The sequence below is a fragment of the Colius striatus genome, chromosome 4, assembly GCF_028858725.1.
Source record: "Colius striatus isolate bColStr4 chromosome 4, bColStr4.1.hap1, whole genome shotgun sequence".
NCBI lineage: Eukaryota > Metazoa > Chordata > Aves > Coliiformes > Coliidae > Colius > Colius striatus.
Window position 1 is genome coordinate 89,604,998 of NC_084762.1, and position 144,179 is coordinate 89,749,176.

Consider the following 144,179-nt stretch of genomic DNA (forward strand, 5'->3'; position numbering starts at 1 on the left):
TAGTGACATCTGTCCAAGGGAAAAAAAAGCCAATCAAACCCAAATGTTTGAAGCTCATAATGGAAAAAAGTATCTCAAAATTCAAGCAACAGTGTGAAGATAATAATTGGGTATCCCATGGAGTCTTCTTCCTCTTAAATATGCTTTGCATGTATTACTGTGATATCTCACCAGCAGCATCTTGATTAACAACAGTTTAAAAGGTGGGAATGCTTCAAACAAACAAACAAACATGGTTCAGCTTGAAATGTTTCATTTTTTCACAAAGGCAATGTAGAAGACGGAAAGCCCATTGAATTTGCTGTGCCTGCAATGTGCAGGTGAGTTCTGCAGGCTACAGCGTTGGGAAAGGGCTTCTTGACACAAGGATCATTAACACATCTCAGCATGACGATCTGAAAATCCTGCCCTTTCTATACTGCTAAACCAAAGAGTCGTGTGTGTGGAGCTCAGTTCGCCACACAGATGTTTGGCAGCCTCGTCTCTATACATGGAGTCCATTAGTACTCACATGGGTGAAGAAGTTCATCATGTTAGCGAGTGGTGCTGTGGCCCAAAATAGGGATATCCCATCTGACCATGTCACAGTGCCTTGAATTGCTGCCTTGGAGGGGAGCTCACTGTTCACAACTGGCATGGAAAGACAAGGGGATAAATCTTGGACTGAAGCACATCACTTCAGGGCTAGGCTTTCACTGAGCTCAAATGCTTATCTGCTTGGACACACTGCCACAACTGGTGCATGAAAAGTCATTTAGATGATAATTTCTAAATTGCCACAAACCCCAAGAACTGTAATACATTAAAAACTAAATACATCATTTTTCCCAAGCCTGATCTAAAGTCCCTTGAAGTCTGTGGCAGGAACTCCAATGGCTTCATCAGAAATTAAAAAGGGTCAATAAATCCATGAATCCCATTTTCATGACATTGGGAAGAAAAAATCCCACTGCTCTCCATTGTTCATTACCTTAACTTTATCCTTGGATTCATATTTTATTTGTTCTTGGGGATTAGATGCAATGATTCCAGCAAAAAACTGTTGATATAAAATCTCCACTGTCACTACCCTCCTCTCACTGCCTAGAGGTATTGATATTAATAGACATTATACCTCCAGAGATGCACATAACTTTGGAGTCTCATTTACTCTGTAGGATCAGTTTGTGTAGATTGTGTCCTTGTAGATACTGCTACAGGGCAAAAAAAATATCTTATTGTATCACTACCTGATATCCCAACCCATGATATTTCTTGTATTTCAAATAGAGACTTTGTAATGAGATACAACTTTCTAAATTTGTAAAAAAATCAGAAGAAAAGTTTGCTTGGAACTTTTGGATATTTTCCTATCAAAAAAAGAAAAAGGTAAAAGCTACCTTTAAAAACTAGTTTTATCTGTGTTTGCTCAAATAGAGTATAGGAGTTGTTCTTATTGACTTTGACTACAAAAGTATACCACATGGAGGCTAAACTTTGGTTAATTTCCCCCCCTTTTATAAAAAAGTTTAATTTAGGGTTTATCATCTTAAAAAAAAACACAAACAAAAAACCATCTGTTGCACAATTCTAAAAGGCACATATAAATCACTGAAAGAAAAGAGTCCACTTGCCAACCTTAAACTGATTAAATAAAAATGAGCATTCCAGAGTATTTTCCACCAAAAAAAACCCAAATAAGACAAACAAACAAGTGGCTAAAAAGGCCATTTTTTTTGCTGGAGTTTTCAGTATTGTTTTGTCTCATTATGGCTGTATAGGAAGCAATATTAAATATGACCAGGGATGATCTGATCCATGTTTTCTAGATGCTATCAATGCAGAATGAGGCAAAATGGTTGAAATATTTACTACTCCAGGTAACTTCATCATATTTGTCCTTAATACAGCATGAAACCAGAAGTAATAGAGGAAACAGAAGAGAGAGTTCAAAAAGAAAATCAACAGCAGAAGTGAATTCATTTCTTTGAGGTAATCCTTACTATGATGTTCACAGCTGCCCTTGTGGGTCTCAAGTCCCAGAAGTCGTTTTCACTCTTCTTCAAGGATCTCTTGCCCTACTTGAGGAAAGAACGGGGCCCACAAACAACAGCTCCTGTGCCCAGGTTTCCCCTAATTGCAACAGGCAGATCTTTCATCAGTAATTCCAGAATCAAACCGTAGAGCCTAAGCAGAGATTCATTTATTTCCACAACTGATTGGTAGTTCCCAGCTATCTGTAGATGTGAAATCACGTGCAGGGTGGTTGGCAGCCAGCCCTCGGCCACGCTCTCTGCGGTACGCACTGCAGCGATCAGATGCCCCCAGTCCACCACAGCATTCAAACCTGACTGGCACACAGACCATCTTCACCGAGCCGCCTTCTGCTGCACGTTGGAAACTGCAGCCCCTACTTCTCCCTGTGGCCAGGGTCATCTGCCCTTGAAAAAATTTATCTTTTCGATGGAGGCAAGAGTCAAAGTTATATTGAACTCAAAATCCCCGTCATGGACGCCTGTCTTCCGGAAAGCTCCGGCTGAAGCGTTGTTTTCCCAGTAATGATGCCAGTGTCCCTTGCTGTCTGCTCCAAAACCATACACATTCACCTAGGAAGTAAGACAGAGCTAGTATTATGGCCTGCAAAGAATTGGTCTTCACCTGAAAGGTCAAAGAAACTCCCTTGGCTGTCAGGCAGCAGCAGCTGAGGACTAAAGGCCAAACTAATTGAGGCCAATTGTACAAGGTTTAACCAGGCAAAGTGCCAGGTCCTGGCAACTTGGGCAACAACAACCCCAGGCAATGCTACAGGCTTGGGGCAGAGTGGCTGCAAAGCTGTCCAGCAGAAGAGATCCTGGGCATGTTAATCAACAGTGGCTGAACGTGAGCCAGCAGCGTGCCCAGGTGGCCAAGAAGGCCGAGGGCATCCTGGCCTGTATCAGAAATAGTATGGCTAGTAGTATGTCCCTGTACTCATTGCTGGTGAGGCCATACCTCAAATACTCTGTTCAGTTTTGGGGTCCTCACTACAAGAAGGACATGGAGGTGCTGGAGTGTGTCCAGAGACAGCAAGAAAGCTGGTGAAGGGTCTGGAACACAAATCTGATGAGGAGTGGCTGAGGGAGCTGGGGATGTTTAGCCTAGAGAAGAGGAGGCTTAGAGGAGATATGATCACTCTCTACAACTGCCTAAAGGTGATTGTAGTGAGGTGGGGGTCAATCTCTTCTCTATAGCAATGAATAACAGGACACAAGGAAGTGGGCTCAAGTTGCACCAGGGGAAGTTTACATTGGACATTAGCAAGAGCTTTTTCACTGGGAGTTCTTAGACATGTATAGGCTGCCCAGGGAAGTGATGTAGTCACCATCCCTGGAAATATTTAAAAGACACACAGATGAAGTGCTGAAGGACATTGTTTAGTGCTGGGCTTGGCAGTGTGAGGTTAGTGGTTGGACTCTATGATCTTAAAGTTCTTTTCCAATTGTAATGATTTTATGATTCTACAACTATGGTACCATTTCTGCCAACATCATTAGGAGTATTTCCATGACCTTTCCAAGCAACATAGTCCTAGGTGACAGAACCTCTTATCCACAGATTCGTGTCTAGGCTAGGGATTTTGACAGCATAATATTTTGTTATCCTTCCTGGTGATAAGCCCATGCTTGCAGGATTTTGTAGAGCAGACCTGGCTTTACACAACTATCTAAGTCTCCAGTCCTCTAGGAGCACTTCACATCATGCATTTACCATAACTTACTGTATAAACTCACAAGCTGTGGGTTCAAAAATAGACCATCTGCACTCCCTAAACTGATCATCCTGCTCCACTAATGTCTTACCATGAGGCTGGTTTGCTGAATCAGCTTCTTGGCTCCACTGAATTGACAGATAAGCCCTCAATGCCATGCCCAAACGTTAGTGCCATTGAGATATCCTTGACTGCTCAATACATCTACTCAAGGCAGGCAGATGTCACACAACACCAAGAGCTTTTTATTTTTCTGGCCTGGCAGCTGGAGGCAGAGGACATGCCCAGGGCAACACCAGTGGCTCTTATTGTCTTAACAATGAGACAAAATTGAGACTTCCACCAACAAGATGAGTACAGACACCATCTATATTTAGATATTTTTTGATTCCAAGTGGAATCCCAGTATTCATGTTTAATTACATTCTCCTGGAATGCATCTTAAACTCATTCTTAAATCCAGTTGAGCATATCTGCATGTTACTGAGGACCCTGCATCTGTTTGAGGAAGCAAATGGCAGAGAGGACAGAAAGGGGGAAATTAAGGCTGAGTGGCCAGATCATGTTTCTAGCACTTCAGTGTGAAACATCATGACTTTTTTATCCATACATCCAAACATGGACAGGCTTTACCTCATCACATACGTGGAGTGCAAATATCAAAGACAGGAGGCCAGTGGAGGGATATCTTCCATGATGTTGGAGCCAGTTTTCATAAATGTATTTCATAAAAGCTGGATTATAAACCAGGATCTAGGCAAAATGGGAGAGAAGAACTCATTAGTAAAACATCCTGGGAGAAAAATAATGGTAGCATGTCATCCCTAGAGGACACTAGGGTAGGGGAGTGGGAGAGAAAGGGATAATAGTTATTCTCTGAGGGCATGTGAAAGAGAGAAATGAAATCTCATAGTTAAGTGTATTCAGTAATACTTCCTATGTGCAACTACACATGGATATTCCTTCCTTGGTCTTGATACCCAACCTGCTTACACCGATGTAAATCCTGGGTGATTCCTACTGATACCAATGAGTATGAAATCACGTGAGAATTAAGCATTCAGCTCTCCCTGCAGCATCTCCCTGAAGGTTAACTCTGGGGAGCTGGAGGCTGAGTAAGGAAAGTGTGAAATGCCATGCCAGATTCCATAGAATCACAGAACCTTAAGATTTGGAAGAGACCTCAAAAAGATCATCTAGTCCAACCTCCTTGCCAGAGCAAGACGACCTAGAGTGGATCACACAGGAACTTGTCCAGGTAAGTTTCCCAAACATGCCATTTTTCTATGCTTTTATGTCTCAAGACATAAATTGCACTTGGTTTATCTCCAGGGGAAATTAAGAGGCAGAGCATTTAAGATCAGACCTGAGGATACTGCAAATCCAAGGACTGATGAAAGCTATTGGTTTCAACCCCCTTCCCTGAATCAGGCAAAGAGAGGCTTTTCCCTCCATGCTGTGTTTGTAATTAGAGTGACAGTATTTCAGTGCTATCTGGTTAGCTGCAGGGCTTTTCCTTTTACAAAGTCAGAGGTTAATTGCTGATATTGTATGTATGTGTAATCGCTTCTCACAAGGTGTTTTGCATTGCACAGTGTGGGAAGAAATATAACCTTCTCATCTCCCTTCTCCTGGGGAAGCTGCTGCATATCACTAGATATACCCTGGGCTAGTGCTATTCAACTGTGACTTGAGTTGAACAACCTGCCATTAGAGCATGTCTCAAGGGTTTTGCAGAGGTTATTCTGTTCCTCACAACAAGCAGAGATGAGCTAAGTGATTATTTAATACTCCCTAGAGGACCACGGTTTGAAGCACAGGCTTATAAACTGATACTAGTTAAAGGTCCCATCTGAAGCCTTTGGCAAAATCTGGCCATGTTTCCTTCCTGAATGAAGGACATGTGCTTTAATGTGTAATTTTAATGCTCTGGGGCTAATGCCGTACTTTACCAATCCTTGAGACACGTGAGCTCCTTTGAAAATCAGCCTCTCCAAAGGCTGAGAGAATGAAACTTTTATCTTGTTGGAACGTGTATAGAAGAGGAAATGTTTTCCCTTTACCTACACAGCCTGCCTTGGTTATGTTCTCAAACCGTGCAGCTACAACAACAAAACTCTTTGTACAGTGGTTAAACTTCCAAAATGGGAATGACCATCCTGCACCATGGGAAAGCCTGTCCCCAGCAGTAGGGTATGTCTATTGAACCACAGCACACTTGGGCCATGAGTCAGTATGCATGGGATGGGCTCTCCTCTGACTGCTGTAGGGTGGGCACCAAGTTGGTCCACCTTTCTTTGACCTTCTCAGAGAAGTGAGGTCCTCTAACTGCCTTCTACATATCCACTATGAAATAAAATGAATCAGAAGTGTTTTGTTAGCCTAGAAGGAAGTGGAATGGCCCAGATCATGTCCCCATTGCTCAATTCTATCCCTGTGCAAAACAGGGAATCTTTCCTGCTTTATGCTATCCTCCAAACCCTGCTTGAACATTGCCTAGGAGAAAATTAATACACCTGGGACAAAGCCAGCGTAGACTTGGCCTGAGCTCAGTCTCAAAGCTTGTTTAACTGGGTACAGGTAGTTATTACAGATGTAGGCTAAGAGCCTCCCCCAAGAGCCATTGATACCACCATGAATTCTTCACTGACTTAAAAACACAGAGCTTTATTTGTTCATTTATTACAAGGAATTGACCTGGGAGTGACAAACATCCTTGGTGTTCAAATAGTCCAATTAGTTAAAAACACTCCAAAGGCTCTCCACAGTTCCCAGTGTTATGATGTCCAAACCACTGCAACGGGTAGGAAGGGAGCAATGGCTGTGGAGAGTGAGCCCTGTTGGCCAGTGATGCACTTTAAATATCACTGAGCAGTGTCAGAGGAAGCAATGCAACCTTCAGAGCAGCAGTAATGCAATGGTATAGTCACAAGTGCAGTTTCTTTCCAATCTTGGTTATTTAGATCTATGGGCTGGATGGCACACAGGAGCTAAACCTGAGCCTTGTATAATCTGAGTATTCTGGTTACAGTTTTATGAATGTCAAGGGGTTCCCTGGATTCTCAAAGTCTCTCAAAGAGGTAGAAGACCCACAGATGTGTTAGCAGAACAAATTCACAAACCAGCACTACTCACCTTTTCTTTTTTGACTTTGATTTTCCGTGGAACTGGAACATATGTGCTGTTAAAGGAAAAAAACCCAGAGATCAATAAAAGTCCAACACAGTAACATTTTCATGCATTTCCAAAGAAAAAGAGAAAGAATATTCTTCATGTACAGTAATAAATTCGAATTATTTGGAATTTAAATTATTGTTTGGAAGTCATAAATTCAACAAGTTGTTGGGAAATGAGGCTGCAGTTAAGTAATAGAACATGAAAAGAGCTCAGGTGTCACTGAGGCAAGTTTATAGGAAGCTTTTACAGTGTTACATTTTCAAGTTAATTACTGATAGTAGGACACCAAAGATTTAGTTGACAATATGCTGTAAAGTCAATACTGTGTGGAATCCATGACTAATAATTCTTGGCCCATCACTATTGCAGTTATTGCACTTCGATATGAGGAAAGGCTTTTCATTTAATTTCTTGGCAGAAAAACCTTTTCCCACCAGAGGGAGACTTTTCCCCTCCTAATACTTGCAGCTACTTTCAGAGTAGGCGGTAGTAGAGTTTGTAATTTCAGTGGTTATGTGTAACATGCATTCCCAGTACACCATCCCTCACCATCAAGCTATTCCCCTCCTCTCCAGTGAGATGCTGAAGGCTTCCTGCAGTTCCCAGCAGAAAACTTTCATGTCATATCTTATGACTAGGTCGAAATCACGAGTCATGTCTTGAAAACAAAAAAGTCTTTTCTTCCCCATATCTCATGCACAGTGCCTGCTGGTATTGCACAGCTCATCATGAGTGCTGTAAAAAAACCCCAACCTCCTCGAGCTTCTTTCAAGTGAGAAAATTTTGAATTGGCTTTGAAACTGGAGTATACCCCAAAATATACCTTGAGTACTTCTGAGTTGTGATAAATCACTAAAACCTTCTGTTACTTCAATCTAAATACTTTTGCTTGATTTTTGTCAACAAGAAAGTTCTTGTGCTTAGTGTTTTATTTATCTTTGAGCCATGGATCATCAGTACACTGAAACATTACTCTTAAGACTTCCCAAGCAGGTGGTGACCTGCCAATGTCTTCATCTCCTTTGGTACTTCTGGGCATCCCTGACCTTAGATCTCCAACCTAGGAACAGATGAAGCGAAAGATGTGATGGGGGGCTCCAGCCCCTAGAGATGTGACACAAGATGCTAACAGGGAAAGGGACATTCATGTAGACTTCTTAATCTGCCCTGAGAACATTTGTCCTTGCATCTGCTTCCCATGCCTGGTCTTGACTGGAAAAGCTGACAGAAAAAGCTTGGTGATCCCATGTCTTTTATGTGGTTATGAAGAGCTTTTTTTGCTGGTAAAATCTCATTATGATATAAATAAACAGCCAGTCTTTTCTGAAAATTGATGTGGAGTGCCTATATTTCATGGACATGCAGCCAGGTACAGCAGAAGACCAAAGTTAATAGTATGCTATGTTCAAGACAGTATTTGCAGACAGCTCTAATCCAACCAGGACATTATGGTATCTCTTGTCAGATGATAGGCTAGTCATTTTGATCATGGGATATTTCATTGTTTCAGAAGCAGTTCCCAAGTCTTGCAGTCATCTGGCTTCAGAATTTCATACAACTGCAGGGAAAGTATTGGCACACTGATTAAGACCAAATAGAGATCTAAGCCATGTGAGAACTGGGCTGCATTGCAGCCAGGCAGTTAGTAACTCAGTAAGTGCCACACAGGAACAGGACAAAGAGTGAAGCTTGTGGTGAAAGTGGCTACAGGTGGAACTTATACAACATGGAAAACATCTTTTCCAAACCACCTAGTGAAGTCTGGTTCCCTTGTACAGGATATTTCCTGCACCCTTGACCCAAGTGAAAATTGTGGAACATTTTAAGGAATACAAAAATCATTGTTGGTCAAACCAAGAGAAGACACATAGTGCTTTTTTTACTGTGGAGATTCCTAGAAGACTTGCAGAAGGTGAGCTAAAGCATCTAGGCTAAATATATGACTGATGAGGGCCTGAATGTTTTCTGTCCCAGAAGACTTTTCTTGGCCTTTTTGGGTGTCACGCTCAGTCTCAGAGAGCCACTTGGAAACCAGACATCCACCAGTCAAATGGGACATGCCTGAGAGAATCCTTCTGCTATCAATTCAATCTAATATTAAGGCTTTTCTTTTGAACCATTAAAAAAACCCTCCTTTTAAAATATAAAGTCAACAGTTCCTTTATACACTGTATCTGGCATTGTGGTTAGTGCTTGTTCATAGGTTTATTCTGGTAGCCTAAAATTAAATTCAATGTATTGTTAAGACTTGTGTGCTTATGATTTTCTGGTTTTATTACTCCAGCATGTGCCACCTTATCAATTATGCAATTTCCCTTCTTTGAGTATAGTGATTAAAACTCACACAGTAATTTACACCAGATGCTTACCATGCCCACATATATAATCTAATTATAAACATATAATATACCCAGTAATTTATTAAGCAAAGATGTTTTTCCCTTCATGTGCTGTGACTGTCTTGTAGTCAACCAGTTATATCTTCCTGACAGGCTAAGGACTCACTCAACATTACCACTGCAACTCACTTGCTGCCACTTCTGAAGGTAAATACTCAACAAAAAGGAGTAAATGGCTTTGCAATCTGGGCACAGAGAAGTGAAAGTGATGGAAATGTGATGATGGTAGTAACAGTCCTTCTGTGGGGCCTCTTCCTAGCACAGGCATGAATTTCACAAAGATCACAGAATCACAGCATCTTGAAGGTTGGAAAGGACATTGAAAGATCATCTAGTCTAACCCTCCTGGCCAGAGCAGGACCACCTAGAGTAGGTCACACAGGAAAGTGCCTTCATTTGAAGGCCATTGAAGGCAGATGGGAGCCTTCCATCACTTCTGATAGGATCCAAGCTTAGGGGCAGAGGTTCTCAACCTTATCAATGCAGCTTCCAAAAAAATCCCACAAATGTAAGCCTTGAAAAAAAAAAAACCCTGATTTTCTTTAAATACTTTCTGGAAGAAAGTAATTGGATTTACTGTTTCAGCCTATGTGTGGCAGGGTGCTAAAGAACAAATCCCACCAGGCTGTGGCTTTACATCCAGAAGATAACCTCACATGCAGTACAAATGTCATGTATTTCATTCCTTTGGATTAGGAAAAGCCAGCTTACAGGAAAGGAGAGAATTTGATAGCAGGCATCCAGAAGGAACATTCATTTTCTTAACATTTTCTTCTAATTGTAGTGCTATAACTGTATCAAACAGGACAACATGTCCTTCTGAAAGTACTCATAAAAGAGAAATGGAGAATAAATATCAGCATGGCACATTATTGCCATATAGCACAAGTTAATTTAAAACTAAGGCACAGAAGTGACACACAAAACAACTGTGTCTCCTCTGCATGATTCACAATCATCTTCCACCAGGAAATATGTTTGAGATCCTGATCAACCTTTCCAGGGAAGGATGTTGTGGCTAGGGGATTAACTACCCTGGTCTGCCTCTGCTCTCTCTGTCTTGCATGAGCAACCTGCAAACCTTTCTCTGTTCTCCTTGTCCTCTTCTGTAAGTGAGAGAATCAATGTTGGAGGGCCATTTGTCCACCCAAGTGTCACAAGTGGTATAATCCAGTTGTCAAGGACCATCAATGAATGAAAAACCCACTAAATCCCACTAAATCAGAAAGCAGATGGCTTTCTGATAGGTACATCTGGGTATGGGTATGCTGGCTGCTATTGGAGGAGGAAAGATGAGCAGAAGACCAAAATGAAGCACTGAATAACAAAGCCCAAGCAGCAGCTGCTCAAATTGGCCACTTCCAGCAGCAAAAAAATCTCCCTTTCATTTCTCTGAGACCACTGTGAGAGGCTGTGAAGAGCTAGAGCTGGATCTTTGCTTCAAAGACTGAACCATAACGTGAAGCTTTTCCTAGAAAGCAAACTTTCAGGACTGACCTCTGACCTAAGAGAGTCTGTAAAGCTCCCCTAGGCCTTTTTAGAAGTGAGAATTTGCCCAGTGTGGGCTCTTCTGCCCTATAGCAACACGAGGTGTGAGTGCTCCCGCTCCTTCAGCCTGCCCACCCAGAGCTGCCCTTACTCACAAGTTGATGGTGCCTGTGGTGAGAGCAGTGACAACCCAGCGCAGGTCCAGGGTTTTGAAGGGGATCAGGATCATGCTCACATTTTCTGCCAGCTCTTTGTAGCTCTCAGGGTAAACGAAGTGATGAGTGGTCTTGCTCCCAACATCTGATTCATAGCCAGCAGTGGGGGCACGGTTCATTCTGTAGCCCAAATGTAAGAAGTGAGAGACTGAATAAGCAAGAGAGAAATTAGGTAGATATAAACACATGTGAATTTTCCCCACATCATTTGCCTGAGGTGGCAGGAAAATGCTCTCATGGTTAAGGAGAGCGCTGCATGCAGGATCTTCAGACAGCCTTGGCAGGGTATTGGGAGTCCTCAAGCAGGTTGAAATAACTAGTACCCACGAGAAAAAATCAACAGCAAATGAATACTCAGATTTAGTGTAGGATCTTTTGGACTAAATGGGATTGTCTACCAAGCAAGTGTGTGTCTGAGCACATCTTTGTGTTCTCTTTACAGTCAGTGGAGAGCTGGTCAAAAGAGCGGCAAGTCCATGAGGATGCACCTCTCTTCATCCTAAAGCTGCAGCCTCCAGTAGGTGAGAAAAACATTGCCTTGAAGTCCATCAGCTTGCCTTCTTGCAGTTTCACCCCCCTCATCTGTACTGATGTATTTTGATGTATGCCTAGGGTCAAGGTAACAAACCATGTGAAGTGTAATGAGAAGCAGTAAATATTTCTTTTGGTCTTTCCATGAAAAGACACCAAAGCCACAGTGACCAATCCAAGACCTGCTGCTGACACCTCATTTACTCAAACCTTACTTCATCATACATCCTCCAACTTTGACATATCTACTTAGGGTCACTGTGCACATACCTGGTGTGCTTGAGGTAACCCTGAGCTCAGTGCACAGAGATCTACCCACCAGAGCTCTTTCAAACTGAGTTGATCAAACAGGGCTACCGTGTGTTGGGTGTATGGGGGAGCAGAGTGAGGGTTTGTGAACTCAAGACTGCAGAAATGCCTCTACTCTTCTGTTCACTTCTGAAGACAAATCTGGGGACACATCAACAATTCCTTCCCTGATGCATTAGCTCCCATTAGTAGAGATCTGCATGTTTCTGGTACAGAGTAATGCAGTTTAGAGATCCTCAAAGTGGCTCTGATTGACTTTGCATGAATCCATAGTGCTGTGCAACACCACAATGAAACCCTTAAACTGTATCTGAGTTTGAATAAGCTCTCTCTGCAGTCCAGTATAGTTCTCTGCAGTCCAGTATAATCTTCTGCAGAGACATTAGCTCAGCTCCTGACAGAAGGGCAGGGAGAATAAGGAAGGATGTAGCTGATCAGGTGATAAGGAGCATTATACATTGCCAGACGACATGCTACCCTGGTCACTGATCACGGGGAAGCTAAGCACAAATACACCTCAACTGCCTCACACTTTTCATCTGGAGGACTAATGTCAAGGGCTCTCCTCTTCACAGATCTGAAGACCAGGTTGGATCTCTTTGTCTTTAGGGAAGTTCTTTTGGTAGAGGGCAAGGCACACAGCTGAAGGAAGCAACTCCTGAACTGACTTATCATGAACGTGATCAGAAGCCAAGTGGCCTAAGGTGGCTTAACAATTCAAATAGTGCTGATCTTCTGCTAACCCATCTTGACTTCATGCACAGCTTCCTGCTAAAGGTTATATACATATGGTATTTTCAATAGCAACCCCTCCCTCGTAGGCCTCTGACCTGCCCTGAACTGCTCCTCAAATTGTGCTGTACTGGCAACTATTTGGAAAGCTGGACAACATGCTGGAGGTGAAGTTAGCCAGTCCAGATGTCCTGGTTCCTCTCTAGGTGAGTGGCTTGCTTACCCAGACAAAATAGCCACCTTTCATTGCCTCAGAAGGAAGAGGCAATGCAATCTTTTGTGAAGCAGCTGCAGCCTACCAATTGTCTCCTGTTCACTGCAAAGTGACTTTGGCTTTCCCATCCCACTGTTGCTTAAGAATGAACCAGGGCAGGAAAGTAAAATTTGACAAGTGAATTAAGTGTGTAAAAGATCACTTGTGAGTAGCAGCTGCAGAAATCACTTTTACCCAAAACTCTTGTGTTTTTTTTCAGCTGTATTCTTCAACACAGACAATTATGGATGGTGCAAAGCAAGCTACAGTATCAACACCTATCCTTTGGGCTTTTTTTTTAAAGTAAAACATGAAGTCATCTCCAACACACACAGTTTACATCCTTGGAACTTAGATTTGACCTAAGTACTAGATTTCACTACATAGCCTCTGAAATCTTGTTTGCTCGCTTGTCCCCCAAAATACCAGTGAATTCAAAACAACAAAGGCATCCCCAAAGCTGAGGTGGTGCCTACTCACCTGAGCACAAAGTCATGAGAGTCAATATCTTGGCCATATTGAGACTGCAGCAGGTTGCCTGAGTTGCCCACAACGGCACATCGCCTGCACGTGTAAGTGCCTCGCTCCTGCAGCGGATCCCTGTCCCCAGGAATGAGCTCAAACAGCTCCTTGAGAGTGCTGTTAATATCCTTCGGAGCTTTCTCTCCTTGCAGTTTCTGTTAGGGAGAAAAACCACTCCAGGTTACTGATACAGCTAGCTTCTTTGTGAGTAAGGCATAGCTTGAAATGACTTCTCAAAGGCCTTCTCCTGTTGTATGCAAGAGAAGGCTTTGGGTTGGGAGTAGAAATGTGAAAAACCAAATGTGGCAAATCCCTTCCCATGAACTTCTAGATTCCCACATCTCCTCAGTCTCTGTCTAGCCATGGTGGCACAGATCATGTGTTCTCCCCAAGGCTGACCTTAGCAGAATGAATGTTTCTCTGGTGTCTATAGGCCAAATCTCACTGTGGGCCAGATATCTTCTCTTAGGACATGCATAAGGTTTCTTTTAACCCTCTTAGGAAGGAGCGAAGAGTCTCCAGAAATGTGATGAAGCACAGAAATGGTTGACATGCCTTCCACAAATTTTGGCATCTGCCAGAAGTGAGAGTGGGAGACCTTATTGCTGCTGCTCTGGACTGTGGAGGAACCAGCTGCTAGTGCAATAGGAAACTATGGTAGCTCACCCTGAGGACTGGAGATGTATAATCATGCAAAGAATTCTCCAGGATGAAGAAAACCACCCGGACCTTGGTCATTGTGTCTGTTGCCATGGAGGGAAATGCTTCTATAGCAGCTCTGTGGTGCATGGTGGAAACAATGGCTGGATTTGCAAGGTACAGGCAAGGTGCAAGGCAGGTGATGATCAGACACTCCTTTTCTGGGGCTTTGCTCTCTGAGGGCTACTAAAGAGATCAGGAGAGGTGGAAGGCTCACAAACAGCATTGCCCACCCTCATGGTTCCACCTGCTTGCAAGTTCATAAAGAGAGTACAGGTCCTAATACAAAATCTGCCCTTGCTCTGCCAGCCCAAGGCAAGGAAAGACAGGGAGAGAGAGCAGAAACACCTTTTCCCATGATTCCCTGTGATGGCCTGGGGTAATTTGGCTTTAGTTTCTGATACGTTTCCCTCGACTGCACCAGGAACTGTTAATTTTCCTGCTATCTCTCTCTAACACAAACAGATGTGTCACTGTAATTTTTGTTTGAATTTCATGCTGTCTCTTTGCCGAACTGTGTAAAGCAACCTTATTTGCACTGAACTGAACAAAAGGTCTGTGGAGCTCAGAACTACAAGATGACATTGAGGCCAAGAACTTGAAACAAAGAAGACAAAAATGTTGCATAATGTTCCTGCTTCCTTGCTAGCATATATACTCATATATGGACTGCACAAGGTGATTAGGATGCAAAATAATTAGGATGTCCAGAAAAGCACTGTCAGTGTTACCATGTACATCACTATTCAGTAGATGGGTTGATGATTTAATTGAAGGTTATCTTCTTCTAAATTTGTGTGTGACGCTACAAATACACGTTCACATGTGAAAACTCCAGTGTATTCTTTATGAATCCAATCTAACCTGGGTTTAAAACTACTCTGAAGATATGAAAACCACAATGTTGGTAAGCCTGAAGCCTTCAAAATAAATGGAGCCTTCATAGAGGCCATAGCCTAGTATCAGGTGTCTAATGTAGAAAAATCCAACCTTTTTTCTAAGAAGGAACTTATTTTGAGTTATTTGAACATGTGTGCACATACATCCCTACATACTCTCTCTCAGGTGAACTGACTTCAACTGTCTTTAAGAAATGAAAGGGAAAATCATCAAAATGCACCAAAACATTTGTAAGGACACAGTTATTCTGGAGAAAAAAATCAAACCAAAACAAAAACCTAATCTTGAACTAGTTTTGCTTGAGAAAATTCAGATGAAGAAGGTAATTTTCAGAATATCCTAAGTACCTGAGCCTTCTTTCTAAGTTAAAATACAGAATGATAGCATACTTAAAGGAACTGGAATATTGGCTTCTGTTTGATGCATTAATATAATAAGAAACATTATCATGGATAGGTATCTCCATTTACACAGAGTATGGATCTGCCTTTTCTTTCTGTTATGTTGCTGTCAGTCTATAGAGTAACTTGCATAAAACATGGGCACCACCAGCAGCCTGAAAGCTGAACACCACCACACTATAGTCCCTTGGTTGTACAGAACTTCCACAGCAGAGATTATTACTTAGGTTAGAGATTCCCTCAGTGATCTCAAACGGGATGATGACCTTATTGCACTGTGTGCTGAACATACATACAATAAGACATCCATTCCTAACTCATTAAAAGTGCTCTGTTTTAATTTCCTCAGTGATTATCTGATTAGACCACACTTTCCAGCCTAATCTTCAATCAGTACTGGTTAGACTTTGATATTTTATCAAGACAGAGCAGAGCAGGCGATGAAGTTGGTTAACTCCAAGGCACATACAGCTTTTAAAAGTTCAGACTTAATGTGCAGACAGTTCCTTATTGCACAATGTTTACTTGACTTCTTTAAAAAGACCATTTTAATAGCATTTCAACTACAAGCCAATTATAGTTCACTTTCCCACACCAAATTTTTGTCCTTTTTTTTTGAAGTAATGTTGTCTTTTTTGTTTAACAAACTCCCACCAGTCTGGCCTTTCCCATAGATCAACAAAAGCACTGGGTGAAAGTCTGTTTGTGCTGTGCAAGGCAGAGCAATGTCAGTGCAACGTGACTCTGCTGCAACAGCATCTTCTCTCCAGGTGCTGTACATGTGTGTCATGGCTATATGTATGGACATGGCTGCTACAAGTGGGCTTTAATACATTGAAATACCCGGCTCTTGTGTCCTCAGAGAAGTGGCTGCTTGTCTCAGAACTCTGTGCAAACAACTGCTGTGTCTAACGATGCAGCTTAACCTGTTGCCCAAGTACAAAAAGCATCTTAACTCACCTTGTGTCCACATATAACATAACACTAGATCACTTAAAACTACATCTCCCTTCCATAAAATACTTGTCTGGCACTTGAGAGTCAACTCTTCACCTTTGGTTGTTAAAAACAACTGACATTGAGAGTCCAGATTGAGAAGTTTCCTAATCATCTTCACAGCAGGAAAAGTACCCTGTTCTTCCAGCTTTAGAAACTCCCTACTTCACATGCAGAAGTTTTCTAGCTGGTGTTGCATCTTCTTATTTAAAAAGAGCAAAGAGGAAAAAAAAGAAAAAGAACCTCAACGTTTATACACTTCCTTTTTTTAACCATGAAGCTCTTTCCAAGGAAGTGCCTGTTGCTCCTTCTCTCACCACTGTGTGCATACCTCCATGACAAGGGACTTTACTGCTTTTATAAACTTCTTTGAAAGCTTCCCTGGGGCTCTCTGGGGCCATGACAATGCCAGTGACTGCCAAGAAACAATACCCAGACTTGCCTAGAGGATGCCAAGGGAGAGTGTGAATTCAGGCAAGGCTGCTCAGAACTAATAGCTTGGAGTGCAATAATGCAGTGTATTAAATACAACTTCAAAATTCCAACTTATTAACAAGTAAAAAACATTTATTGGTGTGATGTAGATGCAGATGGAGCCTGGATCAAGATACCTGTGGTGGATAGACAGATATAGCTGTGGTGGATCTGTCCACCTTGTGGTGGACAGACAGATATAGCTGTGAGTCTGGCAGCAGGCATCACTGCTGGGGCAGCCCTACAAGCACGCAGCCAGGCAGCTGAGGAAGCTGCTGTGGCAATACTGAGCTTTGTGGCTTTTCTCTCTTTTTTTAAACTGCTTTTAAATGATAAAAAGGGACTAAAGCCCCATGAGAATCTCTTTTGCACAGATACTAATTGCCTCTCTGCAGCAGTTTGGAGGCATTAATTCTCACACAGCACTTCCCAGCTATAAGACATTGTACAAAGATTAATCCTAGCAACAGCCTGGTGGGGCAAATCCAGGTAATCTCTATTTTGCAGGTGGAAGGAGAGGTTAGAATGAAACCATCAATTTTGAAAATGCCTCCTTGGTCTGGAAAATATGGCATTATTATTGTTATTTTAATGTCCTGCAATGACTATGCATCAAAGAGATTAAAGGAAGGAATATAGGGGCTTTCAAGAGTTCAGGCTCTGTTTAATGACTTGAGTCTGTCAAAAAAAAAGCATGTTCAAATACGAATGTAATGTGCATATGTTATGTAAATAGCATCCAATAATATGCATATGTCAAACTGTGTGATTTCTGACTTTCACAGCAGGCACAGGCCACCTCCATGCTACCCCAACGAGCAAAGACCCTGCCTCTGCCAGCTCTGAGTGCCCTCAGCTCTGGCTGCAGGGTGTTTGCAGCTCGCCAGTGCACAGTATAGAGGGACCTATGAGCACAGGCGGTCAGCAAATCCATCTTTCCTTGCCAAAGGAGACTCTGGGGCATCAGCCCAGTTGGATGTATGTGGGGGCTGCTTCCATCCAAGCAGTACCTCCTTCACATCAGGTACCTCCTTCTACAGCCCCCCAGTAGCTACATGCCACCTTCAGTGTGCTGAGCTCTTCGTATTGCTTCCAAAGTATCACAGACAGCGTCCCAGTTTTAAAGAAGACTCCTGGTGATCAAAGTATTTGGGTAAATTTTCTACAAAGAGCATTCAAAATGCATGACTCAGGTGCCAAATAGCTCTGCTGTTATCTTAAAAATAACTGCAGCTGCCAAGACTTCCCCAGTTTGTGTGTTGGGGATGCCCTTTGCTGCTTAGCAAATCTTTAAGCCTTACATTACTTTTTCTCCTCCAAGCATAGTGACTAAAAGCTAACATTTTCTTTTAGATACCCTAATCACGTGCTTGGAGAGCTGAGCTTTCTCTCAAAATATAACAAAAAGCAAACCCCTCCAATATCATAAGACTTGAGATAAAAAATGTTATAACGTGGTAGTTTATGAACAATGTGCTACAGATAAGATTGTGAGGGAACTCTGAGCCTGATTTGACTTATCACAGCTTTAATCCATCAGCCTGGACAGGGTTATTTTGGATGTAGAACAACAGGTTCTGATCTTGTATTTTTAATACTTTATGGCCACTAAAAACAATACCAAAAGCCCCTGAGAATAAAACAAGAAAACTATAAATAAATGTGATGTTGTGTTACCGCATATAATTCTTGCCCTGTTTCCTTGTACATGGGTTACTTAATCTAGTGGAAATGTCCACAGCATTTGTGTCATGGAAAAACAATGAAAAACTTGCAGGTGAACCAGCCCAGCGAGGTAGGAGAGAAAATATAAACACAGAGAAATGCATCACATAACATAAAGTGCCCAGTTTCAAAGCACTGAGACTCTCACAGTCCCTGAGCGTGAGGGATGGCAGATGGATGGGCAAAGAGGGAGAGGAGAGAGTGGAGAGAGAGGAAGGAATTAGTATGAGAGTAAAGCTGATAACACACTGATGTTTTTAGTTGTTGTTAAGCAGTGTTTATATGAAGTCAAGGATTTTTTAGAGTCTCACACCAGCAAGAAGGCTGAAGGGGCACAAGGAGCTGGGAGGGGACACAGCCAGGACAGCTGAGCCAAACTGGCCAAAGGAATATTCCATACCATAGGACTTCATGTCCAGTATATAAACTGGAGGAGCTGGCTGGGAGGAGTGGATTGCATTGGTCAGTGAATGATAATGTCACTTGTCTTTCTTGGGGTTTATTTCACTCTCTTATTATCTTCCTTTTCATTACTATTATTAGAAGTATTATTTATTATTATTATTTCACATATTAAACTGTTCATCTCAACCCAGTTTTACTTGGCTTCAGTTTTCCTTCCCACCCCACCACAGCTGGGGGAAGAGAGGGAATGTCTGTCTGGTACTTAACTGCTGTCTGGGGTTAAACCAGACATTAACAAAGGGCAAGTTTATCATCTGGGTAGATTTAAGCAAATGAAAAGCAAGTAACAGCCCTGACAATAGTCCCTTTGTTCCATGAATACAGAAACAGCCAGGTACTTTTTCAGATGCCTTCTCCAAAAATGACTCTGTCCCATTGTGCTGGTTTTGACTAAGGTAGAGTTAATTTTTTTTTATAGTAGCTGCTCTGGTGCTGTGTTTTGTATTTCTGACCAAAATGATGTTGTTAACACAGAGATGTTTTCACTGCTGCTGAGTGGTGCTGTTATAGAGTCAAGGCCTCCTCACCCCACCCCATCCCACCAGTGAGTGGGTTGGGGGTGCACAAGGAGTTGGGAGGGGACACAGCCAGGAAAGCTGATCCCAGCTAACACCAGGGATATCCCAGACCATAGAATGACATGTCAGCATATAAACTGGGGGAAGAAGGAGGAGACATTAAGAGTGATGGTGCCTTCCCAGGTAACTGGAGATGGCTGAACCATGGGAAGTGAGGAATTAATTCCTGTTTTGCTTTGCTTGTGTGTGCACAGCTCTTGCTTTACCTATTAAACTGTCTTTACCTCAACTCATGAGTTTTCTCACTTTTACCCTTCTGATTCTCTGCCTCATTCCACCAGGTGGTTAGTGAGCGAGTGGCTGCTTGGGGCTCAGTTGCTCTCTGGAGTTAAGCCATGACACCTCTGCAGCAAATGAGCCACTGCAGGGACAGTGACACTGACCTTCTCTTTCCTGCTCCTCACCTGCAGGAGTGGCATTGCTGACTCTGGCATCAACAATTTTATCCACAGCTGCCAGGACTATTTCCTTCCAAAAGGCCACATCCTACCAAGATGGAAGAGCTTAAACCATGTATTCTCCACATAAATCATAAAGCAGTCTGGTAGGCATGTGAAGGGCTGTGAGCAACCACTCCATCCTCTGGCCCCAAGTATTGCTTCAACTAAAATACTAGTCATTAGGCTCTGAAATCAGTCCTTGTTTTTGTGGAAATGGAGGGACATTAATGCTACAGAACTATTTAGATGAATAATCCTTATCTGAAGTCAGTTCCTGAGAGTAAACCATAGAATCATAGAATGGTGAGTTGGAAGGGACCTTTAGAGATCATCTAGTTCAACTCCCCTGCAGAAGCAGGTTCACCTAGATCAGACATAGACACTTCTCCCTTGAAAAAAAGTTTAAGTAATCTCAGCTCTCCTTGTGCCTCATCTTTTAAGTACAAATATAGTAAAAAGTCACAAATTGTTGAGTAGACAAAGCAAAGAGATTAAAACCTGGCCATGAGCAATGTTTTCTTTAAGCCTGGCTGAAATCTCAGTGTCACTTTGAAGATGAGACTAAAAATGAAGAGCAAAAAGGAAGTGCAGTCAGAATGCACCTGGGAATTACTTACTGTAAAAATGACACTGTCTCAGATAGTCTAACCCAAAGCAACATGTATATAGGAAATAGGCTGCAATGAGGAGCTGAGGCCATATCATGCTTGGGTTTAGCCAGAAGCATCTTTCAGAGGAGTTAGGGCACCTTCTCCATCTACCATAGATTAGGGAAAGTATTTTCAGTAAGTAACTGATTTCCAATATGCAATTTGTTGTTGGGAGACAACAAAATATTTCACATGTTATGGTTGAAGGTAACTTCTGTCTGAAAATAAAAAAAAGTATAGAAATCTTAGATTTATTTTTACCATCTAAGAAAAAAATGCTTTGATTTTGTGTTCTGAAGTGGTGTATTCCTTTGAACTTGACCTGAATTCCCCCCAAAAAAGAATTAAAACACTAAAAATAGGGTTAGACAGCTTGAAACTTAATGGACAGCTTTTATTTGGGTGGAGGGGCGGAGAGAGCAGAAAATAAAGACTTTGGGCTGTCCTGAAAGTCACTGAAAAAGAAAATATCTGTTTCAAGTTTCGCTGAAGTGAGACATTCGTGTCTTTTCTTTGTTTTTCAGTTTCACTACAAGAAGGAGAACCAGAAATTCAGAGTTCTGTATGGAAAGTCCTAAGCTTTTTCTTCCTTTTTATTTGTTTTTTTCTTTCAAAGACAGAATGTATTTAAACTTCATGTTTAAATACATTGTGAGATCTGAGTGCAGAATGCAGTGTGGCTTTGTGTGGGGGAGATGTCCAAGTCCCCAGGGCAGAGTCCCTTAACAGAGGCACCCTGCCCACTCGTCCTGGCTTGCAGGACTCCTTCTCAGCCCCACAGATCCTGTACTGATGATTCCACCCTCTCCTTAGCATCTCCTCAAGGTGCTGAGTGTTCCCAGTTTCTGTATTGAGAGGTAATTTCACAATCAGTTTCAATGCTTATGGTGTCCATGAACGACCTCATCTTCTCATTTACTGAGCTCAGTTTGGGGCTTTCCCCCTCTACCAAAAACTGCCAGCTGTCAGCTCACTCAGCTCCCTGGTCAAACCTCACATTGGGGCAAGGGGATCTACTACCTTCATCTTCCCTTCTCATGGCTCCAGCAAAGCCCAGCTAGGAAAAGCGTCTGGTGTTTGCAAGAAAAACCCACAAGTGATGGAGAATCTGAGTCATAGTCAAGGGGCAGGTGAAAGGATGCAACACCTGGAGTATATGAAACTCACAGCAAAAAGGAGGCTTTCATCATAAAATGAGGATGATATCTATGCAACAGTTAAAGATTTGGAGTTCCATAGCATCTCTTTTTCACCAGTAAATGAAACAGTCCTCAGAGTGATAAGAGATAAATCAGGTAAATCTTCATTCCCACAGCACTTGACACCTCATCCAAAACCTGAATGCCTCCACTGTAAAAGTGGAAGGACTGCTGGAGGGGCCTCCCCAGGGCTGAAGGCTCCAAATTCAACATCAAGGGTTGTGCTCACAGTTGCAGGCTGTTTTGTGTTCAAAGAAGGGCACAGGAAGACATTTTTTTTTTCTGAAGTGGGGTAAAGCAACTCATAACGAAACTGCAGTTTGACTGGGGCACTGCAGCCAGAACCTGTGCTTTGACATCTCAGCAGCACAGCCCACGAGAAACTCATTTAATCAAGGTCCTGTTTCAAGTAACAGGAAAGAAGTTTTAATTAGGAAAAATGTCAGGACATGCCTTCTTCCCTTCTATGCTTTTTGAACAAGGCATCCACAAGCTTTCATGGTGCTTAGACCAGGCCATTGGACCACTCTGCTCAAGGATCCACAGGGCTGCTCCTTCCCAGTGAGCTGCAGCTGCCCGTGTGCTTTACAGATGTGTTTTATATCATCAGCCACAACGGATACTGTTCTCATAAAAACAGAACTAATCATTTTCTGTTAAATCCTCCTAATTAATTACATGTCTTGTGGTAGGGAGAGCCCCAGGGGAATTACATATTTCATGACGAGTTTGCTGCCTCCACGGACAGCAAATGCCTTTGTTACCATCTGAAGCGAAACACACTGGCTTAGGGAGTCTAGACTTTGGAAAAGAAGGGGGAAAAAGGCAATACTGACATTTGCAAATTCTGGATTTAACACCTAACTCTGCCAGGGACTCTTGTAGCTTGGAGCAGGGGAATATGTGCTCTGAGTGACTGCGAGCTAAACAGCACACAGATACCCACTTTCCTCCACCTCTGCCTGCCTTGTCAGCTGAGGTGGCAAATGCTTTTGGCAGGAACCATCTCTCGCTGTCACAGCCTGACACCACAACCCTCGCACCAATACCAGGCCAGATCCACAGCTCCCACTTACCAGCCACCACCTGTAGCTGTCCTCTGGGATGAAGGCATTCTGTGAGGTCAGGAAAGGTTGCATAGTTGAGTTAAATCTCTGATCAAACCAGAGGGAATGTCCCAGCTCGGAAATGCATGTGTGACAGCTGCACGGTCTCCTGGGGTACTTGAAGAGTTTCTGGACTTGCTCTGAAAACTGCACAATAAGATGTCTCAGATCCCAGGTGGTGGTGGTCACCTGCTGCGTGTAGTTCAGCAGAAATGACGTTACTGTGATGAGCAAAAAGGCGAAGGTAAACACTTTCACGTTCCTCCTCCTTACGACGACCATCTTTCCTGCTCTGGTTCTGCCGTCACCACTGACCACTTACAATATAGAGTCCAATGTAAGGCAAAGGGTGCTGCAGGCACCTGCCAGTTACCACCTGGGGCTTAGGCTGAACATACCACCTTCGTTAGCTCCACCCATAAGAGAAGCAGCTTTGGTCTCTTCAAATGGAACTCAAAAACAGCATAGCTGGGTATTTCCTTTCACTTTCTCACAATGTTTCCATGTCTTTTCCACCTCCTCGTGACCTGCTCCCAATCTGTCCAGATGAGGGTTCAATGAAGACAGACCCTGATCCTTCCACGCACCAGAAGATTTAGAGGGGAGCAATATGAGCATTAAAATGTAGGTTTTCTGTAGGGCACAAAGCCATTAATTAAAGAAAACAAATTGTAGAACCAAAGGGGTAATTATTTCTTTTCTCTTTGAAGTTAGTTCAAGAAGGATCAGATCATCAAGCAGAGAGATGTCCATTTAAGCCATGAAGTGCAGTTTGTAGCCTGAAGACACACACATACACACACAAAAAAGAGAAAAATTATTGTCAGAAAGTGTTTTGCATTCCTCCCAATCTAATTTCTCTGCATTTCTCTGCCCATCTCTGATCAGCTCAGAGCCCTCGACACAGCAACACCAGCTGGGATTTCTGCTGTGGCATTTGCATGCTGAGAAGTTTCAGGGTGAAACTTCGGAAAGGGCAGAGCATCGACCTGTCCCTTTGTATTGAATCAGCCCCAGCGCACTGGCCTTATTTGAATTACAGTTTTCAGCCATTTGAACGGCAATGACTCACCTCCTTCCCTCAGGCCGACCTTGATAGCCACAAGACAGGCAGCAAAGTATTCATAACTCAAAACAGCTGAACAAAGAGTAAAGGAGGGAGGAGCAGGAGAGGGAGGAAGAGGAATTGGGGTTTTTTTTCTCTTCCTCCCCCTAACCAGCTTAATTTCTTAAGGACGGGGGCTGGACTCATCATGATTCAGAGAAAGCCAAGCAAGAACAGCTCATATGTCCTGGGACACACAGGGGAAACTGAAGTATAAATGGCCTTTGTTTTGTGTGGATTACTGCTATATTTCCTGCCAAGGAAGGGTAGGTGAGGGCAGCCCATGATCTCAGAGAGCTCCTGTGAGACCCTGAGCCGCGCAGAGGGGCAAGGAGCTGCTTTGTCTCAGGTTGCTGGGGGGATACAGAGGGAGCCCAAGCTGCTCCCTGTTCCCCTCCCGGTATCCCTTGCCTGGCAGTAGTGATTTAAATGACTTTTTAAAAGTTGAAAAATAGATCACTTCCTTCCACAATGCCATTGTTTTGTAGAAAGAAAGAAAAACATGTTGTGGATTAAAAACTTCAGATGTTTGCAAAGAGCCCCACAAGTGCCATTGCCCAAAGAAAAAAAAGGAAAAAGAAAAAAACATAGAGAAGCAACTGCCCAGATATGTGCAGTATATGAACAACCAAAAGCAAGCAAAGAGCAAACCTGCAATTGTTGCCACTAAACCCCATCATTTTAACCCATTCTGCGACCCACATTGAAGCGAGATTCCCCTCAGCTCATCACCCAAATCCAGTACTTCTCCAGACATGTGGGAATGCATCTGGTGGCCAGGGCTCTGGGCTGGGTGCAGCATCCTCAGCACTGCTCTTGGCTTTTCTCCTGGGGACCTATGAGGATCTCCCCAAGGCCAAAGTGCTTTTCAAAGAGGGTTGACACAGTGTCTTGGAGACAGCACAGGCCTGGTGTTTGTAGGTAGTGTGTAAATATTTACTGAGCCCCATAAGGCCAAATCTGAAGGCAGGAGCCTCAGCCTGTGGTCTTCAGCCTTCGCTCTGCTTTAGGTTTCTCATCTGCAGCATGTGCTGGGAAGTGTGTGCCGTTCAATTAGCTGCTGTTTGCCTAACGTCCTGAGATTTATTTTAAGTCTGGCTCCTACAAATGCATTTACGGGAGCTCAAAGGCTGACAAGTGGGTCAGGCTGGCTAACAAAAGGCTTTATTAACCCCAGCTGCTTGAGCTCGCCTGTGCCAGTCAGTTAAGCAGTAGCAGGGAACAATCCTGTGCTTGCTTTAACTTTTCAGAGGGAAGTTTGAGGACTAACTAGAAATCTTCCCAACTATTCCCAGTATAATTTGCCCAAAAGGCAGTGAGGATGCTGCTGCTGTGCCATGGACAGTTAGAAAGGAAGCTTGAGAGCACGGCCCCCGGTGCACAGCCTCGTCCCTGCCAGCTGGCTTCTGTGCCAGAGAGTGGACCCAAACACATTTGCTTTACTGGCCTGGTGAAGTTGTTAGTCTAAACAAAAACACAGACTTTAACTCCCCCCAAAATATGCCAAATCCCAGAAGCAGATTGATTCTCCATTTATGGAGCGGATAACTCAAGGGCTGCAATGCTGGCGGGTCAAACCCCTGCTGCTCTTAACCCTGGGCCAACTCAGTGCTTGTAAACACAGCTCCTGCTCTTCTATTCTTTGTTTTTTTTAAAGTAGAGGATGGAAGGGGATTATCCAGCTTTTCTTGGAAAAGACTATAAAATGGAGCATTGTTCATAAAAGAAATGATTCAGGCCTCCAAAATAAACACCCAATTTCACCAATTCTTTTTGGGGTTTTGTAACTAAGCTAAAGTTAAACTTAGCTTAAAGGTTAAGGTTAAACTTATATTTAGAACTTGAAAACATAAAAATACCAAAAACAATCCACCACTCAAAATAGTGTTTATGCAGTGAACTGTAGTGTCCCCAAACTCCATCCTGTCTTTTATAGCACGCGATGGGAAGGTGAGAAACCAGAACTCCCAAGGTCTTTTTCCAGTATGGAAATAAACACTGGTTACTCTATTTTAGCTCTCGCTACTTCCAGTTTCCTCAGAGTGTTCACGTTTCCTATGGATACCCAGGACAGGGAAAAAAAAATGATGACATTAAAAATACAACCTGACAGAAAGGCTCTGGGGACTATAAATATGATTGAGGGCCTGTGGAAAAGGAAGGCTGAAATGAATGAAAAATGCTTTCAGCGAGTTCACTGTGACTTGGACAGGGATAATTTTTTTTCCTTTCTTAAAACACACATTAGATCCACCCAGACATTGGTACTTTCCCTCTTCCCAGCATCTTGCACCACATCAGACTGTCCCTGCGTCTCCCCCTGCTCACATATATACATAAGTCTTTACAAAAAGCTTCTATAGAATTCTCCAAGGTGTTGGGAAGTGGGAAGGGTTGGGATGGTGCCAAAGCAGTGGCTGCTGTGGGAAACTGTGTAGGGCTGCCAACCACAGCTGTTGGGAATGTTTTACCTCCTGATACTATTTGCCATAGGTAATTTAAGCCATGACAAGTAAGCAGCGTGATACCAGCCGCAATTCTTATCAACATACCTTGGTGTGACCTTAGCTTCAGTACAGCTCTGAGCAGGCTATTTTGGCCTCAGACACAGAAACAACTTCTGAGGGGTCCAGGTATGGAGACTGAAATGATGGAGCCAGCCCTCGTCCCAGTCACAGTCCCCTGAGAGTTAAAGAGAGCTGAAGTACAGCCTGTGCGGCTGTGCCTGTGGGCAGCTGTCCCAGCTCAGATCACACAAGCAGCAGGTTAAGCTACCTTAAGTGATTGAGTGCTTAAGGTCTTATTTGTGATCTGGATTTCTCCTGCTACCTTTCCCCTCCTCCCCCTTCCTATATATATCCTTGTCCCAACGTAAGGCACCCCTGTACACCCCAGGATAACACCCAGTGACACGTAATGCAGGGAAAATGTGAATCACGGAATCTTCAGGGTTGCATGTGACCTGGAAATATCATCTAGTCCAACCCAAATTTGATGTGTCCCAGGCAAGGGCAGAGAGGGGCAGGTTCAGAACAAGGAGCATGTTCCTCTGAGCTCTCTCCTGAGCATAGGAGTGGGTCCAATATGATTAAATGGTCAGGAAGGAGTGTGTAGCTTAATCTTTTGTCTGCATTTTGTATGAGAACATATTCTGGGCTCAATTCATTGCAACTGTTTGTCCTTACTGTATTCTGGGTTTCAGAAAGAAGGAGCAGAAAGAGCTTTTCTTTTCTTATATATTTATTTTCCCATGGTAGATCTTTCTTTTTGTAATGTAAACTCACAATCTGAAGAATGTCCCTGGTCTCTTGCCAATTTGGCAATTAACAGACAAGGATAAAACCACATCAGTTCAGTGGACCAATATAAAGCATTTCTTCACACCTTTATGAAATATGGGTTTTTTACCAATCCACCTACAAATGCAATGTATTCTCATTGCACTTGTTAGATGATGTGCTAAAAAGCTCATCTGCACACCCACAAAGGAAAAAAGAGAGACAACAGAAGGAAAGGGAGCCCAAATAATACCCTGTCCTAACTGCTCCCAGGCTCCTTTGGCCCATCAAAGACCTCTCTCCACGAGCCCACAGGGGCACAAAAGCATGTGGGAACCAGAAACCATCACTCATAAGAATGGACAGTCTGTCTGGGTCCCTCCCAGGGCTGGCCCAGGACAGTATCAGGCTCAGGACATAAAATTCACCCAGATGAGTCAACATTATAGCACCTTTGGGACTGAGATGGGTTGTTGTCTGAAGCATGGTTATGGGGTGAGGCAGAAGAGCATTTGGGGATTACACAAGATCTGTGTGGTTAGACATGTAATATTAGTAGAATACTTCATTTCTTGAATACTTTTAAAAGATTAGTCTAAAACAATAAACACACAGAAAATAATGAAAAAAATCAAGACAAAAAAAATCACTGCATTTCTCCTCATCTCCCCAAGTTCTACACTGAGATAGAACTTGACTCCTTTTGGATGTCTAGTTTCCTAGCAAAGAAATATCAGCATCACTTTGAGGGGATCTTTGTTAGCTTGTGTTAGATGTTGATGGTTCAGGATCCAGCTTTTGCCTTCTAGTCCATAACTCACATTAAAAACCCTCTGTGAAATGCACACCTCTAGTTTAAAGTTGCCAGCATTTCCCAGATGCAGCATATCAGGCAGAAAAGCACAATGGCAATAGGTAACAGCATCTCTTTACAGAGATATTTCCAGCTTTCCATTCATTGCTTAAATAGTTCAAAGGTCCCCAAATCCTTTAAACTCAAAATCTACATGCCCACCTGCCCTGACAGAAGCTGAGGACAATGTGACCTGCTGCAGCTCTCTCTTCACTGATAGTGGTCACTGTATGACCCACAGTATTTTAGAGCTGAAAACTCTGTACTTCAAGGAAAAGAGATATGCTACAATTCCACTTCAAGAGACTGTGCTGTGCTAGAATAGCCCCAGTAGCAGAACTGCAAGTGCCTGTTTTCATAAGCACAGCCCAGATCCCCATCCTGAAAAAACTCGATGAATTAGTTTCCCAGCTAAGCCACTGACAGCTATATTATCATAAAGCCTTTTGGCAAAGTAAAGTATGTCCTCAAGCATCTTTCCTGCTGTTTTGGGACTTTTTTCCCATTCACACTTCTTATGAGTAACTACTTGAACAACCCTTGGTCTCAAAGCACTGGCCTGGGAAGGGATGGAAGGCTAAATCTTGCTTTACTGTACCCACAAAGGCCCAGAATAGTCTCAGAAGATGTCATCCTAAGGCAGGAAAGAGCTTGTCCCTGGAAAAAATACACATCAATTTCTATCCCAGGTCTGTGCTGAGGCCTGAAGAAGAACAACAGAGAGAATTGTTTCACTCCAAACCACAGGCTCGTCTGCCCTGCCCTGGCTCATCACTGGCTGCCTCCCATTGCCCAGAGCTGGCTAACATTTAGAAAGAAACACTTCGTCGGTCTGACACCTTGCCAGAAACCTCAGAGGGTGAGGCTTTTGCTACGTGAGATAGATTGTGCAATTATGAGACAGCCTGACAGCCCACCAGAGTTAAACATAGGTCAGAAGCATGAATCTCCCTTAGCTAGATGATGCTGGGAGCTAGTGCAAGACCTCTGGTCCACCTCCTCCAGCTCCAGGAGACCAGACATCAAAGGGCACACGAGGGCTGGAGACACAAAGCAGTGCTTGCTTGTGCCCCAGCACAGCCTCTGCAACTTCAGCCTGTTTGTGGTGTAACGTCTCACATATCACTGGCCTCACAGCACTGGCAGGCAAAGGTGAGCCCTGTCCTTCTTAGGCACCAAAAACCACAATAGGATACAATTTTGGAAAAGCACCAGCTGCCACATGCCAATTTCCCCTTTTCCATCCATAACTTCATCAAAATCAAGTTGCATTTTGTTTCTCAGAGCTAACCAGCTCCTCTCTCCTGTCCATTATTACATCCTCACAGGGATGGTATAGCTGCTGCTGTCCTGTGAGGTCACAGCAATAGAAAAGCAGCCCCAAGCTTCAATTGCCAATTAATCGGGGATAAAATGATCTGTAACTCTTCTGCCCCATCCCTGACCATGCTGTGAGGCATAAATCTGTTTACCTGCCACTGTCAAGCAGTGTCACGGCATTGAAGTTGGGCAAGCTGGTTAGTATAAAGCTCCTAGATTCATTAAAACACTTAACCCCTAGCAATTCCAACTAATCATATCAACACTGTCTAGAAAACAAAACCATTCAGGAACATTCATGAGAAAAAGTAGCTTTAGACAGATTTGAAGACAGCAACTCCTTGATGCTTCTTGAATTTGGAGGCAGCTATTGGGCGATGTTTCATCCATCATAGTGAACAGAAGGAAAACTTGAGGTGGTTTATGGTGTATAACTGCATGGTATTTTAGGTGCCAGTGAGCTGTAAAAATATCATTACCTACTTGTGTCTGATCAGGGAGTAGCTTTGCTGGCAGGCTCAGGCTGGCTAGGTAGGTAGGACATCTTCCTGGTACCCTAAAACAACCTGCCCCTACGTGCATAACAGCTCTGTGCAGTCAGGGTAAGCAAACAGCTTCTTGTGCAAGATGTATAGAGGAGTAACAGAAACTTGGGTGAGGAATTTGCATTCTGTTGTCTCAAAATATATCTTTATCTTGGCAAAGTATCAGGCATGTTGCTGAGCTGTCTGGAATTGAAAACTCCCCCGCAATGCTTGAGGAAAGGGCTGGAGGCTCTGGTTCAGAAAGGGTCATGAGCCTGCTCATATTCTCGGGTGCTGAGAGCTCCCATCTCTACCTCCTCCCACCAAAGTGAAGACCTTTTGTCCTCCATCACCTCGTCCTCCCTTGCATACTAAGAGTTGATTCCCCCAAGGGATGTTTAGCCTAGAGAAATCTCAGTGTGAATATCCAGATTAATTGTGCTGCCCTCCATAGGCTGTGGTTCCTTCTCACATCTTCAGGACAAGTGGAAATTTTTCCTTTGAATGGAGCTGGAAGTGCCATGAAAGATGGTCTGGCTCTAAACATCTCTGCCCTCACCTGTCTACCATGTCTGTGGCAGAGGTTTTCTAAGGAGCTGAGCATGTACAAAGGTGAATGCTCCAACCACCTCCCCTGTGAGGCTACAGGACAACTTCACTCTGCTGCTGGGGAGCCAGTGCAGCCACAAAGGAGTCTGAAATAAAGTTTGTTCTGACCAATGAAATCTAGTGACAGCACAAGGGACAGTGGTTATAAATTAAAAGAGGGTGGATTTAAACTAGATTTAATGTAGAATTTTTTTACTGTGAGTCTAGTGAAACACTGGAGCAGTTTGCCCAGAGAGGTGGTCGATGCCTCATTCCTGGAAACATTCAATGTCAGGTTAGGTGGGGCTCTGAGCAACCTGATCTAGTGGAAGGTGTCCCTGCTTATTGCAAGGGGTTTGGACTACATGACTCTTAAAGATCTCTTCCAACCTAAACTATCCAATGATTCTTTGACCAAAAAAAATGCTGATGGTGCAAATTTTGTCTAGGATTCCAAACAAACTGTCACCTTTTTGATAAACTCAGTGTCTCCTACTGCTATCTTTTCACACAGCACCTAATCTTCAGTCTCAAAAGTGAAGCAAAGCTTGTTTTGGGGTGAAAGGCAAGACTGTGTGGATCCCCGTTTCATCCTTCAGTGGCACCAGTTATCCAAGGACAACATTCACCGGGGTAACACTTATCACTGGGAAACACATGGATGACTGTGACTGTGGAGATAAACTCATGGTCAATTCATTTCCAGTGGGAACTATGATATAAATAAGTCCTTGTTTATACAATAGCCCTTTGTTAGGGCAGCCAGGATTGGCATCATACCAAGGTCAGTAAAAAAGCCCACTGATACTCTTGATAATGTTAGTCTAGTCATCACTTTTCCAGGTTACTGCAGCACCAAGGCAGCACACAGCCACATCTACACACCACGAAGCAACCACCCCATACAAACTGTCCCCTTGGTGTCTTGTTTGTGGGATAAACTGAGACAGGCCAATGAAAACAGTGGTTGATTCAAATTTAATGGTCAGCTCCACTGCTGATCTGTTTATGGCCCATTTCTTTGCCTCAACTCTCAGATCAAGTATTTTCAGGACCAAATAGGAACATCAGAATGAAAGCACTGTCCAGCCAAGCTCTGAACAGTAGTGACTGCATTCGAGAGCCAGGAGGCTGGCAGGTCTCACAAGGATTGTGTGGGAAATCAATAGTGGAAAAACAAGCTGCTGGTAGTAACATCTTCCACAGCCTCTGTCTTGATAGAAAGTGATTTTGGAGGAGTACACTAGGCCTTTGCACACATTTTATTATGAAGGAATGGCACCTCTAATTCCCTGATGGTACTTCATATTCTTTCATACATTCCAAACTCCCTTCCCCACAGACACATTAATGTTTTAAATACCAAATATATCACTATAAGCTCTCAAAAATATTCTTTTCCTTCCCTATCCTGTGGTTTGCAATGCTGGACATACACATAGATTTGACTTGATGGACTGTGAGAACTTTTCTGTTGGGCCAATATCCACCAATGGGTTGGGATGTGCTTTTTTTGTTTTGTCTTTACATACAGCAGCGTGCCAAAAGCCCAAAGCTGAAGCAATGAAAATGATAACTCTATGGTGAAAATCCTAAACTGAAACATCTAGAAGTTCAATTTCTTAAAAAAATATATCTCTTTTTTCACTTCCTCGGAGAAGAGTCAAAAATAAAAATCACTTTTACTTGGTTTTACCTTCACATTGGGCTACTTTGGTTTACTTGGTTTTACCTTCATATTGAGCTATGTTGCTAATCCTCTACAGACAGTAAGAATGATACTTTCAAGTAATCCAAATACAGAAAGACAAATTAACAGTGGCAAGAGTGTAGTAGAAAGGAAAGCAAGCTAAAAGTATTGTAGAAGTGAATTCCCATCCATGTATTAGTTTCAGGTTTTTTAGGATTACAGGTGAGGATATAGGATTATTTCACATCATAGGACTTTAACTAAAGGTGTGTGGTGGGTTGACCTTGTCTGGATGACAGATACCCACCAAAGCCATTCTATCATTCCACTCCTTAGTTGAACAGAGAAGGAGAAAATACAACAAAAGGCTCTTGGATGATGAGGACAGGGAGATTACTCACCAATTACCATCATGGGCTAAACAGGTTTAACTTGGGGAGATTAGTTTAATTTATTACCAGTCAAATTAGAGTGGGATAATGAGAAATAAAACCAAATATTAGAAACACCTTTCCCCCACATCTCTGTTCTTCCTAAGCACAACTCTATTCCCAATTTTCTCTGCATCTTCCCCCACAGCAGCACAAGGTGACAGGGAATGGCAGTTGTGGTCAGTCCATCACACATTGTCTCTGCTTCTCCTTCCTCCTCAGGGAGGACTCCTCACTCTCTTCCCCTGCTTCAACGTGCGGTCTCTCCTATGGTAGACAGTCCTCCACGAACATCTCCAACATGAATCCTTCTAATGAACTACAGTTCTTGATGAACTGCTTCAGGGTGGGTCCCTGTCATGGAGTGCAGAAACATGTCCTTCAGAAACACTGCTAAAGCATGGGCTCCTCACAGGGCTACAGGCGGGTCTCTGCTCCCTCATGGCCTCCATGGTTGCAGGGGCAGGGCCTCACCATGGCCTGTACTGTAGGCTGCAGAGGAATCTCTGCTCTGGCATCTGGAACACCTCTTCCCCTCCTTCTTCACTGACCTTGGTGTCTGCAGAGTTGTTTCTCTCACATATTCTCACTTTTTGGCTGCTGTTGCAGTTTTATTTCCCCTCCTTAAATATCCCAGAGGAGCTATCACCATGACTGATGGGCTCAGACTTGGCCAGTCTGGTGTCCACCTTGTAGATGGCTGACATTGGCTCTACTGGACATGGGAGAAGGTTCTAGCAGATTCTCACAGAAGCCACCTCTGTAGCTCCTCTGCTACCAAAACCTTGCCATGCAAACCGAGTACAAAATGGAAATAGTTTACAGCAAGTGTTCTGGTAGACCATGTATGAGTATCCAACTCAATGATATTTACCAATCTGTTTCTTGGTTAAAACTGGAAATATATGTGATTAAAAATCCAATTGTTCACGTGGAACAGACTTCAGAGAAGATGTTGTGAACAGTCCTGATTTCTGACATTAAGAGGGTGATTAACACACCACAGGGATCCTCATGGCATTATAATTCTAAATGCAGAGAAAGATTAAATGATAATGATAATATTGATGGTATTGTCAATAATGTCTAAAATCTAGGAAATATGGTTCTCATTCGAGCATCTCTGACTCTCTTCGCCAGGATTCCTGCCCTGAAGCAATACCAAGCAGTTGTTGGCAGTGTGAGGTTTGTTAACTTCTGTTCACGCTGATGGGGCTCCTCATTAAACCAACAGCCTTTCTCTTACAATCGATGACACCAACTGATACGGCTCTGCATTAAACATTTATTCATCAGGCAGGCTGAATTCACTCTCCAGAAGGTTTAATGACACCACAGGGATTTTCTCCTTCATTAACCTGGGATTTACGTTTAGTCTTTCTTGTGCTACAAAGGTGTCAAACTGCCCACAATTAAATTCAGAGGTTTTTTTAGCATCTGTGCATAGCCTGGACCTGGCAGTCAGTGCAAGCTATGGCAAGTAGAAGTATAAAATAATACTTCACGTTCTCCATTTACTCTGCACACTTCTGAGAGTTTGGCAGCCACAGTAAGTTTATAAGGAGTCAATAAATAACACATTAAAAATATATCACAGATATAAGTAACACATTTGATAACTAATACACTGTGTTACAAGCCAGAATTACAAAGCCATTAGGCAGCTACTTTAATTGATCGATCACTTATACAACCCTAATGGGAGTGCTTGACCTATTTGGATCTAAATGCACTGTGTGCTCTTACTCCCAGCTCGGGCATCATGCAGCCTCTGTGCATATGGTGATGGTCTCATTCCAGGTTTTGCCCCTCATCTACAATGGTGCTGACAGGAGAGAAAGAAAGGAATGATTCAGTCTGCTTTTTATCGAGAGGACTACCAAACCCTAAGATGTCTCTAATACATGATGGATAGAAGCTGCTGCTCAGTGAGGGCAATATGAGTATGACCCTTTGGTGCTCCATCAGTGGAAGCTTTGCTTTGGACTATATAGTAGCCAGGGTACAGAGAAACCACTGGATTTCAAAGAAGAAGAAATTTTGTCTTCTTTGTCAGGACTTTTAAAGCTTTTCTAGAGAAACAAAGATTAGCATATATCAGAATGGCACAGAAAAGGCTTCCCATAATCCTGAATATGAAAATATGTCAAGAGCTGCATGCAAAATGGATTTGCATATATCAGAGTTGCACATACAGCCCCACTCGACTGGGCATCCTGAGTGCATTTAAAATGGTAATACTGAATTATATGGCTGCTGATAATTGAATGCTGGAGAAATATACACAGACATGCACAAAACTATGGCATCTTTTCCACTGGTCTGTCTTAGATGGTTAAAGCATAAAAAGGCAGACTACTAAGGTAGACAGCAATACTGGAATATTCAAAGACTTTCTGGTTCAAAGGAAATTCAAAGTATCACTAATACAGAAATAATTAGCAGAGGAAGATTTAATTTATTTAGTATTAACATTTTCAATGTTAAAGTGGCATCATACTATCATCCACTGATTTTGTAAAAGCAGAGATTTCAACACAAGAAAGTGGTAATCAATTCAATATTGCTTCAGTCTTGCCCTCTGCAGTGCTGCCAACCACATTCTACCTAGGAATCAAGCCATAGCAGGCCAAATGCTGGAAACATCAACACGGATTTACTTGTTCACTTATGACAAAGAGTGGAAGAGGGAAGTTCTCTGCTGTTGGGCTCTGATTATTCAACCAGGATGGGAAAGCCCTTGCTGCTTACTTTTCTCAACATCTGTCCACTTGATGGTGCATTAGAAAACCAAGAACTTTTTTCTCCTGCATCAGCAGAACATTAACACTAGTCCTGCACTGTCTGGTTTGGTGCTGGTCAGAAACCTCAGTTTCAGTCCTTAGGTCACTGTCCTAAAGTGACCATAACCATATCAGCACAAACCTCACAGAGAAGCAACATATAACGCTAAATCCTGTCTTTGGGTTCAAGAGCACATTTCCCATTCAAACAAGGATTCCAAATTCACAGCAATGCCCTTTCCCCATCTAAAATATCCTTCTGTTTTCAGTGGCACAGGGAAGCTTTTTCTTCTAAAACAGGGCTTATAAAAATGTCCCCATTTGCTCTAGCAATAAAGCTCCTGGCAAGTTTTAATGGGCACAGTGTTAAAAACTAACAGTCTCCGATGACCAAAGGCAGCAGAGCCCTGGGGCTTTGAGTTTCCTCAAAGTTTTTGTGTCTAGAAGTTTGCTTTATAAGTGGGAGCTACAGGATTTTTATTTGTGTTTTGCCATTATTAAGCAAAGGGAAAAGAAAAATCATTTCACCTTTCATTAAAACCTCTCAAGGATTTGCTGGGAACTGTGTACCAAGAAAATCTTGAAAATAGGCTGTTCTGCTTGCCTTAGTTATAAACAGGGTAAGATGAGTTTTTCGTCTCTTTTATTACTTCTCTCTTGCTCAAAAAAAAAAAAAAGTGAATGCTGAAAAATAATGACTGCATCCAAAGGACAGTCATTGCAAACAGAGCTTAAATGTTCCCAGAGAAGAACTGACCTATGACTTCCTATGGAGGAGATGCAGCATCAGCTGAAGGGCATTGTTGTTTTTAAGTTGCTTTAAAAAAGGATAAGAGTCTCCAGCCCCAGAAACGTTGTCACACTCAGCTGCAATGGCTTGATTCAGTAGTTGTTGCTGGGTGTGTTCTCATGTTTAGGAGAAGATAGTGGATAGCAGGGGATCCTGCTCTCAGCAGATTGCTGGATTACTCTTAGATCTTTGTGCAAAAGGTGAAGTTTCCAGTGACCAGCACCACTGCTGCAGGGACATTTCCAAACTTCCAGCTGATGGAAATCGTTCTCATTTTACAGCCTCCTGTACTTCTTACTTGTGAATTTCATTGACCCTCCTCTGATTTACATGCACAGCAGATCTGGTGCATAGCTGCTTTGTAGGAGAATCTGTGAGGAAAGTGTGGGAGACAGACGGCAACAGGGCTCACAGTGACAGCACATGGCATACGGAGGCAAAAAGATCTTGCCTGAGTTTTACAAATATATGCAGCCATTTCTGTTCACAGAGCTATCAGTCAGAAAGGCAGATGAGGAGAGGACTGCCTAGCCCTCACAGCCACTCAGCAAGGTGCAGCTCCTGGCTGACACCTGAAACTGAGTCGGTTTGGCTTTAATTCTGGACATTTGTTCATAGACTCGTAGGAGGCTCAGCTGGGTGAGGTGCTGAGAGCTTTCCTTCCATGCAAAGGCAGCACCAACCGTAACTATTTAATAGAAGCTTGTCTAACTCCTTCTGAAAACAGCCAGTAGAAGAAATTCTCCTGGGTCTCCAAGCAATTTGTTATTAGTAGAAGAACATTCCTCACTCAGACAACAGCAAAAAACCCCTTTCCCAAACTCCCATTTGAGTTCTCAGTCTTAAAGAAAGAAATTGAAACAAGTCCTGCCTTCGGATTAAAAGCTATGCAGCAAACCTTTCAGTCCTGAATCAAAACCAAATTCTTTGGGAACATCTCAAAGCAATGCCCTGTAACATCTATGAGCATCCACCTGCTGCTGAAGCTGCACCCTGGCTTGCAGAGGGCAAGAATCACAGAATGACAGAATTGTTTAGGTTGTAAAAGACTTTTGAGATCACTGAGTACAATTATTGACCCAGCACTGCCCCATCCACCACTAAACCATGTTCCTAAATGCCACATCTACAAGTCTTTTCAACACCTCCAGGGATGGTGACTCCATCACCTCCCTAGGAAGCCTGTGTCAATGCTTGATAGCACTTTCTGTGAAGAAGTTTTTCCTAATATCCATTCTAAATCTTCCCTAGCACAACCTGAGGCTGTTCCTTCTTATCTTATTTCTTGTTACCTGGAAGAAGACACTGACTTCCACCTCATCCCAATCTCCTTTCAGGTAGTTGTAGAGAGTGATAAAGTCTCCCCTCAGCCTCCTTTTCTCCAAGCTAAATAACCCCATGAGGAATGTCCCCCTGCTTCCAGATACAGGTGTCCTGGAAAACAGCTGCAGCCTGTGAACTCATTCCTCACTCACAGGACACAGCACTATGCTGAGAATGACAGGAAAAATCCTGGGACACTGTGGGGCAGAGAGACATGTGGGAAGGACTGTGTAGGCTGAGCAGACTGCACAGCTGTATGCATGTAGCCCAAAGGGACAGCAGGGGTTGCATTGTACTTGGAGGGATACTGGTTTTACTCCCATGAACATACCAAAATGGCTAAAGTGTGCTTCCACAAGCTTCCATCATCCCTACCATTTTACCCAAGGTAGTAGGAAAAAAAGGAGAAGGTAGAGGGAAAGAGGATTTGCCTGGATTAGCTGGCAGCAGGAAAGGTCTGGGAGTAGGTTTACTGTCAGGCTCACAGGGCTTACAGCTGGAATTAGTCCTTACATGGGTCACACTGAGGGTGGGGGACATGCAAGAATCAAGTCATAGAATCATAGAATGGTAGGGGTTGGAAGACATCACAAAAAAGAACTTACCATCTGATTTCCCAACCCACTGAAGCTGTTTTGTTATAGGAGGATTAACCTGGAGCCAGACCCTTGAAAGGAGTGGTGGCACAGAATGAGCTGGCCATTAACTCCCATGACAACTCTATACCACAGGCCTTTTTTCACATGATCTGTCCAACCACCATGCACAAGACAAGTCTCCTGTCAGCTCTATTTTACAAAAGGGGAAAGGGTTGGGTGAGCCTGTGGACATCCAGCTTATTCTCACCCTTACAGAGGTTGAGGTAGAAAGGCAACATCTATCCCTGGCTCTGGACTCTCCTTCTGACTCCACTCCTTCTTTTTCCCAGTACTGCTCAGCATTTCAAAGGTAAACCATTAAGAGTGGGAAGCTGGAGCAGCAACAGAAAGTCTGCTTTGCCCTTTGCAACTCCCATGATACCACCAACTCACACCTTTTTCAGGGCTGTGTTTCAGCCAGGGTCCTCCAAGAACTTGTTAGGCAGCTGTCCCTGGCAAGGGTAAAAATTAGTTTAAGACAGACTTGGCTGCTGTTCCCATCACTCTTTGCCAAGTTTTATGGCGCCTTCAGCAAATTTTTTGGCATAATGGGCCACAGTCAGACTGAAAAAGAAGCACAAGCCATGCAATGGCTACTGATAAGGGCAATGTAGTTTGCAAATGCATGGCTAGCCATCTTAACATCAAGAAGGTAAAAGCAGATTCAAAGTATAAAAAATGTATTTTAAGGATTCTTTGGTCCAATTCACATCCCTTTGCATATGTTTGTGATGACTCAAGCAGTCACAGCTGTCACGCCTCTGTCATTGCTTATGGGAGTCTGGGGATCCACCAGAGAGCTGGTGGCCACCCTGTCCCCAGCTATGCTGGGATGTTAAGCCCTATTACCACTTCCAAGGGCATTCTTTCTTACAGTGGCTACAACAGCTCCTGCTGTGGAGCTTTCTGTGAGGGTGATATAACACTGGAACAGGCTGCCCAGAGAGAGTGTGGAGTCTCCTTCCCTGGAGGTCTCCACCTGGACACATTCCTATGTGACCTGATCTAGGTGAACCTGCTTCTGCAGTGGGGTTGGACTAGAAGATCTCTAAAGGTCCCTTCCAACCCCTACCATTCTCTGATTCTATGATTTCCCATTCCCACCTTACTCTGCTGACACCAACAGAGCTGCCAATTCAAGTTACTATCCCCTGCTCTCCCTACACCAATCTCCCTTTACATGAGGAGAAGGAGTCACGGGCTGCTTTTTATAACTTTACCACCAAGTTTTTAAGAGCTTTTTCTCCCACTGTTCTGGATAAGATTAGCCACTGAAACTCAATTGTGTTGCTACAGCAGTAATAAGAAAAAGAAATGGTTTCCCTTCTGTAAAAAAAAAATAATAATAAACATATCAATAATACATATTACTATGTAAAGTCCCTGACATTCATTATAAATAAATGCTGGGCCTACTAAAATAAGAGAGTGAATTTACAGCAGCAGGCTGCACACTGCTGCTGAGGCCTGTGTGGCTGCCACGACACAGCCACCAAAGAGAAGAAAATATTGGGGACTGTAGTTTGTGTTTTATTACTAAGGAAAATGAATGTGCAAATGGCAATAAAATGCACAATTATTTAGCGCAGACGCAAAATACTCCGCAGCGTTTATAGGCTGATGGATGGCTTGCCTGCCTGCCCTAATTTACCGTAAAACAAGGAAGACAAGGACGGAGGAAAATAAACAATGGCTCCTGTCAATATGATTAGCTGCGAGACGCCAGGTGAGAGCAGCTGGTCACCAAAGAGGGTAACACTGCACTGCTTCAGCTGGCTTTTGCTTCAGTAATTCATCCTGGATTGCTGTGCTGCTTGGCAAAGGCAGAGTCACAGGAGCTGAGTGAGAAGGCAGGGATTGCTACTCCCAGGGCCTTTCTGTGCCCCATTCCTGGTGCAGAGGATGGAGCAGCTGCCTGGGTGGGGTGAGGGCTCTGTGCCTGTAGTGGGAGGAGGGGGTTATTGAGCAGCCTTGGAACACAGTAGTTTTGGGACAAGAGAAATGATTTCTGATGTTGAACTCATTGGTCAGCTCTCAGGGGCATCATCTGTGACATGGTAAGAGGCAGGAAGGGACTAAAAAAGATTGAGAGGGAAAAAAAAGAGGCAAAAGGCCTTCAATGCCATCTGTTAAAAAGCAAGGAGAGGGCAGGGGAAGAAACATTTGAACTTGTTCACCAGAGCTGTAAGACAGAGGACTGCCTGAAGCTGCCTTAGTGTAAGGGGAAATGGTGTGTGACCTGCTGTGTGACCTCGATACACATAAATCCATGGGGCCAGATGGAACCCACCTGAAGGTGCGGAGAGAGCTGGTGAAAGTGCTCACTGAGCTACTTTCCACCACCAGCAGACCTGGCTCACTGGGGAGGTCCCAGAGGGCTGGAGGATGGCAAATGTGACCCCCATCTACAAGCAGGGCCAGAAGGATGATCCTGGGAACTACAGGTCTGTCAGCCTGACCTCAGTGCCAGGGACACTCATCCTGAGTGCCATCCCGAGGCATTTCAACAAAGCCAACTGCTGGGTCCTGCATTTGGGCCACAACAACCTCACGCAGCACTACAGGCTTGGGACAGAGCAGCTTGAGAGTTGTCTTGCAGAAAAGGACCTGGGGATGTTAATTGACAGGTGCTGAACATGAGCCAGCAGTGTGCCCAGGTGACCAAGAAGGCCAGTGGCATCCTGGCTTCTACGATAAATAGTGTGACCAGCAGGACCAAAGAGGTGATTGTTCCCTTGTACTCAGCACTTGTGAGGCTGCACCTTGAATACTGTATTCAGTTCTGGGCCTCTCACTACAAGAAGGACATGGAGATGCTGGAGTATGTCCAGAGATGAGCAATGAAGCTGATGAAAGGTCTAGAGAACAGATCTTACGAGGAGTGGCCATGGGAGCTGGGGATATTTAGCCTAGAGAAGGCTGAGAGGAAATAGGATCACTCTCTACAACTACCTGAAAAAGAGTTGTAGTAGAGGTGGGGGTCAATCTCTTCTCTATAGTAAAAAGTGATAGAACACAAGGAAATGCCCTGAAATTGCATCATGGGAGGTTTACATTGGACATTAAGAACATTTTCACTGAGAGTGTTATTGGAACAAGCATTAAAACAAGCTGCCCAGGGAACTGGTAGAGTCATCATCCCTGGAGATATTCAAAAGTCATATACAAGAGGTGCTGAGGGACATGGTTTAGTGCCTGGCAGTGTTAGATTAGTGGTTGGACTTGATGATCTTAAAGGTCTTTTCCAACTAAAATTATTCTATGAAACAAGTTACGTGATGATCTACAGACGGAGTGCTAGCAGCTGTCTGCAGTTCAGCAGCCTGTGGTGATGCCTGCAAAGTAGCCACAGGGTCCAGGACCTGGCAGTACAGTTATCTGCTGCCTCCACCTACACCTAGGAGACACCATGCCATCATCACCCACACTGCTCAAGGGCATGTATTATCAACCCAAGGTCCTTATTTGTTTGTTTTCTAGCTATGTATCTCCATGTGGCCATACAAGCCCATATCTTACATACTGCCTTTCTCCAGAGCAAAGAAGCCATGTGCAGCTACACACATTTGCACAACCCCTTGTAGGCCACTGAGGTTGCAGAGACACGAACCTGGTGCTCTGTGTGGTATTACTGCAGGTTCCTCATGCAGACAGTGCTGCTTTTGCAGATCGTGACAAGTTACCCAGAGGTGATGGAACAGGTGAGTGGAGGTGGATAAGCCCTCAGGTTGCTCTCCACGAATAGCGGGGATGAGAGTCTGGCACTGCCTCACACTCTCAACTCACACTTTTAATTTCTAAGTTAAATTTCAAAGTTAAATTCCTCCACTGAGTGACCAAGGCACAGGGGCTCACTCCCTCCACTGACAACATGAGGAGCCTCATCCTCCCATTTACTGCACTCCTAATTTAGATGTGAAAATTTAGTGCCTAAGGAGAGGCAGTGTGAATAACCCAGAGTGCAGGGGAAGGATATGTTAGCTGATGACAGAGATTCTTTACCCTGCTGGACTTGTCAGTGTATTTTGAGCCTGCTCTGAGTTCATATAAAGCCAGGTGAGTCTTCCAAATGATTTCCACTATTCTTTTTATCTGAAGTCTCTTTTTAAAAAATTCAGGATGAATTTTAAGGTTGCCCCTGTTTAAAGCATTGCAAACATTATGTATAGGATAGCTCATATATTCAACAGAATCAGGACAAAAAAAGTAACAGAATGGGGACAAGTGTCTTCTATCCAGATCTTTAATAAGGACTCAATAAGCAGGTCCTACAAGCAGGATCTTATTCTAGCTAGAACAAGGGTCCTGGGAAGGACTCCCGATGTGACTTGTCAGACCTGATTCAAAGCACAAAGCCAACAGAAAGGCTTTAACTACACGTGCCAGGATCTTTCATCAATTACCAAGCTGCAACGTAGAATCAAAAGCAGAACACTAAATGCCAGGTTCTGGCCTTCTCCACACATTTCCCTTTATAAGAGAGAAAAAACCCACCATTAGTAATTATCAGTGTGACTGCCTACTTGGATTTGAGAGCAGATAATAAATAGTACATCCGTCTTTTAGCTATTAACATAACTAAGCTTATTGCATAATATCTGCTTATTTTTGGAAAGCAGCCTTTTCTACCTGTCCCAACAGCACATTACTGTGTTGGCAGGACAGTAACAAGCAGCAGCTTTGTAGTGAATAAGAGAACTTCTTCAGATCAAACTCACTTGCCAACAATTTTGTCTTGGAAGTCTGGGTCACCAATTACACAACAGTTTGAAAGAGAGTCTCCTTGGCTTAAGAGTCCCCTTGAGCAGCTTTGCCTAACTTCCACTTCATTTGGCTGTGTGTGACATTTGCAGTTCATTTATCTTACAATTACAAAGATAACTTTGGTAGAGACAACTCCTCTGCCAGATTACGCACTCAGAGTGCTGAGATGACACATCTCCTCCCACCTTTCTTTACTCAGGACAAAGATTGTTGCTCCAAAACTGTCAGAAAATGGGCCACAATGCCTATTGCACCCTATGCTGGGTCTGATCCCTGGAGCTGGAGGTTTGATCCTCGGCCATGCAGGGGATGAACCCCCTAGAACACTTCAATTTGGTTTGGGCCCCAGGATATCTCATCCCTGCACCACCAACCGATCTGCAACAGCTGAGGTCCTCCTGCAATGTTTTGATAGCTTCTTTCTGCTATTCTGTGCTGGCTCTCAAAAACCGGTGGCACAGTCTGAATAAGATGAGAAGCACAGTGGGACCAACTGTGCTCATACTCCTCAGTTCAAGCCTCATAAAAATCCCAATTGCTCGTCTTGGAATGATAAATCAGCATTTCAGAATTTACTCCTGCTTCCATGCACTGCTATCAATCACCTCCAACATATATTTTATAGTGCTTCCTGTGGTGGGTTGACCCTGGCTGGATGCCAGGTACCCACCAAAGCTGCTCTCCACTCCCCTCCTGAGCTGGACAGGGAAGGAGAAAATACAACGAAAGGCTCGAGGGTGAAGAGAAGGACAGTGAGATCACTCACTAATCCCTGTTACAGGCAAAATAGACTCAACTTGGAGAAATTAGTTTAATTTATTACCAATCAAATCAGAGTATGATAACAAGAGAAATAAAACCAAATCATTAAAAACCCCTCCCCTCCACCTCTTCTGTCTTCCCAGGCTCATCTCTACTCACAATTTTTGCTACCTCTTCCCCTGCAGCTGCCCTTGAGGGTAAGGAATGGGAGTCATGGTCAGTTTATCACATATCTCTGTAGCTTCTTCCTCCTCAGGAAGAGAACACCTCACACTCTTCCCCTGCTCCAGCATGGGATCCCTCACATGGGAGACAGTCCTCCATGAGCTTTGCTCAGGTGAGTCTTTCCCATGGACTACAGTTTTTCATGAACTGCTCCAGTGTGGGTCTCATCCACGGGAGAAATAGTCCTTAAGGAACACACACTGCTTCAGAGTGGATCCTCCACAAGGTCACAAGTCCTGAGAGCAAACTTGGTCCAGCAAGAGCTCCTCTCTCCATTAGTTCACAGGTCCTGCCAGAAGCCTGCTCCAGTGCAGATTCTCCATGAGGTCCCAGCCTCCTTTGGTCCTACCTGGCTACAGGTGGATTTCTGCTCCACCACGGCCTCCATGGCTGAAGGGGAATCTCTGACTTGACACCTGAAGCACATCCTCTGCTCCTTTATTCACCTTGGTGTCTGTAGGCTTGTTGGTTTCACGTGTTCTACTCCCTCTTAAATAACTTACTCCACAGGTACTACTACCATGACTGATGGGCTCAGTCTTGGCCAATGATGGGTCCATCTTGCAGCTAACTGGCACTGCCTCCATCAGACAGGGGGGAAGGTTTTAACAGCTTCTCAAAAAAGTCACACCTGTAGCTGCCAACCACCAAACCTTGCCATGCAAACCTAATACACTTCCCTTTGTCTTAACGTTATCATTATACATAGTGTAGCTTGTGGGGTGGGGGGAGAACACCACCAGCACATTTTGAAATATGAACATTTACAAGATTTCAGAGTTCAGGGTGTTGTGCTGGATCTGTATCTCTGAACGGAGTAGTCCACAAGTTTTCACAGAGGCAATAAAGCCTCTGCTCCGTGCCTTGGGATGCCTTAGTCCTCTTGTGTTCATAAAGCTGACAGAAAGCAAAAGATCAAACACATTAACCTTTCTGACTCTGCTGTCTAGTTTTGTCCTAGGCAAGGGAGACTCAGCAGTACAGGAATACATTAGCACAGCAAATAAGATACCAGTCGGCACTTTAAGGGGCTCTTAATGTCCCTCCACAACAGTGCAATGTGCTGTCATCATGACAAGCCAGGCACCAGATGCCTTTCTTCTAATTGTACTGAAGAGACATCAGGCCTACCATCACAAGCTCTGCTCAAAGGCAAGACTGGTCACAGACCCTCCCCAGGCAAGTGCTGCTCTAAGATATCGTTTTCTAGTTCATAAATTCGTGGCATGGGTTCAAATGTCTCCCAGAAGCTCTTTCAGCCACAGCCACAAATATGGTTTTGCTCTTCAAGTGCTGCATTGGCAGCAAAATTAAAGCTTTGCCACTGCTCAGCCGTTCGAGTTTGGAAACAAATTTTTTTGCTAAAATTTCTCCAGTCAACCATCAACCATCAATCGCAACAGTCTGCTCAGATGAAGACAATAGTCTGAATGCTTTGTCTACAGAGAAGTAACCTCTGGATTTTGGTGCTCTTGTGGGCTCCTCCTCAAAGGTGATTTTCTCTACGTGAATCATTTCGACAGGCAGAACCATTGTCTCTTCTGGCTTGCTATTGAACTGTCTAGGAGACAACATTTAAATGCAGGGAGGCAAGACAATAGTATTGACTGTCCTTTGTCCGGGTTTATTTAATTCTGTAAAGCAAACACTTTGTGTGAAATGCATTCCTGGTAATAAAACTGTATTGCACATTTGCTTATAGAGGGTCACCAGGGAGAGCAAATGCGCCTGTACTCAGCAATAAATGTTTGATTCTGTGTTGCACAGCAATTATTCAAAATGAGAGAGACTATTGGATCCAAGACTGCTGCCCTTTAGGACTCAGCCTGTCAAGTTGCATTGCTCTGTATTTTTCATCTGAGAGGATTTCATCTCCACACTCTTATCGCTGGGTGATGTTCCAGTCTTTAAATCCAATCTTGAAAAACAACATGTGACTACCAGTCTGCCTGTTCTTTGTTAAAAGGAACACTGTTTTTTTAATTATTATTCTTATTAATCAACATGCCACAGCATATTAAAGGAGTAACATTTAAAATGCATGGTTGGTTTATTCTGAGAGGACCAGGAAAGGCAAAGATTTCCATTTAATCACCTCTAAAACTGCTTCTTTCCTTGCTTTAAAAATGCTGTGGCTTTAGTCATCGAGGGGAAGTTATGATGCTAGCATATTTTTTTTTCCCTCTGTGTTGTTGTACACACTTTGGAAATTTATCATGAATCTGGCATTTTTCTGTCTTCTGAAATTAAACAAGGGATCATTACTATATTTTTCACATACATCCCTTTATAGACACTTTCTCGACATTTATTACCTATGTAGCCTTGCACTTGACAGACTTTAACGTATTGCTCAGTGAAGAGAAATAGAACAAGGTTCCACAGAGCTTAAGTGCATGCAGGGGTGTGTGCCATTTCCCCTTAAATAAGGTTTAATCAATGCAGTGCCACCTCAACCCTGACCAGATGATCAGTCGACACAGCTCTGAGTAATATCTTGGAAAGTCTTGAGCCCTCAGACAATTACAGACCACTTAATCATAAAATTTAATCAAGATAATAATTAGGCACTGCATCCTGTTTAATGCATAAGGATGTGAGCCTTCCAGCTCCCGCTGCCAGATCGGAACTGAACGCAGGAATGGTGGGGAGAGAAAAATTCAGTGAAGTCAACAGATTATCCTTGGTGACAGAAGAAAAACTAAACTCCAGATTGCCTAAGAACTCCAGTGTTTTCTGCCAGTTGAAAATCCAGTCCTATGAGTTTCTTTCAAAGATCTGTTTCTTCAGAAGGTCAGCTTACTATTTGCTACTTGACCAAGCTTGAGAGATAAAGTTCAGTGTCCTGACACAGTAGGTGCTCTACTAATGTTTAGTAAGCACTTTTTCCCTCCTCAGATATACCTTGCCCTGAGGAAAAGACAAGGATGGAAACAAAAAGCTCTGCTAAGTGTCTTTTCCAAAACGAAGACTATAAATCAGGCAGTCACCTTATCCACTGTACTACACTGTCTCTCTTGGTCAGCTCTGCAGGTCTAAGCAGAGTTCCAAGACGCTGTAGTTAAATTTTTTTAAGTACCTCATATTTACTGTAAACTAAGAAAAGTCACTTTCTGCTATTAAAAGGATTTTTCCATATTCTCTTCCAACTTCAAAGTACTACATGAGTTTCGTTTTTAGAGCTAAATGACATCCACACATCAATGAGCTGGAGAAACAGTGGCAGCAGCAAAACATCTGTAAACATTAAAAAAACCCAGAAACATGCAGGCTTGGGAAAAGAAAAAAAAAAGAGTGAAGGGATATAGATAATGGACCAGAAAACCATTAGTCCCTTCCATTTCTAAGTTCTAGAAACTTTCTTGGTTCAAAACAGGATGAAAAGTTGACTTTTTTCCTTAAATCAGTGTTGTGTTACAGGTTGAGAGGGTCACAGATCTCTCTGTCTCTGCAGAGAGAATGCTTCTGGGACAGGGTGCCTAACACAGGTTTTAATGACCTGTTGGACAGCTTTATGTATATTTAAGATCATGTTAGTCACAGTGGTTGGAAACCAGGTGACAAGTAATTTGAAACAACATCCCTATGTTACCTACAGGCTGTCTGTTCTTCTATCTACCCATGACTGGCTGTGCAAGGAAGAGGGGTGGAAAAACCTACAAAATGTACTGAAACATCCATTGCACTGAGACTCACTTTCTCCCATTGGGGTGCTGGGACCAGTTTGTACCATGTGGGGATAATGGCAAATATTTTAACTTCCAAAAGTGAGTGAGTAGCTTTGTATAAGGGCCAGCAGAAAATCAACTCTACAGACTGATAGGGAAGTGAAATCCTTTCTTTACAAATATGAAACTTGGGAAAAAAAGAAAAGAGAAAGTAGAGCTGAATGATGATAACATTACAATCTTCAGAGCCACTGTTAGCAGCAATGAATCTTTTTTGTAAATGCAGTGTCTTGAGTTGCAAATACTTATCAAGAATGTTATTATCAGCCATTGGGAGCCTGCAAACAAGAATTCTCCCTGTATTTTAATGGCTGCTGGCCATCTCTATCAAAAAGGAGAGCCTAAGACATACAGTTAGCATTGTTCAAAGTTTAATGAATATATGGCATTCCCATTCATTATTTAAGTGACATTCAGATGCAGTTTCAGTCAAAGCTGCCTCTTCATAAATGTTATTAGCTACAAATGAGCCTTTAATAAAATATTACACTGTGCCAAAACAAAGTGTTGTACTGATAATCAAAGGAAAATGAATGAGAGGAATTAAATCCACAGCAATACAGTGTGAATTCTTCATTCACTCAAAAAACTCTTTGATTTTAGCAGGCAATTTCTCAAAGCATAGCATAGAAATGCAGGGTGAGGCCCACTGGGCACATACAAAGACACAAGAAATACCTCCAAATGCTTGCAGCTCACACGCAGAGTGCTACCTGATTATCTGAGTTGGAACAGGTCTATCTGTGGTCAGCTTGACCACAACTCAATAATACTGTCTGCAAATCCAATATACATGGCCCTCTGGACAGTTTTACATTTATTATCCTACTGTTTGGACCGTGCACTTTGGAAAGCATTCTGTAAATTAGTGTTCAGGCTGTTGAATGTGGTTCAATGCAGTTAAGGCTCTGCTTTCCTCATGGGTGCTTAAGTTTTTTGATAGTGTGCTGAGGTATCTCAGGTTAAGCACTCAGAACTGAAACATCTTAAATTTAATCAGGTTGCAAACACTGGCCTCAGACTGCTTGCTATCCAAGCCAGAAAGCAGCTATTTATTTTCTCTAAATTAATCCCAGCTCAGCAAGACACTTAAGCACACATCTAACTTTATAAAGACAGAGTGGGTTTCCCACTCACTTAAATAATGCAGATGCAAATGCTTTGCTGAATCAGGTTTATAAAAATCCAATAGCAGTCAGTAATAAATACTGTGAGATAGAACAACCACCTCTGTTCCACAGCCAGGAGTTCGGAGCACGCTGCTGTGATTTGTAATGCAGTACCCTCAATGGAGCCGTAGGGTTGACTTCACTGCCCAGAATCCCACCCTATTCCCCAGCCTGAAAGCCACTCACACTCCTCCTCCTCCTCACATCCTTCACTCCACTCTCTCCTCTGTCTCTATACAGAAGGAACCTATTATGCATGATTTATCTTGGGTTTCCCTGCACTGCTCTTCTACCTCTGCTTTTGAGATGAAAATACTGTTCATGCCTAGGCTGGGTGTCTGAAACAGAAGGGGCAGAAGAAGAGGTGGTTTATTTGCCAAAGCAGAAGGCTTTTGTTCCTCACAAACTTTGTATTAAATGGGTTTTATTTCTGGCAGGATAAAGAGCAAAACAGCACTTCACTGGAGTTGGGAATCTGCCCCCACTATATTATTAACATTATATCTGATGCATGTCAAAGACAAAGGTGAAACTAATTCCTGCTAAACCTGGTCAGCTCTGATAGACTCTGCTCCAGGAAAGGTTCAGAGAGATGACAAGAGACTAGAAATGATGTCTGAACGCAAACCTGCACATCTGACACCCTCTCCCCACAGTGACACCTAAACTCTGCAGGTACTTTATCTTAAAGGAAAAACATTTAATAGCTATAATAATAACAACAATAATGTTCCCAGAAGTACCTAGAGTGATGCTCCTGCACATTGTATCTTGGCAGATAGATTTGCCATCTATTTCATGGCTGCACCTAACAGGCACCCAAACAATGGGTACTCATCTGTCTCTTCCTCCTTGGGGTCTCTACATTGTGTGTGTTGTGCCAACACATGTGGACCAGACAGGCTTACAGGAAAGCCAGCCACAAGCATCAATTTAAGAAGGAAACTGAGACACATCTGCCCTTCCCACTGCTGAATACAGAACGCTCAGGATCTCACTTGCAGGATTAATAGTGTCTTTATTGTTCATGCACACCCAGGTTCTGTGGAAGATCTAGACCTGACTGATGTACAATATATAAATAATACTTAGTGGACGAAGGAAAAAAAATCTAAACCAAGCCCCTAACGTTAGCCAATTTAATTGCTTTAGATGGAATATCAGCATCAAGAAAGATGAAGCCATGGAGAGATGCTCCACGACACAGTGGGTTTTTATCAGTCAGTCTGGATTAACTGAGCCATTTTTGGTGCATACTCTTCCCAGAGAAAAGCATCAGTTTCTCTATGCATTGATAATTATGTTTTTCTTGCATTTTGGGGAAGACCTTCACAGATACCTACAAGGTCTGACTTTGTAAAGAAGTTGCAGAGGGAGGGAGTTTTCCTCCAGCTGGAGCAGAATGTGTCACTATTGCCATTTTCAAAGGCAACTGTGAGAAAGTACCTCACCCAGGCTGCAAGAAACAGCATCTTAATCTTGAAACTCTTTCCATTCTGCAGGATTATTTCCACGGAATCAGAGGCAAGAAGTATCCTCTCCACTGCTGCTCCTTAGAGTTAAAATGCTCTCCAAATCATACAGTTATAAGCAAGGCAATTTCTCAGTGCCTTTGCTAGATTTAAAAATGAAATTTAAAGCATGATTAGGGGCTAAGGGTTGGGCATATACCCAGCAAGCTAGCTGGCAATAACTCCACCTGGAACAAAGATTCCAAAATAAACTTTTTTAATAAGAAGGATGGCAAAAAGCCAAGCAGAAGTTGCAGAGGATACCTCATTAAAGAAATTGATAAGTCTAAGTCAGGTCAATCAGTTTAAGTAACTCAATGGCTTCAGTCAGATAGGAATAGATCTGTTTAATTTGCCTTCAGAAAGGCAGCAGCACAGTGGGAGCGGGGGAGGAGACCTCATAGGGAGCCATAAGCTCCGTAAAAGTTGGTAATCATGCGGGAAGTGGCATCTGTGGTTTACTCACTTGGAAGAGAGACATCTCACACAAAGTGAGCTGAAACAGTTGTAGGTAGTGAGAACAGCCACACACAAGGAGCAGATCTGCATTTGGCAGCATGTGCTAATACTGTGGGATCTTCCTTGCACAGCTCCAGTCTGTGAGGGGAACACAGGGCCAACCAAAAGAGACGATCTGGTGAATGCAAAAAATTCAACTTGAGGCGTGAGCCAGAACCTGATTTCCTTTTACACCTTTGCAGCACTAGGAGAGCTTCAGAAGGAAAAAAAAACTAGTTGATTTTCTGCCAGAACAAAAAGCTCAGAATACAGCTCTCGCTTAGACAGTCAAATCCAGGGGCCCCAAATGGGAAAATACAGTTCTTGCAGTTAGAAAAGCCTGCACTGTGAACTGCAGAGCATGGCCTGGCCTCTGTCAGGATGTCCGCTCTGCTCACACCCGCTTGTGCTGACGGTAGGGTTATCACTCACTCCAGGGCTTCCGTGATGCTGAGAACAAACAGCACAGCCACCCATGTGCTGCACATCCAGGCTGCACGCTGCCAGCAGACAAACAGCACCTTGCTAATGGCTGTTGCTTACAGGGCATTGCATCAGCACCCGTTAGCAGATGGCTGCTTGGCTAATAGACCTCATTTTCAGGTATCTGGATAACCTCACCGATATGACTTTGAGGCTTATTTCATCATTGAGCAGAAAAATAATGCCTTTAAGTAATTGCATGGTTTGGTAACAGGTAAATAAGAGCTTTGCTTCAACAAAATTAAACCCAAGGTGGATTTTATTGGGCAGATCTCAGCAGCAACACGGTAGGAGGTTTTGTCATGCTTGGATTTAATCTACCTTTTAGAGATGATGTATAATAAATTATCATAATGATTAACAGGCAAATACAAAGTAAATGGAGTCCCTACCATTCAGGCTTCAAGCAAACATTAAGCTTTATCATGTATGAGTGTACATGGTAACGAATAAGTACATCTCTCACAGGCTCTTGTTCCTTGAAGGCATACTCTGAGAGGGCTGGTGCATGTCAGCAACACCAACCATTAAATACATTTCAGTCAGGCCTCAGAAATGATGAGATTTTTTAACTCTTCGAACAGACCTTTTAGGCTCAGCACTAAGGAATCACACCACAAAGCTTCTCCTGCTAATAGGAAACTTAGAAACCAACTTAAAACATGAAAGGAGAGATCCCCACATTTCTAATCAACTTGAAAAGGGGATGTTTTGGTGAAATATTGTTAAAACAACCATGACAACACAGCTTTAAACCACAATAAAGCCTGCAGCTCCAACGTCAAAGTGAAGCCCACTTGTCTGGAGCCAGTAGATTGTTCTTTTTTACCCTGGGAAAAGGTACTACATCCCAATTGAAGGTTCTCCTGGTATTCCTAAAGGGGCTGTTAGACACATACTTCACCAGGGACATGAGGATAGAATCATAGAAGAGTTTGGGTTGGAAGGGACATGTGAAGATTATCTAGTCCAACCACTAAATACAAGAGGTCACAGACTTCTTGTTGCACCAACATCACCTGCCCTACTCATGGCACAGAAACACACAGTAGTTTGGATTGGAAGGGACCTTAAAGATCATCAAGTTCCAACTCTCCTGCCATGGGCAGGGATATCTTCCACTAGCTTAGGTTTGTCGAAGCCCCATCCAACCCAGCCTTGGACTTGACTCTCCAGTGCTCCATCACATGCACAAACTATGTCCTCTTTGGATACAAGGAGGAAATCCCTAGAGCTACACAGGTTGGAAGGAGGAGGATATTTTAGCCAGGATTTTGGCTAGATGATTACTATAGACCATTAAGCTCTTCTCCTTTGGCTGAATTTATTGTTGACTCAACAAAAAAAGCACAGAGGGCTGAGTACCTGCCAAGCCTGTGCAGAGTAGTTGTGCCAAATGGAAAAAAAAAAGAAAGAAAAAGCCAGTGTAAAATTGGAAAAAAGTCACAGGCATTTGTTTTCTTATACCTGAAAACCAAAGCTGACTTCCCTTCTCTCTTAATGGAAAACCTGCAAATGCAGAGCCTTGGGAGGAAACCACCCGCCCTCACCAAACAAGTACTTAAAGTGGATGTTCAAAAATCCCACTCCTACTCCAAACTTCACTTGCTGAAGTTGAGCATATATTGATTCACCCTCTCCTAGCAATTTGCAGTTCCTATTCTAGAGGACATGAATGATAATGCAATGAGAAGGGGTAAAAGCAGACCTGAGAAATGCCTGTGTCCCCAGGACAGCCAGCTCTGAGCAGGCAGACACAGCAGGAATCACTCGCGTCTCAAGAGCAGCGAGAGATGGGTGATCTGGATCTGCAGAGAGCTTGGGTTAGACGAATGACTTTTCCAGGGCTTTGTGCCAGAACAAAGCAGAATGAAATTGAGATAATCTGCTGAAAGAATGCCCTATACAGCAGGGGAACAGCCAGATGCTTCCTGAGCATGAGATTTCAGGGTAGCATAAGATACTTATTGCGACACAGGTTCAGCGTGGTCATCAGCAACAGGTCAGAGGAGAAAAATAAGGTAAACAAAATTTGAAATGTGACAATGCAAAAGCAGAACTACAGGGCAAGTGCTTTCTGCTGGGAAGTTGTCACTCCTTGAGATTTGATATTGAGAAACAGCAGCAGCCAGAGCACTGGAGAGTCATCCAGCATCTGTATTTTGAAAGTCTAAGGATCATCCATCATAGTCATTTTAGACCTCGAAAGAATTACTGGCAACTTAGTTGTGAGGTTTTTTAAACACAGTTCCTTAAATGTCCAAAATTAGATAAATAAGCAAATAGTGCCTTCAGCAGACATTTGGGCATTCTGTAGTCAGACTTTCCAGTTACATCATGTGCTCTTTAGCAATATCTTTCTATGTCTCCAAGTATTTCAGTGTCTCAGAAGATCTTCACATCATATCTAAGGCTATAGCTGTCCAGCTAGTGACAAACACTCAAAATATTAAATTGAACACACGAAAAGATACAGAGTGGAGAGTCAAGAAGCAGAGGTGTGATGCAGAATTACAATTCAAACATCTTCTGAATGAGAATCATGTTTTCACATCCCCTACCTGCATTTGCAAGCAAGTGGGGTGCTTTTACTTATCTACAGAATGATCAATATTTTTAGGTTTATTCTTTTACATATTTAGTTATTAGCAGAGAACAGAAATGAAGCTTCTCTACCAAAGAAATTTCACTTCTGCATCCCTGCATCCCTTCTTGGGAAAGATCAGCAAAAGCATTTCTTTTGCAATGACAGCGAACACGTGTAAGAGCAATGGGTTATCACATTAAAGGCAAATGTGGTATAGTATCAGTGGTGATTTGCATACACAGCAGAGCTATCCTACTGAAAACGAGCTCATGAATCCTCTGCTACAAAACATCAGAACAGTGTGAACAAAGGGAAATTGCCACAGAAATTACAACTGATCAGATAATTTTGCAGGAGAAATTTTGTCCCCACGTTATCACCAGCAATTACTGATGCTTCAGAAAACCACCAGAAAGTTCTGAAAAGCATTTTATGATAGGGAAAATCAATTCCTCCTCAACCTTTTGGAGACAGTAATACAGCCCAAAGCACAAAATACAATATTCAGCATATCAGAAACCTTGTTTTTCTGCATTACTCAGACTTGTAGTGTTACAACAAGTTTCAGGAACAGTTAGATTTTGACAAAGCAGCCCCATCCCATTGGAACATCAATGTTGCTATTCTTCCATTTCAGAAAAAAAAATGCTCATGTTTGCCCCATGGCAGAGAGCTCTCAGCATTGTTTCAAGCAGGGGACAAGGTCAAGTATTAAATACTTGAGGAAGTTGCTTTCTCATGTGGAAAATACTTTGCAAAAGGCTTCATTCACTGCCTGTGTGATCAGGTCAGTCTGGACCTCTCAACTATGAGAGGGTATGGAGGTGTGAGCAGGAGGAAGATATCAGCTGGGTTAGCTTGCAGCTAAGCCACGCATCTTAACAGGATTGGTTATTTGGGTTTTGTTTCTTTATTTATATGTATTAAGCTTTTATGAAAATAGAGTTTGGGTCTTGGGGTCTGCAAGGCAGCTCCAAGTCAGTCAGGCCAGGAATAATACTTTCCTTTCTACATAAAAAGCAGCAGATTCTGTTAATTTTGGACCACAAAGAAACTTCTCCATCCTTTTCACACTCATCTACAAATGACACCACCTATGTGCTGGATGTTTTCTTGATAGGTAACATCAAAAATTAAGGGTTTTTTAAAAAAATATCACAAGCAGCAGGCAGGCACAGCTCTCACTGACTTGCAGTAAAGTGTAGACAACACAGTGCTGTTTGGGCTCTGACAGTCTCTCACCAGCTTACCCAACAGACTTCAATTCTGCATGGAAGCAGCAAACCGAGAAACTAGTATTAGCTCCTTCAGTTTAGATGCCCCAGGCTCTACCCTCTGGCATTTCCATCCCTAGTAGAGAGGTTATTGAGATCTCACTCCTTAGCCACTCTGGGGCAGGATCCATCTGGTCTAATGTTACACCTCAGCGTCTAAGCAAGTCATCAAGGACTCTGTAACCAAAAAAAAAGGATGAAGTCCCACCTCAAGAACCTATATTTTCAGTGTTGCCTCTAAAAGGAGATGAGTCACATGCTAAAGTACCTGTTTCTCTTTGCAATCCATAAAAGGAAGACACATAGCCAGCTCTGACTGCAGCACATGTGTTACAGATGTTTGGACTTAGTTGGATGTACCCCACATTGATCTCCTGCACTCTAAGCAAATCCCCAGCACAGGAAAATGTTCCCTGCTCCAGAAGGAGCATGAATTGCTTCTCCCCTCTCCATGCCTGTCCCCCATGCATTCCCTTTCATTTCATAAGGCGAGCAGTTTTCTCCCAATTAAAAGAAACCAGAGTATTCTCAAAAGAAAATGAAGCTCTAATTCCCTTGGCAACACCAGAGAACATACTTCCTTCTGCAAGGTCATTTTTAAATGATGGGGTCACAGCACTGTATTATTCCCAGTCTTGATTCTGATGATGGTTCTGTCAGCTGGCAGCACTGAGAGAGGGCAGACACAGTCTTGGCCAGGAAAGCCACATGTGTGCAAGACTCAGAGAGGGACAGAGAAACCAAGCCCTGCCCTCAGCACTGCAAGGCAGGGCTTCTAGATAAGATTGTTTTCCTGTCTTAATTCCACATGCTTTGCTTCCCACCGCATGTCCTAAGGAAATGAGTCCCAGAAGCCAGGTTTTTTCCTAGCTGATTGTTTTCTAGGCTTCTCTAAGAGCTGATTTCATTTGATGTCTTTTCCTCACCCCTGTTTTGTCCTCACCACTAGCCCAGGACATCCAGGACAACAGAGCTCTAAGTGCTTCCTCATCCAAAAAGCCATAGAAATGAACAATAAAGACACGCCTGGGAAGAAAACATACTGAAGCTGTCACAGTTGTGAAGTCCTCATAACAACAAACTCACCCTCTCCAGCACAGGTACAATCAACACATCTTCATCCTCCCTCCCAGTGCTACAACCAAGAGGAGACAGAGATAACACTGTTCCAAATTTCATTCTGACAGGAGTATTGTGGGAGCAGCTCCACTTTCCATCACTGCATATCAAGTGAAGTGTGAGAGCAACATCTCTCAGTAGGTACCAGAGTAACTGCAGTCCATACAGTACCTCAAGTTACAAAGTGGCCTGCACAGCAGCAATTCCTCTGCCAACCAACATTTTCTGCTTGAAAGGTTGACACCTTTGCAGCTATTTTGGGCCTGCCAGCCCTCCAAATTACAATCCCATGGGGCACTACTGTGCACCTGGACTGATTCTTTCCTGTATCTAAGCACCCTTCACTACTCGAGGGTCATTGTGGATGGATTTCACATCTGCTTTCAGGGCCAGGCAGCCAGCAGCATCTCACTTTGATAGCCTATCCAAGGATGTTTCATCTCTTTGCCAAGCAAGCCTCCCAAGTCCTGCTGAGGGACATCTACTCTCAATACACAGCCAAACACACGCTGTCATTTGCAACAATGTCTACCTCAAAAGGTGATAAAGAATGGTTGAAAGCAAACTGAAAGATCACCTAGCTCCACCCACTCCATCATGGGCAGTACACCAGGTTTCTTCAAGCCCCATCCAACCTGGCCTTGAACACTTCCAGGGACAGGGCATCCACAGCTTCTCCAGGCACCCTGTCCTCGTGCCTCACCATCCTCACAGTAAATAAGCCACAATCTTTCCTCTTATCTAGTATATTAAGGGTTACAAGGTTGTAGCTTACAAAACCAAACCCATTAAGTTAAGACTCTCATTTATTTAGAGCTCAGGTATCACAAATTACCTCTCCAGAAAAAAGAAGCTCACTTTTATAAACCGGTATATTTAGGATCAAATAAGCATTAAACTCTCCTTCTTCCATCCAAAACAGTGGAATCTCTAGGAATATTACTCTGGCACATTTTAACATTCCATCAGCGACATTTGCACAACATGGGGCATGGTAAATCCTTAAAGAAAGGAAAAAAGAGCCCATAGTGTTATTTATCCTACCAGAGCCTCCTTATACTGCAAATTCAAAGGTTCCCCATATGTCTTTAAACCTCTTGCACCTGTGACTTACCTCATCGAATAAGCAATCTGCACTTCAGCTCTTCAACGGATGCCTAAGATTGCCAGCATTTCAATATACTGTGCAGACCCATCTAGCTCTGTTCCAAAAATTTTTAGTGTGATGGCATATTTAAAAAAAGGATAGAATAGAAATATTAACTAAAACAAGAGAAGCTCTGAAAGATGTGCAAAGTAACAGCTACAGTCTGCGGTTGGCAAAAACAAAGTGGAGTTCCCAGGTCTTCTATAGCAGAGACAGAAATGAGACTGGGCTTCAATTTGGTGTCCTACCCAGAGTCTATTCCCTCTTGCTGACTTGAAAAATGAGCAGAGCCTCTATTTACCTAATCTCTACAGACAGGACCCCTTCAAAGGCTGGAATCTGAGATCCTATCACAAACTTTTGTTGGAACAACGATAAAGCAAATGTTATCTTGTTTCCCTGGAACTGTAGGTCACCAGTGCTCAGCCTGTAATTATACAGTAGTTAGGAAGAAGTTCAGATCAATACTGTCACTGAAACACATCTTTTCAAAGCATGGCCAATACAGCACTGCAGGTGGAGAGGCTAAGTGTTACCAGCTGTCCTTGGAAAGTGCTGTGGGGAGGCTAGCAATTCAGACTTGTATCAGCAGAATGTGTAACACATAATTCTGGATATTTCATAAGCAACATGCTTCAGTCAGCCAGGAGCATTTTGCTTTAATCAAGGATAAGTTGATAGATAGCTATATATATATATTTCTATAGATATATATATGTATCTCTTCACCTGCTCCAAGAGATACCTTGTATAGGTAAAATCCGTGCTCAGTCTGACCAAGTGCTTCATCTAAACCTGTCTCTATTTTTCTTTCCCCTGCATTAGAAGGCAAGAGAGATGCTCCTGTTTTTCTTGTTGTAGTTTGGGATCTCACAATGTAGATCTCCCTAGCTTTTGTTACTCCTACATGTGACATAGTTACCCTTCCCATTGTTATCCACTGAGATATTGTCACTGTAGGGGAAAAAGGAAGAAGTAATGACATGAAACACAAAGTTTTAACCTGAAGTTTATTCCTCTTTGGCTGCCTGAGACTGCTTGAAGCACTAAGTGCTTCTGCTGTTTAAAAAAGGAATTACCTGACTCACCTCTTGCTGAGAGAGAGACCACTAGCTTGCTCATCACTCAGAGCACACCACTTGGCTGTGCTTATAGCGAGAACCTGATTCCTGCCATTTGTCCCTGGGTCTGCCATGGGTTTCATGGCTTTGGAGAAATCCCAATAAAAAACTGGAAAGGTAGACAATTTTAAACTGATATTTCCCTTCCCTGCAGACTTCTTTCCTCCTGTACAGACTTCTTTGAGCTCAAATACTGAAGCTGAGATTTTCAAATTTGTGCTCATATTTCTAGTCTTGTTCACATTGTCATTAGCAGCATTAAATTAAGGGAGAATCTGCTATGAAATTTAGTCATCTAGTACCATGAAAAAGTGCTGCCATGGTTGTTTGATGTTCTGAAACAGGAAGGGCTTTAATCTGTAAATAATCTTCCTTCAGAGATCTGGGAACAATCTACAGGACATATCATTTGCCCCCTGCACCCCCCCCTACACCCTGCCCCCAAAATGGTTCATTAAAGTTTGGAGAGGAAAAGAAAAGAAGGGAAAAACCAAAGTGACAATAAATGATGCATTTTTATGCAAAATCTAAACTCCTGCACCTCTTTGCTCCTGTTGTGCTACAAACAGTTTCCTGGAGTTGCAGGAGATCTGGCTTTGCATAAGAATGTTTTGCAGAACAAGAAGGAACCTTAAACACAAGGGAAAAATTAAGAGGGAAAATGCAAGATAAGATGGCCAGATGAGCAGCTAAAGACTCCAACACCTTGATCTCCTCACCTTTGTGCACATCAGATAGAATACATCTACTTACATGCAGACTGTGCCCTTCTAAGGGTACAACTTCCTCCCCCCTCCTTGCACAGATATTCAACTTCAGATCAAAGCATTCTCAGGGATCTGTTTCTCTTTCAACCACTTCCAGTCCTTTCTTCCAGTCACCCTCACTCCTTCCTATGCCCCTTGATACAACAGATACAGGGCAGCACTTGGGATTCGAGCTTTAAGGCTATACATCACCATGATTAATCAGACTTCAGCAAAAAGCCTGTGTAATGATAATTTCAGAAAGAAGGTGGATTACTTTTGGTGTGATACTGAAAATCAATCTTCATTTTAGAGCAATTAATTCCAGCAGCTACAAGGCTGCAATACAGCCACTGCTGCTGCAGGGACCTAGTAACAGCACTGCCCAAGTACCCTCAGCCAATGCAAACTACAAGCAGTGTTAACTAAGATTTATGATGGGACTCTTCTGCCCAATAACCCCTATTAGTGAGACAATTTTACAGCAAGAGGTTGCCCAGAGAGACTGTAGATACTCCATCCCTGGGAACACTGAAGGGCATTGTTGGATGAGGCTCTAAACCACTGCATCAAGTGGAAGATGGCCCCTGCTCATTGCAAGGGGGTTGGGCTAGATGACCTTCAAGGGTCTCTTCCAATCCAAACTATTTTATGATTCTACGATTCTTCTACCCTGCCAGTCTAACCCCAAGAACAGGGGCATAGGACTATGCTTGCTGGTTAAAAGAGAGGCAAATACAAGAATCACCTAAGGGAATCACACTGCTTGTCCAGACAAAATGGGGTGAAGTCATGGCCACAGAAAATTTGGTAAAAGCTGCAGACAGAGGAAAGAACTCAATAGTCTGATTTGTGGTAGCTGGTTATATTAATGATATTGGAAACTGCATTGATGATCTTGGTTTAATAATTAAGAGCACCAAACTAAAACTTTGGGCCAAATTAAGTTCCTATTTTAGTTCATTTAGATCCGTGAAAATGAACTGAATTACTCAAGATCTTCATCGACATAATAAAGCTGGTCATTTTGGCATCACAGTCCGTGGGTACTCATTACAGAAGCTAAACCACAGGCTCGCTCCAGATGGCTTGTCTCTACAACACAGAATACATCCAAGGCACTTCATAAACTAATCACCTACTGATCATATCTCTTCAATTAAAAACTACTCAATATTTCCAAGTGCTGGTATTGATTTTTAGAAATACCAGAAAATTATAAAGTGCTTGGCCAATAACATGCAGCTTTTCCCACATTACAGAAGAGTCAGCTAAACAACATTAACCAGTTCGGGAAGGCAGTATAGTTTATATCTGGCACGTGGCACATTTGGAAGTTTCTCTGCCTCTACATCTGCTGTGGCAACAGTCTTGGAGTGACTTGCTGGGAGCAGAGACAAATAAGGAAAAATTGTCTCTTACCCTACAGTGGGGATACAGATGGAAAGAATTTTTAGAGTCATTTGATTCAATCAAATGGCAAAAAACTCCAAAGGAAGCTCCAGCATCACTCCCTCTCGCTAAAGCAGGCCCTGGTTGCCACAGGTATTGCTGCAGAGAGGAGGCAGGACAGGAGAGCTGTGCTGAGCAGTGGGGCATTCACCAAGAGGCTTCAGCCACCCATTAAATCACACATTTGCCCACGTGGCTGGGCCACTTGTTCTGGTTCATATCAGATGAAGAGAGGAAAGTGGAGAGGTGTGGACCCGAGATGATCATAGAATCATGGAATGGTAGGGGTTGGAAGGGATCTTTAGAGATCATCTAGTCCAACCCCACTGAAGAAGCAGGTTCACCTAGATCAGGTCGCATAGGAACGTGTCCAGGCTGGTTTTGAAGACCTCCAAGGAAGGAGACTCCACATAGAATCATAGCATGACAATGTTTGGTTTTTTTTTTCCATGGAGAACAAAAATGCAGAGAGTTCATTACACAGTTTTCTGGATTCTTTGTACAAACGACACAAAGTCAACTGGGGTTTTTATTCTTAATGCAAACTCCTCAGAGCATCGCTCACCAGCTATTTCAGCTTGAATCAATGAAGTCTCTTCTCCAGGAATACAGTCATTAGCTCCTCCAGTCTCTGCTGATAGACAGGCAGGGCTTACATTAGTCACGGCTAACAACTTGGAGCAACTAGCAATAAAGCTAAATTACGCCTTTGATGAAGTAGCAGACTTCCTTACTCGTTGTAAAGAAAATTAAGGGTATTCTCCAGTCAAACGGCTGTGCATGTCAGATTTCATTCAATATGTCTAAAGCCATAGCCATGCTTTCAGCCAGGAAGAGGTGGCTCAGGTCCACAGTAGGGGCAGATGTTTGCACGGGGTAACTGAGCCAATGTGAGCAAAACCTTCCTGGACTTCACTTTCTTGACAAGCACCCCAGAATTCAGTGGCTTTTCACTACACTAGGTGAATTATGGGCTGTAGGCATCCTACAGGCCATAAACACAGGATGCCTCTGCCATCATCCAAACAACCCTGTCTGTGCCTTGCCTTCCCTCATGAACACATCCAGCTCATCTGCTGAGGACAGTCCTTTACCATCTCCTCCCAGAGACAGTAATTAAGGCATTTGATTCAGTCCCTGATGCTCTTAGTGTTTATAAATATTAACAACAGTGATTGTTATATAGCACTACGGTAGTTCAAAGCTGGGAGCATCTCAAATAGTCATGGCAGAGACAGTTACTGGCAAATCAAAGCTGACAACAGAATTCAAGAATAAGATTTTCAAAGGGAACACAGTGGGCCATTGCACGAGCCCACCCACCTTGCTTCCTGACATTACATGGCTGTCTTTAGGTAACTCACTGTGCAAGTGTGTCACTACAATGAAATTGGGCTTTGCAGCAATGACAAATGTGACTTGTTCATTTGAGAATATGCATGAGTATAGAACAACATAACAGTTTCCTTTTAGAACAACCCTATGAAAGGAGATAATCCACTTTCCTTTTATCATGATGCAGACAAGTATAATATAAACACAGCCTCAAAAATGAACACATAGACAAAGCATAAACAAAATGTGTGTGAATTTGGGGCTGTAAAGGAGTTGAACATAATGAGCCAAAGGCAACTTGTTCTTTCCCACCCTGTAACTGCACCTTTGCCTTTGGTACTCATCTCAGTGAGCACTAGCTGAACTTATACTAATAAAGATCAATTTTCTTCACAGCAGACAGGTATGTCAGAGCTTTTATTCCAGAAACTCCAGCGCTTTCAGCTAATAGCTTCACTCTCTTCTAGGTTGCAGACCTTTTCTTACAGATGCCACTCATGACTAGAGACCTACCATACTAGCTTATTTTTACTTTACTGCTAGCAACTAGAGTCACTGCAGGTCATTAAAGAGACTAGTCTGGCTGAACGGCATCCAGAACTGCAATGAAGTAGTCATTTAATAGCCTCAGATGAAAGGTACTATGCAAATAAAGAGCACTGTGTTGGACCAAAAAGGGTCCTCTGATTACCATCTCTTATTAGTCCATTAGAGGTAAATGGATTCTAGCCTGAGTTTTTGCAGTACAGTTTCCTGGATAAAGAGTCTTTAGTTTAAAATAAACCCTGCTAAACAAGCTATAGTCCACTTAGCTTGACAAATTTAAACAATTAACCTGTAGGAAACCAAGCTGCTTTCTCATATTTGCAGGTCAGCTGCTTTGAGACAACGTCTGAAGAACAAACAGACTTTCGGGTCCAGATTCTGATTTCATTCACCACGGTGTAAATCAGGAATAATCCCTTTAGAGATTAGTAGGAGTGAGATCAGATTCAGGCTCTTGGAATTAAGCACAAACCATGTGCTTGCTGGGCTTATTCTAATTCTGCTAAGCACAAAGCAATTCTCCTTCAGCATGTCCCTCTTCCACTCTGTCTAAGGCACTCTGAGCTGAGGAGCAAAGGAGGTGCTGCTGATAACACTGAACAGAAGATATTTGTCATTGCAAAATACTTTTGCCTTCAAAGTTATCAAATAAGCCCTGCAACTGAAAAAAAACCAGAAGAAAAGCCCCCAACCAAATAACACAGGCAGTGCAAAGTTGTATTTAAAGATCCCTCCTGACCCCCGAACCATGAAATGAACTACAGTAACCATCTTTTACAAGAAATGCACACATTTAATTACTTTGATTTACAGCATCTGTGTCTGCTTCTGGGTATATATCAAATGAAAACATACACAGAGCTTTTGCCAGATGCATGTAACATCCTTAGGAAGCATCTCAAGAGGAATTTCAGCATTGCTATGAATGAATGCAATGTCAGCTGGATTTATGTCCTTCCCCTGCCACCATCTCCTTTGAAGGGTCAGACAATAAAAAAAGCAAACATGCCAGAGAGTACCTTGCTTATTCTTTGGTAAGATCAAAAACCAAGACATCACTTTGATGAAATCCTGCATTATACCAAGAAAAACAACCATGGAACTATACTAAAAGGATATAACTTCTGTCGTTCATTGTGCTTGTGGTACATCCCTGCTAACATACCAGCCTGCATGTGCACCTTGAGAATCCTGGTGAGAGAGAGAGAGGCTAAGCTATAAGTTTCCATCCTATTTAGATCAAGATATAAATCTGTAAATGGTGGGAAACTGTGAAGTTAACCACCAAGAAGTATAGCATGCATAAATACTATTTGCATTTGAGATGGAGTAGCTTAGTCCCTCTGCCATGATGCTTAGATCATTTATGCTTCCCAAAATGGCCTACTGGGCAGACTGAAGGACATCCTTAGCTCTGGATGCCAGCTGTGTTTCTTTTTTTCTGCACCTCCTGAAAAAAAAAAATCCCAATTTTAACTCTCCCAATACTCAAGTAGCTCTGCAGCTCCTACTGCATGCCTTAAAGCTCACTCATAAGGTTAGAAATCTTTTACTATGTGCTGTTGACAAGGATTCCCCACCCCATGGCCTTTGAGCAAGAAAAAAAAAACCGAGGCTTGTAACAATCTCATATCCCAACAATTTCAGACAGGAAGCTGAAATTCAATAGGAGCTATAAGTAGACTCTCAAGGCCTGTCACATCTATGAAAGAATTTCCTTTCGGAAGGGGAAGATCATTTTGTAAGGAAGAAAACTTTATTTACCTTCAGCTGGACTCTTGGACAGCGATGATTGATGGCTCTAAGAAAAGTACTGTGCTACACGGATTGAAGAGTCCTGTTGGCTTTGGGGGTAAGGAAACCACCACTAAGAAGCCTGTCCATACAAGTGCCATGTGTTTTAAAGATTATGAGAAGTCACAAGCTTTGTAAGTCTCATTAAGCAGATGACAGCTTCGGCAAATGATTCAACATCCCCATGCTGACTCAAAAGGAAGTACGCTACCCACTCTGTCTCTGAGATATTTTGGTCCTGCTTTCAACAGTCTCCAGGTAAAGAGCAGATCAAGCCCTAATGAGCTCATTAGATATGACAAGGACATTCTCAAGGTTACTGTGCATGACCCTCTGTCTTGGAGAAAGGTGAAACCATCATGCAGTATTTGTTACTGACGGAAGAGAGGATTAAAAACAAAATATAGCACTTGGTTCAAGATGCAGAAACACCTTAATTTTCTTGGAAGTCAATATTGTTGATGTCAGCCAAAGTGATGCTGTGACATACCTCCTCAGGAGAAGCAATCAGCTCAGAGGAGAGCATGGCAGCTGGAAGGGGAAATCTGAAAGATTGACTCTGACAGCTATAAAAGCAAAAGGGTTTTTAATATTCAGAAAAGTGTCAGTGCCCTAATAACAGAATTCCAATCTCTAAGAGGTGCACTTGTCAAATGAACCTAACTAGATACAAAAGTAATGCCTGTGTACGCAGCACTGGTGAGGCCAAACCTCAAATACTGTGTTCACTTTTGAGCCCCTCACTAGAAGAAGGACATTGAGGTGCTGGAACACATACAGAGATGGGCAACGAGGCAGGAGAATGGTCTGGGTCACAAGTGTAATGAGAAGCAGCTGAGGAAACTGGGATTGTTTAACCTGGAGAATAGGAAGCTGAGGGGAGACATTCTCTACAACTACCTGAAAGAAGGTTGTGGTGAGGTGAGCGACAATCTCTTCTCCCATGAAAATAGGACAAAAGGAACTTACTTTAAGCTGCAGACTTAGAGTGGAGATTAGGAAGAACTTTTTCACTGAGAGGGCTGTTAGACACTGGCACAGGCTGCCCAGGGAGGTGGTGGAGTCACCATCCCTGGAGATCTTTAAAAAGATGCATAGATGAGGTGCTGAAGGATATGGTTTAGCAGTAGGCTTAGCAGCATAAGGCTAGTGGTTAGTCTCTGTGATCTTAAAGATCTTTTCCAATCAAGAAGATTCATGATTTTATGCCAAAAAAAAAAAAGGCATCTGGGCATTAACAAATTCAGAACTGTTTCCCTTGCAGACATGAGGGACTGTAAAGGAGATGCTTTTCAAAATGAACACGTCTCACTTGGTTTTACCCTCAACCTGATCCTTGGGCACTGATGGCAGACTGCCATTTCACAACTGAAGTGAGAAGGATGCCAGTAGCACAGGAGGAGGTAGCAACAGTTTCAATGGCACCGAGTTTCACCTTGCAAAGACCTGTCTTGCAAAGCCAGCTGGTTTCTTGCAAGAGGGGGAAGGGTTACATGCCAGCCTGATAACCCCACCTTCAGAGTGTGTGCACCTGTGCCAAGCAAGCCTGAACCTCCCTTAGAAAGCACAGCAGGTTGCCTCAGGGTCTCTCGTTCCATCTCCAGTCTGTTCCACAAGAAGCTTCTCACTGTGGACACACACGAATATTTTCTGCATCTGCTTATTGCACCAGCAAATTTCCAAGCTCAGTTGTAAGGCATAAAACTTTTACTGGCAGCCAACAGCCAGACTTATAATACTATTTTCCAAACTCCAAGTCATGCCAAATGTGTGGCTAGTGGCTCTCAGGAGGGAGTTATACCTCGATGAAGTGTCATTTTCCAAAATGAAGCTGTGATGGGTTTTTTTTTCATAAAACACAGAGAACCTCTAAGTTAGCATGTGGTGAGATGAATCAGGGAGATAACATTTTGAGCAAAGCTTCTCTAAGTATTCACACACACAAAAAGTCAGATGTGTGGGTCCCTGAGAGGTCACCTGAGGAGAATCTAAGGATTGCTTTTTGCTGCACTGACATCTAACTCTCGGTCAGTGTTGTTCCCACAGAACAACTGTCCTTTTTCCAAAATAAAAACTTTCAATGGGGCAAAATTATTCTAATTGTTGTCACTTAGTGTGATGACAGTCCCCACTGACAGGACTTGGGTATTTTAAGCCACAGTGACAAAGGGCTACAGGGATGGGGGAAGCTCTCCAAGAAACAACAGATGAAGTGGCTGCACTCAGCCCTTCTGCTTTCATCAGGTAAAATTTTAGCTTTTTATAGCATTCCTCATCCAGAGCTGTTACAGGTAAAGAAGTGTGTCCTCCTTTTAAGCCACCAGAAACCAAGAACAAATGAGCCCCTCTCCTACCAGTCAGGTGACAACATCAGAAGAAGTGAGTAATCTGTTCTCCCGGTGCTCTGTGAAACAGAGACATCCCCTTCCAAAAGAGCTGGGATGGTAATTCTGACCTATCAAATCTTTTCCATGCAAACCTCCAGTTTTTCCCCCATTAAAACAAATCCTACAATTGCTTGCAATTACATAGCAACATCCTCTGCCACTACTTCACTCTGTATCAACAGGAGACTCTGGCCTTGCAGAGTGGCAGCTTATTCTTAACTCCTTTGTTCCTTTGTTACTAGCAAATGTTTTAGCCACTTTTGCAATTACTGTATCACTTTGTATTTTTCAACAATCTTGTATTTATCCAGCAGCCAGCGTCTATTTCCTGCTCCCTTGTTCTTCGGCCTCATCACCACTTATGTAGCTGCTGGAGGCTTATTTCGGTTTGAAGCACTGACCACATTACATTGTAGTTAGTGCTCTTGCAAAAGCCTGGAGTAGGGCACAAATCTGTGACTTAACTAGGCATTTACACCCAGCTCTTCTTGGTGTAATTTAACGGTCTGAATGGCAAGCATTATGTTAAATCAAAGGAACACTTGGAGAATCAATACATACATTGATCATTGTCTTTTTAAATCACAGAAGTTTTCAGGAAAAAAAACCCTACTAAATAAAAAAAAAAATAGAGGTAGATGTCTCAAATTTTATTACATTTTTATCCTGCAACCTGAGTGAAATTCCCACCTGAAAGACACAAATGACTCCATTTCTCCTCAACCTGGAATATGCATCACAGTACTCCAGTGTCCTCAAATGTTTTACAGTGCACCTATCCCACAGGTGAATGAAACCCTTCCAGTTTCCTAAAGAGGCCAAGAAGCTCCCAAATATTGCACATAACTATGTATTTAGTTTAAAAATCCTATCAAATCTAATCTGGTGGTCTGAAGCAAAGTTTGACTGTAATCAGTACATTTTTTAATGGGCTTACTTCTTTAGCTTATCTCCCAGACTACACATACATCTTTCTGCCCTAGCAAGACAATGGCCATTTGAGGTGGCAGGATGGCTATGCCGCAGTGTCCCCACAGTTTTAGCACAGTTGTGTACCTGCTGCTATTTCACACATCCTGCTACCACGATACTGGCTTTTCCTTTTATCATTTCTAGTCTGAAGTAGTTTTTAATTTTGCAGATCTATTTTTGCATATTTTTTGCAATATTCACAGAAAATCTGCTGTGACAGCCACAGTGAGTCAATAACACTTTACGTTCCTTTGGAAGGTCTCAGGAACCAAGCAAGCAAAAGCAGCACACCAACAGCTCCGCAGAAAAAGCACCAAATTGCACAACCCTTGTAGCACTACAGTAATAACCTCATTGTAGTATATAAAGCAGAATTTTAGGTGATTTTTGTTGCATTGGCAGTGCTTTTGCACTCAATGGAGTGGCAGACGGTGAATTGCTAAAGCCAGCACCCCATGTCTAACGCTCTTGTGTCCATGAAGATATCCTTTAACTTTCCCAATTCAAAATCAAGCTGTTGGTCAAAAGGGTAACATTTACATCTTTACTGGAGTCTCCACACATTTTACAGGCTGAACACACATCACTTACAGCTGGCAAGACTGGAGCGGAGAGCTGTGACAGAGCTCAGCTCCACAAGCCAGTCCAGGTTCTCAGCCATATATGTGTCCTCCCAAAACCTTGTGCTTGTCCTCAGATGTTAAGTTCAAGTGTCTCCACTTCTTCCAACGTCTTGGTTCATTCTGGGACTGGCACACAGAGACCAAAGCATGGCAGAGGATGGAGGGTAGTGCGAGATGCAGAAATAGTCTGTTCTCTAGCAAGCAGCAGTTGTGGAAACTGACTTGATAAGAGGATAAACACATGCAAAAGAGGGACAAAAGAACAGAAGGGTACCAGAACAACAGGACTGGAGGAAATTCTGGTGTCTACTCAAGAGATAAATGTTTGTGAAACTAAGAAAACTCTCCCTGAAGTTCTGAAGAATTATTCTCTCTCAGAATCATTACAGTTGGAAAGCAACTTGAAGATCATCAAGTCCAACCACTTATCTCATACTGCCAGGTCCATCACTAAACTAAATCATATCCCTCAGTACCTCATCTATGTGTCTTTTGACTATCTCTAGGGATGGTGACTCCACCATCTCCCTGGACAGCAGCTTCCAACGATTAACAATCCTCTCAATGAAAAATTTCATATTAATATCTGATGTAAACCTCCCCTGGTACAACTTGAGCCCTTTCCTTGTGTCCTATCATTCATTACTATAGAGAAGAGACTGACCTCTGTCTCACTACCACTCCCCTTCAGGTAATTGTAGACAGTTGCCATATCTCCTCTCAGCCTCCTCTTCTCTAGGACAAACATCCCCAGCTCCCTCAGATGGTCTTCATATGATCTGTCCTCTAGAGCCTTCACCAGCTTTGTTGCCCACCTCTGGACACGCTCCATTCTTGTTGTGAGGGGCCCAGAATTGACCATGGTATTCAAGGTGCAGCCTCACCAGCTCTGAGTACAAGAGAACAATCACTTCCTCTGTCCTGCTGGTCACATTATTTCTGATACAGGCCAGGATGCTATTGGTCTTCTTGGCCATTTGGGCACACTGCTGGCTCATGTTCAGACATGGACATCTCCAGGTCCTTTTACCCAAGACAGCTCTCAAGCCATTCTGCCCCCAGCCTGTAGTGTTGCCTGGGGTTGTTGTCCTATCTGTAAACTTACTATCTACCTGCTTTGCATTTCCACTGGTGCTACTACTTGATCACCTAGAGATATTAGGCAGCCCTCAGCACTAACATTTGAAGTTTGATGCTTAACTTTTGTTAGCAGGATACAGCGCAAGCAAAAAGTTCATTTTCACAGTTCAGGGTGAATTTTTGGGCTAGAATTAAGCCAACTGTTTGGAAATAGCAGCAGGTCTGTTTGTAAAATGCAGAATGAAGCCACAGAAGACCTGACCATACAGCCATTGCTTCTCAACAAGAGCAAATTTTAACTGAAGGGGAAAAGCAGGGGATGTGGAAGGGGAAAAGAGAAGAGAGAGATCAAGAAGGAAGATTTATAATTCTTCTAATAATCATTAAACTGAGAATCAGGAGAGATCCTTTCTTTACTTGAAATGAACAGAATTGCCCCTGAAGAGAAAAACTAAGTGAACCTTCTGAAGGGTAATAACTTCACCACAAAATTGCTCACAAAGAGAAAACAAAAACCCAGATTCAGATAATATCAATAATGCCATCAGCTGACAAACTGTGTCAATGCAGGTCACATCAAATTCAGAGGAATCATTCTGACATTTCTGAAGGTAAGCCTTCTTCTTGGCTCTTTCAAAATGAGTAATTTTCAGTATCTCAGTTTGAAATGGACCTGGAATTAAGACTAAGTAAACTGAAAAGAATGCTTCACTTGATCAAAACCCTAATTATCTTGGCTTACTTTTGTTAACTTAGTGTTTACTTTGATTCAATATCAACATTTTTCTCAGTTTTCTCATCAAAAAGTTTAAGTCAGAACATCTGCACAAACTGATTTAAATCAAGATCTAGTAAGAGAAAGCATTAGATGCATGGAGCAATAGCCGTAGCAGTTGAAGTCTTGCACTGCTTGTAAAGGCATCACTGTATCCCATCAGACTGAAGGGATTTAAGATACAGGCATGGATGCCCTTATTGCACTCTGACAGCTTTGGATGCACTATAGGGTTTAATAAAATAGAAAAATATTGTAAGGTCAGCTGTAATACACGTTGCAGGTAGCCCAGTATCATGTTCTTTATATACAATTTTGTAGATGTCTCAGGATGAAGTAACACTGGTGTCTTCAACTCTAATCAAAGGACTTTCTGTAGGTCTCAAATCAGTATGTTTGAACCCAAATATTCAGGTGACTTCTTCCAATTTGTTCTAAGGTTTTGCATGGCAGGATGTAAGCAAGTACCTTAAAGAAAATCCAGATCTGGATATATATGGTATATTTTCAGTTTTAGCCGGACATGGGGAACCTGATTCCTACCTAAAAAAAAAACACAGGAGGTGATACTTTAGGCTTCCCTGGTAGGGTCATATTAACTGAGCTGGCAGATTTGATAGAATTAGATTTCTTTGTCGAGCTGGTACAGCACTGTGATGTGTCAGCACACGCACAGCATTTCAGATAAGTAAGATTAAGTCATTGATTGAAGACCCAGCCTCCAGAAATACTGTAGTGTCCTTTAAAAAGAACAACCTTTGCTTTCTTGTGGGATATCACAGCTAAAAAAAAAACAAATTAAAGAATCCACCAATCCTGGGAAAATGTCAGCAGCAATTATCTAGTCCAGAGACATTTTTAAATTGCATCCAATTTAATATCTCAGCTTCATTGTGCAGGTTCTTGCTCTGTAGAACAATCCTCCAAAGGGATGGACAAGGACTCACGTGGCTTCAGGAGTTGTAGGGATGCCAAAAGTATGCATGGTCATTTCCATGCTAGCAGCAGTCCCATGTCAGGCACCAGCAAGGTGGGGAAGGCCACATTTGGACCCTGTGGGCCACAACCACAGCCACTTCTTCACTCAAAGCCTTTGGGGCATAAAGCTACAGAGAGCTGAGCCTGAGTCAAAAACTGCTGGGAAAAAGGACTTAGGAAGAAATGGAAAAGCTATAAAACCCAAAGGCTCTGTTGAGATGACATCCTCAGAGCAGGGAAGCTATACTTCAAACATCTGTCAATGGATCCAGGCTACAACCATTTACATTGTGTCTCTTTTGCACTTTGCGGTATCTCACGATCGGCCAACAGAAGTAGCTGTGGGTTCAAGAGGTTTACAGATTTCCTGAAACAATACACCTCTCTGCCCAAAGACTTTGTCATTTCATACACAGCATACAAGTCTCCCAGAAGAAGGACGTGCACATCAGTACAAATGAAGCAACTTAATCCAGAGCACTTCAAAGGATAGCAGAGCAAAGAAGAAATTGCTTTCTGCCTTCCTTTCCCCTAGAATTGCATTTTAACAATTACAACAGTCATCACAATACATGTGTATTGGGTCTGGGCTCTTAACACTCTGCCCAAACGTGGGTCATCCACTGGGAGAACCGACTTCAGGCATTGACTGCTCCAGCCTGAGTCCCTCACAGGATCACAAGTCCTGACAGTAAACCTGCTCTGGCCTGTGTTTCTCTCTCCCCACAGACTCCCAGGTCCTGCCAGGAACTCGCTCCAAGGTGGGCTTCTCACAGTTTCACAGCCTCCTCCAGGCATCCATCCACTCCAGCATGGGCTCCTCCAGGGGTTGCAAGTGGGTCTCTGCTCCCCAGTGGCCTCCATGGGCTGTAGGGGCACAGCTGCCACGCCATGGGCTGCACCACAGGGCACAGGGGAATCTTTCTTCCAGGGCCTAAGCAGCCTCCTCTCTCTCTTCTCCACTAATCTCGGTGTCTACAGAGATATTTTCACATTCTCACTCCCTGTTGCTGCTGCACTTTAGCAACCATGCAGCAACTTCACCTTTTCAAATATGTTATTCACAGAGGTGTTTCTTCAGTCACTAATTGGCCAGGCCTTGGTCAGCTGTGGGTCCATCTTAGAACTGACTGGCCCTAGCCCAATAAGCTACAGGGGAAGCTTCTGGCAGCCCTTTGTTTAAAGAAGCCACCCTTGTAGCTCCTCCCACTACCAAAAAAAACCTGGCCCAGGCAAAGCCACTTCACCAAGACATCCCTAATATTCACTCACCCTTCAGAGCAACTGAACTTCTACCAATGTTATTGGGAGTTTCATTTATAAAGAGCTCCTTGTCCCCTAACATCCCCCATTTTCCACACCTCATAGTCATTTCCCAGCTGTGGGTGTTGTGCAGTCCTGAATTGCAGGAGCTTCTCAAAGCCTTATAAGATTTTCCACAAAGCAACTTGAGTTAGTGAGTGACAGATCAGAGCATGGGAGGCTCAGTAGCCATGGAAAGATAAGCCTGGGGTAAAAATGGGGAAGGGGACCTGAAGGATGACAGCAGTTCTTCTGTTGTGCTATTAATGAGTGCAGAGCAGCTCACAGCCCTTATCAGAACACAAGAAGAACAACTCCTCTCTAATGAGCTTACCTTCTAAATAGAGGTAGTAGAGAGATAGAGATAATATTATCTATTTCATAAGTTAAAGATTAATACACATAATACAGATCTAGCTCCCACAGGGTCAATTTGTTGCCAAACATAGGTCGCAGATGTCACTGAAGATGCCTTAGGCATGAAAGATACCTTCCAAAGATGTCAAATATGACACAAGGAGTCAGAGACACATCTTTCTGCACCAGCTCCAGAGGGCCTGGAGAGATAGCTAAGGGCAGATCAAATGGCACAAAGCAGTTATGGTTAAGAAGCAAAGATATTCACAGCCTGGTATGTGATATACCCTGGAGCAAATACCAGTTGAGCGATACACAAGCAGATACTTAATGAGTGGTGAGCTGAATCAATCTTCAAACACCAGGATGTCCCAGAGAGGGATGTGGACTTGCTCTGGATGAGCTGCAAAAGCATTTCTCCATCTCACTGGAGAGACCAGGACCTGAGAGGTAGACAAAAGCTGCCACATCCCTAGACTAGCTGAAGTCCCTGTTAGCCTATGTTTGTCAACACAGGCACATTGCTCAATAAGAGCAATATGTACACTTACATGAGCAATTTGTCTGCAAACTTGCATCTCTTGCATTAGTCATAGTACTCAGTAAACATTTGTATGGGACAAAGAGGTTTCTCACTGTTGTAAGTAATTCTACTCTGTACTAGTTTTGGATGAGGTACAGTTAATTTCCTTCACAGTAGCTACTATGGGAGCAACATTTTTACACTTATGCTGTAAACAGTGTTGATAACACAGGAATGTTTTTGTTATTGCTGAGCAGAGCTTGTACAGAGTCTGATCCTCACATCACCTCACCAGTGGGCTGGGGATGCACAGGTTGCTGGGAAGGGACCCAGCCAGGACAGCTGACCCCATCTGATCCCAGGGATATCCCAGACCATAGGGCTTCATGTCAACATATAAACTGGGGGAAGAAAGAGAAAGAAGATACATTAGGAGTGATGATGTTTTGTCTTCTCAGGTAACTGTTACACGTGCTAGAGCCTTGCTGTCCTGGAGATGGCTGAACACCTACCTGCCCATGGGAAGTAGGGAAAGAATTCCTTGTTTTACTTCACTTGTGTGTACAGCTTTTGCTTTTCTTATTAAACTGTCTTTATCAGCCCACAGGCTTTCTCACTTTTTCCAGTGTGATTCCCTTTCTCATCCCAACTGCAAGGAGTGAGGGAGCAGCTGTGTAGGGTTTAGTCGACAGCTGGGGTTAAACCATGACAACTCTTGAGGTGTGAGCTGACAGATTGTCCTAGAGTTATTCCCAACTCACATACCTCTGACTTACTCACATTTTTACTTAGCAGTTATTAGGCATAACATAAACATGACAGACTGGCTTTGATGCAGTTAGGCAGGAACATATATTTCAGAGAGGGCAAAAGGTATCTCTGCTGCATTCTGCCTTGTTCCATGGAATTTATGTCCATGTTTTAACCACTATCAGTGATTTTTGAGCCAGTCAAAAATGCATCTGCTTCTTTTTTCCTTGCAAGCAGCTTAACACACATTTCACAGCAATATTTATCTCAAAATTATTAGTACAAAGCTAACTGAGCTTTCACTGAAAGGTTTTAGAGTATCCTGGAAGAGGGATTGGCTATTAAAAATAATTTGCGTACTTAAGAAGTGCTCCTAGGTGTAAATAAGTAGCTTTTGAATGCCCAGGTTACAGTCACACTCTATGCCAGCATTGTATTGCCTTTGAAAGAAAAAGTTAGGAAAAAAAAGTGTGCTGGAAGGGAAAGACAAGGACAGAGGAAAGAAACTTATCTCCCACTTCACCGATTCAATCAACAAGAGGAGTCGATTTTAGATCAGAAAATAGCCCTATGCTGCCTTCTGTATCTTCTATATATTCTACACTTTGTAGAAAATTAGTTGTGTGGCATGAGAAAGAAAGAAAAAGTTAAAGAAACTCTACACGTAGCATCCGACAGTGTTGAAACAAGACAAAACCTGCGCCCTCATTCAGCTCCCTCAGCCAGTGCCATGAAAAGCTCCACCAGGTGGTGGGATCAACAGCAGTTGAAACATGCCATCGAGCTGGGTTTGCTCTCACTCCTTCGCTTCTCAAAGCACAGCTCTGCTTCAATACGCTTTTGAAAAGACTTCCAAGAAGCAGCTCCTAATGAAAACATTTTAGAACTCTCGTTTCACAGCGGCATTTGCTATGCACTCAGCATAGATGATGCTGTGATAACCTAGAAGATAAAGCTGCTGTCTGCATGACCCTAATTTTCCCTTAAATTACTCCCTGTTTTACATAAAGAAAAAAACCCAAATTGATAAGCAGATAAAAAGTATCACATAAAATGATGTTTAGTTTTAAAAGCTACCTTCCTGGACTGAGGTGCCATCACCACTATTAACATCGAGTTTGGAAGAGAAAGTGCAAACAAGGCTGCAAGTTCCCCTCTGGATGGGATGTGTGAAAAATTCATATGAACAAGGCAACTTGATGTCTCTACCGCACAATCAGACTGTGCACTATGTGAGCAAGCCAGAAGAATAAGGAATTGGATTTTTCCCTTCTTTTGCTCCTTCAGAGACTTGCTCTTAACATACTACTAACAGAAAAGTAAAATTAACATCTATTAGATAGACATGTACTTAAAAAATAAATCTAGTAGTAGCTTTAAAAGCTGGTTTGGCAGGACCGTAGACAAGGACTTTGTTGAAACACAGGATTTAAACCTGCCAGTGAAATGTTACCCCACAGTAGCACCAAAATAGAGTAAATGAAGTGAGAAATTGGCAGAGGAACAGAGCACCAGGTTCACCAAAGACCTACGCTGGGGTTTCATTGTTTCCAGGGTAATCAAGAAAACAAGTGCCTTGAACTAATAAACAAATCCATCTTTTTTTATTCATATCCAACAGTTCCCTCCTACAGCCTCAGACACTGCCTGAACATGTGTTCAAACAGATTAAAAACTGTCAGGTTCCCAGATGAGCCCAGAAAAGACCTCAGGTGAAGCCGTGCCCTGCAGATAACCATCCTGCTGTTGCCAGCAGCAGGAGAGAGTAACCGAGGCCAACCTCAACTCCTTCAAAGATGAGAGAAGCTCTATCAAGGCATTAAGAACAGTTGGGGAGAGCACTGCTGGCTTTGGCTCAAGCTGTAAAAATTGAGGAGGGGTAAACACCCCGGCTGCAGAAGGCAATGATGCACAGATTGCATGGGACACTATGGACCTAGTGATCCAAATATTTGAAAGCAGATGTTTCACACAGAGCCAGCCCTCCAGCTAAAGCCATGTAAATAATATACAGGAGGAGTGTGCTGCTAATTGAGTCTCTTCTGAACTGCCAAGAGGCAGGAAGACTCCAGTTAAAGACGACTCTTCATTTTAGCTTATGTCACTGAAGAGCCCCAACATAAATGAACTCCTGAGGACAGGATCAAAGTAGAATAGGGACTTTCTTTTCCATATCCTTGAATTTCCTGTCTCTTTTCCACACTGAAATTTAATTTCCTTTTCAAAGAGAGCTTTTGGAGCTTATGAAAATTGACCCAAAAGATTACAAAGGCTTTGTCACCCTTCCAATCTCTCTGAAAGATCCATAATTAGGGAAGTTTTTCCTTTAACGTGTGTGCCCAGCCGGCAAATATATAAATCAGACTTACAATTATACATACAATGAGTTATTTCAGTGTATTGGATACATGCAAGCCCAATTGTTACAAAGAGTTGAAAAAGCTTGTGTGTCTCAAGTAAACATGTATCAAGGCTTTTTTTTTTTTACACTGGTTTGTTTTCACTTATCCCAAGACTCAAATCAGTCATAGTAAGGACCTGGGCTGTATGTTTGCTATAAATATATCAAGTGTAATAAAAATACACCTTACAACCAAACTGCTGACCTCGAAGATTAGTTCATTACACTCCGCTGGAAATTGATTCTGGAAGCAGAGATGTACGAGTGGGCAACTAAGACAGCTAGTCTGCCTCTTCCCCCTCAACGGGGTCATTTGACTTTCCTCTCCTCACAGCTCACTCAAGGAAAAAAAAACCAAACACAAAACCAAAGACAACTCACAAACAAATACAATTTTAAAAGATTTTTAAATCGGAGTGCCAGACTCGCGCAGGCTGGTCCCTCCCGCTGCTCCGTGCCCACCCTGCGGCGGAGCGGCGGCGGACACAGGGTAGGACCGGAGACCGTGTGCCGGGGGATGTGGTGGGGCTGCCTGCGGGGGTGACTCCGTCCCTCCCAGCTCCCGGAGCTGCGCCTGGCTCCGGAGCCCACCGCGGGGAAAGCCCGGCTGGAAGAGGTGCAGCCTCCCCTCTCCCGAGTGCCAGAGGATGCTGCAAGCTCCGCCAGCGCCGGGGCCGCTCCTGCCTCTAAATCATCATAACAATTAAAGAAAAATCAAAACCAGACCAACAACTTAACGGCCGAACGAGGAGCTGGAAGGGAGGGGGAGGCTCCCGCCGCGCCTTTTGCAGCAGCGGAGAGCCGGAGGATTTGCAGGTAAGCGGCAAGGAAGGAAGAGGGCGGCGGAGGAAGGGGAAGGGGGGGGTGTGGAGGGTCCCGCGATACTCACGGCGGGGTGGAGGGGGCTACCAAGCCCCATGGCCAGGGAAGAGCGAGCGGTCGGTGGGTCGGTAGCCGCCGCTGTTGTCGCTGCTGCTGTTGCCGCTGCCTCACCGCCCGCCTGCGCTGCCCGCGAAGCCTCTCCGAGCACCCCGGCCCTCCCCTTCCCTCCCCGGCGGGGCTTCCTGCCCGCTCATATAGCTCGCCCCCAGCCACGTGGACGGCGCCGGGGGCCCCGCCGGCCCCTCCTCGCAGCCGGGCAGGGCGGTGACGGGGCGGACAAGCCCTCCTTTCCCCTCCCTCCCCTCCGCCCTACACCCCGGGCGGCGGAGCGGAGCGGAGAGGTGCGCACCGCGGAGGAGCGCGGGGGAGGGATGAGAAGAGGGCTGACGGCCGCCAACACAAACTTCTTCCTGCGCGGCGCCGGGGTGAAACCCTCGCTCCCAACGAGACCTCTCCAGAGGGTCACCGCACCCAGAAATACCTCTGCTCTCACCCCCACGCCCCCCGAAACTCTCGCCGCTGAAACTGAGCTATGTGGATCTCAGAGGTGATCCCAGCAGGGAAAGAGGAAAGAAATTCACTGCTTCTCGGAGGAGAAAACGTACGTTGCATCATTAATAATAATAGAAAACAGCACAGGGTAAATAATACCGTCTTTCGGTCCAGCACCAGACATTTTTAAAGTAACTGTAAAACGCTGTAGAGTTTAAAAGAATACAGCATCGTTAAAGAATCCCCCAGACAGGTACATTCAGCTGATTAAGCAGCTGCTAAAACTATTTAACAACATAATGTTGGCTTTTTTAGTGTTGATGTGTAAAGACTGGAGCCAAGACATGAAGTAGGGAGCTTACAGAATCTTCACAGAAGCAAATGATCTCTCTAGTCTTCTCTCCATTGCCCTCCTGTAGACAGTGTAACATGCTCAGTGAACATCCACAGCATGTGTCGGAGGAGAGAACATATTCCTGAGCCCTGCAAAGCGTGTTCCTTAGGGCTGGACAGCCAGTGTATAACTGCCTTGGTGAAGCGAGTGAGTTTACAGGTTATTAATCTACTTACCGAAACTGCCCCTATTGTTGGTTTATTGCATCCAGCACAATATACTTCACTGAAAACTGTTATGTGCTATGTAGGAGCTGTAACTCATCAATCACCACCGAGCTTGTTTCCATAGAGTTACATTAGTAAAAACTTAAGTGTGAATTCAGTCTGGTGTCACATCATGTACCACTCTGTGCAGATATTTGCATTGGGGCGTGAATACCTGTGACAGGCTCAGCTCTCTGCTTAGGAGCATAAGCCCATACAAAACCTTCAAGAGGCTCACCCCATCATTAAATCCTACTCTTGGATACTGCAGAGCAACATAGTATTAAATCCTTCATAAACAGGGCTCAGAAGGGATTTAATCTAAAGTAATGAGGGTAAAAAAAAAAAAAACCCAAACCCTAGTATTCTTTTACGAGGAGTTTATCAACACAAGGAATTACTGTGTGGAGGAAACAGTATAAAGGAGCTCTTCACTGCTTTTTTCCCAGAAGCTGCTTGCCACTTTGCTGGAGGTGGGATGGGGCCCTTGAGGAGCTCCGATCTGATCACCCGTGACAGTTTCTGTAACCCTCTCGGCTTGATACTCTCACACCTTCAGGCAGATTAGTTGAATTTGATGCTTCATTTCCTTCCTGATGATTGCAAGTGATTGCGTGTGTTTATGAAAAAATCACCAGGGAACAGCTCACCAATAAAAAGGCTGTACATCAGGTTTGGAGATCTCTCCCAAGCATTTTTGAGGGGATGGAGGGAGTGAAAGGGTGATGAGGGCTCTGACAAATATTCTACAAATGCAACAGTGCCTGGGGAAGGAAAAGTCTGAGCACTCTGCATTTCACTAACTATTGTACCACACCTGCTATGTCCACAGGTTTAAAAGAGAAAAATAATGATCCTAGTAAAACAGGTGATTTATCACGATGCAGCATTTAAAGTTTTACTGGTGTGTCTACAGGATGTATCGAGGAAAACACCCTCCCATCAGGAATGTCCTGATTAATGATAGCTTAGCAGGCCAACGCTGGAAGAGGTTGCCCAGAGAAGGTGCCGGTGTTCCATACCTGGAAGTGTTCAAGGACAGATGAGACTTGGAATAACTTGGTCTGACGATTCTGTTTCATTGCCTGTGACAGGAGGATTGGTGTGAGGTGGTCTTTAAGGTCCCTTTCAGCCCAAACCATTCTATGAATCTATGATTCTACAACTGAAGAAAGGGAACAGAGGATAATATGGAATTTTCCCTGCATTTTCAGTCCTATCTGCAACATTTGTCTGGAGTTCTGGAGGGGTAAGATATGATACACCCCTCCAGCCATAGCAGCCTTGGCTACAAGTTGCAAGAAGGAGATAAGGAAAAGAGCTCTGCAGAGTCTGGTTTTGGTCAGAGAAGCTCCTTTCTGTAGAGCAAGGCAGAAGAGGAGAGTGGGCTTGCCCCAGGGATGTCTCTGAGAGGCATGACACAGCAATATGGGTAAAATATGGAGAAGTTCTTCAGGTCTCTGCTGGTGGCTGGCTAAGCCAAAAGCAGAAACCAAATCCTCCTGAAACAGCAAGTATGGAACCTATTTCTCCTTGTTATACCAGTGTTACACTCTGTTAACTCCTTCAGATGCTCTCAACTCCACCGATGCACCCCAATGAGCATGCAAATGACAAGTGCTCTGTGGTAATGCCATAGTGATTACAGCAGTGTCCAACCTGGAGGATTGCATCCTCTCCCCTTTATACCGTAGCATTTCCCTAGCAAGTGTCATTTAGATGGTTTTGGGAATGAATCCAGGATTTGTTTCATAGACAGTATTTCCTCAACAGTTCAGTGAATATGAAGTAGTTTGAACTAACCATGCAAATCTCTCTTGTCTTCTTATGTAGAGAAATGATATCTATTCTAAACTCTGGGCCAGGGCTTTCAGCTGCTGATGGGGAATAGCTATGCAGACATCAAAGGAGCTGTATCAGCTTTCACCAAGTGGGGATCCAGCCCTTTATTCATATTTTAAAATCCAGAAACTGTGTCTAAGTTAAGCATTTTTCTCCATATTTTTAAGTAACCAGTATTTTATTTTATGGCTGCACCCTCAGTGGTAGGATTGTTTCTTGTACTCTTATGTTTAAAGGCCCTTCAAGGCTGAAGGAATTAAAATGAATAATTTAAAGCTGGTCTATGATGCAGAATTTTTAACATATGTTTTACAGGCCATGCAGAACACTTTTTTTTGTCTTGTCAGTAGATATTTTACAAACATGCTGTACTGGAACCAAAGCCCTTTTTATTTAATACTCAGATCTGAGTCCTCCTATGCATAGACACAGCAGCGTGCTGGAGTCTACAAGCCATAACAAGGAAAGCATTATCACTGACACTGATCAGAAAAGGGGAGAAATAAGTGATTTCACCACTTTTCCCTCTGCCACACATTGATAAACCAGAAATGGGCAGAACTGCGGCTCTCCCACCTCAGAAAGCTTCATCCCAAGACAGAGAGAGAGATGCTGTAATTTGTTTAACCTAAAGCTGCAAAAGGGCTGAACCCCAGTAATGCTGGAGAAGGAGATGTGAAGCCTGTTGGCTTTTGGCTAATTCTGGAAGGTTGGCTGGAGTATTTTCTTTTCCAATCTCCTGTTAACTTCCTAAACAGTGTAATTGGTCGCTCTTGCCAGTTTTGATGAGTAATGATAACTGCTAGTCAATAACCAATGAGTCACCTTTTATGGATTTCATGTCCTGTCCCATCCTAACTCCTTGCAACAGCATAGGGAGGAGGCACCTACTCTGCAGAGGCTCAAAATCAGAGCGGGTTTCAGTCTTATGGACTGGTTTCCACACTTTCCCTTGTTTTCCCATATTGTCCAGCATTTCATTTCTATTTTATAATTACTTCAGATTTACAATTAAAAATAAGTAATTTTTATCGTTTAAAAAGCTCTTTGGGCCAAATCCAATTTCAAGTATTTCAGCAAGATGCAAGTTTAGGCACTGCAATGGCAGAATGTAGATTTGGGCTTGTGTTTGTTCTCCCCTCATTTGCTCTCCCTTCAGTAGGTAATCTGTCATCTTTCAAACAAGCTAATTGCCATTGTGTCTAGGCCAAGAAGAAGTAGTTAAAATAGAAAAATCAGCATTTGGTGTGTACTTGGTTGCCAAGAAGCTATTTCTCCTCTCCTATGTAAATAAATTGTCGTTCAGAAACGGTTGGCTTGCTCTAAAAGATGTGCTAAGTGCTTCTCTTGCACTGTGCTTCCATTGCAGAGAGAGAGTTGAGGATTCAGGAATGTGGCCAGTTAATGCCCCATCCCCAGCTTCCCCCATCAGATCTGTCAAAGGGGACCATGCTTTACACAGGCTGAAGTGTGAGTGGATAATCACCGTCTCAATTAACATGTTGTGCCGTGTGTTACTGACCTTGCCAATTATGTCACTAGTCCAGGACCAAGCTCCATGCAGGTGGATCTCTTTACAAGGCAAAGTGGTTTGCTTGCAAATCTATATGTATTTATGTTACTAATCATTCATGTTTGTTATGTATTGTACAGATGACACCTGTTGATTGGCATGACTATCTGTGAAAGAGATTAAATACTTTCAATGCAACTTTATAAACATGAAACTGAGAATATTGACTACAAATAGACCCTATGTAATTTGTTTATTCTGATTGGTAAGAGAGACAAATGGTCTACATAGGTCTCATCTCCACTGAAGAGATAAAAGTTGTGCTGTATTTGAATGTGTAAAATGTGTGAACGTGTGTTTGAATGTGTAAAACTGCCCTTACATAACTTGCTACAGGAGCACATGGCACACAGTGAGCACTTTATAATGCTGATAGCAATTGACTTTGCCATAACTGATAGACAGTTTTGTCTAATCTGCTTTGGACTTCTTGGGTTTTTTTGTTTTTGCAATCAATACTCTGCACTTTTGACAGATGCTGTACAACTGTCATAGTCTTCCCTGATGCAAAGTCTACTAAAGGCACTGTTAAGGGCTCAGAAGTTTAAAACAGGCTTTTAGATTACATCCTCAGCCTCCATATTTCACAGAATCAGGCTCTGGCATTGAGGTGTGATAAAAGCAAAGAGAAAAAAACAAAAAAAGCATCTGACTTCCTTCTCTGCTTGCTCTTGAAGTTCATATGGCAGAGACTGATATGTTATGCTTTTTAAGTGTTTCATACACGTGTGGCATGTTCGCTCTCCCCAGCATAAATGACCATTCTTGGCAGTTCAGGCATCACCTGTGGAAAGTCTCAACTGTAAAATTCACCTGATTTACCTTCATGCATCTTGATCCCATAGTGCCTTGAGTACAATTTATTCCCAGCTGCTTCAGCTGAAAACCCGCAGCTTTTTCCATGCCAAGACTTGAAAATGTGTGTATTAGCTGATGATGAAGTTATTTGCAGTATTTCATTTTATTTCATTTCATCTTCTCCCCAGGATAGTCAGGAATAAAGCAAAAGGGGAAATTAGACTTAGACTCAGAAAATAAACATTGTTGATTAGGTTGAAGTATCTATTAGGCTTGTGTTTGAGTTTCTAGCTCACAAGAAGGATGGCAAGCAATGCCTGTTAAAGAAACATTTTGACAAGAATGTGTTTTTCTGTGGCTCAAACAAAATAAATATAGTAATGCAGAGAAACCTTTTCAAAGTCAGGCTTATGTGCTTGTCTGATCAGCTCTAGCTATCCGTTTCATCTCTCCTGAATGTCACAGCAACATGCCAGCTGTGCCACCGTGCAGTATTCGAGATAAATGGTTTTCCTCAAAGGACATTGCACACATACCAAGGGCTGTACATGCTGCATTAAGTTAAACACAAACAAAACAAACCACTCATTGCACGTGGACGTCATCTCGTGGGAAAATTATGACCGAAACAGTGAACCACACCTGGTAGATATTAGTCATATAGCTTAATTTAGTGTGGAAAGGCATTTAGGTTTAATGGTAAAAAAGCAATATAATAAACTAGATAAGGTGTCAAAGTTGGGGTTTTTTCCTAGATATTTAAGTTAAAAAAAAATTTTATTGTCCCTTCCAGCTGGTGGGATGGGCTAGGAAGATATAGTGTGGGCAGTATCACTCCAGGGAGACAGTGAGTGTTTGTGCTGCAGTAGAGATGAAGATCTGCTGTTAACCCACAGCCTGTAGGTCAGTGTAGGACAGAGTATCTGAGGTATTACCAAAGAGGAAAAAAAAGTAGGTTTAGAAATAAATCTCCCAGCTGTAGACTGGAAAACACTCAGGTTGTGTTATTTCTGTGTGCAAAAGAATTCTTCGCTACAGCCCTAAGTCAGCTGTAATGCTGTTTTAGATCTGGTATTAACATATCAGGAATTAGAGAAGAGCTTGTCATCAAAGATCACGATCCTGTCTTTTTCCACTTAAGTAGCGTGGTAAGATAAACAAAGCCAAGACTGCAAATGCAGTTCCCTCATTGCAAAAAAGCAAATTTGAGTAAATTAAGTTCTTTCAATGATTAGAGATGAGAACTGGACAAAACATTTTAAAGGCTTAAAAACTGTCTTTCTGTAAACCAGACTGGTCACACATTCAGAACATAGCTTATATCTAAGCAAATGAAAGAAAAAAATGATTCAGAGAACCATAGAACAATTAATATAAGCTTAATACAGTGTGATTTCTTAGAGTAAATTCAGAAGTAAAAATGAAATTAAGATCTGGGCATAAATACAAAATGGGATAAAAGGCAAACCTGTGTTTACCAGAGAGAGATCCAACAAGAATAATTTGTAAATGTACTGGAAACAAGAAGTGATTCTCAGGAAAGGATTAGCATAGTAGATTGTCTTTACCTCATCTTTGATGAAGCAGATGAAATGGTGCTACCCAGAAAATTATCTTTCTTGAAAGCTAAGAGTGGTACAGGACTGGTGAACCAAAGTCCATGTGTGCTGAGGATAAACCATTAAAACTTACAATCTTTGGTGCTTTATGTAATACTGGATTCAAAATAGCTTCTTCAGAAGATCTGGGAGATCTTTGTGCTTCTCCCAGTCTCCTACCATCTCATTGGACCTACTGGTTTTGCCTGGTGTTGAGGTGCTTCCTTAACATGTAGAAAGCAGTCATCAAATTTGAGGGAGTTGTCAAGGTGCACTTTAGATCAAGGTAACTGAGGTAGCCTTTACCCTTACAAATGAATCAAACCATTTGCCTTGAGATAAGAGCTTTTTACTTGCTTCCAATTAGGAAGAGGAAAGATTGTGGTGTACAGGATGACTCTAAACTGCCAGCGGGATGAAGCCATGAAATGGGCAAATGAGATTTGCTCAGCCTTGCAAAATAAAAGCTGAGGGGGAATCCCATTGCTGCCAATTGATTGGGAAGTAAATGTCAGGGAAGGGAGGAATGTGTAGCAGATAAAGGAGGAATGAGTATCAGCTGCAGGTGGATGTATTCAGGATGTAAATTAAAATAATATTACTTAATTATCATACAAAAAGGCAGAGATGCAAGGAAGCCTTCAGTGCAGAGTCATAGAATGGTAGGGGTTGGATGGGCCTTTTAGAGATCATCTAGTCCAACCCTCTGGCAGAAGCAGGTCCACCTAGAGAAGAGAGAACAAATTCTCCAAAGTTGTGGAGATATATTGATGTATTGATATATTCCTGGGGAACATTTTAAATAGTTTCCTGCATGGAAAAAAAACACCTAAATTAATGAATTAGACCTTATATAAAGAAGTGTAGCTTGGTGCTGTATATGCTTGAAGATATCTATCACCAGTGAGTGGCACCAGTTATATTGTGCTAAAAGAAGTAAGAAACAAAGACACTAAGCAAACTGGCAGAGATTCTGCTGGCCCTAGCGAAGGCCATCATCCAGGACCCATTCCTAACCTGTCTGATGGGCAAAGTGATGCCTGGTTCACTCCTACAGAAACACTGAGCCCATGACCAGCCCAAAAAAAGGCTGAAAATAGGGAACTGCTTGTCATGAGAAGTGCTGTTGAGATCTGGTATTATTAATATGTTCACATAGTCACATACTATGCAATGTTAAAAGTTTCCCACAGGTAAATTGTTCCAAAATGCAGTTTCTAAAGATTTGCTTTTGGGCAGAGGAAGGATTTTTCATTAAAAAAATGTGCTGGTACAGCACAGTAGTGTTTCCATAGTGTAACATTAGCTGCTGTTCCATTTCCATTGTTACTGCTAGTTTGTATCATCAAATGTGCTTTTTATCTTTTTCCTTACTTACATGGTACTTTGAGCAGTTTGAGAAGTCAAAATAAATTTTGATCAAGATACAGGGGGAAAGAAAAACCTGCTGTGATAGAGGCTGGCATTCCAGTTTCATCACTGTTAATTAAACAGGATGTGTTTCAAAGTAAGCCTCATGAGTACATACAAGGTTGCAATGCCTTTGCAATTGTCTCAGTGTTTTACTATTTCTTTCAGAGAACGTTTTTCCGAGTTGAGAACTCTCCCTCACAGTGTCTGAGCGTTGAAATTTTATCTGTTGGTAACTTCAGACACGAGGGCTCCATCCCTTGTACATCCCTCCTCCATGATGTAAGTCAGCTTTTTGGTGCCTTTCATAGATCTGTGATGATTTGTATCTCCCACAGATCCACCCTCACCTTTTATTTTGTAGGACACTCATTAGGTCTTAGTTTTCTTTTACCATTCACATGTCTCCAAGTATTAATCCTATGTAAAGTATACCTTATGGGAACATAGGTCATAGAGTAGGAGCTGAAAATACACAGTTGTCTAAGAAATAAACCACTGAGCTGTTACATTCCCTTTTTTCCCCTACAGTATCTTCATAGATCTTCTCAGTGATATACTATCCTGCCTCTCTCCAGAAATACACCCATTCTAACACAAAAAAAAAGCCATTTCTCTTGATGTTTGTTCCACTTCCCTTCTCCATACTGTGTTAAAGCCTATGTATCATCATCATTGGATGATATCAGTATGGTTTACAGTCATTCCTAGCAGTCCCTATCAAGGGTTAAGGACTTATTTAGTACAGACACACATTTCCTACAGCAACTGGCTCATACTGCAGTGACTCCTCCCCGAGGAGCAGTTGAATTAGGAGCTGAGATACCATCCTTATGGGATGCTACTATGTCTCTGAGCACTGAGAAGAGAGATGCAGCTTCCTGCAGATCTATTTATTGTTTTACACCAAGGAATATGAGCAAAGTAGGAAACACTGTGTACAAAGACACAAGGACAGAGCTCAGTGCATATGTCACTTCCCAGCTGCCCCTGTGATGCATTAACTCTGCTCTACAAAGGGGTCAGGAGAGCTGGTTGGCAGTAGTTCACATGAGGCAGCAGAACATGTTCAACTGAATGTGAATTGAGCCCAAAATGCAGACCCCTGTGGAAAAAAATTCTCTTTATCTCTGAGACTAAAAGGTTGTGGGCACTGATACCACTTGAAAGGGGCTGAACAAACTCAATCGCTCAAATCTCCATTTGTCACTCAATGGAGGTACAAGACTGAAAAACTGTTGCTTCTAGGGGAAGCATCTCAGAAGATTTGTTCTATCCTACTTGCAAGTTGTTCTTATCTGTGCAGACCCAATTCTTGTGATCATTTCCATGACTATATAGAATGTAATTATGTAGTTATGTTCAAAGAGGATTAAGTCTCTTTTTTTTTAACAAACAAAATATCTTGTTGTATTATTAATTTTTGTATTTGTTACCCCTGCAGAACAGAGGGAAATATGAAATTTAGGTATAGAAAAATATGCAAGCTTTAAAATAATTGTTCAGACAGGTATCAGACAGAGGATCTGGACAAATCATCTGACCTGATTTCCAGAGCAACATGCTCCATGGGAGTTTTTTCAGTTAACTCTTATTAAGCAGAAGGAGGAGAGTTGATCCAAACAGGTGTTTCAGAAAGACAATAGAGGCTCCCAGAGCCAAAGGAACCACCTCTTCTCTTAGTACTGTTTGACAGTGGTTCATCTCATTTTAAAAAAACCCTTACTTTTATGTTTTTCTTTACATGTACCTGGCTTCAGCCTACACCTATTAATTCTTGTTTCTCTCTACTTGATAACACCTGTTAGAAACAGAATTGTCTTCATTTGAACATCCTCCACGCAATAATCAAGTTAGCACTGTGATCTGTTTCTGATGAATTAAGTAGACTGAGCTTTTTCAGTCCCACACGTGGGATATATCTGACCAGATGTGAACTTCTACTCAACAGATGGCTAGTCACCAGTCACTGTCCCTTTGGAGTCAGCAGAGAGAAATGAGCACTTCCAGGGTGAAGTTCATCTCACCTTAAAGTGGATGTTTAAAACAGATCAGATAAATGTCCCTCACAACATTCCCATTTCTCTCTAGCAACAATCAAGGAAGCCTGTGTTGACTACCTCTCGTGTTACTGACTGCATTACTGACCTCCATATTCAGGCAAGATGAATCTTACTCCTTGACTAAGCCACTTTTCCAGCTTTGAATCACTTCCTTGGCTTTCTTCTCTGCTCATCACAGTGATGAGACTTTGCAGCATCTCCAGCAGATACATGACATTAATACCTGTTTAGAGCAAGCCCCCCCTCATAAACAGGATGTATTGGGAGTGCACACTGGGATAATTCACTGAAAATCTGTTTAGGAAGGTATAGCTGGATTTCACTATGCATGTTATCCATAACCTGTACTTTCTGTTGAGTGTACCTTTCAATGAGGTGCATGTGGCACTGATGAGAAAATGCCTTGATAATTATGGTCCTCCTGGAAAAAGACAAGATTATGGAACTATTAATCTTGATATTTTTGCTCCATACCTTTTCTTCCCCCATTTTTCTGATACTGACAACCTCTGCAGTGTCCCAGATTCCAGCTCCCTCCATCCAGCTTGGTTTCTAACATTAACCATTCAGCTGTGTCTAATCATACCAGGCTTAGCCACTAGCCCAGCTAGACAGCTGCCAGATGTTTTATTTTTAAATAAATACCTACATCTGTTGAGTTATAAAGCAGAGAGCAATGAATCCATTCTTTTTTCTCCACCACTTGAAGAAGACAGTTAAGTATTATACAATCTCTTCAACAAAAGACAAAAGATTTGGGTATTTGGACAGGTTCCATTTAATTCATACAGAGCATGTTTAAGGGTTGGTGTGTTAACCATCACTCCATGTGGTTTATTGGTCTAAATGTAAAAACTTTCTCTTGCCCAATACTTTCTCCCTGTTTTAAACAGGACTGGTTGTAATGCTCACATGTGATAAATATTACCAGTAGAATATATTTATACATTGCTTACTCTCCTAGGTGGCAGGGATGGTTGAGTAGGAACTTGTACATCTGTACATCTTTCTGGCTGGGAGAAATGAGAAGTTTTTCCATCAGAGTCCTGCTGTTCCAAACTGGGAGGACTGGCTGATTCCCCAGAGGCTGTGCTGCCGTTCAGCGGGATTTCAACCGACTTGAGAGTTGGGCAGAGAGGAACCTCATGAGGTTCAACAAGGACAAGTGCAGAGTCCTGCATCTGGGAAGGAACAACCCCATGCACCAGTACAGGCTGGGGGTCAAACTGCTGAAGAGCAGCTCTGCAGAGAGAGACCTGGGAGTCGTGATTGATAATAAACTAACCATGAGCCAGCAATGTGCCCTCGTGGCCAAGAAGGCCAATGGCATCCTGGGTTGCATGAAGAAGAGTGTGGTCGGCTGGTCAAGGGAGGTTCTTCTCCCTCTCTACTTTGCCTTGGTGAGGCCTCATCTGGAGTCCTGTGTCCAGTTTTGGGCTCCTCAGCTCAAGAGGAACAGGGAAGTGCTGGAGAGAGTCCAGCACAGGGCCACCAAGATGATCAGGGCAATGGAACATCTTTCATATGAGGAAAGGCTGCAGGGAATGGGGCTGTTTAGTCTGGAGAAGAGGAGATTGATAAATATCTAAATGGTGGATATCAGGAGGTTGGGACATTCCTTTTTTTCTATAGTAGCTAGCAACAGGACAAGGGGTAATGGGATTAACCTGGAACACAAAAAGTTCCACTTAAACATAAGAAAAAACTTTTTCCCTGTTGAGGTGAGGGAGCCCTGGCACAGGCTGCCCAGAGGGGTTGTGGAGTCTCCTTCCTTGGAGGTCTTCAAGACCCACCTGGACATGTTCCTATGTGACCTGATCTAGGTGAACCTGCTTCTGTAGGGGAGTTGAACTAGATGATCTCTAAAGGTCTCTTCCAACCCCTGCCATTCTATGATTCTACCTTCTACCAAGACTGTAGGAAGAGCTCAAGCATGCCCTATCCCTGTCTGTTCCTCTCCTCCCTCTGTCTTGTCTACTCTCTCACCATCCCTGTTTTCTTAACTCCATCACAGTTACTAGCTCTGATGACAGACACTTTCTGGCAAATGGACAGCACTTTTGGACAGGCCATGTCAAAGACTATAGACAGAAGTCTATACTTGCTGTATCATCTCACATCGACCTCATCTTTACCTATAAACTGCTCCAATGCAGATAAAGAAGGAAGATTGTAGTGGCCATTTATGATGTTGCTTTCTCACATACTCACACTGTGGCTTTCTTTTTTGGGAAAGCAAGAATAATTCACAGTAATGAAGAGATTCTCCTAAAAAAATCATTTTTCATGTTCAATTTTAGTGCATGCTGTGGTGGTCAGTGAGCTGAGATGATTCAGGTGAGACCACAACCCCTTCTGCAGCTACCTCCACACTGCTCTAAAAGCCATTTGTATCCATTTAGTTTTGGTTGATAGGAATCAGATTAAGTTAAATCAATATAATGTGGGCTTCCATTGATTTGAGAAGGTTCCCACAATGGGTGGTGCTGATTTAAATAATCATTTTCAGAACGTTTGGTGTCTTTAGTTAAAAAATGGCACATAAGCCAGTTTGAGAGCTACAGATAAAACAAGTATTTTTAGTAGTGGTTCATTGCAGGGGTAGTAAAGACTAGGCAGAAGTGAAAATCTTGTGGGATAAATGTGAAAGTGTTAGAGACATGAAATAATTCAGTAAGAATTCAAACCATGTCTGGTATTTTGTAACTAATCTTTACTTAGCTAATATAATCCTGCATGTATATATATATATATAAGTAGGGAGTTCACTTCTTTCCTTATTTTTCTGCTATTTATATCAGAATATTTTTATAGTCATCTGTTCACAACATCACACAAACAACCCTCTGACAATTGGAATAATGTTTACTAGAGGATTAGGGGAATTTGTAGAAAGAATCAGTGCTTCATGTGGGAACAATCAAACACTCATTGCAGGCATCTTTGTTCCTTAATTTCTTTGTGCCAGTAGCTTGATTTGTTTCTCAAATCTAACAAAGAAGGGTATGAAGCCACAAAAAAATCTAAACCTACAATATAACCATATGGAAATATTAAGTTTAGGGAGTCTAAGCACTTAAACCAACTGTTCAGGGTATTTTCTCCTTAATGTGCTTACATAAATCACATTAGTTTTTATGAGAATTATTCTTCAAATTTATAGACTTTTCTGGCTGGATCTTCATCTCCCAAGGTAGCACATGCAGGGGCTGAGTGTGTTTCTGCAAATTAACGTTCAAATCTTAACTCTAACATTGGGTTTGTGGCTATCACTGCATATACCAGTTACACTTAGACTTTTGGAAGTAGCTTTTGCATTGTAATGATCAGTTTTAGAAAGCTGGATACCCAGAATTCCAATTCTGTGCTATGGCTTCATCTATAACAAAATCTGGAAATAGCTGATTTGGAGGTGGGGTGTTTTAACCTCAGTAGGCAGCTCAGACCCTCACAGTGGAGAGAATCAGTGAGAAAACCTGTGGGCTGACATAAAGACAGTTTAATAGGTAAAGAAAAGCCCTACAAACAAGCAAAGCAAAACATGGAGTTCATTCCCCACTTCCCATGGGCAGGTGTTCAGCCATCTCCAGGAGAGCAAAACTCCAACAAATGTAATGGTTACTTGGGAGGACAAACACCACAACTCTGATCATCCCCTTATCCCTCCTTCCGCTAGTTTATGTGCTGACATGAAGCCCTATGGTCTGGGATATCCCTGTGATCAGTTGGGATGAACTGTCCTGGCTGTGTCTGCTCCCAACTCCTTGTGCATTCCCATCCTTGACTCTGTGTCAACACTGCTCAGCAACAATGAAAACTTTCAACAGTGTTTCCAGCACAAATGGAAAACAGACTACCATACCAGCTTCTATGAAGAATATGAACACTATCCCAGCAAAAAAAGGGTACTGGGGAATATCTCATAATTAAAAAAAATAGTATTTATATCTTTTATGAGTTATTTTAGTATTTATGTATTTTTAGATGTATCTAGTGATACTTGTATATCATGTAAATATACATTAACTTGGTTTTTTAATTTCTATATTATTTCTACCTTTGATAAGAACGTGTCTTGAATGTGTCCTGATGTTTCAGAAAGCAAATAAAAACTTTACAACTTTTATTGCAATATTGAATATACAGTTATATGTTGATTTACAGAATTTGGGACCTAGCTCACCCGTTTTGAATTTGGTGTTCTTGTGAACATCAATGAGAATCTCTCCAGTGCATTTGGCTGCATAAACCCAAGAGAAAAATAAACCCAGCATACATCTAAGCTTTCTCCCTGTCCCTGAGGAAGACTGTCCCAGTGCAGTTTGATTCCCAGCCTCTGCTACCACTTTGAAGCCACGTGGGCTGACTAGTAGCTCCGCACAGAGCTGTACCATGCTCAGTGTCTGTGGATCACAGCACGCTGAGGGTCAAAGAAGAGACTTCAGATGCTCAGATTGCAAAGCACAGGGCTCTGAGTACCTCATGTATCCTTCCAGCCAAAACAGATTTTGCCTTGAAGCTCTTGAATTCAGCTTAACCAAGCCTTTTTGCACCTCTCCTTATACAGAAATGGGTGTCGATTTTGGAGGTACAGCTTGCCTTATACTTCCTAGGTACAACCCCAGCTTCACCATACACAATGAGGGCCAATGTCTGGAACATTAATCTAAACATATTTACAATGTAAATAAGGTGAAAGTTTGTTACAATAAGTCTAATGAGTAAGTAGGACAAATCAAGGAGGACTTGCTTTTGAGACAGAGGCTGGATCCTGACTCATATGTCACTCAGTGCTTAAGCTTCTTTGAACATTGATTTTAGGATTTCATCCTGACTTAGTGAGACTTGGAAATTCTTCAGAAAAACAGAACAAAGGCTCACCAAAATGTCAAAGTAGTCACCAATAAGGTTTTGTTCCACCTTTGACTCAGACAGAAACTCACACAAATGCTCAGCATTGGTGGAACATTGGTTTACCTTATGTAGGAGTTCAGTAGAGATGACCATGGTGACCTCTCATGGCCTTACTGCCATATTAGTCTTTTTTTTGCCCTACATAATGCTTATTACCAGCTAAACTTTCACTGATTCGGAACTCCTTCTGTTGGTAATGTGAACTGGCGACTGTACAACTCACACTGAGAGAATGTGGATGTATAAAGATGAGGGGAGAGGCATTGCTGTGCTACACAGGATGACTACACAGGATGGGTTGTTTCCTTCCTGCAGCTTCACTTTTCTGCTTCTTGTTTATTTGAGGGGACATTTTTCCCTCTTTCTTTTCCTAAGCAGATAAACACAGAAGCACCTCTCAGTATGCAGTGTTGAGAGCAGGCAAGTACATCCTGAACTGGACTGTTTCCTGTGTTACATTTCAGTGAGACAAAAATCACTGCTGTGTACTGGAGAAGAGAGCAGATTCCTGTCTCATTTTAATGGCAGGTGGCACCTGTACTGCCAAATGGACTGCCCAGTGAGCTTTTCAAAATAACCACCTCCTAGTGTAGCTCAGATCTCTTTCCCATCTCCTCTTCATTTTCTTCTGCTGCCATGGGTTGGGGAGGGCTGTGTTGTGCCAGGAGGGCACAGTAACAGCCACCAGATTCCTTCGGCTTAAATGTCACTAAAATAAATTCTTCCATTGAGGGAAAAACAAATCAAAGAAGGATAAAAGGAAAGTGTGTGAGAGAGCCTAGCATGTTAACCAGCTGGATCTGTTCCAACCTGTGCAAGGGGGTGTTTAATAGAAGACAGTTGACTTTGAAAGGCAGAGGTGTGACAGAGCCGGAAGCTCGGATGCACCAGTGCCCGTCTCAGTGGGATTGTTGTGTGCTCACTGCACTTCTTCAGACTGGTTAAAACAACCTGCCAATTTATCCTAAATTTGGCTTGATGTTGTTAGAGAACTCAATGTGTTAAAGCCTCCCCTCTTGGCAGGCTTTCCAGTTTCTCACTCTTGTCCCATCTTCAGAAAACACCTCTGAAACAGCTCAATCCATTGATTCCTCTTTCTCCCAGTAACCATGGATGAGTATTTTGTCACTCTCATGGGTCTGTGCAGAGAACTGTCTGTGCAGCTTACAGCCCACTCCACTCTCTTCACTGGGTGTCAGAGAGCAGCTGAAAAACTTCAGACTTCAGAATGGGGAGAACATCCAAAGATATAAACCTCCATAGAAAGAGTCTTCAAATACATCCATAAACTTCAACTGTCGTTTTCAAAGTTACTTAATTACCTACAGAGGCAGAAAGAAAGTAGAATTATTAAGATACCCAACTGCTTGGACATCCCACTTCCATTATCCTCTTAGTCTGCTCTTTTTTTTTTTTTAACTTCTTTTTTTCCCCTCTGAGTTTTATAAAAATTCCTGTATTCTACAGACAATTTCCAAAATGTACCCATAAATATGTATGCAGATTGGTAGTCTGCATTGGTCTGATATTGATTAGTACTTCAAGCAGCAGGCAAGTCAAAAGCAGATCTGTTATAAGACTCAACGTCTCCCCATCACCGCCATCATTACCCAGAGCTCTGCTTATACTTTTTTTCTTTACAATAGCAGCCGAGCAATGGATCCCCACCTGTCTTCCCTCTCTGAGCACCACACAGCTGCAGACCGAGCAGTTTGGGTAATGATAGGGTACTTCTGCAAACAGCCTGCTGTGAAGCAACACATTGCTATGAGTAGAAAGCTCTACAAATTTGATGGTCTCAAATCTCTGCACAGAGTAAATATTTCTGTGCCACCCTAACAGTGAGACCATCCTTGTTATAGGACATCAGAGCAACTTGGTCTTTTGTGCTGCACCAGGCAAGCAAACCTGCTGACTGAGACACCAGTGGACTCAAAGATTTATTTCTGAAGAAAAGGTTGGGTGAGATAAAATCATCATGACAATATTTAGGTATTGGGGGCTTCAGAGATTTTGAACAAACAGCTGGGTAAAGCCAAATATCATCAACAAACATGTGAGTAACACAGCAAATCATAGTTTTGTTTCAGTTCACACTTTTCCTAGCCACAGACAAATTATTACAGTTCTTGGGAGTCCTCTACTTGCTTGTGGTAATTGCAAATAGAGTCCTTTATACAGAAAACCAATATAAGTACTGTGTATCTGTTAAATCTCCTGAAGCCCTGGAGACAAAAGGTCTTCCAGCATCCAAGGTATTGCAGAGACTTTGAGGGTCTCGTCACAAGGTGAGTTCCACCTGCTCTGAAGTCTTGCCTTTTGCAGCCAATAGAATAACTCAGAAGTCCCTCTATCTCATTTGTTTAAGTCAGGACTCTGGCAGTATTAGGTTAGTGGTTGGATTTGATAATCTTAAAGGTCTTTTCCAAGCAAAACAATTCTACGATTCTGTGAAAAGGAAAGCAGTAGACACGGATGCATGGACAACAAGGCTGGGAGACATGCATTGTGTCACTATTTTCTTCATAAAGATCACAGGCCATTTGTGTTTCTCCTCTATACATTCATGGAGCATACAGGCATGTAGAGACACCCTAAAAGTCCATAGATGCTGAAGGGCAAATGACTGTGTTTAAGCTATGTTCACATTCCCTGATCATCTATCCATTCTTGCATGTTGGCTTGCAATCTGATTGTGGTCAGCAGCCAACTAACTTGAGGCACAGCAAGAACCAGCTCATACATGAGTATGGATGTAGTCTAAGATAGTTAGGTAGCCCACATCACCATAGTAACTGCATGCTGTTGCATTAATTTCAGCGAAACAAATGAAGCTTGTAAGTCAAAGGCTATCTATGCAGAGCAGTTCAATAGCAGGTAAAGAATCTGCAATGGTCCTGAACGAGGCAACTGGGCTTTCCAGTCAGGTTTATCCTGTTTTTCAGGAGAGCTAATGGCCTGGCTGGAAGATTTCATTAGCATGTTTTTGGTATCTGAGCTGATGTGTTCAGATATGTCTTGGGTATATCTTCACAGAACTGTGCTGAGCTGTGTGGGACCAACTACAAGTATGAAAAAAGTTCTACAGTACTGGGCAGATTTAAACCAAAATGTTGTTATGACAGGAGACTTTATCAGGTTCTAGTATTCCCCTTCTCTCTGGTGAGATTTGCTTTGCATCTTTTACATATTGACCAACACAGGGTGAATTGTTCTTTATGGAGAAAACAAGAAGCTAGCTAGCTTCTTGAAAACAAGAAGACAGCTTACTGTGTCCAGTTCTGGGCTCCCCAGCTCAAGGAGAGGGAACTTCTGGAGAGAGTCTAACGAAGAGCCACCAAGATGATCATGGAACTGGAACATCTTTCATATGAGGAAAGGCTGAGGGACCTGGGGCTGTTTAGTCTGGAGTAGAGGAGATTGAGGGGGAATCTCATGAATATTTACAAATATCTAAATAGTGGTTGTCAGGAGGTTGGGACACCACTTTTTTTTCTGTTGTATCCAGTGACAGGACAAGGGATAATGGGATGAAGCTGGAACTCAAAATTTTCCCTTTAAAGATAAGGAAATCCTATTTTACTATGAGGGTGAGGGAGCCCTGGCACAGGCTGCCCAGGGAGAGTGTGGAGTCTCCTTCCTTGGAGACTCCTGGACATGTTCCTATGTGACCTGATCTAGGTGACCCTGCTTCTGCAGGGGAGTTGGACTAGATGATCTCTAAAAGACCCTTCCAACCCCACCATTCTGTGATTCTGTGAAGATGGACTTGGATCCTCATTTCTCTGCTGTTGCCAAGAGCCCACTCTGCTTTCTGTAAAAAGTGAAACAAACATACTCACCAGGGACAAATAGAGGTGTAAAATTGTGATTTGTCTGAGCTGACTTAAAGGTAACCTTGCTGGGAGGGGAGGAGGCAAACACATGGCTTGTTGGCCACTAACTGCCAAAACACATTGGAGTCTGGCAGTGTGTTGAATTCCCCTTTAGTCAGAAGTTTGCAGAGATGTTTTAAAAAGGAGAATCTGACTAATTCAGGAACTTTGGTCTCAGAAGGAAGAAAATAAAAGCATTAAAAAGAAGAGGAGGAGACAATCAGCATAGTTGGTATCAGTGATAAATATGCTGCTGATTGCAAAGATGGTCTCTAGGTCAGATTTAAATGTCTTTTATACCACGAGACTGGCAGGTTACTGTGGAAGTTTGACTCTGACTGGATGCCAGGTGCCCATCACACTGCTCTATCGCCCACCTCCTCAGCAAGCCAGGGAAGGGGAGAAAATAAGATGAGAGTCTCGTGGGTTAAGATAAAAGCAGTTTAATAAAGAAGCAGCAATGACGTGTGAGTGAGAAGCGAAGCAAAAGCAGATAAAGCTGTTACTCTCTACTTCCCATCAGCAGCGATGTCCAGTCACCTCAGCAGGGCTTCAGCACGAGTAGCAGTTGCTTTTGGAAGGCGAAAAACGACTCTTACCTCCCCTTCCTGCTCCTCTCCCCAGTTTATATTACTGAGCTGATGTCATATGGTATGGAATATCTCCTTGGTCAGCCTGGGTCAGCTGTTCTGGCCGTGGTCCCTCCCAAGATTGTGTCCACCCATAGCTATTGGTGAAGGTGGGGGAAGGAATGCTGGAGGGACAGCCCTGACGCTGTGCCAGCAGTAGTCATAATATTGATACCAACAGTAAGCACAGCACTGCAAGAGCTGCTGTGGTAAATCACTACCATCCCAGACCCACTACAGTTACTCAACTTTGTCCTCCAGATGATCCAAGGGATTGGATGGCTGAGCCTGCTAACTGTCCTTCTCACAATGCATCCATGTGGTGTTCACAGCTGCTTCAGAAGATCCTTTACCCCTGATATTTTGTCAATGACTCAGGAACATCATCTCAGTGAGGATTCCAAGCTGCCAACAGCCTTAAACCTTTGCAGAACTCCGTTGGGAAGATGATCACAAAAAATAGCAGATGGTCTGAGGACAACTCTCATTCATGACATTTCTTGGGTTGATTTGTTGGGTTTTTTTTCCAGTTTATTGGAAACTAGAGCTGCATCTGTATAATTGCAGGTTGGGAAATGCATTTTGGGAAGTTTTAGCTGACAAGAGCATGAAGGCAGTCTGCATCATCCTTGATCGTGGTTCACATCATTAAGGGTGTTCTGGTCACACCTTCTTTGCTTGTGGGCAGTATAAGGAAGTGATTTAGTTTGGTTTGGTTTTCCTTTTCTTTTAATAAATGCTCTGCCCACCAATCTGATTTCTTTTCTCTGCAATGTTACCCATTTCCCAATAATCCCTCCAGCACCATAGGCTGTGATAATTCAGGTCACAGGTTTTGATAGAGAAATCACATTGTCAGCAAGTCATTACTAATGAATATGGGTTTTTTCTTGCTCCTGGTGAATTTCTTCTCATGTCCATCACTCCACTACTTGGGGCGGGAGTGAAAGATTTGTTGCAGCAGCAGCTTAGAAACCCTCTAAATCCTCGCATGGGACTGTCCCTTTGCTGAACTTTTAATTCCACAAAGAGAGGGTGAACCCAGGACATGAAGAAGGTAAGCAGCAATCACACCCTGCACTGGGAAGCCTGGAGGAGGTATCATGCAACAGACGGGACATCTGACAGCAGCACCAGTATCTCTGCAGAGACGAAATCAGGGTGTAGGATGGTGGGAGCACCAGCGTCACACCACAGGGCAAGTCTTTCACACAGAAACACAGTGGTCAGAAATACAGAGGACACTGTATTCCTGCTGCTTGCATAGGGCTAGGCAAACATGTGGCAACAATTTTACAGCAAACATGGCACTTTTCAATTACATCATGATGCTCCACCACAGAACCAGTGCATCCGATGCCTGTTTTGTTAGAAAACCAAACCAAAGAGAACTCAAAGTAGAGTCAGAAGATATCTGGACAACAGGTTCTGTATCTCAGGAGCTCTGGGCTGAGTTGAGGTCACTGACAGGTTCTTGCAGGGAGTCGACTGCTGTTGCCAAAGTCGTCTCTGTAAAGCAGCTATATCTCAATTGATTTCAGTGATGCTCTACAGGATTTATACCTGAGAGCAGACACTGACCTTAAGCTCATGGTCTGAAAAGGGCCCAGTCCTACTCAGCCAAAGCCATTTGGAGCTTTTCCAATACCATTTGATTGTCATTAAGACTAGATCCGTAATGAAAGAGTATATAATAGCCTGAGAATTGAATCAAATGTATCTAACCTGGGTCAGATCCTCAGGCAGGAACAGTGATGGATCTTAAGTCAACTCAGTGCAGGTTTAAACCAAAAGTAGGATGTGGCTCTTTAAACGTCACCGTGAAAGGCCTGTGTTCCGTTATGTAATAATGTTTAAATTTGAGCTTGTTCCTCAACAACACACATCTTGCTTGCTCATTAAAATTAATAAGCTACTTTCCCTGGGAAAGACAATGCTCAAACCTATGTTTCAGGAGGAAGGTGACAAGAAAACAAGGACGACATGACAGTTCAGGAATGCCCAAAGCCCTTCCTCGCATTAATGCAATGCAGAGAGCAATTTTACACAGCTCCTTCACTGGAGCAGCTCTTTCCCCTGGGCTTTCCAATCTCTAATTTCTATGACCCTGTGAATCTACTGTACACACAATGCATGACTGATGCTTCTACACGGAACAAGTCACATTAATTTTTTATTCTCAGCAACCACAGAACTAGGAAAGTGCTTCCAAGATTGTGTGAAAGTTCACCCCTGGAAAGACATCTGACTTTGGTGGGTGGATGTGATCACAGATTAGGTTTGAGAAGGCAGGAAGGAGGGAGAGAGTAAAGCATTGGCTAGATTTGAGGAGTAATTACACATTTTCCTTTATGAAGACAGGAGCTTTCTAGGGTGCAGATGGAGAAGGAATGAAGGGAAAAGGGGCTATGAAACCCACAGATCAGATGAGCTCATGGCTGACAGATGCAGCTGCTACCACAGTCCGGGTTTTATATCTGTATTTTCCCTTTCCTTCTTTCTTTGGCCTTTACTGCTGGAGCAGTGACGTTGGGCTGCCAGAGATGACAAACAGCATCCACCTAGACCTAGAGATGTTGTCATGTCAATAGTGATGCTTGCTGTTAGGGGAGGCTGGATCCAACAGCCTGAGGGAAGTGAGGATGGAGCAGGTCCGTGCCCCAGGTTCGACCAGTGGCCAGGCTGAGCACATATTCCCTGCAGGCACACACACACAGAACACATCTCTGTGTGTATATAGAATCATGGAGTCACAGAATTATTTTGATTGGAAAAAATGGTTAAGATCATCTGGTTCAGCCACTAACCTCACACTGCCAAGCCCATCACTAAGCCATGCTCCTCAACACCTCATCTACACGGCTTTTAATATCCCCAGGGATGGTGACTCCACCACCTCCCTGGGCACCCTGTGTCAATGTCTAACAAACCTCTCAGTGAAAAAGTTTTCCTTAATCTCCAATCTAAACCTCCCTTGGTGTAATTTGAGGCCATTTCCTTTTGTCCTGTCACTCATTACTTGGGAGAAGAGACCAAGACCCACCTCACTACAATCTCCTTTCAAGCAATTGTAACTAATGCTTTCTTTTCCTTGCCTTTCTTTTCCTTCCTTACATCTCTCAATCAGCCTTGTACAACCCAAAGATGTTCTTCATCTGAATCCCACAGTGTCCCATACCCCTGGCAGAGACCATCCTCTGTCAATGAGGAGATACAGATACTTGCTCACATTGCTCCAAGAGGTGGGTGCCACCCCCAGCCCATGGAGCCAAAAATCCTCTTGCATAGTCCTGGCAGATGTTGGGGCAGAGGCTTGTGTACTGGGATACTGGGAGTCACTCACTTCCCATGTGCCTCTGGGTTCCTTTGTCATGCAAGAGCTGTGAGGAAAGAGTGGAAGAGGGGTGGATGGAGTGACCCTGCATGATGATTCCACAGAGGGAGAGGCCACCACAGTGGTAAAGCCAAGCTGAAGTACTTCATCCTGAACTGGGACTAAAAAAATCATCATGCTCACACAGTTTATAATTTTTAATCTTATTTTTTACATGAAGCATTAGAGCTTTAAGGAAGGACCTGAGTGTCAAAATCCATTCAACCTCCTCACTTTTATTTGGTCTCAAATGATAACAGCTTTCAAGTCAACCTTTTCAGAGACGTGTTGCCTCTGCTGCAAACATGCTTCCTCTCCTGCTGTTTGCAAGCGTTTCTGCTGTGAGACCAGTGGAAGGAATCATTCAGGAAAATGAGTGGCATGGGAAACAGGAGTAATGAGGACACTGCAAAGAGTGCTGAGGATTGGGGAGTAGAGTATTATCTCTTTTTAAGTTATTTTGACGTTTACATGACCCCCTAGTATTGTGCAACAAGTCCAAAGTTCACACTTGGGTTCGCTGAGACTCACCTCTCACATTAGTTTGAGTAATACTTGAGGTCTTCCTTGGAGGTCTTCGAGACCCACCTGGACATGTTCACCTGCTTCTGCGGGCAGGTTGGACTAGATGATCTCTAAAGGTCCCTTCCAACCCCTGCCATTCTATGATTCTATGAATACTTATGGTAATTTTTTTCAGGATGTTTAGATACTAACTCACACTGAAAAAAAAGTGGCTTTAAAAAGCCATCTCTGAATCCTCTTCATTGCATAGGAAGAGAATTGTCCATCAGTAAAATTCTGCTTCATTCCATCCACAAACGACCCCTTTGCAGAGCTGTGAGACTGAGACAAGATAGCTTGGAGCAGACAAAGGGTTCAGCAGCTTGTTGGACACATCTGTTGCTTTTCTGTCCACAATCAGGCATTTGCTGCCCTGCCAGCATCTTCTCCCATAAAGTGGTACTAGCAAAACTGTAAATATATGGTTCCTAAATATTAATGAAAATAAACTCTCAGACACCTGCAATCTACTCACAGGGCAGATTTCGCAATCCAGTGCAGGATTTCAGCAATGTTATGCTACATAATAAATATAATTATCAAGGTAATGCTCAGGTTAATCAATTACAGTTCAATTGGATTTTGCTGCTGATCATTCCCTAATCACCATGTCACGAATGACTCTCTCAACATAATTAAAATGGGTGTAAGGGAGGTTAAAAATAGAATCATAGAATCATAAAATAGTAGGGTTGGAAGGGACCTTTAGAGATCATCTAGTCCAACGCCCCTGCAGAAGCAGAGTCACCTAGATCAGGGTTCATAGGAACATGTCCAGGTGGGTCTTGAAGACCTCCAAGGAAGGAGACTCCACAAAAACTCTGGGCAGCCTGTGCCAGGGCTCCATCACCTTCATAGTAAAATAGTGGAATTTTTTGTGTTCCAGCTTCATCCCATTACCCCTTGTCCTGCTGCTAGCTACTATAGAAAAAAGGGATGTCCCAACCTCCTGACACCCACCCTTTAGATATTTATAAGTGTTAATAAGATCTCCCCTCAGTCTCGTCTTCTCCAGACTAAACAGCCCCAGTTCCCACAGCCTTTCCTCATATGAAAGATGTTCCATTGCCCTGATCATCTTGGTGGCCCTGTGCTGGACTCTCTCCAGCAGTTCGCTGTCCCTCTTGAGCTGAGGAGTCCAGAATTGGACACAGGACCCAGATGAGGCCTCACCAGGGCAGAGTAGAGGAGAAGAACCTCCCTTGACCTGCTGGCCACACTCTTCTTGATGCATCCCAGGATGCCATTGGCCTTCTTGGCCATGAGGGCACATTGCTGGCCCATATTTAGCTTATTATCAATCAGGACTCCCAGGTCTCTCTGCAGAGCTGCTCTCCAGCAGTTCGACCCCCAGCCTGTACTGGTGCATGGGCTTGTTCCTTCCCAGCTGCAGGACTCTGCACTTGTCCTTGTTGAACTTCCTGAGTTTCCTTTCTGCCCAATACTGCTGGTTGAAACTGAATTTCAAATTTTCTTGATAATAACAAACTTTTAAAGCTCTGGCGAGTGGTGTGCTGGAAAGAGAGGCTCTTCAGTGGCCAGCCAGTCAGATTTGACCAGCATATTAGTTTCAGTCAGGTTCATTTGGGGCTCTTGGGTAGCTCATCTTCCCAGGCTGCCTATGGATGTTGTACTTCTGTGCTTCTGGAGGGCTTAGCCTAAAGTCTGGCAACACAGGAAGAATGAATGTCTCTTTTAGAATACTTATTGATTTGTTTTGTTACTTTTCTTTTTTCCCAGAGCCCCTCACCTTGGAGTCTTGTCTCTTAATCTCCAGGTTCCTACATCCACCTCAGGTAGCATAGAAAATCAAATGTCAGCCTGGGGCTCCCAAATTTCCCAGACTTTTACAGTAGGCTTGGGAGTGATATCAAAATTCAAGATGAAGTTTTTAAGGATTTGTGACTGCTTGGAAATAGATGCTTGATTAAAGACCTTAGTACAGTAGACATCACCAGTATAGTAGAGAGCCCTGAGACCTTTTATGCTCTCCAAACTCAAAGGTATCAATTTAATGAAAGATTACTGTAACAGATGCACTTCCATTGGTATTTCAAATCAGCATTTCCTATAAAAATTCATTTCCACTGACTCCATCACCTTTATTCTTTCCTGGTTGAACTCAACTTAAAACATTAAGCTTTATTGCTCTAAAGTCTACATTGAGGCATGCAAAGACCAAGGTGACCATCTACAAGGAAAACGAAGAAGTCTTCTAGGATTTTTTTTAATCTCCCAGGAGCAGAAGTGTCTCAGATTTGAAATCTACTCGTCCTTTTTCCAATCTAAACTATCAGACAGTCTTAAATGGTTATTCTGCAACTACTTTTATGCCCAGGCCCCTACAAGCACTCCATTAGGTTGCTCAAAGCCTGCCTTCACATTAGTGTTTTATCATTATCTCATAACTGCAAGGCACAGATAGACCAAGGTCCTCCCTTCCTCTCTCCCTCTTTCCTTTATATATGTCCCTGAGTCATGATCTCATTAATGTTTACAAGTATGTAAAAGTGGATATCAGAAGGATGGAGCCAGACTGTTCTCAGTGATGTCAATGATAAGACAAGGGGCAATGGGTACAAGCTAGAACATAAGAGGTTCCAAATAAATACAAGGAAGAATTTCTTCACTGTGAGGGTGAGGGAGCACTGGAACAGGCTGCCCAGGTGGATTGTGGAGTCTCCTTCTCTGGAGACATTCAAAACCCACCTGGTTGAGTCCCTGTGTGACCTACTCTAGGTGGTCTGGCTCTCACAGGGAGTTTGGACTGGATGGTCTTTCAAGGTCCCTTCCAAACCTTAAGATTCTGTGATCCTGTGATTCTGTGATGTTACTGCCTATGCTTGTGCATTATCCTTCTCTTCCATTCCTATAACTTGCCAGATTTATACATGCTTATGGATTATGGAAAACATAGACTATATAAGGCACCAGACTTATGATTGTTAAACATATAGACTTATATGTAATTTAAACATATAGATATACAGATAATTTAATATATCGAGAGGCACTGAGTTGATTATGAAAAATTAAAGATGAACTACTGAGGAAAAAAACTCCAACCCAACCCAATCCAACCAAACCCAACCCAACCCAACCCAACCACTTGTTAAAATCCAGCTCTTTTTTTAATGCATCTTTGAAGGGAAAAGAAAAGAATCTCAAGAAAACTGCTGCTCTGGTATTTGGCTTCATGCAAGGCAAAGGACCCATGCTGAACTGTAGGAAAGAGACAACTACTGTGCTCTTTATCATGGACTTGATGGGCCTCCTTTTCTTGCTAAATGAACAACGGAGTGAATGGACACAGGAAAGTTATATAGATTGGCCATCATATAAATATAGTTTGCACATAGTGATGAATTCAGAAAGTGCAGTAGTACTTTCCCATTTTGTCAGGAAAGTAGATGAAAGAAGCATCAATACCGGTCTTTAATGCCCAAAGTGAGAAAGATGGACAGACTGCAACCCTCCAGCTCAGTAGGGTGGGTACTGAAAGATGTGCAGTATGGGATAAAGAGTATGTGGTAACACATGGTTGCATGAGTCTAGGAATCTGATCTTCTCCTCTCCCATGTCCCCCTGAAGGCTTATTCCATGATGCAGAGAGCAGAGATCATTTCCACATAACCAAGATTTCCAAGTACTATTTAATTAAATCCAGATGTCCTCAGTTCCCAGACATCATCTTTCTTCCAGGACAGCCCTTGTCTTTATTTTTCATTTCTAACATACCCTGGAGAAACACAGACATCTGTGTTCCCTTCTTTAAGCCTTTTCTCAAGCAAGTCTTTGACAATACCTCACAACAAAATGCACAAAATCATCACCCTTCTCCATTCATCCACCTCACTCACCAAGTGAGTGTCTTAGTCAAAGTTGTACAGCAAGGCTGCAGCATGCAGATACAGAGCCCAGCAGGCAATAGGACAGCTCCAGGGCTTTGTTGTTGGGATCTTCCTTCATCTGACATGAAATATGGAAGAACTGTGTTAGGTTGTGTGATTTAAGTAATTTGATCTAGTGGAAGATTGTTCTCCAATCCAAATCATTCAATGATTCTATGAGAAACGACTCATATCCACACATACAGGGAATCCAGGGACACACAGGCTAGTGCGGGAACCACAATATCCCAGAGACACAAGTCCCTGAGCTTGGCTGGGGCTATCCCAAGAGACCCTCAGCCTGATGGTTTAGAGGAGGTTCCCTCCCCAGAAGGAAGAGGAGCAGCACCCCAGCTCACTTCATCTCTTAGGTTAGAGGGGCTCACTGCTTGATTATGAGACATTAAGGATGCAAAGGAAGAACATCTGGGGGTTGCACAAGGGAAGGAACCAAGGGGGAAGGGAGGTATCAAACAGATTTAGGGGGAACAAGTTTGGGAAAATAGAGGGAAAAGAGGATGAAAGTAACTGTCTTGTGTAACAAGGTTGCTGGTGCTTGTATGTAGGTCATGCTCCTGAGCAATGAACCCAGAACAGAGTTGTGGTGAGCTGTTAGCAAGGAGGCAGCCCTATTTTACTAGAATATCTTTTTTTGAGGGTAATTAAATATTCATGTCACACTTTGCTCTAGCATAGGACAGCAAGTGAAGTATTATTCCCCCCACTGAAATACCACTAATGTTTGGTGAAGACAGGAATGCATCTTGTTTCTCTGTTGAGGTTTTTCTTTTTGAGTGTTTGTAGTTGCATTGTCAACTGACCAGCAGACTGGGGAGTTCACCTGTTGATTTCTTTAGAGCCAGTTATACTTCTGGGGCTGAAAATCTCATTGAGAGCAAGAAAATAAAGAGAATCATTTGTAAGAAAACAGATATAGACCTTAAAATAATTCCATCATATAAGGAACCTCCAGCCTTGATTAAACTTAAATTTACTTCTGAATTTGCTAGTTTAGAAGTCTGAGAGCTCCCAAAAGGAGTTAATTCTTGTCATAAAATACAAGTCCCCATAAATCAACAAAACTCATAAATCCCGTTTGTACTAATTATTTGTCAGATGATGACTAGTGTTGTTACATTACACCCATGGGTTATGATCCTGATGAGCTGATAAATACAGCCAAATGATGATCAGAATTTCCTGTTGGCTATAATATGTTTGGTTTTGCTTTTAATTTGTTTAGCTCCACTCTGGATTAAAACCATGATTTCTGAACCTGGAAGCCCTCCAATCTTTTGCTCTACAAGGCTGACGTTTTTGTCAGGTTCACAGCAAAGATCAGCACTGCAGAAAGAGAGATTTGTTTGTTCAGGGTCACAGGGAAACAGAGACGACCCGCTGGGCTCAGAGCCCTGCCTTGGCTTACTGCAGGTTTCTTCTCCAATGCCAGTGAAGCAGCCTGGGCTCTGTGGACTGAAGCTCTGCACAGAAAGATTTCCACGAAGTTTTGCTGCTGTGCAGCAAAACCATTGGGATGATTTGGCTTACCCATGTATAATTTCTTCTTTGGGTAGTTTGTAAGTCTTTGCAAGTGCTTTGGGGTGCCATCTTTTCTACCACCCAAATCTCAAGTAGTATTTTATGCTGAAACTTCTCCTCAAACAATCTGATTTGTACTAATCTACTTTCAGGCATGGTGAAGTGACTTCTTGAATCATACAGTCCAAGATAAAATATAATTCAATGAAACAGAAGCATGTTTGAGATCTGTAGGCAGTTTTACACCACTCAGAATACCGTCCTTCTCCCTACAATGATTCGTGTAAGCCTTATTGAAAGACAGTACTTCTCAGTTTATCTCACTGGCATTTGCTGCCCTGGTTTCAAGTCATGATGAGGATAAAACCTGTCTATATAAGAAAAGGTCTTCTGTAACTGAGAAACAAAATTAGGTTATTTGACAACCAAAGGCCCCACAATGAGTATATGTCCATTCTCACACTAGTGACTTTCCTCCTTAGGCACAGTAAGCTCCTCAAGGCAATTGAGACCCACAGCTTTCATTGGAGTCTGCAGGGGATAAAAATGGTTTGGCATTTGCTTTTAGTGTAGTAGGATGAAGCCTCATTTCATGCTGGTGTATTAAAAGGCCTTAAAGTATTTATTTTTGCATTAAGCTATTCTTTCCTCAAACAACTGGGAACAATATCCCTCCCTTATGGTGAAAGTTTGTTCTGATGATATATTTAATGCTTTTCTGTAACACATGGTTTTCTCAAAATATCACAGTAAATTGATAACCTTCAAGGAAGCATTGTACCCCACATGATGACTGCTTGGTATTTTACCATGACAGTGAAGGTTGTTTTAATATCTCCCAGTATTCCATCCCTTATAGGACCTTCAGGGAGGTGGGTAGGGCTCATGTGACACCTATGCTGATGCCTTAGGCAACTCTCCCACCAAATTGTGTGTCATTGGTGTCTTTGGCAACCATCCCAGGGCTCAGAAGGAGGCAAGAAAGATGAGTAGGCATGAGAAATGGAGTTATTTGTATGGTCACTGCATGTATGGTAGCTAAAATGATGCTTGCTAGCTGCAGCATCTTTGTAAATATTTATGTCAGAAAAAGAGCTGCTTCAATTTTGTGAGCTCCCAGTTCTCTCATGGTCATTACCCATCACAGAGAAATCAGCACTCCTGAGTCAGTTTTTTAGAATGGCTCACCTTGCTTGTTAAGACTAATTGAAACTGAAGTAGATATGAGGATGCATATTTTCCTTTGGGGAAGGCTATGTTCTTTTGCTATCCAAAATCTTATCTTCGAGGGAGTTCAATTAGAGAAAAAATAATATCATTTGTAAGCTCACAAGTGTTTTTCCTAAGCCCTCTGGAGTCAACAGACAAGGCTCTATACCTATACTGGGCCTTACCAATTTCAGAGATTTGATCATAAGCACCCACTCTTCTGAAATTACAGACACTGCTGTTACTCTGGTGCTGAGAGACCTTAAATCATTGTCCTAGTTTCTGGATGGACTCAGGACAGAAATAGGATTTCCATCTTACAGACTTACAGTCTTCTTGCCTATGTTTTTAATCACTCTGTAAATTCCCTGTTTGCTTGGTTATGTTCATGTGTCTCACAGGACTCATACATAAGCATTTCAAACTAATCAAAATATCTCCAGTCGTAAGTCCAAATTTATTACATTCTTAACAGTTTATTTTTAGAGTTATCAGGATGGACAAATTTCACTTCTGCCTAAGCAGTCCATGACCTTTAGCTTTCTTTAAATACAGGCCCCTCCATATGAGTGATCTTTACAAAGCAAAATGTCGTTCAATTACATCTAATCTTCTACTTACAACTCTTGCAAGAGTTGCTTCCACTGCTGCTCTGGGCCCAGTTGACTCTCTATGGACCAGTTTCCTATGTGAAAAAAAGCACATGATCTGAGCAGGAACTTTCTCTCTTGTTATTTAAATTGTGCCACATTGCCCATAGTTACCAGCACTGGATCAGTACAGTGCCAGTGTAAATATTGGTTTATTTTGATATTACTAGATCTCATACTAGATACCAACAACCAAATTTGCAAGTATTTCCCTTCTTTCAGAAGACATAGATTAAATGAGTGAAAATAACACAGTGGCCTTCTGTTCCCAAGGCTGTAAGTGAGACTTGGAGAAAGAATCTGAACACCCGTATGACAGACTTTTGTATGGAAGTTCTCTGAACTAAGTTTAATCTGTATTATGCTCTCTTTTAATCAAAGTTCAGTGATGAGTGTCTTGCACTTCTGTTGCTACATAAAAAGGAGAAAGAATATGACAGGTTTTAAAACTATGGCATACGTTCAGATCACTAGAAACAATGCCTGAACTAGCCTAGCTGTAGTTCTCCCTCGACACCTTAAAATAGCCCCAAGAAATATGTCTACATTTATTTCCAAGAAGAGAATTATCTACAGTATAGTCCCTTGTCTTAATTGTTATAGCAACTGTAGCAAAATCTCTTGGAGATGATTCTTGGCAATTGTAAACCATTGTCATTCTTTCAAAGCAAAGATCCTGGATCACTCTCCACATCCTAGTGATATATCCTATTATTCAAGGGGAGACTATATAAATGTGAGTTCTTGTGTGTAGTGGTTTGGGCTGGGATAGAGTTCATTTTCTTTATAGCAGCTCATATAGTGCTGTGTTTTGGATTTGTGCTGGAAACAGTGTTGATAACACAGGGATGTTTTCATTGTTGCTGAGCAGTGCTGACACATAGTCAAGACCTTTTCTGCTCCTCACCCCATCTCACCAGCGAGTGGGCTAGAGGTGCACAAGGAGTTGTGAGGGGATATAGCTGGGATAGCTGATGCCAACTGACCCCAGGGATATCCCAGGCCATAGGATGTCATGTCAACATTTAAACTGGGGGAAAAAAGTGGAAGTAGGGGATATTTGGAGTGATAGTGTTCATCTTCTCAAGTAACTGTTATGTGTGCTGGAGCCCTGCTTCCCTGGAGACAGTTGAACACCTGCCTGCCCATGGAAGTGGGGAATGAATTCCTTATTTTGCTTTTGCTTTACCTGTTAAACTATCACAAATCACAAGTTTTCTCATTTTTACTCTTCTGATTCTCTCCCCCTCCCCAACAGGAGTGGGACTGAGTGACTGCGTGGGGTTTACTTGCCAGCCAAGGTTGTATTACAGAATGTGTTATAAGTAACTGAATGGTGCCAAATTCAATACAATGGCAGTAATAATAAACTCCAGTACACAGCAACCTGTTGTTGTCACTGACTGCACCATGAGAACAGCAGGTGCACAACATAACTCTAGAAAAAAAAAAATCCTTGTAATTCCTGAGCACTGACTCACTTTGTCTTTAACCTCACACATCAGAAAGTTCTGCTAATTGTCTTGAGCAAAACTAGAGGAAGCAACTAACTGAATTCTGTTGAGTGAGAAGCCAAAATCCATTTTAGAGGGTTTTGACTAAAAGAGTATCTGGGAAAGAGGCAACAGTGGCATCACAATGGAGGGGAAATATAGACATGTATTAAAGTAGAGTAGCAGTGACAAAGAGTCGTTTGCTGCACACAGCCAACAGCTAGAGCAATGGATAGACGAGGGCTTGTTTAGGGAGCAATAGGTTGCTTCATTCAATAAGACGATAATCTCTCTTCCCCTTGATGGATAAAGTTCCTGTCTGAAGGCAGAGTGGATTATTCTCTATGTGGAAATTGGATTATGGCTGAAGAAAATGGAGCACTCTGCTGTTACGGCTCATTAGACAGAGGCTTAAATGTCCCCTTCATGCAGCTCAGCTTGGCTCAGGTGCTGGAGGCGTGTGGGGAGCGATGCCTACCAACCTGCTTCAGGGTGCAGATGATAGCACTTGGCAGCTTCTTTTCTGTTGTGGATGTGTAAAAAGGACCAGGATTTGACAACTGTGGAGAGAAAGTCCCTCTGCTTTTGGTTTGACTTTGCAAACCTCAGGGTTTGGGGTTTTTTTAAACATTGAACTTCTTTACCAAAACAAGATTCATTTCAGCCTCCTCCCCTCTCTTCTTCCTACCATGCATTGGCAGTGGCTTAGGTTTTGTTTGAACAAGTCAGTTGATGTAGCTGAACAATATGACCACTGGATCTACCTTGGGCCCTTGTGAGCCTTTGCTGTTGTGAATGCACACTCAGTATGCTGAAGGCAAGGATGAAGCAACTGTCCTGTTACTAGCTCAGGGGCCAGATTACTGAAACCTTCCTCAGAGGTCTCCTCTCTGGGCTGAAGGTGGGTCCTGTCAGGACCGTTCTGGCTCAACTTGAGCTCACCTCCAAACATACTGCACAGTAGGAATATAAGAGTTTTCTATGGAAGCTGCTTCCTCTTCTCCTCCTTTTCATAGACATTGGTGTCCTTGAAGGCTGTCTTCCCTTCCCTTCCCTTCCCTTCCCTTCCCTTCCCTTCCCTTCCCTTCCCTTCCCTTCCCTTCCCTTCCCTTCCCTTCCCTTCCCTTCCCTTCCCTTCCCTTCCCTTCCCTTCCCTTCCCTTCCCTTCCCTTCCCTTCCCTTCCCTTCCCTTCCCTTCCCTTCCCTTCCCCTTCTCTCTTTCACAGACGTGTTCAGTAGCACAGGAAGCTGTCGATTTCTTTCCTTTGCAACATAAGATTCATTGGTGAAAGAGCACCACTGGCACCCATAAATTAGCTTTCTGGAAAGTATAATTCTTGCTGTTTTATCACTGCAGATGGAGAATTCTAAAGAGAGCTGCAGGGAAGGAAGTGAAGGCAGTGAGACCCTTCCCCAAAGCTGAGTCGTGCTGATCAATGTGCAGTGTTAGGCATGTAGCACCCATTTGTCTTCCGGTGTTTTTTAAATCATCCAAGGCTGTAACTCACCATAAGTTCCAAAATCCAATTTTTACTTACCCTGATATAACTTCTTATAAAGTATAAGCCACTTTTTAGTCTAAATTTGGCAAATGTGTGCTACAGGCATAGCAGAGGGTTACAAATAAGAAGTGATATAGTAACACGGGATACTCTACACCTTTGTGGTATCAGCCTTTGGGTAAACATTCTTGATTGTAGACACATTTCATCACACTTTTGTTTAAAACCACTGTTTGAGTAAAGGATTTTCTTGTTGACTAATTGTGCTCTGATCATATCTGATCCTTACTGATGTAACGACAATGGTGAGAACTTTTCATCACAGGGAAAGGGCTAAGCCCACAGCAAAGCCTAAAGATTACCTATGTTTACTCTGGTTTTTGTTTTGTGATAGTGGCTTCTCCCAACCCTTTCAGAAAGAGCAGACAGAACATGACTTGTATGCTCTTCAATCCATTTTGGAAGCCTGGTGGCATGTAAACATTGTTGGTTGTTCACCTGGGGTTCAGCATGTCCTCAGGAGGGAGCCAGGTGTGCTTTCAGGCTTTACAGTACACCTGAGCCTTGCCAAGAGGAAATGTATCTGGGACTTGGACATATAACCACTGTCTGTGAGATACTAGGGTATTTATAGGCCAAGTGATATGCAGTGCCCTGTGGGATCCTGTGGACTTCAATGTAAGAAGTCTGACAGGTCCTTCCTCTCTTCCCTGTGTGTGTTCCTAAAGACTATAAATCTGACATTTCTTCAATGTCCATGGCTAAAAAATGGCTCTGGTAGTGTGGGCTGCAGTAAGCTGGTCTGCTTCTACCCAACAGGTCTGAATCGGCAGCAAGACAAAGAATTCTATTTAGAACCGACACTCTTTTTAATAAAACAGAGGAGTCGTGGGGTTGTGGTGTATCTGTTGTTGGTTTTGGGTTGTTTTCTCTGTGTGTGTGTGTGTGTTTGTTTTCCAATTAAAATAGTAGCCACTGTTTTATGCTGTTTAATTTCATTTCTATTGTCATTGTATGTCCAGGATGCTACAGATTTCACTCCATGTGTAAACACTCTTCATAACTGTAGTTGCAGAGAGATGGCAGGACAGGATCTGCAATGTAATTCAAACATATCTTTCCAGTTTCTTGAGACTTTTCATCTTGAAGCACCTGAATCTAAACTGATTGTAAATTTAAATCTCCAAATATTTCATATGTCAATCCTTTGACAGAAAAAAAAAGATAGGAATAATGAAGAGAATGTGTTTAATTATTGTAAGTACAATTCTAGCTATATTTATTGCAGGTGCACCTGGTAGCCTGAATAATTATAGCGGATGGTGAAAAAAAAACATGGCTGAGAAATTGTCAGTGTCTGCAACTAGCTTCAGAAAATAGAAGAGTCAAAGAACTGAAACTTAATGGTCAAGGGGTTTATACAAGTAGGCAGCTACGCATTGCTGTTTTAAGTGATTGAGGCAGTGACTCAGAAAGCAACAGCTCACTTTTGTTCTACTGTTCTTCTTTTAATTACCTCCTTCTTTGTAGCTGCACTGTGTAGCCATCTTTCTAGGTAGTAGGATTTGGTATCAAAGGATATATTAGTCTGCAATATGCTTACCCACTCTACCAGGCCTGAGAAACCCTGTGCCTCCCAGGGCGTGCTCCTCCACAACCTTGTTTGCAGTGCTCCATTCTACTTACATCCATCGTCTGACTTTAAACTGCTTCCTTAACTAGACTGAAATGACAGGTTGACTTTTTTTCTATAGGATATACTCTCTTGAGTGATATTGGTAGATGGACAGTCAGCCAGGTGAGTTTCTGTGCTACTACTATGCAGTATGAAAGAGAAAAATAGAGTTGAGGAATTACTTCTTCTGGGAAATGATCTGATACTGGTTGTGTGCTTAGCTCATGTGTGTCTCTTGCTGCTACCTCAGCCTTGAGGTGAAGGGAAAGGACTTAGGATGGAAAAGACTAGTTCTTTAGATCATCTCAAAAAGAGTTGGTATGGAAGTTGATTTCTGAACAAAGCAGTGGGTAGCCATCACTGTTCTATTTCTTGGTGCTGGACAATACAAACCAGAAAATTAACACGAGAGGATGTTTCTTGAATTCTGCCCCAGTGATGTGCTCTGTCTCAAGTCACAGAGCTGGGCAGCACAGGGGAGAGGACAGACAGATCTGTGAAGCTTTGGGCTCCAAGTTGAAGGATACCAGTCATGACTTGGTTCCTGTACTTGCTTGCGAAGTCCAAAGGGAGAAAGAGCGTAAAGACATAAAGCTTATACATAGAGAAACAAGGTTTGGGATGATATATCTTTTACATGAGCATGGTAGGATGGAAGAAGTGCCACCAAAGGCAGAGAAGGAAGTCTTTGCTTCAACTTTCTGACTGAGATTGCAAAGACAGTGAAAGGATAAGAAGATGGAAAATGTGCATGCACAAGAAGAAAGGACAGAAATAGCAGCAGTCATAGGGAAGACAGGTTCTTGTAAACATTCAAATTACTGAAGCTAGCAAGGAAGCTCACCCTGAAGTAATTCACCTCCTAACTGCTGATTGTTTGCAGAACTTTAAACTATCCCTGACATGGAATAATGATGTGTGCCAATCTACTCTATTCATCCTGCTGCCACTATGATTCCAGAGCTGGAAGGAAACCAAGCCCCCAAGAGGAAAAGCTGTCAAGTTTCTGCTGAGGACAAAGGGGCTTTTAATTTCTTTCTCTCCTTCCCTCTCAGATCCTTACTTCTCCATAGAAATATGAGATTGAAATACAGGGTCTCAAGCAGTGAATTCTTTGTTTCTAGGGTAGTCAGTGTGTCTCCTGTAGCATGAGAGAATCTCACTTGCCAATTTGATCCCAGCTATCTACTTGCTGGTACACTGTTCCTGGGGAGAGAATATCTTTATACTAAGTGAGTTTGGACAGATGGGAGGGTCTATACCCTTTTCCACTTACATCTTAATTCTATGGATACATTTGCTTTTCTCTGGTCCACTCTGTTCTGCTCCTTTCTTCATCTTTTTAGACACTGCTGTTTCATATTGCCTCCTTCTAACCCTTTTTCCTTTTCATTTTCCTACTCCTATGTCCTGCCCCAGTTTCTGTTTTCTCTGTCTCCTCTTATTTTTTCTCAGCCTGACTTTTGTCTCTTGCCTTGGTTCACTGTCTTCCTCCCTCCCTCTCCTCACTTCATCTTTGATTTTCCATCACACTTTATCAGCTTTTTCTTCTGCACAATCCCCATCACTGTGTCTTTTCTCGTTTAATGTTCCCAGCTCTCTCTGGTGCAGAGCACTTTCTGCTGATGCAACTTCTCTAGTGGCTTGAAACACAGCTGACCTTTCCATGCAGGAACCAGAGATCAGAGCTTGATGTAAAAGACATCTTAAGACTTCAATGTTTCCACTTGTGACAGCAACACTTCAATTGCCTCTAGAGACTTGACTTGCTGGATCATTTAAACTGTCACCAGAAGTATCTGTTACTGTAGTTCTCTTTGTCTGATCTATACATGCAGAGTTTCTTAGGCTGTTGCCTCTTGGACCATTCCCTTGTGAGTTGTAGGTGAGAGCAGTCTAACTTCTCCCATCCCAAATGCCCCAAATAGGACATTTGAAGGGAGTTTCAGTCTACCTCACTCTCAGGTAAGGCACTTACCTGAAAGGGGCATACAGCAGAAGAAATTTTGGACCATGGGCATGTTGAAGAACCTCCCTGAGCAGTAAGTGTCCTAGGAAATATGTATTTTCTTAGTAAGTCTTTTTCTGGGAGGGCACACAGAGGCAGGGAGCTCTGTGGAAAAGTCTCTGAAGGAGGCCAAGAGGTACAATATACAAGAAAAGTCAATGATAGGCTACATTTATTAGATTGAGGGGTAATTGATAAAATTACAATTGCTTCATGACACTCAGACCATTTCTGGGACCCACACCTTTCCAGATGAGCCACATCTGCCTGCTCAGCAAGAGCTTTAGATCTTTTTATCCTTTCAGACCTATGGACCAAGAAACAGGATGTTCTCCTAAAGACTGATCAGTCTTCAGCTTTCAACTTCTCCGTAACATAGCTTTGACACAAAAAAACTCTTTTCCTCATTTTTCAGTACAGCTCTACAGGTGAGGGATACCTGGTATCAAGGTCTTCTCTGGGGATATCCTGCTATTGGAAAGCAAGAGCAACCCTCACTCCTCTCAAAAGGTTATGTCAAGACAGCAGCCGTTAAGAGTTTAGTTATAAATGAATTTATTTCAGTCTTAGTAAAAGCAGAGCAATTCCCTATGGAAAACTCTCTCAGAGTACCTTTTGCTGACAATATATGTGACTAATATAAAGCAAACCAGACTCAAAAGACATCACTCATTCTGTAAAAGCTCATAGTTAAAGAAAACCTAAAGTCCTGTATTTATACTCATCTCTGTGCTCTTTTTCCTCTCTCTCCCTTGACCCCATTTAACATTCCCAAGTGATGTACTGACATTAACTGGAAATGTTCTAGACTGGACTAAAATGTTGACACTACTCCTGGAAGATTCAGGATTTTAAATAAGGTAAAGCAAAGGGTTGGTATCTCTGATTACTGTAAGACTGCTACAACACATACACAGCACAATAAAATATTGTATAAACTCATCTAATCTGTCAACACAGAATGAATAAGGACTAGAAAGTTGAAATTTGTTTTCATTTTTCTCCCATTAAAAATGCCTTTGAAATCGACAGTTTGTTAAACTGATGGCTGCTTGTGAAATATTTTAATTGGAAAAGCAATATCTGTTCTGTCAGAAAGTTGTACTGTCACAGCTCACCAGGATCAGCTCCAAGGGGGCCTCTCCTGAGCAGAAAGAGCCATGAGTTTGGCTCTCCCTGTTTCTTTCCATTCGTTCATGCCTTCTTGAAGTACTGAGGCCTATGCAACAGGCCCCGAACCAAAGTTGACCTCTAGATGAACTTCTCGGCCAAATGTTATATAAAATTAGTATCTGATTATTAGTGAAATATGTATGATTATTAGTGAAAGATGTAGCTTAGACAGAATATAGTTATCAGTGAAGATAGATGCCATGAGAATGTATTCCTTTGCTTGTTCAGAGGCCATGTTGTCAAGGCCATGAAACCAGACGCCTGGCCTTGTGTGAAAATACATGAGCAAGGAAAATAGGTAGAGAAACTCCCTTGCATCCTGCCTGAGCCCTGGCCAACAGAGAGTGAAACCAGATGTTCCCACATTTGAAGTTATGTAACATTGCTTATTCAACAATATAAAAGTTGGACCCTCTGTCAGTGACTTTTGAGTGGATGCGTAGGACTCCCCAATTGCCAGGACAGGTTCTCCAAATCCTTGCTGCAACTGGGGCTCCCCAGCAACTGCAGATCTGGATGATAGTAATTAAGGTAATTGGTGATGTATCTTTCTTAATCCCTATCACTAACCTTATGTAGTAATGATTAGGTGCATTACCCTGCTTTGCTTTATCCTTGCTGTGTTATTTCACTTGTTTTCTTAGTGCTTTAAACCTAAGTGAAAATCAGCCTATTTCCTTTTAACTTGGTGTCTATGTCCTTTGTGCTGACCCCATCCATTAGCAGAACACTCCTGCACAGCTGGTCTGTGCTCCCTGAGGTGCAGCATTATGGCTGTGTGCCTGGCAGCAGCTCTCCCCCTGCCAACTCTCAGTGTGCAGGTGAAGGGTGCTCAACAACTTCTGTCTTCTTTGAGTCTTTTGCCAGAGGATAAAACTCATGTCATTTATTATGAGCGTGCAGTCTGGCTGTAGCGATACCCCAGTAGAATGGGCAGGACCCAGGCAGGACAAGGACAGGGAAGTAGTCCCTCTTCATCTATGCTTCTCCTCCCTTTAAGAAGTTCTCCAATAGGGATATCCACTATGATTCCTATATCTCAGTATTTCCTCTTGTTGGATTTCTTCTCAATTCAAAAATCACTTAATGGCTTTATTAACAAAAGATGAGATCAATTGTTCTACAAAAAGAAGCACAAATTCCTCCATCTGTGGAAGAACAACCCCATGCATCAGTGTATGGTGAAAAATCACGGTAGAATTCACAACTGTAAATCACTTCTGGATTGCATTCGGTGTCCTGATGACCACCAAGTTGAACATGAACCAGCAATGTGTGACTGCAGCAAAGAGGGCTAATGGTGTCCTGGGTCGCATGAGGCAGAACATTGCCAGTTGCTGCAAAGTGGCAGCTCTGTCTGCTCAGCAGTGCTGGGCTGACAGCAGGAAGCTGCCTCCTAGAAACAGAAGAATGACAGTTGATTGTACATGTAGTGAAGACAGCAGAAAGTTTCTTCAGTGAGATCACAAATGTCTATGAGGCAAAGCACCCTCCCAACACACCCAGAGATGCCACTACAAGGTCAAATCAAGACTCTTACACATCAGAAGAGGCTGCTTAGGGAGTTGGTGGAGTTCTCATCCCTGGAGATATTTAAAAGCCCTGTAGATGCAATGCTGAGAGACATGGTTTAGTGGTGGGCTTGGTAATGTTAGGTTAGTGCTTTGACTCAATGATCTTAATGGTCTTTTCCAACCAAAATGACTCTATGATTATATCTATGATTCTGTCTCTACCCTACCTGTCTCAGTCATTTTAATGTGCTGGAGACAACAGAACACAGAATATTGGTGGAGGCAGATGCAGCCCAGCTGTTAAGGACCTTTACATCTGCCCAGAGTAGAGATCATGTGTCAGCCTACCTCAAGGTGCTGTCCCCACAGTGACCAGTCAGGGAAGCTGGCTTTTATAGCTCAATTTTCCAGGAAGGAATAATATAAAGTAAAAATGTCTTTAAGCCCACACGGCGCTTCAAGAAAAGCTTGTGGTCTGGTAATGCTGTATAAGAGCATTATGAAGATCTGCTCTGAACAAGTCAGCATCCCCAGCACCTTCTGCACTTATCCTATAGCTTCCTTCCAAGAAAAGCATCTTGGTCTCTGCCTTGTGCAGGAAACTTCCATAAATCACTCAAATTTCTAGGCTAATGCTCAAGCTGAAGTGACAGGGTCACAGGATTTTCAAGATTTATAGCCCAGAGTTAATCATCTGTGGCAAGTCCTCCTGCTTGTCTTGGGAAATGCCTTTCCTTGCTCCCAAAGGCTGCCAGAGTAAAGGAGAAACTGTATGGGCTTCAGCTTGGGCTCTCTGGTGAAACCTGCCTAAGAATCTCCTCTGCCACCATGACATCTCCATCAGTTCCTGGGTTGATGCTCGCTCTCCTCCCACCTTCCCAGCCCCTGCTCAGTGGGGCTGGGCTGTCAGCATCCTTTATTACACAGCCCACCCCGTCTCAGGTCTCAGGTGGAGATTTTTGCATTTCATAGCATGATCACATCCTAGAAGTGAGATTTGCTTGTAGCAAAGCAATGAACATTCATTCTTTGTCTGGATCAAGTTACACAAAACAATGTATTTGGCTATTATCTGACTTCAGGATGTGACCTTTTGAGCTAATTAAATTTTTTTCTATGCATCACTTTGCCCTGAATTTTCCACAACTATTAATCTGTTATCATTTTGTAGGCAGAAGGAACCTTTAAGAAATACACTAAAAGAGCATATAATGGTGTTGGGTTTTTTTTTCCAAGAGATTAATGAAGAATGTGAGTAAATCCCAGCAGCAGTCTTCAGTTGCTAGGTTCTAAAACAAATTCCTTTCTTTTAACTACTATCTGGAATGTTTGTGGAAAGTATTATCAAGCCTGAATGACCCCAGACATTTGTGGTTGTGTGAAAATTGACTTTTATTTCAATAAAAAGTCCTAACCATTGAAAGAAACACTTTAAAATCACAATGTGTTTTCAAAGCACACAGAGGTCTCCAGATAAAGGAATTTCTTTTTTTAAATGCCATATCTCATCTGAGGGAGGGCAACTTCAAGTAATTATAAACTTGAGTATTTCTGGAGCTGGAAACTTCTTTGTGAGATTTGGAGAGATTATCTCCATATAAATATAAAGTAGAGCCAGGTGAGATCTCTGCTTTTGCTCCGTTTTGGAAGGGTTAAGGTGATTTTTTTACCCATTTTTGGATTATTATTTTAGAGAAACTTTAGAAGTTGTTGTTTAAAGAAGGGAGGGAATGGTGTTTTGGTGTTTCCTGCTCTCACTTCCACTCTTACCTCTCCCTTATATGCTGACTTCCACTGCACCAACTTAATGGTGCATGTTGTGCTTAATGTGCACAGTGCATGGTCTTCTATGAGGTTGCATCTACTACAATGAAAGGTGGAAATTCACCTAAAAGCTTTCTCTCCCTCATATCTGAGAAGTGAAGTGCTCTTTTTTTCTTCTTTGTTTTTTTTCTTCTTTTTTCTTACATTTTTGTCTTAGTCAGTGCATGGATGAAATTCTGTGACCCAACTGACATCAGAGAGGTCAGGATGTTCTTCCAGGAAGACTTCAACCCATAGTCACAAGCTACAAGCCCAGTGTGTATATATGTATCTGTTTCCTTCTATCATCTCACCTCCACTTCTCATACCAATTTTGATTTTAGATTAAATGCCAAATGGGTCACCTTCTACACAGGAGAATCCAAAAGTGCTACAAAACCCAGACTTCCTTTGCAATAGTAACAACAAGCATGAAGTTATCTTTAAATATTGCTTCAGTTGGATATGATTAACATTTTAAAGAGAAGAAGGCTGTACATGAAAGGAAAAGGAAACACCACCCATGCAGACAAGTATTCACAAGAATTCTGGATTCCCCACTTGGATTGCCAGTCTTTAACTAGAGTGTAAGACTGCTGGATAAAACTGTGTGGGCAGTAAAACTTAGACAGCTGCTTGTAGTACAGTCAGACAGTGGAAAAATGTTCATGCCCCTTCTTGTTCCACTGTTTTTCCCAGGAATTGTAGGTGTAACCCTGACAAATGCTGCAAACCCGTGCTTGACAAGCCAGACAGTTCACGTATTGAGTGTGACACCAGTAAGTCACTCATAGCCAGGATGCAACTCCCAAATCCTGGCATCTTAGCCACATTTTAAAATATTTATCTTCCCCTGTGGTAAGGTCTATTTTGTATATCCTTTCCTTCTGCTGAGCAGCATGGTTTCATGGAAGGAATTCCTCTGGAGCTCAACGGGCTATTCATTCCTGTAGGTGTTCATTACTTCAATGGCTGCACACACTAACCCAGGATTCAAATTTTTTTAAGAATGCCTTAAAAGACACCTACATCCCCTCAATGACATTGAGATCTATGAGTTTAATTTACCTTTTGAAAGAACATGAATGATACCAAAAACATGACATGATTTTCAGGATAAGAAATGTGTCTCTAGAAGGAGATAACAATGTCAGACTTAAAAACAGAGCTCTTTTAGGTTTTAACATGTACATTCCTAACCCAAATCTTCAAAGCATGATTAGTAATTCTGGGTACACAACTTCTTGTATCAGAAGCACTTGGAAGAACACTGAGTGTGATGAATCTTTAAAAACCAGGTCCCCCCAAGGTCTTTCAAGACACTCATAAAAAATATAGTCAATTTGGATCACAGGTCACTGTATAGTTTTTTTTATTGCTTGTAGGGGGTCAGGTTTTGGTAGAGGGGTAGACTACAGGAGTGGCTTCTCTAAATAAAGATCTGCCAGAAGCTTGCCCTGAAGCTGATTGGGCCGGTGCCAGTTAATTCTAAGATGGACCCACAGCTGACCCAGGCCTGGCCAATTACTAACTGAGGCAACACCTCTGTGATTAATGTATTTTAGAAGGGGAAGGAGCTGCTGTGCAGTTGTTAAAATGCAGCAGCAACAGGGAGTGAGAATGTGAGGGGGAGGAGGTGCTCAGGCACTGGAAGAAAGACTCCCTTGTGACCTGTGGTGCAGCCCCTGGTGAGGCAGCTGTGTCCCTGCAGTCCATGGAAGCCACTGGGGAGCAGAGACCCATTCTCAGCTCATGGAGGAGCCCATACTGGAGCAAGTGGATGCTTGAAGGAGGCTGTGACTCTGTAGGAAGCTCACGTTGGGGTAAGTTCCTGGCAAGACTTGGGAATCTGTGGAGAGAGGAGCCCAGGTCAGAGCAGGTTTGCTATCAAGACTTGTTGACCCCATTGGGAAAATATGGGGGGTCAGTTTGTTCATGAGCAACTGTTTTCCCCTTGGATACAGTTTCCCTATGTTGGAGCAGTTCATGAGGAACTGTATCCCAAGGGAAGGACTCACTCTGAAGAAGTTCATAAGGGACTGTCTCCCGTGAGGAGGGACCTCACAGTGTAGCAGTGGGAAGTGTGAGGAGGCCTCTCTCTGAGAAGAAGCAGCAGCAAAGTCCATCTGTAATGAACTGACCATAACCCCCATTCCTTATCCCCCTGAGCTGCTGAGGGGAGGAGGTAGAAACTCGAGAGGAAGGGAGGAGTAAGAAGAAGTATTTTGAGATTTGGTTTTAATTTCTCACTTTCCTGCTCTGTTTTGATTGTTCATGAATAAAATCAAACCTTTCCTTCCCAAGTTGAGTCTGTTTTGCCTGTGATGTTAATTACTGAGCAATCTCCTTATCCTTATCTCGACACACAAATCTCTTGTTATATTTCTCTCTCCCCTGTCCAGTTTAGGAGGGGGAGTGACAGAATGACTTGGTGAGTACCTGGTACCCACCTGAGACTAAACCATCACATGGCTTTTAAAGAGCTGCTGGTATCCTGTACCAAATAGACAAGAAACTCCATACCTTCTATACTCAAAAGCCGCTTTTTAGGTGGAACTATTTTGTAGCAAGCAACACTGTATACCCTACAAAACACTTAAAGTGTAATAATGGAAGCACTGAATTATTTGTGAACTGTCATTTTTTATTTATATCAAATTACATATTCCCTTTCACTCTTCCTAATTATCAGTACTTTTTTGTTGTTGTTGAAACAATATCTAGGAGTGTTTACTGCATGTCAAATGCCTTATTTATGTCATTCCATGTAATTATCTATTTGGGAGATTAGATCATTGCTTGTTCTGGAGATGTTGCTTTGAATTATTTGGAAGGTATAAATCTGTAAAATTTAATGAATTTCAGAAGTATTTTTTTTCATTAAAAATGTATCACAGGGGCTCTGTGTATGATTTCTAGAGTTGTACCAGGCATTTTTAATTAATTTTTGAACCTGGCAAAGTGCTTTTTCTCCAGTACAAATAAGTTGTGTGCCAAAGGGAGTTGTGTGATGCTCTGAAATGTATGTTAGGCTCTCTAGCTTGCACTTTGACTTTTATAAAGGAGAAAAAAGAAAACAAAGAGAAAGAAGAAAGGATGAAGTGCAGCCATTTCTCTGTGGGAATGGCCTGTAATGCAAATACTCTCTTCTCACATTGCCCACTTTATGATTCCTAAAATCCTAAACCAAATCTCAAATGAACCATGGAACGGTCCACAATCACACATTCTGTAAGTTAAGAGGACTGAAATCTTGTTTAAAAAAGTACAAGTAATATTGTAATTGAAATCACGGATAAGCTCCCTGTTTGGTAGAGCTGTTTGAAAAACTCCTGATGGAAATGGCCAAATGACTTTCCTTTTCTCAATGGTAAAGCATATTTGTTTCCAAGTAATTTTGACATTTCACGAGGAAAAGCTGTTTTGCAGTCCCATTGTTGTCACAAGAGTACAGCAAAACTGTCATGAAAATTTCAGTTGAGAGAAATGTTGGGATTAAAGACTAGGATCAAATAAAGGATGATGAATCTCCTTCTTTCACCCTTCTTCCCTTCCAGCAGCAAGAGACGGTATGGAAAAGCAGTACTCTCACCCTCTGGCCAGGTTGCAAGGTTTGATGGCTTTAATTTTGTCCAGTAAGGTGTGGGACCCACAAAACTGCCATTTGACTACCTAAGATTTAATTCTGGAGAAACACTGTCCTGTAAAAAGTACTGAGGGTTGTTGTTATTGATGGTGGTGGTTTGATTTTTACTTTTTTCTCCTATTTTGAATAGTTTCTGATGCACAGAAATGCCATTTTCAACCTTCATCTGCTGAAAAATGCTAGATGACTATGGCCAGGGAGAACAGCAGGAGTTCTTGTCTATGTCACTTAAAATAGTTTGCAGATACTGGGCATCACAAGTCAGTCATCTCACCATGCTGGATTCCTTCTGCCATCAAGCCAGACTGGGAGAGTATCAAGCTTCCATCTCCCAAAGCTCAGTTCTCCATATAGGGAAGAGGATCCAGCCTCTCTGACAAACCCTTCACAAGCTGCTAGCAAACATTTAGATCCATCAGAAAACAGTTCACACCAGTCCTCACTATAAAGAGGTGGTATACATAACTCCTTGTGCTGTTATTTGCAGCCCCTGGAAGATGTCAAAATCTTGTGGAGGCAAGTATGTGCTGATCTCTTTCAGCAGTGTAATGAGATGGGTGACTCAGTGTTGCTCTAATTAATGCATGGAGAGACCTTTTCTAAAACACATTTAGTATGTTTCCCCCTGGAGACAGGAGATATCTGCAGCAAGCACATCCTCCCACACCTCTCCTGGGCACTAGAACTTATTAGCAAATCCCTACTGATGCTCTTTTAGTAGGCCAGGTATCAACCATGATGGGAAAATGCAAGACAAGTAGAGCTCAGAAGTTTTGGCAGTGGCTTTAAATTTCATCTTGTATCATCTGATCATGAATCTTAAATAGCATATGCTAAAGGTCTGTGATGGCACCTAGACTGTAAATAAAATGCTTCTGTGTGAAGGAGAGTGGATATACCAGACAAAAAAGGTGATATAAACCTCTCCCTCTCTGGCATCACCTCTAAAGGGTATGAGGTATCTTTGGGGTATCCTTCTTTCAGGAAGTTGCCATCATGGGAGTCTCTTAAAGTTTTGACAGAGTTACTTGCACAAGGCAGTCTTTAGCTCATTGGTAAAAATCACCAAAACTACCTGACTAGGCTGCAAACAGAGAAAAAGATGGCTTAAGTGGAATAAAAGCCTAGTAGTGCCCTAGCAAAACATTTTGAAGCATTTACATGAGAGGTAAACCTCGTTCCAATTTTTTCTCACTGGAAGGACTGACAAGGTGATTTTGTTTTCATAAAGTGATAGAACTTCACAGCTCTGACATCTGTCAATACTTTTGGCCAACAGGTCCAGATGTTATTACTATGGATCACATGGACACATGGACCTTAATCAGACAAACTGAATTGTGCTGGTGAAAGTAGGCTTTAAATAAAGAGACGGGAAAAAACAAAGTGTTTGTTTGGAAAATGGGACTGAAAGAGAGAACTAGTATTACTCAGGGAGTGTGAGATTGTTTCTGTTGTCTTCCCATCACTCCCTGTTGTTGATACAGTTGTTGCTGGGATACTTTCACAAGGGCCACTAACATGGGGCAGAGCAGAGAAATCTGATCTGAGACTACTGCTGTTTCCCTGCCCAGTCTCTTGCTTAAGCCCAGCCAGGTCTTTGAGGGGAGGATTTAAATGAAAGCCTTGGTGCTGTGTAAACACTGCTCGTTAACAACAAAAACATCCCTGTTCTACCAATACTACTTTAGCTACAGATATAAAGCACAGCCCTAGGAGGGCTGCTGTGGGGAAAATTAACTCCACCCCAGCCAGACCAGTGCAGCCATGCAGCAAAAATGAGTAGAGTGGGGACTGTGAGTGACACACACTGGAAATGTGTGAAAAGGAAATCAACCTTTTCCTCAGCTACTGACTCTGTCATGGCTGTGAGGAGTACCAGCTCCCTACTGAGACATTCAAGACAGGGCTTGATGTGAAGTCTGCCACGGATTTCATGAGTGTATGCTCAAGATGGCCTCAGGCAAACTTTGCTGGCTGTGTGGAAAACATTAATGTCCTAGAGAGAGTACTCAAGAGTTCTCTTCAGGTTCAGTGTGTGACGTATCACAAAATACTTATATCTGCATGATCTGAAAGTTAATAGCTACTGTATCTGGAGTGGAAACTTGTTTGTCTTGTCTTTCTGGGAGTAAATTCTGTATATTTCCCCATACCTCTGTGAAAATCTAAGCTGTGTACTCAACTGGGCTGGCATCTCCCTAGGGAAAGTGACTGTCAGCTCTCAGATCTTTGTAGAGATACCAAAACTATCAGAGTTTCTTGCTCTTCACTTCTTTTATGGCTAAGAAGAAGGAACTAGGCACGGAGGGGATGCTATTCTCCATGGTTTTCGAGTACTGTAGGATTAAGTTAGTTGCATCTCCCACCTCTTTGTCTCTACTAACTACGTACTCATTGACTAAAGGTTGCTGAGGATGGTTTCCTTTCTATAACCCTTTTTCACTGAGAGGGTTATGAAGCATTGGAAGATGCTGCCCAGGGAGATGATGGAGTCATCATCCCTAGAGATATTCAAAAGATGCACAGATGAGATGCTGAGAGACATGGTTTAGTTTAGTGATGGGCCTGGCAGTGTGATGTTAGTGATTGTACTCTATGATCTTAAAGGTCTCTTCCAACCATAATGATTCTATGATTCTATATGTTAGGGATCTGTAGGTTGTCTAAGGAGAGGCCTAGCAATATATGGAGGTAACTTTATGGTTTCCTGGCTATGCTGGACCAGATAAAGTGAATTAAAGCCTGCCAGACTCTGCCTGGATCTGCCTGTGCTGTTCAGGAGTCTCTACACAGAACTACAGATGTTTCTCCTGCTCCTTAGTCAGACACTTGTGATCCTTTAGTTATCTCTCAGTGTTCCAGAAGAAGAGTTGAGTAAATAACTGAGAAAGCCTTATTTAAGTCACTACACAACAAATCCAAGTTTTCTTGATGACTTAGCAATATCTTCTGTTGTGTCCAAACAGGCCTTTTCTGCGAGATGTTTTTGGTCAAACACTTTGATCTGGCAAATTTATAATGGTCTGGTAAAAGGTCTCAGCTAGTGTTCATCACATTGATTTACAGTAGCTGAATACTTGCCCTGCTGTGTCTCTCAAATCAATACAGACTTTTTTTTCTGTGCAGATCCATTCTTGCTTTTAGGAGTAAAAAAACAAAAAAACTCTCTTCCCATCTTTACCAAATAAAAAATGAGCACAGGATGCACAAAATAAGCTCACAAAAGGGAAACGTTGACTCTTGGAAGAAAATTGAAACTCTTCTAAGTGAGAATATCATAGCCTATGGCACTGTCACGTAGCTGCACTTTTATAATGGACACAATATAATGAGTGCTGTTCATGAAAGCTGGTTATTATATCCTAGCTGGAGGTCATAGTCTGGCATATAGAGACAGTAATTTGTACACAGTGGGAGTTCAGCTGCTCTTCTGGTTTTCTTAAGGTTATGTCTATATCATCAGGTATTTGCATATCCAAGCTCACATTGCTCCCCAAACTGTCATCCACAATTGAGAGATGATTATTTGAAGCTCAGTTTCAGCCCAAGTCCTTAAGTTCTACAGATGTCAAAGCTCTTTCCTTGATCAGTTTGTGGAGTGATTTTAGTGTTGCTCTGAGAGTCTTGGTACTGAGCTTGAACACAAGTAATCCCTTCTTCCAGTCTTCCAGTGGTCTCAGCCCTTTTGGTTCCTGCTCTGTGTGATGCTGGAAACTAGGTTTTCCTAATGCATCTTTTTTTCCATGGATTGAAGTTTAAGAAAAAGCTGTCATTGAGCTATTTGGTCCTTCCAGCAAGTGACAGAGTTTACTCTAGCCTCACAAAGGTATTGAAACAGAGATTGTAGAATGGCTACAGGAAGGAAATGTCTTTTGCTGGTACTGTCTTGTATGGTTCCATCAGGTAATCATCAATCCCTCTTAATGGGCAAGGTACAAACCATTCATTTCTTGTTCCGCTCCTTCTTTGGTACTTCTTCTCTGCTACTTCTTGGAGGATACGGAGCCAGTCTCTGGGTACCACTGAAATGACTCTTACATCAGTGGTTCAGCAGTGTTTCTATGGCATATGCCTTAGTCCTAGGAGATGCTGCTTTTGAGTTTGTCATGAAGCAAGAATTTGAGCAGGTGGAGTGATCATTGAAACAAAACAACTTCAGCTGACAGGTCTGACTGTGCTCATCTCTTTTGTACATCTTTGGGAGCTCAGTGAAACCTCCAGGGTTTTTGTTTAAAAACTTTACCTTCTTGTCTATTCAACTATGAGAGAAAGGAAAACAGTAACTGTGCCAGTAGTTTTACTGAAGTACAAAAAATCCAACAAGCAATTTAAAATAACTAATAAAATAATGCCCTGTGCCTCAAACTACAAGCACGAAATGTTAACTTGGAGCTGATAATCTAGTGGATAAAGCAGCTCTTGTCCATACATAAAATTAATTAGGCACAAAATACCCTGAACAGGCAAGCAGTCCCCATTATCTCTGAGGTTTTAATCTTTTTAAGTAAACAGGAACAGATTCAAAGTATTAAAAGTGTGATCTTTTTCAGTAAAGTGCATTTACAATATTGTGCTCTCCATCACACAATGGGTACCTTGGGTTACTTATTACTTCTTCACTGTGAGGGTGATAGAGTATTGGAACAGGCTGCCCAGATGGGTTATAGAGTCTTCCTCTGTGGGGACATTCAAAACCCACCTGGACAAGTTCTTGTGTGATCTACTCTAGGTGGTCCTGCTCTGGCAGGGGGGTTGGACTGGATGATCTTTTGAGGTCCCTTCCAACCCTTAAGATTCCGTGATTCTATTACGACTGAGAGGTCATCTTGCACCTGTGCTGTCCTTAGTGTATCCTGATTTGGAGCTTGGAATGGAAATAGAGATGCTTTCTGCCTGTGCTCTTTAGTGCCCTGAGTTTGCCTCAGAAGAAACTGCTGACTGCAACCCTCACCACTTGTCTCAGAGAGCAAGAAGCTGCACATCTCCATGTAGCAGTAGGAATATTAATACCCAAAGTTGTAGCACCTGGCAAAAATAAGAGTAGGAACTCAAGTGTAAAACCATGAATTGATCATTAAGGCTTCAAATCCTCAAAATTGTGCTTCAGCTTCCTTTCCTCCTATGTGTTTGCTGCTTTTTCAAGCACAGTCTCTACTCCTTCTCCACAGAAAGAGTCTTTGTTGCCTTTCTATCTCTTCTCCACCCTTCTCCCTGTCAGTGTTGCTTCCTTCCCTCCCTGAGTCCCTAGGTTGGTCAAACAGTACGTGCTGCATCTGTCTATGGGTGATGGGCTCATCATGTCACTTTACAGTCCCTTCCAGCCCTTGAGATTCTGTGATCCTGTGATACATGCTATGAAGCACACAGATCTCAAAGTGAGGGCAAACAGCTGCCTGCTCTCTGACTATAGTTGCATACCCTGGGGCAAGGTAGGGCACTCATGGGTTCCCCTGCAGCAGAAAGGGCAGCCAGAAATAATTTGCAGTCAAACTTTCACATGGAAATAATAATACAGACTACATAAAAATGTAATGACATCTCTGCATGATAGGGTATTCTGCACAGTGTGTTTACAGATAGCTCCACTAGCACTACAACAGGCTTAGCTGCTAAAGTCTTGCTCTCAGCAATTTTCTTTGCTAATAAAAAGGCTCACCAAACCCACAAGGACAGGATCCTTGGAAGTGTTTTCATTGGGCATTTTTCACAGAATATTTTATCATCTGCTTCTGGGCATGCAAGTGTCATCCAAAGCCTGCCTACAGTTTGAATATTACATTGCTGATATCCAAAATGTACACCACTTGAAAGTTAGTATTCTTAGTGCTGGCATATCTTGGGAAAACTTTCAGAGTACATGGAAAGAAACACAGTAAATAGAGATGGACCAATCACAGGAGCCAAGAAGTCATGGAACAGGATGGTTTCAACCTGCCTTCAACCCACAGGGTCTCATGTCAGGGCAAGTTTGTGCTATTAATTTTTGGCTCCCGTGGCACCAGAGGAACAAGGTAAAGATACATGGAAGAGCAAGAATATCTCCATTCTGAATAGTGGCCATGGAGAACAGCATGGCCAGCAAGCAACCTTGTAGGAGTGTAGCCAACTGAGAGTTGTTCTAGTGCCCCAGCTCTTCCCATGATGCCCTAAAAGCCAAAAAAAGGACTAGAAAGGAAATAGTGCAGTGAATTCAGCTTTGAAGAAACTGAGCAGAGATGTCTGTGTATAGCAAATCTTCAGTGCACAGAGAAATAACATTCCCAGGCTTTTTTTTTTCCTTTTCATTTTTCTAAGGAAGTTGTTATTCAGAGATAAGAGCAGCAAGTTCCTTCTCAGGAATTTTATGTTCCCAACCCCCCTCCAAATGACAATTATCAAAGAAAACACCACATTTCCCTGTGCAAACTTCACATCCCACTTATCTTCAAGGCCAGGCACAAGGATAGATTAAGCAGAAGGGACTTTGTATTTTTCTATGGTATGGGTGTCACCTCCTGAAATAGCTTGAAGCCCTTGTGATATGGGCTATTCTCAGCAGACAGTACTAGGAGCAGCAGGTCTTAGCTGTGGCACACCCAGTGACCTGGAACAGAGGCAGATAGAAGTCTTCACTGCCTCTTTTTTATTTGCTTGTCTTCTTTTCTGAGTATGTAGATAAATATTTAGGGACTGTGATGAATGGACAGTGTAAACACCCCAAAGCTGTTGAGGGGAGCACTGCCACAGGGCTCAGTCAGGGAGGCAGTAATGTGGTCAACATGATAAGTTGTGAGGGTATAAGTTGTTCTAAGACATGCATATCACACTACTATCAGCCAAAAAGTTCCATTTGAACATAAGGAAAGACTTTGCTGTTCAGGTGAGGGAGCCCTGGCACAGGCTGCGCAGGGAGGGTGTGGAGTCTGCCTCTCTAGAGGTTTTCAAACCTGCCTGGACACATTCCTTTGTGACTTGATCTAGATGGACCTGCTTTGACAGGGGGGTTGGACTAAAGGTCCCTTCCAACCCCTACCATTCTATGATTCTACCAACCTCCCAAAGGACACAGCTGCTATGTCAAATCTACTCTTGATCTGCACTTTTCTGTTACAGTTGGATCATTTGACCATGGATGCTAACACTTTAATGGATGAATTGAGGCACAAGGAGGTTATCTTGCCAACAGCCAGGTGGTGATTGGGCAGAAGGCTCCGCTTAGGTCCAAATCTGGTTGTATGGGAAAAGAGAAGTTTTCATCCTTAATGTGTTAGGATGGCTGCATTGAAAACAACTTTTTTTTTTTCCTATGTGAAACTCATTTCCATTCCAAAGCAGCTAGCAAGGAAACATTTGGGGTTAAAAAGGAGAATTCATTGTTTTTAAATGTCTTTTTTCCAAAAAAACAGAAAAAAAGAGTTAAGGTTTTGCCATAACATTTCTCCCACTTTATATTATCATTTTTAAAAGGGATGACTGTATGTCTATAAGACTCTTTATATTTTTCTTACTTGCATCATCCTGTCTAATAAAAAACATTACTTCTCCTTATAAATCATGATTCACTATAAAGCAAAGAAAATTTCAAAATGAAAAAAAAGTGCCAGTTCAACGCTGGTATGTTTTGTTCTGCTAAGATCAAACTGCTGAATTGTGTCTTTTTTATTTGAAACACTTTTTATTTTCTATCTTTTCCTATAGCAAAACATTATAAAATTACTTCCTTTCATTTTCTAGCTCATCAATGAGACATTTTCCAGCACAAAAGTATTTTTTGACTCAGCTCTTCTTAAAACTCCATCAATTATTATAATTGCCCCTGCGCATCCTAAGGACATTTAATCAGTGGTAAGCTAGCTGGAGGCTAAGCAATATAATTTAGTAGTTATATGGGTTTCTAGTGTCCTTTACTAAGTATTCTAAAGGATCTGTTTCTAGAAAATAATAAAATAAAACCCACCAAAGCCAAGCAGTAAGCAAACCTGTAATTATTTATGAGACAAGTGTCACAGGTCTTTGTAGAACCCCTTATGTAACAAAGCACCATATAGTCAGTAGATCCAGGAACTCCAAGTACCTAAAGTAGAAGTGGAAGGACTTAGGAAGCTGATCTCTATCTTGTTAGTGGTTTGGGTCAGCATTTCAGTTACTGCTTCTGCAGCTTACCCAGATCAGCACTTTCCCTTGCCTGAGGAAGCAGGTGGTAAACTGGCAATAATGCCCTGTATTTCTCATTTCCAGAAGAGCTTTGCCATGTGTTTTGGGATGTTGCCATGTTATGCTCCTCTTTCTCTCATTGTCAGTGATGCTAAAGCAAAAAGGTTTCTATTTCTTAATGCTTAAAACTGATTCAGGGCTAAACTACCACAGGAAAAGATAAATTCTATGTCTATCAAAAACTCATCATTGCAATAATAGGATATTAATAATTTGTTTAATGACCAAAGAAAAACTGGAGAGGAAATGTCAATAATATTTACCAGTATGAATACTCTCAGCATTTCTGCACATTTAATTACTGATTTCCATTTAAAAGTCTATTTTCTCTTTAAGCAAACACAGTTTATTTAACCAGGAACAGAGTTACTCTCTCTTCAGAAACAACACAGAAGTTTTCAGATCTGCTCTCATGGGAAGCAACCTCAAATATTTGTGAGGTAAGAAATCATTCTGGGGTGATGTTTTAACTGGATTTTGGGCTACTGGACTTCCTGCTTCATTGTTTGAGCTTTCCCTTCCTTGTTAGTAAGCCCTACTCTCATAGTATCTACTCTAGCTTGATCCTTTTCCACTACTGCTGCTTGGTGAGGACAACCCTGCTCCCAGGAGTGACCACAACAGTGGTAAGGAGGTTTGGGCATGGGTATCACTCCCATCATGGGCCACAGCCTTTCTGAGTTCTGGGTTGAAATACAGTGACAAGAACAGGTAGCTCAGCAGCCTGTCATTTTAGTTGTTTTGAAAGAAAAATCTTGCTGTAATACAGTATGCAGCACAGTCCCAAGCAGACAGCCTAAGGTTAACAACAGTATTGGCTCAGTCCTCTCCATTGAGGTTTGTTGAATGGCAGCCACAACGTCACTCCTGTGCCTCTATCTTGAGGAACTTTTTCTCATTTAGCTTCTCCACCTTCTCTTGCTTTGACAGAGGACACATATCCCCACAAAATATGCTGATTTTCCTCTGAAAGATGATATTGTTTGCAATACCTGCTGGGTGTTTGTAACACCTGCTATGTGAGCTGATGGGACAAAAAAGACAGGGATCTGCAGTGCAGCTTGTGCTCCAGAAAGTCCCCAGAGAACACCCTATCTAATTGAATATATCTGTCCATATATATGTATATCTAAATATGGACCTGTACAGAGTAAGGTAGCAATTTGCTAATTAGATGATCCCAAAACCACCTCTGAAACCAGATCAGAAACACCTTATATCATGGCTATAGCTATAGGCTGAGAATAATCCTGTTATTTGTGTAGATAATTAGGACAGCAAGAGCCTGTCATTGCTTCTCTAGAGTTTTGCTCCTTCTCCATAACACAAGATAGAGGCTACATTTCCCCTTTTTCCAGTCCACAGTCTCCAGGAGATTTCATTCTAGTTCTGCATGACTTCTTCAGGATTTTGAGTCCTTAAGTCATTCAGTTTTTCTCTTAGTTTCATTAAACAGTATGACACAAACTGTGTACAGAAGACTGCTTCATTTGCTGACCATTAGTTCTTTCAAGCATTAAAATAGCACTTGACCAGCTTTTGTTGCAACACACAGCTAGCTTGCCTTGTTAATGTTTCAACATAAAACTTGTTTTAGATGTTATGTGGAAAAGTATATGTGTGTATAGCTCTTTCTCCCACCAGTACTAAGAGAGCTCTAAAGAGGGATATAAGCAATATCTATACAAAATACTTCAAATCATGAAAGTCCTACAGAAAGTGAGCAAGAAGCAGTTTGATCAGATGATTGTTGTTGCTGTTTTTAGAAGCAAAAATTGGATTACATTGCATGATACCTTGGAGAGGGAGAGTAAATGAGCACAAAAGACTAACTGCTATTTCATGTAGTGTTTATCTGTGGAGTTCCTTCCTGTAGCTGAATTTTATATCAATACAGACCAGGCAACTGTATGTTTGCACTCAGAAAGAATCTGTCCTGTTACTGGCATTATGTTTGCACTGAATGCAAGCTTCATGGGCTTTTTTTTTCTTCTGCATGAACAAGACAAAGTAAAATTCACCTCCTCCCCTGTGGGAATTTCCACATTGTCTCTTGATTCAAACACTATCTGCTCTTCTGCCTCTATCTCCTAGGATGCAAGTTTTCCAGAATTCCCAGAAACGAAGTAACACACCTGGTAAACTTTTCCCAATTATCAGAAAGTAGAACCAAAATTCTTTTCAGCCTTTGCCTCAGAAGAATCTCTGAGTATTTTCATCTAGTATCTTCCCCTTCAAAAGATCTATCTCCACTAAAAACGTTTTTAGAGCTTTCATGTTTGCATTTAGGCAGGAGAATTCATCCATCTATGGGGTTATGCAGCACACAAGAGGGCTCAGACTTCATTATTAGCTGAATAAGTAGTAAGCAATAGGATGACAGAAAATGACCTCAAGTTGCACAAGGGGAGGTTTAAATTAGATATTAGAGAAAAAATTTTTCACTGAAAGGGTTGCCAAACATTGTAACAGGCTGCCCAGGGAAGTGGTTGAGTCACAGTCCCTGGAGGTATGTAAAAGACGTGTAGATATGGCAGTTAGAGACGTGGTTTAATGTTTAATGTGGCAGTACTGGGTTAATGATTGGACTGGATGATCTTAAAGGTCTTTTCCAGTATAAATGGTTCTATGATTCAAGATTCTGTTAACGTTTTTTGCATAGGAAGGAAAGGCATTCCACTCTGATCTGTCTTCTGTTTAAAAAACCCAAACCCATTGGAAATGGGGAGAAATTTCAAGCAGTGTTACAAGTTGCACTTAAGTGCATTTTATAGTATAGACACAAGACAAGCTCCAGGCTCCTGCTGCATTATGGTTTACCTAGCTTGATTAGAATCATTGAGGTCCTTCATAGCAAACTACTATGGAAAATGTAGTACCATCCATACTATATCTGTATTGCAAAACAGCTGGATCCTGATGTGAAGGAACCTTACCTGGCATGCCCACTTGTTGTCAGTTGTCCTAAATTACTGTAAACACTGTCTGCAAGAACAAAGGGAAAAGGGACAGACTTAGAGCATCAGGATACAGCAGGCACACAGGAATAATCTGTGCTTTGAAGGACAAGGTGTTCTGGTGAACAACAGATGGGTTCATCAAACTGTCTCTGAGAGCTTTCTAGCAGCTAACATAGCTGATCAACAAATATGGTCCTGTCTCCACCTTTATGTTGGCTCTTAAAATATTTTGCAGAGACAGCATGGCTGCAGTATATCACACTGTAGTAATTTTTAGGATGCTTTGGGAAAGTTTATAATTCTAATGTCATCCCATCTGTGTGTGTGTGTACCTGTGTAGTTAGGTAAACACACTGGGGCTTACCCAAGATCTTTAGAAGTCTTTTTTGCTTATATATTTCCTCTCTGCCTTGAGCTCATAGGATTTACTGAGCACCCAGTAGACCCAGTATGTGGCTGCCACAATTCCTATCATCTTGGTAGAAATGGACACATCCTCATTGTCATCCTTACCGCAACTGAGTGCCTGTGGAAGGAAGGTGCAAGTAAATTCTCACTGCAGGAGACCATGGTCTGCCAATCTCCATGAATCTCAGGACACCAGTATGTAACCTGTAGGTGGTTGAAGATGCCTGTGGATATATCAGATGGAGAAAATAGTGCTGGGACACTTTATGCAATGGAAATGTTTGATGGAATGTGGCTCACATTTAGTAGAAAGAGTCACATAAAACAACTGACTCTGCACAGGCAGGGTTAAAAATATCCATGTGCCAATGTCAGCTTCCTTTTATTTTTTTCTTAGAATAGCAGTAATGACCTTGGCACAAAGCACTGCCTAGAGACAAATGACCATCTGGGATTAATGGTCCTTGACTTAATTTCTGCCCATCAGCGCCTCCCAGCCAGTCATTAATCCTACTGTGCATTGATTATTATTGATTCATTCATTGATTGTGTCCAGGGTCTGAAGTTTGAAGCTGATGTACTGAAGAGACCCTAGAGACTCCTCTAACAAGATAAGTTTGCTTAATTCATAGACAATTTGAGGTGCTTTAGAAGGGAGCATCATAAAAAGAGGTAGAAAAAGGCAAAGAGCACTTACAGGACAATGAGACCTAGACTTCTTTGGGCTATTAGAATTGATGGCAGGTATCAAATTTTTTTGAATAAGCCTCATGTCTAAAGCAGGAACATAGAGGAATCTGACCTGTATATGTGTCACCTCCCAAGGGGAGAAGAAAGATTCCAAGCAAGTCCATCAGATAACCTGTGCCTAAGGCTTTTGCAGGGTTAATATCCCACATCTGTTATTGAAGAGATCATTTTTTTCTTCCCTTTCAGAAACACAGTGATGCAGATTACCTGGACAAGTTTAGTTCTTTTTCCCCTTGCACTTGTTGCTGTCTGACCTCATCTGTTCTGCAAGAAGCTACATGTGAATAATTAATGTAGCACCCTTCAGGAAATCAGATTGATTGGTTTTAATACCTGCCTTATGACGGGATTTGCAAATTGCAAAAGAAAGGAAAAAAGGCTTAAAAGATTATATGGTTTAATAACCTGCCACCTCCATATTTTCTCTTCAGGTTGCCCTGCTGGGATTCAATGCAAAGGATAAATGAAAGTGAACAGCAGAATCTTTGGCTAAGTTCTTTCACGTCTTTTGATCCGATGTGCATTACATGGCAAGAGTGCATATGAAAGAAGAAAGTTATGGTTGATAGTGTTCCCAGATAGACATTACTGAGGTGCTTCCAAAGTGCTGATGACTGCTGAGCACTCCATGGTGATAAAATGTTGCTGGACAAGGTGTCCTGTCTCTCAGACTGTTGATAGATGTTTCATAACAAAAAAGAAACGGGGTAGTGTTGGCTGAAGAATAGCTTCTGTGTTCCTGGTTTGCAAAGAATTTTAAAGAACACAGTTTTTGTAAAAAAGTCTCCATTTTATTCACTGCACATCCAATAGGAGCAAGAAATTTTGAGGTCATAAAAAGCAGAGAGTTCTAGTTCCTGCCAGTCTCTGCTCATTCATGTATCTGTTTCACATATCTTACCCTTAAAATATGATTATTGTTTTCTTCTTCCATAGGACACTTGCATGTTTTAATGGTGTAGGATGCACTGAGGACTTTGCATAGGAAAGATCTGCTACCATGGTATTGTGAATGAGGTTGATGAGACTATCTCTCTCCAGAAACAATCAAATTTCCACAGTCATTTTCTTTTAAATATACTTTCTTGTATGGGAGAGCAAAAACAGGACTTTAGAAAGCCGTGATCTCTATGAGTTTGATGTCAGGTCTCTAGATCACTTTTATTTTGAAATTATGGGCTTATAATAAAAACTTAGACATATTGTGGGTACCCATTTAAATATATCCATCAGAGCTCATTAGGCTCATCCTTGGTCAATGGGGAGAAATAGGAATTTTCAGGATGCTGTTTAGTGAATTTGTTTTATGCATCCACCTTAAGATAAGGTGGCATCTGAGATCCACTGCTTTGGAGTTTTTTAACTCTAAAGGGAGTTTAGAGTGTCTAGGTCTCTAGTGTTGCTTTAAACATCCACACTTAGGTAGATGAATCTCATTCTAATATATACGAACTCTCATCAAGACATCCACAGTCTAATAATTAGGATATGAATCAACATAATGGGGAGTACGAGGGAGAAACTGAGTCCAGATTGTCTTCTAGAGCAGAACACTATCAATTCAGTTTCATATCTCTCTATTTTTCTTGTAGATCAATGAAGTGTCCAACTGCTCTAACTGGGCTTGAACACAGGATTTCAGTCTCATAGATGAGTTTTCTAATCAGGGAGCTACTGCATGAAGGAAGATTAACTGCATTTTCTCCTGTATTTTAGGAGAAAGGTTTAGAGTGACTGTGGAGGTTTCTTGACAATGTTGGTACACAAGAATTCCTCTCTGAAGTCCTCAGTGAAATACATTGTTTTGGAGAGTTGTGCCACCTATGATTATGTCCTCCTGGATAACTTTGTCAACCTTCTAGCTAGATTTTGTGGATCCCACTGTAAGATGTTTGGATTTTCCTGACCTACAATGACAGCCTAGGTGTCTAATGAGGTCATGTGAATTCCATGAGGTGGAATACATTTAAAAATTAAATTCCAATCTGGCAAACTATGAAAAATCTGCATCTTCTGTATTTTCAGCCTTGCTTGTTTGTGTCTCGATATAGCAACAAAGCCTTACTACCTCCTTGCAGTGAACACTTGATCTCTGTGTGTTTGGTTATTCTCATAGCTTTGGTGTCATGGGATCAAATCCATCTGGAGAAATACCAAAAAGACATGAGTTAGCAGTAACGCTGCAGTCTTTTTATCATATGGAGACATCTGTTTGTAAACATTAATAACTATAATCCATGCTTTGTGACCACCTGCCTTCTTCCCTTCAATTGAATCTACCAGATTTTGTGTGGCTCTTCTCCTTCCTTCTGTAGTAGCACCTCTGATTAACAGTAATGCAACTTGGTCAAGCTCTGGAATCTCCATGGGAATCTACTCCCTCCTTTCAGATATTCAGATAGCTTGCTTTTGTCATTACTGCTTTCCTCTAGTTTTCATTTTTCAAAACTAATGGAAGGTTTTTATAGTCTGCACAGTCCTGTACAAAGTGGTGACAAAGGCAAGTGAGTGTTACTACCAGTGCCATCCTGAACATCCCGAGCTGCCACATCTTACACTCCTTTCCTGTAGATCTATAAAGCTGTGAGATTCCCAAAGTAAACAAACATAATTGATTTTGAAAGGTGAAATACATTGGCAGATAAATCTTAATGATAATTGCCTCTAATTAGCACTCCCACCAGATGACAAATCTTTTAGTCACAGCACAGTGTTACTTCAAATTGTGTATATTCTTGTTTTGCCTTTTAAAACATCAAAGGAAAAACATATATATTTGGTTTACTCTATTATCATAATTTTTCATTAGAAGCAGGGGGAATTAAAAAGGGGTAAAAGGCAAAAAATGAGAAATGGCTTTGAGGAAAGGATGTCTACTTTGAATAGAGGGTTGCACTCCATTCTGCAATCTTTCATAGTTCTAACAGGTACAATCTCACCCTCTTTCACTCCCATCCAAAACTTCTCCATAGGCATTACAGAGAGGTTTAATTGTGAACAGGTACTGAGACAATGGATTCACAAAACCAAGCTTTCCCTGGCTGAAGACTGAACATATCCACGAGGACTCCCAATGGCTCATAACATTTTGAATGAAAGTGGGACATAATGCAAGTGTTATATCAAACTGGGATACCTTCACTAAAATAAACAAAATACATGTTTTCCTTCTTTTTATTTCATAGAAACTAGGAAGGCCTTTAAATTAATTTCTGTGACAGTATCCGAGTTAATCCTTCATTGGGGTCAATGTGTCTGAGCAGAACTGCTGTTCTAGCAGCCTGTATCACAGACAATAGACTCAACTTACATTTATAATACTTTCTTAAAAAACAAAATAATAAACCCAAAAGTAGCTAGAAACTTATCTTAACACAATTGGTGAAATTCAGAAGAATCAAAAGCATTGTCTAATAGAAGTCTCTGCTGTTCATTGCTTCCCTTACACATGCATACTAGGGGATTGTATTGAGGTGGGAGTCAATTTCTTCTCTCCAGTAATGAATGATAGGACAAGAGGAAATGGGCTCAAGTTGTGCCAAGTGAGGTTTAGATTGGACATTAGGAAGATCTTTTTCACTGAGAGGGTTATGAAGCATTGGAATGGGCTGTTCAGAGAGGTGGTGGAGTCACCATCCCTAGAGATACTCAAAAGACACGTAGATGAGGTGCTGAGACGTGGTTTAGTTTAATGATGGGTCTGGCAGTGTGAGGTTAGTGGTTGGACTCAATGATCTTATGGTCTTTTCCAGTCATAATGATTCCATGATAATGTGGTGCATCCTGATTTTTCCTTTTCATTAAGTGAAAAGTATTGAAATAGAAGAACCACACGCTGCTTTTTTTAACAAATGCATGATTAAATACTGCTGTAGCTACAAGGTGGATATTGATAGATAGATTTGAAGAAATCACCTTTGAAGGTATAATATGGACTGATGGGATTCACAGGGATTCTTTAGTGTCTATGGGAACATTTTCTATTTAGATTAAGGACTGTTGTACCCAAAAAGTACAGTTACTGATCTCAGGTGGGAGTACTCATATTAGGACTGCTGCCTAACCCCCTAAATATGTGGAAAGATTATGCCTATCTAAAAGTGTGACTTTACTCTTGACTGTATTCTTTTACACTACATCTTATCCATTTTTCTGAGATCTTTTTGAATCCTCATCCTAGTCTCTAAAATGTTTGCAAACATTTTCCAGTTTTATAGCATTCACTAACTCAGTAAAGGCATTCTATAGTTCTTCATCCAAGTCATTAAAGAAAGCATTTAACAGGGCCATATGGATTCTTTCAGAATCCCATCCAATATCTTCTTTCAGTTTGACATTAAACCATTGATAATTAGAATCCATTTCTCCATGCTTTGCTCAGTCTCTACTGTACTGTCACTTCTTGAACTGTAAGGAAGGGATAATAGCATTCCTGCAACTTACAGAATTGGTCTGATGACATTTCTAACATTGATTGTCAAATGTAATATGCTCCTGTGGACTGAAAACCAGATTTTGTTCACTTTCCTATGATCCTGACTATTGAAGTGGTCTTTCTTATTTTGTGCAATGAAAAGTAACACACACACATGTTTATTCTGATCCCTTATCTACATTAGGAATGTTAATTGGAATTCCAGTATTAATTGGAATTTCCTGGAATATGTCCAGACAGAGTTGATTTTCTTTGTCAAAGGAAACAAGTTCCCTTTTGAGGGCCTAAGAAGGGGAGCTGGCTCACCATATTCTCTTCTGCCAAAACATAAAGAATGACAAACAAAAGGAGATGAAAGAAAGAAAAGAATGACCAAGGAGTTTCAGGCAATGTCATCTTCCCTCCGATCATCTGTCCCAGATTTCCAAAATGTAAAGTACATATCTCCTCTTGACTTACACGGGCGGTAAGTAATTCAGATCTGAGAATGTATCCAAATCTGTCTAAGTCTTTTTATCCTGACCACAATCTAGCCTTTGTTTTGACATTGTAGAATTAAATAATTAACTCTAGTGGATTATGCACTCTAGTTTATACCATGGCCAAATTATGACATAGTGAACCCCTCAACAGTAAGGGCCATTGTTTGTCACGGAACATAAGAGTGTGAGGGCTTCAGAGAAGGAAAACAGAGTCTCTGTTTCAAGACAAAAGAGGAACAGGTTCATCCCAATTAGAAGTTGCCCTTAGGTCAAGATACAGTCTCCCAGAAATCTCCACCCACAAATATATCATTAATGATCTTGAGCACTCCTACTGTTACATGTCTGGTACAAAGTTGTTCACACAAATGTTGACTGCTTACTCCTTCTAGATATGTTAAGCTTCCCGATTGACACAATCCAGCAGTCAGGAACAACACATGCTTTGCAGTCATCACAGAGAAGGAGCTTATCTCCTCTTGTCAAAGCTCAGTTTGTGACCTGATGTAGGTGGACCTGCTTTAGCAGGACTAGATGATCTTTAGAGGTCCCTTCCAAACCCTACCATTGTGTGCTTTTGTGACTTATCCATTCTTTTTTTGAGCTTGTTCCAAGCTTGAGCTCTGGTGAATGAAAAATGACAAGTATCTCCAGAGGGCAACTGATATCTTCAGATCCTTGAATTGTCATGAGGAGATGTTTTGGTTTTGTTGTCTAGAGAAAGAACATGGGATATTTCCACAACTAATTTAGATTAATTTGTTAAAGACATTTTTTTTCAGTCCAGGTGACTATGACACTATGCATAGCTGTTGTTCTATGATAGTTACGAACTTAAAAGCAGCCAGAAACCTGAGATGATGCATTCTGTGTATCCTAAAGTGGTACCAGGCCATTCCATCCAACAATAATGTTTCAGATCAATCTCTAGTCTTTCTGTCTGCTGTGATTTAAACCCAAGCAGCAACTGAGCACCATGCAGCCAATCACTCATACATGCCTGTCCCAGTGGGATGAGGAAGAGAAAAAAGGAAAACTTGTGGGTAGTTTCATAACTAAAACTAACAGTAATAACAATAACAGTATATAACAATATATTATAATATTATTTATAATAGGAGATTGGGGCATCCCTTTTTTTCTATTGTATCTAGCAACAGGACAAGGGGTAATGGGATGAAGCTGGAACAAAAAAAGTTCCATTTAAATATAAGAAAAAACTATTTCACTGTTCAGGTGAGGAAGCCCTGGCACAGGCTGCCCAGAGGGGTTGTGGAGTCTCATTCCTTGGAGGTCTTCAAGACCCACTTGGACTTGTTCCTGTGTGACCTTATCTAGGTGGACCTGCGTCTGCAGGGGGGGTGGACTAGATGGTCTCTAAAGGTCCCTTCCAGCCCTACAATTCTATGATTCTATGATTTGTAACTAAAAGGAACATAACAGATATATAGAGAGGAATGAAACCAAATGGAAACAAAAGGAAAACAAACCAAAACCCAAACACCTACAATTACTCATGGTCCACTGACCAATGCCCCAACAGCGATCCCCAGCTTCCCCCAGTCTGTACACTGGGTTTGACATCCTATGGCGTGGAATAGCTCTTGGGCTAGTCAGCTAGTCAGTTGTCCTGGCCATGCTTCCTCCCAGCTCCTTGTGCACCTCCTCACTGTCAGGGCAGGGTGAGAAGCAGATAAGGGCTTGATGCTGTGCTGCTCAGCAGTAACCAAATCATCCCTGTGTTATCAACCCTGTTCTCAGCATAAATTCAAAACACAGCCTTTTACCGTCTCCTGGGAAGGAAATGAACCAAGACACTGTCTCTAATACCCGTTGGTGCGAGAGGGAAAGCCCATTAAAATACACTGTGTTCTAAACATTTCTAATCTACTGATCACTGGACTGATGCATTTTATTGTGTTGAGAATGTTAGCAAAATAATTGCAAGATTTTAAAATGCTTTTTTTGTTTGATAAATTTTAAGTGTACTTGTATGAAACTACTGGCAGCAACTCCTGACCACTAATTTAAGAACGTACCAAAGGTTTTCTCAGGTTCCTCTTTAATTATTCAAAATGAAAATCTGTCATTTTTACAAGTTTTTCTTCTTTCTGTATTACAATCATTGTAATTATCCAAAATGGGATTAGGCAATGCCTTAAAAAACCCTATAAACCCTTCCAATCTAATTATCTGAATCCCACCAAGGGCAGTTATTAAACTTGAGGGGCTGCACAGATGGAGCACCAGCTGAGCCATATCATAACATACATCCTTAACACATGAAGCTGTTAAACACTGGGACTACACACAATAAGAGGCACATTACCAGGCTGTCCACGTGACACCATTGCTAACAGCTAATTTGCTGCTTCTTCCATCTCAGTTTTGTTTTCAAGTTTCCCTTATTTTTGCTAGCACACGATCTATGTTTCTAGTTCTCCTTGTATGAACAATTGCTTGGCTGTGAAATAGCTTACTGTAAATACTGTAAATATTTGGAATAGGAACCTTCTCTTCATATTTTTATATCAGGTTTTTGATTTTAAAATCAGATGGCAAATCTCTTTACATTCAGAGTTTTCTAGTGTTTTTTTTTTTCCAATGACAGCACAACAGTAGCTTAGAGTTCTTTTTGCCTAATGGCATGGTTTTTGCTTCTTGCTTAACTGCATTTTATTAAATATCATTCTGGTTGTTTTAACTTTTAAAATATCTTCAATCTCCCCCCTCTGTTTCTCTTTTCTTTTTCGTTATTTTTTTTCTTTGCCTGTTTTATTGTTTCAATATCTTTTCTCTTTATTTCTTTTCAGCTACCATGGCTTTGTTCACTTTCTTATTTTATTGTTTTTCACTGTCATTGCTGGAGTCGAATCAAAGGGTATTTTGTCATAGTTTTGAAGCCTTCCACTTTCTCTTAAAAAATATATGTGCTAAAAGTCAGTGGAAGTTACTGAAAAAGCAAACAATGTAAAGTTTTATGGCTGTTGAAATACAGAGATTTCCACATTTACATTTAATTTGAGGTAGTCTTGCTAACTTCAGGTGACTTGTTCCAAATTCAATTTGATTTTATGTTTTTTTTTTTCCTGGCATACTTAATATTATCTGAAAGTAGGTAGAGCTTTCTTTGGTTTTGTTTCTTGGGAAAATATGATCACCAGAAGTTGCCAATATACCTTAAAGAGTGATGGGATTAGGAGAGCTTAATCCTCTCAGTTCAGAGTGAGCCTTTATTTCTGCTTATGTGGTGTACATGACTTTTGATTTTCCTAGTGCTTTGCTCAGAATAGGTAACTTCAAACTCCTGATAAAAATTGCTGCCAGCTAAAACCTCTAGATATTTGCCCATTCTCACTTGTATTTTAGGTGGCTCTGTCTTCCATTACCTCTGGAATTCTAACACAACTGCATTGTCTGATCTAGCTGCAGCTCAGCTGAGTTTTCCTGTGGGCTGACAGAGCAGCAGATTGCTGTTCATGAACAGATGTGTCAAGCTGTTAGAAGACAACATC

The 144,179-nt window shown here is 42.2% G+C and overlaps 1 protein-coding gene and 1 long non-coding RNA gene across 2 annotated transcripts; one reads left to right on the top strand and one right to left on the bottom strand.

Moving 5' to 3' along the window:
• Positions 1 to 246: 246 nt before the first annotated feature.
• Positions 247 to 77,779, bottom strand: ST3GAL1 (ST3 beta-galactoside alpha-2,3-sialyltransferase 1). The gene is made up of 7 exons (XM_061996086.1): positions 77,608 to 77,779; positions 22,957 to 23,765; positions 13,312 to 13,508; positions 10,947 to 11,126; positions 6,863 to 6,908; positions 4,361 to 4,480; positions 247 to 2,585 (listed from the first exon to the last, which is right to left on the bottom strand). Exons 2-7 carry the CDS (start codon positions 23,266 to 23,268, stop codon positions 2,412 to 2,414), a joined length of 1,029 nt encoding a protein of 342 aa, XP_061852070.1. The 5' UTR covers positions 23,269 to 23,765; positions 77,608 to 77,779; the 3' UTR covers positions 247 to 2,411.
• LOC133625406 (uncharacterized) lies at positions 77,614 to 87,278 on the top strand. The gene is made up of 3 exons (XR_009818714.1): positions 77,614 to 78,201; positions 79,142 to 79,364; positions 79,609 to 87,278. It is a non-coding gene; the product is annotated as an uncharacterized LOC133625406 (long non-coding RNA).
• Positions 87,279 to 144,179: the final 56,901 nt, after the last annotated feature.

Excerpts from the sequence above, each read along its gene's own strand:
- ST3GAL1 (XM_061996086.1), bottom strand. The coding sequence starts at position 23,268 with ATGGTCGTCGTAAGGAGGAGGAACGTGAAAGTGTTTACCTTCGCCTTT. Across the intron at positions 11,127-13,311 it reads TCTCATGACTTTGTGCTCAG|AATGAACCGTGCCCCCACTG; the intron begins GTGAGTAGGCAC and ends TTTGGGCTACAG. Across the intron at positions 6,909-10,946 it reads ACCACAGGCACCATCAACTT|CACATATGTTCCAGTTCCAC; the intron begins GTGAGTAAGGGC and ends TTCCTTTAACAG.